The sequence below is a fragment of the Pristiophorus japonicus genome, chromosome 33 (genome assembly GCF_044704955.1).
Source record: "Pristiophorus japonicus isolate sPriJap1 chromosome 33, sPriJap1.hap1, whole genome shotgun sequence".
Taxonomy (NCBI): domain Eukaryota; kingdom Metazoa; phylum Chordata; class Chondrichthyes; family Pristiophoridae; genus Pristiophorus; species Pristiophorus japonicus.
The window spans coordinates 5,930,000-6,074,178 of NC_092009.1; the positions used below are offsets into that span (position 1 = coordinate 5,930,000).

At 45.4% G+C, this 144,179-nt stretch overlaps 1 protein-coding gene, 1 long non-coding RNA gene and 5 other non-coding genes across 7 annotated transcripts; 3 read left to right on the top strand and 4 right to left on the bottom strand.

The window, feature by feature from the left end:
- Positions 1-12,452: 12,452 nt before the first annotated feature.
- Positions 12,453-48,904, bottom strand: LOC139240656 (uncharacterized). Its single transcript, XR_011588737.1, has 4 exons — positions 48,823-48,904; positions 45,993-46,072; positions 44,856-44,940; positions 12,453-12,843 (listed from the first exon to the last, which is right to left on the bottom strand). It is a non-coding gene; the product is annotated as an uncharacterized lncRNA (long non-coding RNA).
- Positions 48,905-67,346: 18,442 nt separating this feature from the next.
- LOC139240664 (histone H2B 1.2-like) lies at positions 67,347-68,994 on the bottom strand. Its single transcript, XM_070869228.1, has 2 exons — positions 68,988-68,994; positions 67,347-67,687 (listed from the first exon to the last, which is right to left on the bottom strand). Exons 1-2 carry the CDS (start codon positions 68,992-68,994, stop codon positions 67,347-67,349), a joined length of 348 nt encoding a protein of 115 aa, XP_070725329.1.
- Positions 68,995-76,422: 7,428 nt separating this feature from the next.
- Positions 76,423-76,511, bottom strand: trnar-ucg (transfer RNA arginine (anticodon UCG)). Its single transcript is given in 2 exon segments — positions 76,423-76,458; positions 76,475-76,511. It is a non-coding gene; the product is annotated as a tRNA-Arg (tRNA).
- Positions 76,512-79,156: 2,645 nt separating this feature from the next.
- On the bottom strand, positions 79,157-79,238 carry trnas-gcu (transfer RNA serine (anticodon GCU)). Its single transcript has one exon. It is a non-coding gene; the product is annotated as a tRNA-Ser (tRNA).
- Positions 79,239-84,220: 4,982 nt separating this feature from the next.
- On the top strand, positions 84,221-84,309 carry trnar-ucg (transfer RNA arginine (anticodon UCG)). Its single transcript is given in 2 exon segments — positions 84,221-84,257; positions 84,274-84,309. It is a non-coding gene; the product is annotated as a tRNA-Arg (tRNA).
- A 230-nt stretch (positions 84,310-84,539) lies between these two features.
- Positions 84,540-84,621, top strand: trnas-gcu (transfer RNA serine (anticodon GCU)). The gene has a single exon. It is a non-coding gene; the product is annotated as a tRNA-Ser (tRNA).
- Positions 84,622-93,745: 9,124 nt separating this feature from the next.
- trnas-gcu (transfer RNA serine (anticodon GCU)) lies at positions 93,746-93,831 on the top strand. The gene has a single exon. It is a non-coding gene; the product is annotated as a tRNA-Ser (tRNA).
- Positions 93,832-144,179: the final 50,348 nt, after the last annotated feature.

Sequence of the window (144,179 nt, forward strand, 5' to 3'; positions counted from 1 at the left end):
CCCTGGGGATTAATCCCAGACATTCCGCTGTATTATGCCCTGGTTCAGTACATTTCCTGGGGTTTATACCCCGGACAATCCCCTGTATTATGTCCCGGTTCAGTACATTCCCTGGGGTTTATATCCCGGACCAGCCCCTGTATTATTTCCATGTTCAGTACATTCCCTGGAGTTTATATCCCGGACCACCCCCTGTATTATTTCCCGGTTCAGTACATTCTTGATGTTTATATCCCGGACCACCCCAGTATTATGTCCATGGCCAGTACATTCCCTGGGGATTATATCCCGGACTACTCCCTGTATAATGTCCTGGTTCAGTACATTTCCTGGGGATTAATCGCAGACATTCCGCTGTATTATGTGCTGGTTCAGTACATTCCCTGGGGTTTATATCCCGGACCACACCCTGTATTATTTCCAGGTTCAGTGCATTCCCTGGAGTTTATATCCCGCACCACCCCCTGTATTATGTCCCGGTTCAGTACATTCCCTGGATATTATATCCTGGACCAACCCCTGTATTATGTCCTGGTTCAGCGCATTTCCAGGGGTTTATATCCCGGACCACCCCCTGTATTATGTCCCGGTTCAGTTAATTCCCTGGGGATGATATCCCGGACCAGCCCTTTGTTATGTCCTGGTTCAGTACATTCCCTGGCGTTTATATCACGGACCACTCCCTGTATTATGTCCCACTTCAGAACTTTCCCTGGGGCTTATATCACGGACCAACCCTTGTATTATGTCCCAGTTCAGTACATTCCCTGGGGTTTATATCAGGGACCACCCCCTGTATTATGTCCCGGTTCAGTACATTCCTTGGGGTTTCTATCCCGGACCACCCCCTGTATTATGTCCCGGTTCAGTACATTCCCTGGGGTTTATATCACGCACCATTATCTGTATTATGTCCTGGTTCAGTACATTCCCTGGCGTTTATATCCCGGACCACCCCCTGTATTATATCCCAGTTCAGTACATTCCCTGGGGTTTATATCCCGGACTACCCCCTGTATTATGTCCTGGTTCAGTACTTTCCCTGGGGTTAATATCCCGGAACACCCCCTGTATTATATCCCAGTTCAGTACATTCCCTGGGGTTTATATCCCAGACCACCCCCTGTATATGTCCTGGTTCAGTACTTTCCCTGGGATTAATATCCCGGAACACCCCCTGTATTATGTCCCGTTTCAGTACATTCCCTGGGGTTTATATCCCGGACTACCCCCTTTATTATGTCCCGGTTCAGTACATTCCCTGCGGTTTATATCCCGGACCACCCCCTGTATTATGTCCTGGTTCAGTACATTCCCTGCGGTTTATATCCCGGAACACCCCCTGTATTATGTCCCGGTTCAGTACATTCCCTGGGGATTATATCCCGGAACAACCTCTGTATTATGTCCCGAGTCAGTACATTCCCTGGGGTTTATATCCCGGACCACCCCCTGTGTTATGTCCCAGTTCAGTGCATTACCTGGGGTTTATATCCCGGACCACCCCCTATATTATGACCCAGTTCAGTACATTCCATGGGGTTTATATCCCGGACCATTCCATGTATTATATCGCGGTTCAGTACATTCCCTGGGGTTTATATCCCGGACATTCCGCTGTATTATGTCCTGGTTCAGTACATTCCCTGGGGTTTATACCCCGGACAAACCCCTGTATTATGTCCCGGTTCAGTACATTCCCTGGGGTTTATAACCCGGACCACCCCCTGTATTATTTCCCGGTTCAGTATATTCTTGATGTTTATATCCTGGACCACTGCCAGTATTATGTCCCGGGTCGGTACATTCCCTGGGGTTTATAGCACGGACCATTCCCTGTATTTTGTCCCAGTTCAGTTCATTCCCTGGGGAATATATCCCGGACCACCCCTTGTATTATGTCCCGGTTCAGTACATTCCCTGGATATTATATCCCGGACCACCCCCTTTATTATGGAGCAGTTCATTGCATTCCCTGGGGTTTATATCCCGACCACCCCCTGTATTATATCCTGGTTCAGTACATTCCCTGGGGTTTATATATCGGACCATCCCATGTGTTATTTCCTGTTTCAGTACATTCCCTGGGGTTTATATCCTGGACCACCGCTTGTATTATGTCCCGGTTCAGTACATTCCCTGGGGTTAATATCCAGGTCCATCCCCTCTATTATGTCCTGGTTCAGTACATTCCCTGGGTCTTATATCCTGGACCATCACCTGTATTATATCCTGGTTCAGTACATTCCCTATGGTTTATATCCTGGACCATCACCTGTATTATATCCTGGTTCAGTACATTCCCTATGGTTTATATCCCGGACCATCGCCTGTATTATGTCATGGTTCAGTACATTCCCTGAGGTTTATAAGACGGACCAAACCCTGTATTATTTAGAGGTTCTGTACATTCCCTCGGGATTGTATCCCGGACCTTCGCCCGCGTTATATCTTGGTTCAGTACATTCCCTGGGGTTTATATCCCGGACCACCCCCTGTATTATGTCCTGGTTCAATACATTCCCTGGGGATTATATCCCCTACCATCTCCTGGATTATATCCTGGTTCAGTACATTCCCTGGGGATTATATCCCGGGCCACCCCCTGTATTATGTCCTGGTTCAGTACATTCCCTGGGGTTTATTACCCGGACCACCCCCAGTATTATGTCCTGGTTCATTACATTCCCTCGGGTTTATATCCCGGACCACCCCCTGTATTATGTCCTGGTTCAATACATTCCCTGGGGATTATATCCCCTACCATCTCCTGGATTATATCCTGGTTCAGTACATTCCCTGGGGATTATATCCCGGACCAGCCCCTGTATTATGTCCGGTTCAGTACATTCCCTGGGGTTAATATCCCGGAACACCCCCTGTATTATGTCCGGGTTCAGTACATTCCCTGGGGATTAGATCCCGGACCACCCCCTGTATTATGTCCCAGTTCAGTACATTCCCTGGGATTTATATCCCGGACCATTCCCTGTATTATATCCCAGTTCAGTACATTCCCTGGGGTTAATATCCCGGAACACCCCCTGTATTATGTCCCAGTTCAGTACATTCCCTGGGGATTATATCCCGGACCACCCCCTGTATTATGTCCCAGTTCAGTACATTCCCTGGGATTTATATCCCGGACCATTCCCTGTATTATATCCCGGTTCAGTACATTCCCTGGCGTTTATATCCCGGACCACCCCAAGTATTATATCCTGGTTCAGTACATTCCCTGTGTTTTCTATCCCGGAACACCCCCTGTATTATATCCCAGTTCAATAGATTCCCTGGGGTTTATAACCAGGACCCTTTCCTGTATTATATCCTGGTTCAGTACATTCCCTGGGGTTTATATCTCGGATCATCCCATGTATTATGTACTGGTTGAGTACATTCCCTGGGGTATATATCCCGGACCATCACCTGTATTATGTCACGGTTCAGTACATTTCCTGGGGATTAATCGCAGACATTCCGCTGTATTATGTGCTGGTTCAGTACATTCCCTGGGGTTTATACCCCGGACAATCCCCTGTATTATGTCCCGGTTCAGTACATTCCCTGGGGTTTATATCCCGGACCACACCCTGTATTATTTCCAGGTTCAGTGCATTCCCTGGAGTTTATATCCCGCACCACCCCCTGTATTATGTCCCGGTTCAGTACATTCCCTGGGGTTTATATCCCGGACCACACCCTGTATTATTTCCAGGTTCAGTGCATTCCCTGGAGTTTATATCCCGCACCACCCCCTGTATTATTTCCCGGTTCAGTTAATTCCCTGGGGAATATATCCCGGACCACCTCCTGTATTAGGTCCCGGTTCAGTACATTCCCTGGATATTATATCCTGGACCACCCCCTGTATTATGTCCTGGTTCAGCGCATTTCCTGGGGTTTATATCCCGGACCACCCCCTGTATTATGTCCTGGTTCAGTACCTTCCCTGAGCTTTATATCACAGACCACCCCCTGTATTATGTCCCGGTTCAGTTAATTCCCTGGGGATTATATCCCGGACCACTCCCTTTTTAATGTCCTGGTTCATTACATTCCCTGGGGTTTATATCCCGGACCACCGCTTGTATTATATCCCGGTTCAGTATATTCCCTGGGGTTTATATCCCGGACCACCCCCTATATTATGACCCAGTTCAGTACATTCCCTGGGATTTATATCCCGGACCATTCCATGTATTATATCCCAGTTCAGTACATTCCCTGGGGTTTATATCCCGGACCATCCCCTGTATTATATCCCGGTTCAGTACATTCCCTGGGTTTTCTATCCCGGAACACCCCCTGTATTATATCCCAGTTCAGTACTTTCCCTGGGGTTTATATACCGGACACCTTCCTGTATTGTATCCTGGTTCAGTACAATCCCTGGGGTTTATATCACGGACCATCCCATGTATTATGTCCTGGTTCAGTACATTCCCTGGGGTTTATATCCCGGACCATCACCTGTATTATGTCTCGGTTCAGTACATTCCCTGGGGATTAATCCCAGACATTCCGCTGTATTATGCCCTGGTTCAGTACATTTCCTGGGGTTTATACCCCGGACAATCCCCTGTATTATGTCCCGGTTCAGTACATTCCCTGGGGTTTATATCCCGGACCAGCCCCTGTATTATTTCCATGTTCAGTACATTCCCTGGAGTTTATATCTCGGACCACCCCCTGTATTATTTCCCGGTTCAGTACATTCTTGATGTTTATATCCCGGACCACCCCAGTATTATGTCCATGGCCAGTACATTCCCTGGGGATTATATCCCGGACTACTCCCTGTATAATGTCCTGGTTCAGTACATTCCCTGTGGTTTATATCCCGGACCACCCCCTGTATTATGTCCTGGTTCAGTACATTCCCTGTGGTTTATATCCCGGACCACCGCCTGTATTATATCCTGGTTCAGTACATTCCCTGGGGTTTATATCACGGACCACTCCCTGTATTATTTCCAGGTTCAGTGCATTCCCTGGAGTTTATATCCCGCACCACCCCCTGTATTATTTCCCGGTTCAGTTAATTCCCTGGGGAATATATCCCGGACCACCTCCTGTATTAGGTCCCGGTTCAGTACATTCCCTGGATATTATATCCTGGACCACCCCCTGTATTATGTCCTGGTTCAGCGCATTTCCTGGGGTTTATATCCCGGACCACCCCCTGTATTATGTCCTGGTTCAGTACCTTCCCTGAGGTTTATATCACAGACCACCCCCTGTATTATGTCCCGGTTCAGTTAATTCCCTGGGGATTATATCCCGGACCACTCCCTTTTTAATGTCCTGGTTCATTACATTCCCTGGGGTTTATATCCCGGACCACCGCTTGTATTATATCCCGGTTCAGTATATTCCCTGGGGTTTATATCCCGGACCACCCCCTATATTATGACCCAGTTCAGTACATTCCCTGGGATTTATATCCCGGACCATTCCATGTATTATATCCCAGTTCAGTACATTCCCTGGGGTTTATATCCCGGACCATCCCCTGTATTATATCCCGGTTCAGTACATTCCCTGGGTTTTCTATCCCGGAACACCCCCTGTATTATATCCCAGTTCAGTACTTTCCCTGGGGTTTATATACCGGACACCTTCCTGTATTGTATCCTGGTTCAGTACAATCCCTGGGGTTTATATCACGGACCATCCCATGTATTATGTCCTGGTTCAGTACATTCCCTGGGGTTTATATCCCGGACCATCACCTGTATTATGTCTCGGTTCAGTACATTCCCTGGGGATTAATCCCAGACATTCCGCTGTATTATGCCCTGGTTCAGTACATTTCCTGGGGTTTATACCCCGGACAATCCCCTGTATTATGTCCCGGTTCAGTACATTCCCTGGGGTTTATATCCCGGACCAGCCCCTGTATTATTTCCATGTTCAGTACATTCCCTGGAGTTTATATCCCGGACCACCCCCTGTATTATTTCCCGGTTCAGTACATTCTTGATGTTTATATCCCGGACCACCCCAGTATTATGTCCATGGCCAATACATTCCCTGGGGATTATATCCCGGACTACTCCCTGTATAATGTCCTGGTTCAGTACATTCCCTGTGGTTTATATCCCGGACCACCCCCTGTATTATGTCCTGGTTCAGTACATTCCCTGGGGTTTATATCACGGACCACTCCCTGTCTTATGTCCCACTTCAGTACATTACCTGGGGTTGATATCATGGACCAACCCTTGGATTATGTCCCAGTTCAGTACATTCCCTGGGGTTTATATCACGGACCACTCCCTGTATTATGTCCCAGTTCAGTACATTACCTGGGGTTTATATCATGGACCAACCCTTCGATTATGTCCCAGTTCAGTACATTCCCTGGGGTTTATATCATGGACCAACCCTTGTATTATGTCCCGGTTCAGTACATTCCCTGGGGTTTATATCACGGACAATTCCCTGTATTATGTCCCAGTTCAGTACATTCCCTGGGGTTTATATCACGGACTATTCCCTGTATTATGTTCTGGTTCAATACATTCCCTGGGGTTTATATCCCGGACTACCTCCTGTATTATGCCCTGGTTCAGTACATTCCTGGGGTTTATATCCCTGACCATCCGCTGTATTATGTCCTGGTTCAGTACATTCCCTGGGGTTTATATCTCTGATCATCCCCTGCATTATGTCCTAGTACAGGACATTCCCTGGGGTTTATATCTCTCACCATCCGCTGTATTATACCCTTGTTCAGTACATTCCCTGGGGAATAATCCAGGACATTCCGCTGTATTATGTCCTGGTTCAGTTCATACTCTGGGCTTTATATCTTGGACGACCTCCTGTATTATGTCCTGGTTCAGTACATTCCCTGGGGTTTATATCCCGGACCATCCGCTGTATTATGTCCTGGTTCAGTACAATCCCTGGGGTTTATATCCCTGACCATCCCCTGTATTATGTCCCGGTTCAGTACATTCCCTGGGGATTAATCCCAGACATTCCGCTGTATTATGCCCTGGTTCAGTACATTCCCTGGGGTTTATACCCCGGACAATCCCCTGGATTATGTCCCGGTTCAATACATTCCCTGGGGTTTATATCCCGGACCAGCCCCTGTATTATTTCCATGTTCAGTACATTCCCTGGAGTTTATATCCCGGACCACCCCCTGTATTATTTCCCGGTTCAGTACATTCTTGATGTTTATATCCCGGACCACCCCAGTATTATGTCCATGGCCAGTACATTCCCTGGGGATTATATCCCGGACCACTCCCTGTATAATGTCCTGGTTCAGTACATTCCCTGTGGTTTATATCCCGGACCACCGCTTGTATTATATCCCGGTTCAGTACATTCCCTGGGGTTTATATCCCGGACCAGCCCTTTGTTATGTCCTGGTTCAGTACATTTCCTGGCGTTTATATCACGGACCACTCCCTGTCTTATGTCCCACTTCAGTACATTCCCTGGGGTTTATATCATGGACCAACCCTTGGATTATGTCCCAGTTCAGTACATTCCCTGGGGTTTATATCACGGACCACTCCCTGTATTATGTCCCAGTTCAGTATATTCCCTGGGGTTTATATCACGGACCACTCCCCGTATTATGTCCCGGTTCAGTACATTCCCTGGGGTTTATATCGCGGACAATTCCCTGTATTATGTCCAAGTTCAGTACATTCCCTGGGGTTTAAATCACAGACTATTCCCTGTAATTTGTTCTAGTTCAATACATTCCCTGGGGTTTATATCCCGGACTACCTCCTGTATTATGCCCTGGTTCAGTACATTCCCTGGGGTTTATATCCCTGACCATCCCCTGTATTATGTCCTGGTACAGGACATTCCCTGGAGTTTATATCCCTGATCATCCGCTGTATTATGTACTGGTTCAGTACATTCCCTGGGGATTTTTCCAGGACATTCCGCTGTATTATGTCCTGGTTCAGTTCATACTCTGGAGTTTATATCCCGGACCTACCGTTGTATTATGTCCTGCTTCAGTGCATTCCCTGGGGATTATATCCCGGACCTCCCTCTGTATTATGTCCTGGTTCAGTATATTCCCTGGGGTTTATATCACGGACCACCCCCTGTATAATGTCCTGGTTCAGTACATTCCCTGGCGTTTATATCCCGGACCAACCCCTGTATTATGTCCCGGTTCAGTACATTCCCTGAGGTTTATATCCCAGACCATCCCTGTGTTATGTCGCGGGTCAGTGCATTCCCTGGGGTTTATATCCCGGACCACTCCCTGTATTATGTCCGGTTCAGTACATTCCCTGTGGTTTATATCCTGGAAAATCCCCTGTATTAACCCGGTACAGTACATTGCCTGGGGATTATGTCCCGGACCACCCACCTGTATTATGTGCTCATTCAGTACATTCCCTGGTGTTTATATCCCGGACCATCGTCTGTATTATGTCCTGGTTCAGTACATTCCCTGGGGATTGTATCCCGGACCTTCGCCCGCATTATGTCCTGGTTCAGTACATTCCCTGGGGTTTATATCCCGGACCACACCCTGTATATGTCTTGGTTCAGTACATTCCCAGGGGTTTATATCCAGGAACACACCATGTATTATTTCCCGGTTCTGTACATTCCCTGGGTTTTATATCACGGACCATTCCCGGTATTATGTCCCAGTTCAGTGCATTACCTGGGGTTTATATCTCTGACCATCCGCTGTATTATGTACTGGTTCAGTACATTCCCTGGGGATTTTTCCAGGATATTCCGCTGTATTATGTTCTGGTTCAGTTCATACTCTGGAGTTTATATCCCGGACCTACCGCTGTATTATGTCCTGGTTCAGTTCATACTCTGGAGTTTATATCCCGGACCTCACTCTGTATTATGTCCTGGTTCAGTATATTCCCTGGGGATTATATCACGGACCAACCCCTGTCCAATGTCCTGGTTCAGTACATTCCCTGGGGATTATATCACGGACCACCCCCTGTCTAATGTCCTGGTTCAGTACATTCCCTGGGGTTTATATCCCGGACCAACCCCTGTATTATGTCCCGGTTCAGTACATTCCCTGAGGTTTATATCCCAGACTATCCCTGTATTATGTCCCGGTTCAGTACATTCCCTGGGGTTTATATCACGGACCACTCCCTGTATTATGTCCGGTTTAGTACATTCCCTGGGGTTTATATCCTGGAAATCCCCTGTATTAATCCCGGTACAGTACATTGCCTGGGGATTATGCCCCGGACCAGCCACCTGTATTATGTGCTCATTCAGTACATTCCCTGGTGTTTATATCCCGGACCATCGCCTGTATTATGTCCTGGTTCAGTACATTCCCTGGGGATTGTATCCCGGACCTTCGCCCGCATTATGTCCTGGCTCAGTACATTCCCTGGGGTTTATATCCCGGACCACACCCTGTATATGTCCTGGTTCAGTACATTCCCTGGAGTTTATATCCCGGAACACACCCTGTATTATTTTCCGGTTCTGTACATTCCCTGGGTTTTATATCACGGACCATTCCCGGCATTATGTCCCAGTTCAGTGCATTACCTGGGGTTTATATCACGGACCATTCCCTATATTATATCCCGGTTCAGTACATTCACTGGGGTTTATATCCCGGACCACTCCCTGTATTATGTCCCGGTTCAGTACATTCCCTGGTGTTTATATCCCGGACCATCGCCTGTATTATGTCCTGGTTCAGTACATTCCCTGGGGTTTATATCCCTGACCATCCCCTGTATTGTGTCCTGGTTCAGTACATTCCCTGGGGTTTAAATCGCAGACAACCTCTTGTATAATATCCCGGTTCAGTACATTCCCTGCGGTTTATATCCTGGACCATCGTCTGTATTATGTCCTGGTTCTGTACATTCCCTGGAGATTATATCCCGGACCACCCCCTGTATTATGTGCTGGTTCAGTACATTCCCTGGGGTTTATATGCAGGACCACCGCCTGTATTGTGTCCCGGTTCAGTTCTTTCCCTGGGGTTTCTATCCCGGACCACCCCTGTATTATGTCCCAGTTCAGTACATTCCCTGCGGTTTATATCCTGGACCACCCCCTTTATTATGTCCCAGTTCAGTACATTCTCTGGGGTTTATATCCCGGACCACACCCTATATTATGTCACGGTTCAGTACATTCCCTGGGGTTTATAACCCGGACCACACCCTGTATTTTTCCAGGTTCAGTACATTCCTTGGGGTTTGTATCCCGGAACTTCACCCGCATTATGTCCTGGTTCAGTACATTCCCTGGGGTTTATAACCCGGACCACACCCTGTATTATTTGCAGGTTCAGTACATTTCCTGGGGTTTATATCCCGGATCACTCCGCTGTATTCTGTCCTTGTTCGATACATTCCCTGGGATTTATATCCCGGACCACCCCCTGTATTATGTCTTCATTCAGTACATTCTCTGGGGTTATTATCCCGGACCAGTCCCTTTATTATGTCCCGGTTCAATATATTCCCTGGGATTTATATCCCGGACCACCCCATGTATTATTTCCCAGTTCAATACATTCCCTGGGGATTATATCCCGGACCACGTCCTGTATTATGTCCCAGTTCACTACATTCCATGGGGTTAATATCCAGGACCAACCCCTCTAATATGTCATGGTTCACGACATTCCCTGGGGTTTGTATCCCGGACCACCCCCTGTATTATGTCCCTGTTCAGTACATTCCCTGGGATTATATCCCGGACTACCTCCAGTATTATGTCCTGGTTCAGTACATTCCCTGGGGTTTATATCCCGAACCCCCCCCCCCCCCTGTATTATGTCCCGGTTCAGTACATTCCCTGGGGATTATATCCCGGACTACCTCCAGTATTATGTCCTGGTTCAGTTCATACTCTGGTCTTTATATCCCGGACCCCCCCCCCCTGTATTATGTCCCGGTTCAGTACATTCCCTGGGGTATATATCTCGGACCGCCTCTGTATTATTTCCCGATTCAGTACATTCCCTGGGGTATATATCCCGGACAACCTCTGTATTATTTCCCGGTTCAGTTCATTCTCTGGGGTTTATATCCCGGACCATCCCCTGTATTATGTCCTGGTCCAGTACATTCCCTGGGGTTTATATCCCGGACCACCCTCTGTATAATATATCGGTTCAGTACATTGCTTGAGGTTTATATCCCGGACCACCTCTGTATTAACTCCCGGTTCAGTACATTCCCTGTGGTTGATATCCCGGACCATTCCATTTATTATGTCCCCGGTACAATACATTCCCTGGGATTTATATCCCGGACCATCCCCTGTATTATGCTCCGGTTCCTGCCATTCGCTGGGGTTTATATCCCGGACCAGCGCTGTTATACTTTAAAATCCCTCTTTGTCTGTTTATAACATTTTGGAACTGAGCAGCCGTGGTATCAGAGCTTTGTCCAGAATAGAGTCGAGTTAATTCAGTAATAATGTGACAGAATGTATCCCGGCGTACAGTGACTTTCTTACCGTCTCTCACAGATTGTCCAGAGCTGCCAGTCGCAGAATGCAAACTGAGATATGACTGGCACCCAGGACTGACATATGAGGAGAGACTTGATCGACTGGGCCTGTATTCATTGGCGTTTAGAATAATGTTCGGGGAACTCATAGAAACGTCTGAAATTCTGACGGGACTGCACGTGTTAGATGCAGGAAGAATGTTCCTGATGTTGGGGAGTTCCAGAACCAGGTGTCACAGTCTAAGAGTAAGAGGCAAGCCATTTAGGACTGTGATTAGGAGAAACTTAGAGAGTTGTTAACCTGAGGAATTCTCTACCGCTGTTAGTTATTGATCCCAGGTCGTTTGATATATTCAAGAGGGTGTTTGATATGGCCCTTATGGATAAATGCATCAAGGGATATGGAGAGAATGCAGGAAAGGGCTACTGAGGTGAATGATCAGCCATGATCATATTGAATGACGGTGCAGGTTCGAAGGGCCGAATGGCCTACTCCTCATCTATTTTCTATGTTTCTCCGGATAGACTGCAGGGAGCAATAGTGAGCCTGCTTGAGAGCCAGGAAGCAAGAGTGCGCCTGCGCAACAGAGGCAGGTATATCACCTGCTCTCATCCAAATTATTGGTGGAACAGGATAGAGGACCTGAATGAAGGCTAGTTATTCCTATCTGTCTTTGCTCTTGTACTGTCCGATATATCCAGCATTTGGTAATTGCCTGGAACCAATATTACACTCACTTGCGTAAAGGCTTTCTGTAAACAGTTGTCAGATGAATAAAGCGTGTCTCTTGTAAATAGAACTAGCAGATCTTCTGCCATTAGTAACTCGTTTAACATTTCATTAAACTTTGCTGTCTGAGCGGTAGCAGGAAATTAATGTGACAGGAGATAAGTTAAGTGTGAATCTTGCAGGAACGGTGCTTTACAAACAAGAATTAATTAATTACTGGTGAATACCTATGGCATTGCTCAAAGTTGCACTGATGAATTGGAAAATATTTTTATTGTTTTTGTAGGAGGAGGCCGGAACAGCAGGCGGGCATGTGTAATTGTGCGAACAAATGTGTTTGCTCAATTTCTCTTTTTAAAAAGTGATGAAACAGGCTTTATCAATATAAGAACCATTATTAAACCACACCAAGAGTGGGTATCGCGAATTATGTGCATCTGTAAAACTTACTTCACCCTCACAACAGCTGTATGCTCTTATTTTCATATTGTGGCCACTGTATTATAATTATTCCAGATATCCAGAGGTTGTCCCAACGCCTGGTCCGCTGACCTCACAGACAGCAGTTACATTGAATGATTCGCAGTCTCTCGGATAAAAATTGGAGCCAGTTCCTCTTGTGCTGAGATCTGACAGAGTGTTACCCTGGCAACAGAGGAAATCACTCAGCTAAATTAAATTAAAAGGGAAGTTACAAAACCAACATCACATGTTCTGAGTTTAGTTAAAAAGAAGATTAACCCTGAACATTCAGCCACTTTTTCTAACCAGGAAAGTAGGATTCCAGTAACAGGTTTAGTTTACACCATCAGACCTGACACTGCGGATGTACTGAATCCACCTTCAGTTCCAGCTGTCGAAAATGTGAAGCAGCGCCTCATCTACAGAAGTACACCGATAAAATATTCACATTGTTATAAATGGACAAAGTCACCTTGCAAATTATGATCATCTTAAAACCGTCTAAATCAGTTAAAGCTAACAATAACCATTTCAATTGATGCTAAAATATTTAATTTGATGGCCAATATCTGCTTTACAACATCTTGACATATCTGAAACATTATAAAATGTCACTAAACACGTCATTTCATCAAACCAGTTCCTGTTTACTGGACTGAAAACTCGTGTTTATTTGCTGTTAAAATAATTTCCCCTCAATAATCAGGTGATTGTGTTGAACGAGTATGGAAACGAATCTATAAACTCTTGGCACAAATACCGCTCTCAGTTTAATAAAAGGATCCCTTGACCGACGCAGGGAGCTGGATCAGGAGACAGCTGAGCACCTTTATTCTGACATAACACACAACATATTCAATTTGAATTAATCTTACGACTCTTAACGTAAAAACGTATAATGCTTCGTCATAATTTTATCAGCGGTTTATATTTCAATTACATTTAATTAAGCTGTAATTGTTATTTTTGTATTCCTTCCTGGCACCTGGCCGCCGCTGCCAAGGCAGGCCTTGAGAAGCTGGAGGATAGCTGTCTGCTGAAATCGCTGCAGTCGTGTGGTGAATGTATTGCCAGAATATACGTCTTTATAGCGGTTTGGTTCAATGGAGTGGCTTGCTCGACTATTTCACAGGGCAGTTAAGCACCAATCACATTGCTGTGGGTCTGGAGTCACATATATGGCAGACCAAGTAAAAATGGCAGATTTCCATCCGTAAAAGACATTCGTGAACCAGATGGGGTTTAACGACAATCTGGTAGTTACATGATGCTCACCTTTTACTCCAGATTCATTTACTTAACTCAATGCAAATTTCCCTGCTGCCGTGGTGTAATTTATCGAATATCTCCAGGTCATTTGATTTCTGATGTACTACTTCAGTAACATAACCATAACGTATATACATCTATTATACATGGGTGAGACGATTCTGTGGTCGAGGTGTGCAACAACCGAATCCCCACAAATCGCCAGCTGTAACCTCAGAGCTATGTTTTAATTATATTCCCGCTGCTCAAAGGCCCAGTACCGGAGTATGATGCAGAGTATATGGATTTTAGCAAAGCTTCTGATAATGTCGCACATGGCAGACTGGCCACGACAGTAATTGCCCATTGGATCGAGGGTTAAGAGATAAGTTGGATCCAACATTGGCTCAGAGCAGGAAGCAAAGTGTAATGATTTATGAGTGTCTTTGAGACTGGAAGGCTGCATCCAGTGGGGTTCCATAGGGCTCAGTTTTGGGTCCCTTGCTTTTTATGCTATATATCAATGACCTTGGCTTGAATATTGAGGGTATGATTAAGTAGTTTACAGATTACACCATAATAGGCTGTGCGGTTGACAATGAAGAAGAAAGCTGCAGACTGCAGGAAGATATCAATGAACTGGTCAGTTGGGCAGAACAGAAGCAAATGGAATTCAATCCGCAGAAGTGTGAGATAATGCATTTAGGGAGGTCGAACAAGGCAAGGGAATACACATTAAATGGTAGGGCACTGAAAAGCTAGAGGAAAAAAAGTGGCCTTGGAGTGCAGGTCCACATATTCCTGAAGCTAGCAGGCCAGCTCGATAAGGTGGTTAAGAAGTCATATGCCTTTATTAGTCGAGGCATGGAATACAAGAACAAGGAGGTTATGTTTGAATTGTAGGCTTCAGCTGAACGACTTCGTACAGTTCCGGTCACCACGTGACAGGAAAGATATTGATTGCACTGGAGAGTTACAAGAATGTTGCCTGGACTGGAAAAGTGTGGCTGTGCGGAAAGTTTGGAGATGTTGGGTCTGTTTTCTTTGAAACGGTGGACGCTGAGGCGAGACCTGCTTGGGGTGTATAAAATGATTAGGGGCCTGGCTAGAGTGGATAGGAAGGACGTGTTTCGCTTGGCAGAGAGCTCAACGAGCAGGGGACATAGATTTAAATTAATTGGTAAGAGTTTTGGATGAGATATGATCGACAATATCTTTACCAGAGTGTGGCAGGCATCTGAAACTCACTGCCTGAAATGTTGCAGAGGGAGGAACTCTCATTACATTTAAAAAATACTTGGATGTGCACTTAAAATGCCATGACCTACAGGGCAACGGATCTAGAGGTGAAAAGTGGGTTTAGGCTCGATAGCTCTTGGTTGGCCGGCGCGGACATGACGGATCGAAATGATCTCCTTCCATGTTGTAAATGTCCATGATTCTATGATTCTATGTCTACCTGGGAGCTTGTTAGCAGGGTGATCAATATTACAATTAGGAATTCCTCTAATTTTAATATCTTACATTATCTCTTATCACTAGTGGTCATTATTGCAATTAGCTACAGTTGTAGTTTTAATATATTACAATTCCCCATGTATGTAGTCATTAATATTATAATTGAGTATACATGTAGTTTTGAATGCATTGCAAATTTCCAATACTTTATAATACAATTGGATACATCTGTAGTGTTAATATATACAATTTTCGATGTCTGTGTGATCAACATTACAATTGGATGTACCTGCAGTTTGTAACATTTTTCATTCCTGATGGCTGCAGTCATCACAGTATCAGTGATCATCCTCTTCCTGCTGTTACTAAACTATTACTATTGATCTTGAATGTCGGTGCATATATATTATAATGCTACAAATTAATGTATTATAAATGTTGCAAGAATTTGAAGTTTAAATCTTCCAGTTGAATGAGAAGAAAGAGGAAGTTGAATCGAGTTTCTGGGTGTGAAAAAAGTGAGTTTGGAAACTCAATGATAGAAAATGATAAACATTTAGGACATAAACATAAACGCCTAGTACATTGATTCCGGTCCTGCCCAGGTGCAGCCCGTTCGGTTTGTACTGGCCCCACCTTCCCTAGATTTGGATCCAATGTCCCACGAATTTGAATCTCTCTCTTTTGCACCACTCCTCAAGCCACGTATTCATCTGTGCTATCCTGCGATTCCTACTCCGACTAGCACGTGGCACTGGTAGCAATCCTGAGTTTACTACTTTTGAGGTCCTACTTTTTAATTTAGCTCCTAGATCCCTACTTTCGTCTCGGAGGACCTCATCCCGTTTTTTACCGATATTTTTAGTACCTATATGCACCACGACAACTGGCTGTTCACCCTCCTTTTTCAGAATGCCCTGCACCCGCTCCGAGACATTCTTGACCCTTGCACCAGAAACGCCTATCTCTTCTCCTTATAATTGAATCCCCTATCACTATCGCTCTCACAATCTTTTTCCTGCCCTCCTGTGCAGCACAGCAACCCACGGTGCTATGAACTTGGCTGCTGATGCCCTCCCCTGATGAGCCATCCCGCTCAACAGCAGGCAAAGCAGTGTATCTGTTTTGCAGGGGGATGTCCGCAGGGGACCCCTGCACTACCTTCTTTGCACTGCTTTTCCTGTTGGTCACCCATCCCCTTTCTGGCTGTGTACCCTTTTCCTGCGGTAAGACCAACTCACTAAACGTGCTATTCACATCATTCTCAGCATCGTGCATGCTCCAGAGTGAATCCACCTGCAGCTCCAGTGTCACAATAGATACAATTCCCGCACACGTAGTTGTCAGAGATTCCGGAAGCGTCCCTGACTACCCACATTGTACAGGAGGAGCATAACACGTGTCCGAGCTGTCCTGCCATGACTTAACCCTTAGATAAACTTAAATTGGCAACAACAATGCTAAAGATTACTTACTGATATAGAAAGAAAAAAGAAAATCTACTTAGCAACCACCAGCCAATCACTTACCCCCTTGGATGTGACGTTACCTTTCGATTTCCTTCTGCTTCTTTTTTTCCTCCCTGCTGAAGCTGCAACTTCCCGCTCTGCCTCCTGACTCCCCGCTGGCCTCTCGAACTCTCTCCTTTCTCACACAAGACTATCTCAATTTTTATACATTAGGTTACTCTCATGGACAAGTCCCACCTCACCATACGTTGTAGAATGCCTCTCGTAGCCTTGGGATCCAGGGAAGTTATTGGAAAAATACCAGTGAGAGAAGCAATACTAAATATAATTCAGTGGGAGAAATAATTCGCTGTTAATTTGGTTTAATTTTATTTTTATGGATTTCCAGAAGGCATTTGAGAAAGTCCCACATAAGAGATTGTTATCTGAGGTAGAAGCCGATGTAATTGAGGGCACATTACTGACGTGGTTGGGAAATTGGCTAAATGACAGGAGACGGACTGTAGGGATAAAGGCCGGTACTCAAATTGGCAGGATGTGACTAATGGTGTCCCGCAGAGATCTGTGCTGGGGCCTCAACTATTCACAGTATTTATTAATGACTTGGATGATGGCACAGATAGTCATATATCATAATTTGCCGATGACACAAAGATAGGCAGCCTTACAGGAAGTGTAGATGAAAGCATAAAATTACAAAGGGATATCGACAGATTCAGTGAATGGGCAAAAGTGGCAATGGATTTCAATGTAGGCAAATATGAGGTCATAAGGAGTGATTTGCCATAGTGAACTGGAAACAGCTGCTTGTAGGTAAATCAGTGTCACAACAGTGGGTGGCATTCAAGAAGATTCAAAAGGTTCAGGCCAAATATGTGCCCTTAAAGAAAAAAGCTGGGAAAAATAATTTTAGAGCCCCCTGGATGTCTAGGGACTTATAGGGGAGGATTAAGAAAAAAAGGGACGCTTAGGTCACATATCAACGGCTAAATACTTTAGAATCTTTAGAGGAATATAGAAAGATCAGAGGTAAAATTAAAATTAGATTAGGAATGCTAAGAGAGAGCACGAGAAATTGTTGGCCAGTAAAATTAAGGAAAACCCTAAGATGTTCTATAAATATATAAGAGTAAGAGGGTAACTAAGGAAAGGGTAGGGCCTGTTCGAGGGTAATCTTTGTGGGGAGGCGGAAGATCTGGGTAGGATTCTTAAGGAATACTTTGCATCTGTTTTCACAAAGGAAAGAGGTAATGCAGATATTGCTAACGAGGAGGAGTGCGATATTCTGGTTGAAATATATTTAGTGAGAGAGGACGTATTAAGTGGTTTAGCAGCTTTTAAAGTAGATAAATCCCCAGGCCCGAATGAAATGCATCCCAGGTTGTTGCGCGAAGTAAAAGTGGAAACAGCATGGACCTTCACTATAATTTTCCAGTACTCCTTGGATATGGGCATGGTGCCGGAGGATTGGAGGACTAGTAATGGTTAAAAAGGGAAAAAGGGATAGGCCGAGTAATTCCAGGCCTGTCAGCCTAACCTCAGTGGAGGGAAAATTATTGGAAAAAGTCCTGAAAGACATCCCGGATAAATCTGCATTTGGATAGGCAAGAAATAATTAGCGACAGTCAGCATAGATTTGTTGAGGGAAGATCATGTTTGACGAACCTGATTGAATTTTTTGAGGAGATAACCACGAGGTTCAAAGAGGGTAGTGTGTACGATGTAGCTTAAATGGACTTTAGCAAGGCTATTGATAAGGACCCGCATGGTAGATTAGTCATAGAAACTTAGAAACAAAGAAAAATAGATGCAGGAATAGGCCATTCGGCCCTTCGAGCCTGCACCGCCATTCAATAAGATCATGGCTGATCATTCCTTCAGTACCCCTTTCCTGCTTTCTCTCCATACCCATTGATCTCCTTAACTTTAAGAGCCATATCTAACTCCCTCTTGAATATATCAAGTGAACTGGCATCGACAACTCTCTGCGGCTGGGAATTCCACAGGTTAACAAAACTCTGAGTGAAGAAGTTTCTCCTCATCTCAGTCCTAAATGGCCTACCACTTATCCAAAGACTATGTCCCCTGGTTCTGGACCTCCCCAACATCGGGAACATTCTTCCCGCATCTAACCTGTGCCGTCCCATCAGAATCTAATATGTTTCTATGAGATCACTTCTCATCCTTCTAAACTCCAGTGAATAAAGGCCGAGTTGATCCAGTCTCTCCTCATATGACAGATCAGCCATCACTGGAATCACTCTGGTGAACCTTGACGACCCTCCCTCAACTGCACGAACGTCCTTCCTCAGACTAGGAGACCAAAACTGAACACAATATTCCAGGTGAGACCACACTAAGGCCCTGTACAACTGCAGTAAGACCTCCCTGCTGCTATATTCAAATCCACTAGATGTGAAGGCCAGCATACCAATTGCCTTCTTTGCCGTCTGCTGTAGCTGCATACCAACTTTCAATGACTGATGAACCATGACACCCTGATCTCGTTGCACCTCCCCTTTTCCTAGTCTGCCACCATTCAGATAATATTCTACCTTCGTGTTTTTGCCCTCAAAATGGAAAACTTCACATTTATCAGCATTATACTGCATCTGCCATGCATCTGCCAACTCACCGAAACTGTTCAAGTCACCTTGCAGCCTCTTAGCGTCCTCCTCACAGCTCACACCGCCACCCAGCTTCGTGTCATCTGCAAACTTGGAGATATTACACTCTATTCCTTCATCCAAATCGTTAATGTATATTGTAAAGAGCGGGGGTCCCAGCACTGAGCCCTGAGGCACTCCACCAGTCACTGCCTGCCATTGTGTAAATGATCCATTTATCCCGACTCTCTGCTTGCTGTCTGCCAACCAGTTCGCTATACACGTCAGTATATTGCTCCCAATACCATGTGCTTTGATTTTGCACAACAATCTCTTGTGCGGGACCTTGTCAAAAGCCTTTTGAAAGTCCAAATACTCTACATCCACTGGTTCTCCCTTGTCCACTCTACTCGTTACATCCCCAAAAAATTCCAGAAGATTCGTCAAGCATTATTGCCCTTTCATAAATCCATGCTGACTTAGTTCGATCCTGTCACCGCTTTCCAAATGCGCTGCTATTTCATCCTTCGTGATCGATTCCAACATTTTCTCCACTACTGATGTCATGCTCACCGGTCTATAATTACCCGTTTTCTCTCACCCACTATTTTTAAAAAGTGGTGTTATATTAGCTATCCTCCAATCCATGGGAACTGATCCAGAGTCGATAGACTCTTGGATAATGATCACCAATGCATCCACTATTTCTAGGGCCACTTACTTGAGCACTCTGGGATGCAGACTATCAGGCCCCGGGGATTTATCGGCCTTCAATCCATCAATTTCCCTAACACAATTTCCCGCCTAATAAGAATATCCTTCAGTTGTTCCTTCTCACTAGACCCACTGTCCCCTAGTACCTTCGGAAGGTTGTTTGTATCTTCATTCCTGAAGGCAGAACCGAAGTATTGGTTCAATTGGTCTGCCATTTCTTTGTTCCTCATTATAGTTTCACCTGAATCCGACTGCAAGGGACCTACATTTGTCTTTATTAATCTTTTTCTCTTCACATATTTACAGAAGCTTTTGCAGTCAGTTTTTATATTCCCTGCAAGCTTCCTCTCGTACTCTGTTTTCCCCACTCTTAATGAAACCCTTAGACCTCCTCTGTTGAATTCTAAATTTCTCCCAGTCCTCAGGTTTGTTGCTTTTTCTATCCAATTTTTATGCCTCTTCCTTGGCTTTAACAATATCCTTAATTTCCTTTGTTAACCATGGTTGAGCCACCTTCCCAGTATTATTTTTACTCCAGACAGGGATGTACATTTTCTGAAGTTCAACCATGTGATCTTTAAATGTTTGCCATTGCTTATCCACCGTCAACCCTTTTAGTATCGTTTGCCAGAATATTCTAGCCAATTCACGCCTCATACCATCGAAGATACCTTTCCTTAAGTTCAGGACCCGAGTTTGCGAATTAATTTTGTCACTCTCCATCTTAATAAGGAATTCTACCATATTATGATCACTTTTCCCCAAGTGGCGTCGCACAACAAGATTGCTAATTAGTCCTTTCTCATTACACATCACCCAGTCTCGGATGGCCAGCTCCCTGGTTGGTTCCTCGACATATTGGTCTCGAAAACCATCCCTAATACACTGCAGGAAATCCTCTTCCACCGCATTGCTACCAGTTTGGTTAGCCTAATCAATGTGCAGATTAAAGTATCCCATGATTACTGCCGTATCTTTCTTGCACACATCCCTTATTTCTTGTTTGATGCTGTCCCCAACCTCGCTACTACTATTTGGTGGTTTGTGCACAACACCCACTGGCGTTTTGTGCCCTTTGGAATTCCACAGCTCCACCCATACCGATTCCATATCATCCAGGCTAATGTCCTTCCTTGCAATTGCATTGATTTCATCTTTAACCAGCAACGCCACCCCGCCTCCTTTTAGTTTCTGTCTATCCTTCCTAAATGTTGAATACCCTTGGATATTGATTTGCAAGCCCTGATCAACCGAGACCCATGTCTCCGTGATGCCAATCACATTGTATCCGTTAACTGCTATCTGTGCAGTTAAATCATCCACTTTATTCCGAATACTCCTCGCATTGAGGCACAGAGCCTTCAGGCTTGTCTTTTTTTTAAACACACTTTGTCCCTTTAGAATTTTACAGCAATGTGGCCCTGTTTGTTTATTGCCTTGGGTTTATCTGCCCTCCACTTTTACTATTCTCCTTTCAATATTTTGCTCCTGCCTCCTTTTTATTTACCTCTGTCTCTCGGAAAAGGTTGACTGAAGTAAATGTTGGTCCCTTAGAAGATGAGAAGGGGGATTTAATAATGGTAAATGTGGAAATGGCTGAGTCCATAAACAATTATTTTGCTTCGGTCTTCAGAGTGGAAGACACAAAAACCATGCCAAAAATTGCTGGTCACTGGAATGAGGGGAGGGAAGACCTTGAGATAATCACTATCACTAGGGAGGTCGTGCTTGACAGGCTAATGGGACTCAAGGTAGACAAGTCCCCTGGTCCTGATGAAATTCATCCCAAGGTATTGAAAGAGAGGGCAGAAGTTATTGCAGATGCATTCGTTATAATCTACCAAAATTCTCTGGATTCTTGAGAGGTACTAACGGATTGGAAAGCAGCTAATATAACACCTCTGTTTAAAAAAGCGGGCAGAGAAAAGGCAGGTAACTTTAGGCCGGATAGTTTAACATCTGTAGTCGGGAAAATGCTTGAAGCTATCATTACTGAAGAAATAGCGGGACATCTAGCTGGAATAGTGCAATCAAGCAGACGCAACATGGATTCATGAAGGGGAAATCATGTTTAATTAATTTGCTCGAATTCTTTGATGATATAATGAGCATGGTGGATAAAGGTGTACCGAAGGATGTAGTGTATTTACATTTCCAAAAGGCATTCGATAAGGTGCCATACAAAAGGTTACTGCAGAAGATAAAGGTACGCGGAGTCAGAGGAAATGTATTAGCATGGATAGAGAATTGGCTGGCTAACAGAAAACATAAAGTCGGGATAAATGGATCCTTTTCGTGATGGAAATCGGTGGTTATTGTTGTGCCACAGGGATCGGCGCTGGGACCACAACTGTTTACAATATACATAGATGACCTGTAAGAGGGGACAGAGTGTAGTGTATCTCAATTTGCAGATGACACAAAGATTAGTGGGGAAGCGGGTTGAGTAGAAGACACAGAGATGCTGCAAAGAGATTTAGATAGGTTAAGCGAATGGGCTAAGGTTTGGCAGTTGAAACACAATGCCGGAAAGTGTGAGGTTATCCACCTTGGAAAAAAAACAGTAAAAGGGAATATTATTTGAATGGGGAGAAATTACAACATGCTGGGGGTCTTTGTGCATGAATCCCAAAAAGTTAGTTTGCAGGTGCAGCAGGGAATCGGGTAGGCGAATGCAATGTTGGCCTTCATTGCGAGAGGGATGGAGTACAAAAGCAGGGAGGTCCTGCTGCAACTGTACAGGGTATTGCTGAGACCGCACCCGGAGTACTGCGTGCAGTTTTGGTCACCTTACTTCAGGAAGGATATACTAGCTTTGGATGGGGTAGAGAGACGTTTCACTAGGCTGATTCCGGAGATGACGGGGTTACCTTATGATGATAGATTGAGTAGACTGTGTCTTTACTCGTTGGATTTCAGAAGGATGAGGGGTGATCTTATAGAAACATTAAAATCATGAAAGGGATAGACAAGATCGAGGCAGAAAGGTTGTTTCTTTTGGTCGGGGAGACTAGAACTCGGGGGCACAGCATCAAAATACGGGGGAGCCAATTTAAAACCGAGTTGAGAAGGAATTGCTTCTCCCAGAGGGTTGTGAATCTGTGGAATTCTCTGCCCAAGGAAGCAGTTGAGGCTAGCTCATTGAATGTATTCAAATCACAGGTAGAAATATTTTTAACCAATTAGGGAACTAAGGGTTACGGGGAGCGGGCGGGTAAGTGGAGCTGAGTCCACGGCCAGATCAGCCATGATCTTGTTGAATGGCGGAGCAGGCTGAGGGACGAGTTGGCTTTCTCTTGTTGCTTTGGTTAGGCCACAGCTGAAGTACTGCGTGCAGTCCTGGTCGTTGTATTTTCGGAAGGACGTGATTGCACTAGAGAGGGTGCAGAGGAGATTTACGAGGATGTTGCCTGGAATGTAGAATCTTAGTTATGAGGACAGATTGGATAGGCTGGGTTTGTTCTCATTGGAACAGAGGAGATTGAGAGGAGACCTCATCGAGGTATACAAAATATTGAGGGGCCTGGATCATAAGGGTATATTTCCTTTGGTGGAGGGGGCTATTTCGAGGTGGCATAGTGTTTAGGTGGTTGGTGGAAGGTTTAGAGGGGATTTGTGAGGGGGCTTTTTTACACAGAGGGTTGTGGGGATCTGGAACTCGCTGCCTGGACGAGTGGTGGATGCAAAAACCCTCGTCACTTTTAAGAGATGGCTGGATGGGTACTTAAAGTGCAGTAACCTGCAGGGTTACGGAACTAGAGCTGGTAATTGGCATTAGATTAGATGACCTTTTGTTGGTCGGCACAGATATAATGGTAAATACTGCAGGAAATAGAATACAGCCAGAGTGATCTCCTCGACGGTTTGGAGAGGAATTTTCCCAGATATTTTCTTCCTAAATTGGCCAGGGTTTTTATCTGGCTTTCGCCTCTCTGGGGATATCGTATGACTCGAGTTGGGGTGGAGTTTCGATGTTTTTAGTATAAGGGATGTTGCAGTGGTGTGGGAAGGACTGGTTGGGCTGGGTGCACTTTGCATTTCCGTCGTTGTTCATAGGTTTATGTGTAACCTTTGGGGCTGCTGACAAAGGGCTGTGTGGCTCTTTGACTGCAGGTGCGGACACGATGGCCTCCTCCGGCGCTGTAAATTTCTATGTTTCTATCCACATTCGACCTAAAAAGGATATAACATGGTACTTTCTAAATGGTGAATAGTTAGAAACATTTGAGATCCAAAGAGACTGGGGGATCCAGGTACATCGATCATTAAAATGCCAGACACAGGTACAAAAAATAATTAAACAAACTAATGGAATGTTGGCCTTTATATCTGGAAAACTAGAACATAAGGGGATAGAGGTTATAATGCAGTCAAACAAAACCCTAATTGGACCCTGGAGTACTGTGAGCAGTTCTGGGCACCACACCTTAGGAAGTATATATTGGCCTTGGAAGGAGTGCTAGAATGATCCCCCCGGACTTCAAGGGTTAGGGTACAAGGAAAGACTACACACATTAGTGTTGTATTCCCCAAAATTCAGAAAGTTAAGGTGTGATCTGATTGAAATTTTCAGGATATTACTGGAAACAGAGAGGGTAGATCTAGCGAAACTATTTCTGCTGGTTTGCGATTCTCTGACTAGGGGCCATAGTCTAAAAATTAGAGCCCGACGTTTCAAGAGTGAGATTATGAAACGCTTCTACACACAAGGTGGAAGATGTTTGGAACTTTCTTCTGCAAACGGCCAATGATGCACGATGAATTGTTCGTTTTGAATCAAAGATTGATAGCTTTCTGTTAACCCATGTTTAGGGATATAGGCCAAAGGTAATAAGAGATGTGGAATTAGGTCATAGATCAGCTACAGTCTCATTGAATAGCGGAACTGGCTCCAGCGGCTCAATGGCCTACTACTGTTCCTATGTTACACGCAGAAATGATTGCGGCCATGGAAACCACCGGGGGCTATCCCAAGAAAGATACAGCACGGGCCAGCATTGAGGTCGGTGCCCAGGAAAGTTATAGCATGGGCCATCAGTGAGGTCGTGACCCAGGAAAGTTATAGCACGGGCCATCCGTGAGGTCGTGACCCAGGAAAGTTATAGCATGGGCCATCAGTGAGGTCGTGAGCCAGGAAAGTTAGAGCCCGGGCCATCAGTGAGGTCGGGGCCTAGTGAAGGTACAGCACGGGCCAGCATCGAGGTCGTGACCCAGGAAAGTTATAGCACGGGCCATCAGTGAGGTCTGGACCCTGAGAAAGTACAGCACGGGCCATCAGTGAGGTCGGGACCCAGGAAAGTTAGAGCACGAGCCATCAGTGAGGTCGGGGCCCAGGGAAGTTACAGCACGGGCCACCATCGAGGTCGTGACCCAGGAAAGTTATTGCACGGGCCACCAGTGAGGTCTGGGCCCAGGGAAGGTACACCAAGGGCCAGCATCGAGCTCGTGACCCAGGAAAGATATAGCACGGGCCATCAGTAAGGTCTGGACCCAGGGACGTTGTAGCATAGGCCATCATTGAGGTCAGGACCCAGGAAAGTTATAGAACTGGCCAGCATCGCGGTCGCGACCCAGGTAAGTTATAGCACGGGCCATCAGTGAGGTCGGGGCCCAGGAAAGTTATAGCACGGGCATGCATCAAGGTCGTGACCCAGGAAAGTTATAGCACGGGCCATCACCTGAGGTCGGGACCCAGGAAAGTTATAGCACGGGCCATCAGTGAGGTCGGGGCCCAGCGAAGGTACAGCACGGGCCATCAGTGAGGTCGGGACCCAGGGAAGGTACAGCACGTTCCAGCAGCGAAGACAGGAGACAGGAAAGGTACAGCACATTCCAGCAGCGAAATCGGGACCAGCAGCGAGGTCGGGACATGAGGCCAGAATAGGTGTAGTCATTAGTAAAGAACCAACGACCAAAGCGTGAGCGGCTGGAGAGAGCGGAAAAAGTACAGCAGAGCTTGCCCATGGAGGGCAGTGAGCTGGAGTTGGAACCGGGGGACCCGGGGCACAAGTTCAGCATACTGTGGACAAATTGTAAGCTGCTCAAAGATTAATGCGCTCACCTACACTGCGATCTCTGAAATCCAGGGAGAGAGGACCTGAGGGAGGGGGTCAGTAAGAATATGTGTTTCTGTGTGTACTGGGTCCATGCAGCACAGCCTCGTCTCCAATCATCTTGTATCCCCTCGCCATTGGACCAAGACCTTGCTCTGTTAAGTCCGTGTGGTAGCTGGGTGTGCAGCAGTCAACCCACATTTAAATAATTCACGTACAGACATCTTCCACCCTCTAGAGTGAAGTTCTGGACCTGGAACATCAGGACTTTCATGGCCCACTTATGACAGTGACTGCAGATCCCGCATTGGTCTAATCAGTCATCTTAGAACACATGTTCATCTGGAAGCAAGTCATCCTCAACTCCGAGGGACTGCCTAAGAAGAAGAGATGCAGCACACCCGGGATCACTGAACACAAATTCAAGACTGTTACTCACTTTCTGCTACTGAACTTGACGTGTTCCCCACAGGATCTTTCCCACCTTCGAAGTGCGAATAGGACATCCCGCCTGCAAACCTGGTTTTAAGTTTAACAGGAGCCTGCAGGCTGCGGAGACACGGTTAAGGTGCCGGTGTGCTGCTGCAGTGCTCTGCATTCTGCCTGAATGGGAAATGACTGATGATTTGTTCCAGTGTAACCTTTACTGTTATGAAATGTTGGAGTGTTTTAATCTCAGGTCCTTTCTCATGTCTGCTGCAACTGTGTAGAAAGGGGATGTGCAAAGAGCTGGTCTTTGTCTGGAAAAGTAAAACAACAAAACATCTCCATTGGAGCAAATGCGTCGTTTAACGGCGGCTTCGTTACCCAGAATTCCCGCCGGCAGGAAGTGCCCTATCAATGACCACAGGCGCGGAGCCGGCTTGTGCTGTGAGCATGCGCAGTGCCAGTGGTGGAGATGGTCTGAGGCAGATGCGACGGTTCTGGGAGGTGATCGGCCAGGCCAGTACAGGCTGTCGGGGTAAGTGGTCACCATCTTGAACAGGGAGTGTTTAGGGCAGCGAGGTGGCCATCTTGGTACAGGAGAAGGGAGTGAGCGGGGCTTCACGACCCCAATGATCAGGTGAGACAATCATTGCCTCATTAATTTTATTGCCACTGTACAGAGCGGGGGAATAACTGAACCCAACCAGAGCAGAGGGAGGGAGAAACCGGGATGGAGGAAAGTAATAATGGAGTGGTGCGATGGGTTTGCGATTTCAGCACAGGGAGGAGAGAGAGTGTGTGGGACGGGGATTTACAGCTTTCGGGGAACAAGAGAGGAACGAATGTTCCATAGGAACTAGAATTACCTCTTCACATTTTCTATCCTGCACTTGCAGTGCTACCTTTTGTAAACTATTACAGGATATTCGATGAGGAGGATTCGCAGATGGAAAACTCGAACCAATCATTTTATCAAGGTCTGACAGTCATTCGATTCATCTAAATATCATCATCCTTTGATTGTGGAAGGAGAAATGTTTGTCTGTTCTGTCTGTGGAAACAGATTTCAAACATCAGTATGACTGTAAAAGCACCGAGACACACACACACACCCGAGTGAGTGTGCCAGTGCACAGACTGAGGAAGGAGCTTTAACAAGTAACCTGAAAAAAACATCGCACCATTCACGTGTTGTGTGCCTGGCCGAGCATTCAACTCATCGTCCAACCTGGAGAGACATAAGGCCACGGGCACCAAGGAGAAACCGTGGGAATGTGGAGACTGTGGGAAGGAAGTCCAATCCCCATCCCAGCTGGAAACTCATCGACGCAGTCACACCGGGGAGAAGCCATTCACCTGCTCTGAATGTGGTAAAGGATTTGCTCAGTCATCCAACCTCACTGAACACCAGCGAGTTCACACTGGGGAGAGGCCGTTCGCCTGCTCCATGTGTGGGAAGGGATTCACTTGTTCTTCCCACCTCACTGAACATAAGCGAGTTCACACTGGAGAGAGACCATTCGTCTGCTCCAAATGTGGGAAAGAGTTTATTAATCATCTCATCTTCTGAGCCACCAGCGAATTCACACTCTGGAGAGGCCGTTCAACTGCTCTGACAGTGGGAAAGGATTCACTCAATCATCCAGCCTGCTGAGACACCAGCGAGTTCACACTGGGGAGAGGCCGTTTCCCTGCTCTGAGTGTGGGAAGAGATTCATTCGTTCATCCAACCTGCTGACACACCGCGAGTTCGCAGGTGACTGCAGGGTTTGGATTCTGCTGATACTGTAGTTGTTAATCACATCCTGGCCTGAACCATGTTCACTCTGACATTTGGGGTTTGTTGCTGCTGATGTAATAACTGGGCTGGTGTTCGACTTTCTGGATTTCATCGAATCATAGAATGATTACAGCAAAGAGTGAGGCCTTTCGGCCTGTCGAGCCTGCTCTGGCTCTTTGCTAGTTCCCTCCCTTTCCCCGTAGCCCTGCAAATTTTTGTCCTTGGATTGAATCTGCCCCCACCACCTTTTAAGGCCGTGCATTCCAGATCCTAGCTACTCGCTGCACAAATTTTTTTTTTCCTCATGTCGCCTTTGGTTGTTTTTTCAATAACCTTAAATCTGTGTCCTCTGGTTCTCGACGTATCCGCCAATGGGAACACTTTCTCTCTATCTGCTCTGTCTAGACCTCTCATGATTTTGAAAACTTCTATCCAATCTACTCTCAAACTTCTCTGCTCGAAGAATAGCAGTTTTGGTCTCCTTATTTAAAGGAGGTTATCCTTGCACTGGAGGCAGTTCAGAGAAGGTTCACGAGCTTGCTTCCTGAGATGAAGGTTTGATTAATGAAGAACGGTTGAGCAGATTGGGCTTATACTCATTGGAGTTTAGAAGAATGAGAGGTGATCTTATTGAAACTTATAAGACACTTAACGGGCTCGACAAGGTGCATGCAGAGAGGATGTTTCCACTTGTGGGGGCAGCTAGAAATAGGGGGCATAGTTTAAGAATAAGGGGTCGCCCATTTAGAACTGAAATGAGGAGACCTTTCTTCTTTGAGCGTTGTAAATCTGTGGAATTCTCTGCCCCAGAGAGTTGTGGAGGCTGAGTCAATGAATATATTTAAGGTGGAGGTGGACAATTTGTTTTTACTATTCGGGAGTAAAGGGTTATGGGGAGCGGGCAGGGAAGTGGAGCTGAGCCCAGGATCAGATCAGCCATGATCTTATTAAATGGCGGAGCAGGCTCGAGGGCTGCACTATCCCCGTATCCCTTGATTCCCTTAATATCCAAATATCTATTGATCTTTGTCTTGAATGTGCTCAAAGACTCTGCCTCCACAGTCCTCTGACTGAAGAAGTTTCTCCTCATCTCTTATTCTGAGCCTGTAGCATCTGATTCTAGACTCCCTAGCCATAGGAAATGTCCTCCCTGCTTCTACCCTATCAAGCCTGATAAGACTTCTGTATGTTTCAATGAGAGCACCTCTCATTCTTCTAAACTCTGGAGAATATATGCCTGGTGTACACAATATCTCCTCATAGGACAATCCTCTACATCGCAGTGATCACTTCGCCTGACTATATCTCCTTCAAGCCTCTTTCCATCCTCCTCAAAACCTCCATTCCCACCTAGCTTTGTTAGCAGCAAACTTGGATATATTAGTTTGGTCCCCTCATCCCAATTATTGATATAGATTGTGAATAGCTGGGGCCCAAGCACCGATCCTTGTGGCACCCCACTAGTTACAGCCTGCCAACCCGGATAAGACCAGTTTATTCCTACACTCTGTTTTCCATTCGGTAACTATGCTAATGTTGCAACATGAATCCCAGGAGCCCTACTTTTGTTTAATAACCTCTTGTGTGGCACCTTATCGAATGCCTTCTGAAAATCCAAATACACCACATCAACTGGTCCCGCCTTATCTATTCTACTAGTTACAGCCTCAGAAAACTCAATAGATTTGACAAAGTGATTTCCCTTTCATAAATCCATGTTGACTCTGCCAAATCTTATTATTATTTTCTAAGTGCCGTTACCACAGCCTTAATAATAGATTCTAGCATTTTCCCTCCTACTAATGTCAGGCGAACTGGATGTAGATCCTCATTTTCTGCCTCCCTCCTTTCTTAAATAGCGGGGTTACATCAGCGACCTTCCAATCTGCGGGAACCGTTCCAGAATCTGTGGAATTTTGAAAGATGACAACCAATGTATCGACTATCTCTATACCGACCTCTTTCAAAACCCGAGGATGAAGGCCATGAGGTCCAGGGGATTTATCAGGTTTCAGTCCCATTCATTATTCCAGTACTATTTTTTAAATAATAATAATAATTTCTTTCAATTCCTCATTCTCGCTAGACCCGTGGTTCTCCATTATTTCCAGGATGTTTTTTTGTGTCTTCTTCCGTGAAGACAGACACAAAGTATTTGTTTAATTTCTCTGGCATTTCCTTATTCCCCATTATAATATCTACTGTCTAGCCTGTGGGGTCTCACATTTACTTTCTCTCATCTTTTCCTTTTTATATACCTATAGAAGCTTTTACAATCTATTTCATGCCTCTTGCTAGTTTAGGCTTACTGCTCTTTTTGGCAATGGAATAAGCCTCTTCATTTGATCGAAGACTATCTTTAATTTGTCTTGTTAGCCACAGTTGGACCACTTTCCCTTTGGATGGGACCAGGGGAGGTCCCATCCACAGCATGGGCCGATAGCGAGGCTGTGAGGTCGTGAGGCTCGCATTATGACGATGATGAAATTCCCTTTGGGATTTTGTGCTTTAAGTAAAGTATATTTGTTGTAAACTATGTATTAACTCTTTAAATGTTTGCCATATCTTTTAATGAAGTTTCCCCAATCTACCTTAGCCAACTCTCCCTTCATACCCAAGTAGTTTGCTTTATTTAGATTTAAGACCCTAGTTTCGGATTGCACTTAAATCACTTTCAAGCTGAAAATAAAATTCTATCATTATGGTCACTCTTCCCCAAAAGGCCTCTTTACTACAAGTTATTAATTCCTTTTTCATTGCAAACAGGCTGAAGACAGATATGGACAGGTTAACTGAGTGGGCAAGAACATGACAAATGGAATTCAATGTTGGGAAGTGTGAAGTTATCCAGGTTAGTTGGAAAAACAAAGAAGAGAATATTTTTTTAAGGATGAATGACTGCAAAATGTTAGCATTCAGAGGAATCTGGGTCTCCTTGTAGATGAATCACAGAAAGTATGTCCTTGTAGGTATAGCAAGCAATTAAGACATCAAATGAGATGTTAGCTTATGTTACAAATGTTAGCTTTTCTTATAAGAGTAAATAAGAATAGGTGTAGGCCCTCAATAAGATCATGGATGATCTGATCATGGACTCAGCTCCACTTCCCTGCCTGCTCCCCATAACCCCTTATCCCGCTATCGTTTAAGAAACTGTCTATTCCTGACTCAAATTTATTCGATGTCCCAGCTTCCACAGCTCTCTGAGGCAGCGAATTCCACAGATTCACAATGCTCTGAGAGAAGACATTTCTCCTCATTTCTGTTTTAAATGGAAGGCCCCTTATTCTAAAATCATGCCCTCTAGTTCTAGTCTCCCCAATCAGTGGAAACATCCTCTCTGCATGTACTTGTCAAGCCACCTCGTTGTCTTATTCGTTTCGATAAGATCACCTCTCATTCTTCTGAAGTCGAATGAGTAGAGGCCCAAACTACTCCATTTTTCCTCATAAGTCAACCCCCTCATCCCCAGAATCAACCTAGTGAACCTTCTTTGAACTGCCTCCAAAGCAAGTATGTCCTTTCATAAATATGGAAAACAAAACTGCACGCAGTATTCCAGGTATGGCTCGCCAATAGCTTATATAGCTGTAGCAAGACTTCCCTGCTTTTATACTCCAACCCCTTTGCAATAAAGGCCAAGATACCATTGGTCTTCCTGATCACTTGCTTTACCTGCGTTCTATCCTTTTGCATTTCATGCACAAGTACCCCCAGGTCCCGCTGTACTGCAGCACTTTGCAATCTTTCTCCATTTAAATAATAACTTGCTCTTTGATTTTTTTCTGCCAAAGTGCATGACCTCACACTTTCCAACATTATACTCCATCTGCCACATTATTGCACACTCACTTAGCCTTTCTGAAATGGGGCTATCGAGCTCTGTTATAATTAAAGGCTCAAGAATGGGTCACGGAATTAAAACGAGCTGACGTAGGCTTTTGTAGTGATCAACTTTAAGGGTGTTTAAAGGGAAATAATATATATCAGAATGATGAATTGTTACAAGCTCTGTAATTTGAGGACAATTACAGGAGGCCCAATTAGAGGAAGCCCAACTGTTGAACAACAGGAAACCCAGAGGGGCAGATAAACAGAGCAAGGTGTCAAAAGTGACACAAGCGAAAAACACCATCTGGTCAAGGCAAGTGAGATAAGATAACATTCTAATGTGCTAATGAACTTTGGGGACACAGTGAGCTTTATGGAAAAGTACTGGAGAAAGGTGTGGCCAGGATTGTACCTTTACTTTGAGTGACAAGATTTTGACCATTCAAATCAATGTATGTCCCATATATTGAATGTCTGGCCATTATAGGCCGATGAACTGTATACAGACCCTGTGTTTTATTTGTTCAGATAGAGAAAGTGTGGACAGCTCAGCAATAGGTTGACTACAGACTTGTCTCTCCCTTGCAAGAAATTAAAGACTACTTGGATCTTTGAACAAAGATCTAGTGTTGAGTGTTAATTTTAAATACTCCACTACACTGCCTATGTCCTTTTGTAGATTTTATTGTGTCCTCTTTAAAAATGGCTTTGCCTCCCATCTTTATATCATCAGCAAACTTGGCTACATTACGCTCAGTCCCTTCTTCCAAGTCGTTAATATAGATTGTAAATAGCTGGCGCCCCAGCACTGATCCCTGCAGCACCCCACTAGTTACTGGTTGCCAACCAGAAAATGAACCATTTATCACGACTCTCTGTTTTCTGTTATTTAGCCAATCCTCTATCCATGCTAATATATTCCCCCAATTCCGTGAACATTTATCTTGTGCAGTAACCTTTTGTGTGGCATTTTGTCAATTGCCTTCTGGAAGTGCAAATACAACACATCCACTGTTTCCCCTTTATCAATCCTGTTCGTTACATCCTCGAAGAACTCCAGCAAATTTGTTAAAAATGACTTCCCCTTCATACATCCATGATGACTCTGCCTGACCGAATTTTGCTTTTCCAAATGTCCTACTGCTGTTTCTTTAATAATGGACTCCAATATTTTCCCAACCACAAATGTTAGGCTAATTGGTCTATAGGTTCCTGTTTTTTGTCTGCCTCCTGTTATAATTAGGGGTGTTACATACAACAATCGTACTACAATTATACAGGGCGTTGGTGAGACCGCACCTGGAATACTGTGTACACTTCTGGTCTCCTTACCCAAGGAAAGACATACTTGCCATCGAGGGAATGCAATGAAACTTCACGAGACTGTTTCATAGGATGAGGAGATTGTCCGAAGTGGACAGACTGAGCAGACTAGGCTCAAAGGGCCATATGGCCTACTCCAGCTCTTATTTCTTAAGTTTTTATAATCACTCAACCATTGGTACCTTCTGTTGCCAAGGCCCTAGCCTCTGGAGTGCCCTCACTACTCTTTCTTCCTTTAAGACGCACCTTAAAACCTATCTTAGGTAATCTGCACTAATTTCTCCTTATTTATTTTTTTTGCTTTAAAATACTGCGGCTCAGTGGGTAGCACACTCAACTCTGGGTCAGAAGGTTGTGGAATTGAGTCCCATACCAGGAACCTGAGCACAAAATCTAGGTTTACATTCCACTGCAGTGCTGAGGAAATGCTGTGCTGTCGGAGATGCTGTATTTCGGATGAGACCTTGCCAAGGTGGATGTAAAAGATCCCATGGCACTATTTCAAAAAAGAACAGCGGAGATATCTCTGGTGTCCTGGTCAATATTTATCCCTCAATCAATGGAAAAAAAACAGCTTTTCTGGTCATTATCACGTTGCTGTCTGTCGGAGCTTGCTATGCGCAAATTGGCTGCCGCGTTTCGCACATTATGACAGTGACTACAGTCCAAAAGTACTTCATTGGTCGTGAAAGGCGCTTTCTAAATACAAATTGTTATTTCTTTTCTGGTCACTGGGAACCTGAAGCCGCGCCCATTGTTCGTGCACCAAGATGGAATTAAGGTGTATAACATTATGAGGGGTCAGGACAGAGTGGATATGAAGGACGTATTTTCGTTAGAAAACGGGTCAACAACCAGAGGGCATAGATTTAATTGGTCAGAGATTTAGAGGGGATTTGAGGAGAATTGTTTTCACCCAGAGGATGGTGGAGGTCTGAAACTCACTGCCTGAAAAGGTGGTAGAGGCAGAAACCCTCATAGCATTTCAAATGAACCTGGATATCCACTTGAAGTGCCGTGATCTACAAGGCTACGGACCAGGAGCTGGAAAGTAGGTTGAGGCAGAAGAGCTCTTTGTCGACCGGCAGGGACACCATGGGCTGAATGGCCTCCTTCCGTGCTGTCATTTTCTATGATGAGAAGGTGGTAAATTTAACCCCGCTGTTCAAGAAAGGAGGGAGAGAGAAAACAAGGAACCATTGGCCGGTGAGGCTGACATCAGCGGTTGTGCAAAAACGATTCACAAGGATGATACCAGGACTGAGAGGAAAAACCTATCAGGAAACGTTGAACAGGCTGGAGGCTCTTTATTCTGGAGAAGAGAAGGCCGAGGGTTGGCCTGATGGAGGTCATTAAGATTAGGAGAGGGTTTGATCGGGTAGCTGTAGAGAAAATGTGTCCACTTTTGGAGGAGACCAGAAGTAGAGGCCATAAATCGAAGATATAAGAGATAGAAATAGCACCAGATTAAAGAATAGTTCAGAAATAGGAGGGATCAGATGGGGCAAAAGCGAGGCAGACTAAGATAGGTTTGGAGTGCATGTGATTTAATGGCTTGGACAGGGCAATTTCAAAATTTGCAGGTGACACAAAACTTGGAAGTAGAGTGAACAGTGAGGAGGAGAGTGATAGAGTTCAGGAAGATATAGACATGCTGGTGAAATGGGCGGACACGTGGCAGTTGCAAGTTAACACAGAAAATTGCAAAGTGATACATTTTGGTAGAAAGAATGAGAGGAAATATAAACTCAAGGGTACAATGCAAAAGGGGATGCATGAAGAGAGAAACCATGGGGTTCATGTGCACAAATCGTTGAAGGTGGTAGGGCAGCTTGAGAAAGCGGTTAAAAACGCTTACAGGATCCTGGGCTTCATGAATAGAGGTATAGAGTACAAAAGCATAGAAATGGTGATGAACCTGTATAAAACACAGATTCGGCCACAACTGGAGTATTGTGTCCAATTCAGGGCACCACACTTTAGAAAGGATGTGATGGCCTTAGTGAAGGTGCAGACATGATTTACGAGATTAGTTCCAGGAATAATGGACTTCAGTTACGTAAACTTTTTTCCACAGCAAGTCGTCGTGACCTGGAACACAGTCTCTGAAAGGGCAGTGGAAGCAGATTCAACAGCACATATCAAAAGGGAACTGGATAAATACCTGAAGGGAAACAAATAGCAGGGCTATGGGGAAAGAGTGGAGGAGTGGGACTAATGTGATTGCTCTTTGCAAGATGCGGCACAGACTGGATTGGCCAAATTGCCTCCTTCTGTGCTATTCTATGTGTCCATGGAAACAGAGACAATGTCCCTTTAAATATCTAGGTGTTACGCTGAGGTAAGGAGACACAATGTCCTTTTAATTACAAAAGAGAAGACAAAAAAGTGGCAGTCCCATTAACAGCCGCAAATACTGAGAATAGGACGGGATGTTCACTCCCAGGGTTAGAATCCCCATGTTCACTCCCAGGGTTAGATTCCCCATGTTCACTCCCAGGGATAGACTCCCCATGAACATTCCCAGGGTGAGAATCCCCATGTTCACTCTCAGGGTTAGAATCCCCATGTTCACTCCCAGGGTTAGATTCCCCATGTTCACTCCCAGGGATAGACTCCCCATGAACATTCCCAGGGTGAGAATCCCCATGTTCACTCCCAGGGTTAGAATCCCCATGTTCACTCCCAGGGTGAGAATCCCCATGTTCACTCCCAGGGTTAGAATCCCCATGTTCACTTCCACACTAGAACCTGTCACTGTTTATATTACACGAGACCCTGTCTCTGTTTATATTACACTAGACCCTATCTCTGTTTATATTATACTAGACCCTGTCTCTGTTTCTATGACACTCGATCCTGTCTCTGTTTATATTACACTAGACTCTGTCTCTGTTTATATTGCACTAGACCCTGTCTCTGTTTATATTGCAGTAGATCCTGTCTAAAGGGCTGTAGTAATACCTACCCTCCTGTATGGCTCAGAGACATGGACTATGTCCAGTAGGTATCTCACCCCCAGCACCCAGCTCATGGTCTACAGGGCTGTAGTAATACCCACCCTCCTGTATGGCTCAGAGACATGGACTATGTGCAGTAGGTATCTCACCCACAGCACCCAGCTCATGGTCTGCAGGGCTGTAGTAATACCCACCTTCCTGTATGGCTCAGAGACATGGACTAAAACAGTAGGAACCTCACCCCCAGCACCCAGCTCATGGTCTACAGGGCTGTTGTAATACCAACCCCCCTGCATGGCTCAGAGACATGGACCATGTACAGTAGGTACCTCACCCCCAGCACCCAGCTCATGATCTACAGGGCTGTAGTAATACCCACCCTCCTGTATGGCTCAGAGACATGGACTATGTGCAGTAGGTATCTCACCCACAGCACTCAGCTCATGGTCTGCAGGGCTGTAGTAATACCCACCTTCCTGTATGGCTCAGAGACATGGACTAAAACAGTAGGAACCTCACCCCCAGCACCCAGCTCATGGTCTACAGGGCTGTTGTAATACCAACCCCCCTGCATGGCTCAGAGACATGGACCATGTACAGTAGGTACCTCACCCCCAGCACCCAGCTCATGATCTACAGGGCTGTAGTAATACCCACCCTCCTGTATCGCCCAGATACATGGACCATGTACAGGAGGTATCTCACCCCCAGTACCCAGCTCATGATCTACAGGGCTGTAGTAATACCCACCCTCCTGTATGGCTCAGAGACATGGACTATGTACAGTAGGTACCTCACCCCCAGCACCCAGCTCATGATCTACAGGGCTGTAGTAATACCCACCCTCCTGTATGGCTCAGAGACATGGACTATGTACAGTAGGTACCTCACCCCCAGCACCCAGCTCATGATCTACAGGGCTGTAGTAATACCCACCCTCCTGTATGGCTCAGATACATGGACTATGCACAGCAGGTATCTCACCCCCAGCACCCAGCTCATGGTCTACAGGGCTGTAGTAATACCCACCCTCCTGTATGGCTCAGAGACATGGACTATGTACAGTAGCCACCTCAAGTCGCTGGAGAAATACCACCAACGATTTCTCTGCAAGATCCTGCAAATTCCCTGGGAGGAGAGACACACCAACGTTAGCGTCGTCGACCAGGCCAACATCCCCAGCATTGAAGCACTGACCACATTTGATCAGCTCCGCTGGGCAGGCCACTTTGTTAGCATGCCAGACAAGAGACTCCCTAAGCAAACGCTCTGCTCGGAACTCCTTCACAGCAAACGAGCTAAAGGTGTGGCAGAGGAAACGTTACAAGGACACCCTCAAAGCCTCCCTGATAAAGTGCAACATCCCCATCGACACCTGGGAGTCCCTGGCTAAAGACTGCCCGAAGTGGAGGAAGTGCATCCGGGAGGGCGCTGAGCACCTTGAGTTTCATCGCCGAGAGCATGCAGAAATCAACCGCAGGCATCAGAAAGAGTGTGCGGCAAACCTGTCCCACCCACCCCTTCCCTCAACGACTATCTGTCTCTCGTTTTGGACTGTTCAGCCATCTAAGGACTCATTTTTAGAGTGGAAGCATGTCTTCCTCGATCCGAGGGACTGCCTATGATGATGATGATGACCCAGAACTGCACACAATACTCCAGTGCGGCCAAACCAGAGTTTTACGTGGGTTTAACATAATATCCACATTTCTGTACTATATACCTCTTTTGATGAAGCCTAGGATCCCGTAAGATTTTGTAACCACTTTCTCAACCTGTGCTGCCACCTTCAGTGATTGGTGCACATGTACTCCTGGGTCTCTCTGTTCACGCACCCCTTTACAATTGTACCCTTTAGTTTATATTTCCTCTCCTCTTTCTTCCTCCCAAAATGTATCACTTTTGAACTTTTCTACGTTAAGTTTCATCTGCCAATTGTCTGCCCATTCCACCAGCCTGTCTATGTCTTCCTGAAGTCTGTCACCATCCTCCTCACTGTTCACTGTACTTCCAAGTTTTGTGTGAGCTGTAGACTTGAAAATTGTGCCCTGTACACCCAAGTCTAGGTCATTAATATAGATTAAAAAAAAAGCAGTGGCCCCAATACCAACTCCTGGGGAACACCACTTCCTCCAGTCTGAAGAACAACCGTTCACCACTACTCTGTTGGTATCACTGAGCAACTTTCATATCCATGCTGCCGCTGTCCCCGTTATTCCATGGGCTTCGATTTTGCTGGTGTTGCTAACACGCCTGGGATCACTAAACAAAAAACCCAGTCTGTTAATCACTTTCAGCTACTGGACTTAGCATGTACCCTACAGCATCTCTTCTACCCTCAATATGTGAATAGAGCATCACGCCTGCAAACCTGGTTTAAGTTTATATCCACTCAGCAAATCTATTTAAGCAAAGACTGCAGGCCAATGAGACACTGTTAAGCTGCCAGTGTGCTACTGGTTTGATTGGCATTTTGCCTTTAATGGACTCCATATCTTGGTCTCTGTATTTAAGGAAGGATATACTTGCATTGGAGGCAGTTGAGAGAAGGTTCACTCGGTTGATTCCAGAGATGAGGGGGTTGACTTAAGAAGATAGGTTGAGTAGGTTGGGCCTCAGCACATTGGAGTTCAGAAGAATGAGAGATGCTTTTATCGAAACATAAGATAATGAGGGGGTTCGACAAGGTGGATGCAGAGAGGATATTTCCACTTTCACGAGAAACTAAAACTCGGGGACATAGTCTTAGAATAGACTAAGTGAACGGGCAAAAGTTTGGCAGATGGAGTATAATGTTAGAAAGTGTGAGGTCATGCATTATGGCAGAAAACAAATCAAAGGACAAGTTATTATTTAAATGGAGAAAGATTGCAAAGTGCTGCAGTACAGCAGGACCTGGGGGTACTTGTGCATGAAACACAAAAGGTTAGTATGCAGGTACAGCAAGTGATCAGGAAGCCCAATGCAATCTTGGCCTTTATTGAAAAGGGGCTGGGGTATAAAATCAGGGAAGTCTTGCTACAGTTATACAGGGTATTGGTGAGGCCACACCTGGAATACTGCGTGCAGTTTTGGTTTCCATATTTATGAAAGGATACACTTGCTTTGGAGGAAGTTGAGAGAAGGTCCACTGGGTTGATTCCGGAGATGGGGGGTTGACTTATGAGAAAAGATTGAGGATGTTGGGCCTCTACTCATTGAATTCAGAAGAACAAATGAGAGGTGATTTATTGAAACGTATACGATAATGAGGGGGCTTGACAAGGTGGTAGCAGAGACGATGTTTTCACTGATGGGGGAGACTTGAACTAGGGGGAATAATCTTAGAATAAGGGGCCCCCATTTAAAACTGAGATGAGGAGGAATTTCTTCTCTCAGAGGGTTGTAAATCTGTGGAATTTGCTGCCTCAGAGACCTGTGGAAGCTGGGACATTGAATTTATTTAAGACAGAGATAGACAGTGTCATAACCGATAAGGGAATAAAGGGTTATGGGGAGCGGGCAGGGAAGTGGTCCTGAGTCCATGATCGGATCAGCCATGATCGTATTAAATGGTGGAGCAGGCTCGGGGGGCCGTATGCCCTACTCCTGCCCCTATTTCTTATGTTCTTATTTTCTTATATAGTGGGTGTCTGGTATGGGAGTGTGGATTGACTCGATCTGTCCATCTCTGGTATGTGGATGAGGGTTTTACTCTGTATGTTCGTTTCTGACACGAGAGCGTGGATTTTATCCTGCACCTGTCAATTTCTGGTAATTGCCTGTGGGTTTCATTCTGTATCAAAAAGGGCCACATTACAACATAATTCTAAAAGGACAAAGATTGTTAAAAAAAACAAGCCTGAAGGCTCCGAGTCTCAAAGCGAGGAGCATTCGTAATAAGGTGGACGAATTAACTGCACAGATAGCTGTTAACGGATATGATGTAATTGGGATTACTGAGACATGGCTCCAGGGTAACCAAGGCTGGGAACATAACATCCAGGGGTATTCAATATTCAGGAAGGATAGCCAGAAAGGAAAAGGAGGTGGGGTAGTGTTAATGGTTAAAGAGGAGGTTAATGCAATAGTAAGGAAGGACATTAGCTGGGATGATGTGGAATCTATATGGGTAGAGCTGTGAAACACCAAAGGACTGAAAACGTTAGTTGGGGTTATGTACAGACCACCAAACAGTAGTAGGGAGGTTGGGGATGGCATCAAACAGGAAATTAGTGATGCGTGCAATAAGGGTACAGCAGTTAACATGGGTGACCTTAACCTAGATATTGATTGGGCTAACCAAACTTGTAGCAATATTGTGGAGGAGGATTTCCTGGAGTGTATAACGGATGGGTTTCTAGACCAATATGTCGAGCAACCAACTGGAGAGCAGGCCATCCTCGACTGGGTCTTGTGCAACGAGAGAGGATTAATTAGTAATCTAGTCGTGCGTGGCCCCTTGGGGAAGAGTGATCATAATATGGTAGAATTCTTCATTAAGCTGGAGAGCGACACAGTTAGCTCAGAGACTAGGGTCCTGAACTTAAAGGAAACTTCAATGGTATGAGACGTGATTTGGCTAGGATAAACTGGCGAATGATACTTAAAGGGTTGACGGTGGACAGGCAGTGGCAGATATTTAAAGATCACATGGATGAATTACAACTATTGTACATCCCTGTCTGGCGTAAAAATAAAACCGAAAAGGTGGCTCAACCGTGGCTAACAAAGGAAATTAGTGACAGTGTTCAATCCAAGGAAGAGCCATATAAATTGGCCAGAAAAAGCAGCAAACCTGAGGACTGGGAGAAATTTAGAATTCAGCAGAGCAGGACAAAGTGTCTAATTAGGAGGGGGAAAATAGAGTATGAGAGTAAGCTTGCAGGGAACATTAAAAAATGACTGCAAAAGCTTCGTAATATATGTGAAGAGAAAAAGATTAATGAAGACAAACATGGTCCCTTGCAGTCAGAATCAGGTGAATTCATAATGGGTCACAAGGAAATGGCAGACCAATTGAACAAATACTTTGGTTCTGTCTTCACTAAGAAAGACACGAATAACGTCCCGAGAATCTAACGGGAAGGAAGGAACTGAGAGAAATCCTTATTCATCAGGAAATGGTTGTCGGGAAACTGATGGGACTGAAGGCCGATAAATCCCCAGGGCCTGATAGTCTTAATCCCAGAGTAGTTAAAGAAGTGGCCCTAGAAATAGTAAATGCATTGGTGATCATTTTCCAGAATGCTATGGACTCTGGATTAGTACCTATGGATTGGAGAGTAGCTAATGTAACCCCACTTTTAAAAAAAAACAGAGGGAGAGAGAAAACATGGAATTATAGACCGGTTTGCCTGACATCGGTGGTGGGGAAAATGCTGGAATCAATTATGAAAGATGTAATAGCAGAGCATTTGGAAAGCAGTGACAGGATTGGTCCAAGTCAGCTTGGATTTATGAAAGGGAATTCATGCTTGACAAATCTTCCAGAGTTGTTTGAGGATGTAACTAGTAGAGTGGATAAGGGAGAACCAGTGGATGTGGTGTATTTGGAATTTCAAAAGACTTTTGACAAGGTCCCACACAAGAGATTAGTGTGCAAAATTAAAGCACATGGTATTGGGGGTAATGTATTGACGTGGAAAGAGAACCGGTTGGCAGACAGGACGCAAAGAGTAGGAATAAACGGGTCTTTTTCAGAATGGCAGGCAGTGACTAGTGGGGTGCTGCAAGGTTCAGTGCATTGATCCCATATATTTACTAAATATATTAATGATTTAGATGATGGAATAGAGGGTAATATCTCCAAGTTTGCAGATGATACTAAGCTGGGTGTCTGTGTGAGCTGTGAGTAGGATGCTCAGAGGCTGCAGGGTGACTTGGAGAGGTTAGGTGAATGGGCAATTGCATGGCAGATGCAGTATAATGTGGAAAAATTGAGGTTATCCACTTTGGTGGCAAAATCAGGAAGGCAGATTATTATCTGAATGGTGACAGATTAGTAAAATGATGGTGCAAAGAGACCTGGGTGTCATGGTACATCAAGTCACTGAAGGTTGGCATGCAGGAACAGCAGGCAGTAAAGTAAGCAACTGGCATGCTGGCCTTCATAGCGAGAGGATTTGAGTATAGGAGCAGGGACGTCTTACTGCAGCTGTACAGGGTCTTGGTGAGACCACACCTTGAGTATTGTGTGCAGGTTTGTTCTCTTAATCTGAGCAAGGACATGCTTGCTATTGAGAGAGTGCAGCGAAGGTTCACCAGACTGATTCCCGGGATGGCAGGACTGACATATGAAGAAAGACTGGATCGGCTATGCTAACACTCACTGGAATTTAGAAGAATGAGAGGGGATCTCATAGAAAGATATAAAACTATTACAGGACTGGACAGGTTAGATGCAGGAGAATGTTCTCGATGATGGGGAAGTCCAGAATTAGTGGTCACAGTCTAAGGATAAGGGGTAAGCCATATCGGACTGAAATGAGGAGAAACTTTTTCACCCAGAGTGGTAAAACTGTGCAATTCTCTACCACAGAAAGTTGTGGAGTCCAGTTTGTTGGATATATTCAAGAGGGAGTTAGATGTGGTCCTTACGGCTAAGGGGATCAGGGGGTATGGAGAGAAAGCGGGAGTGGGGTACTGAAGTTGCATGATGAGCCATGATCATATTGAATGGCAGTGCAGGCTCGAAGGGCTGAATGGCCTGCTCCTGCACCTATTCTCTATGTTTCTATGTTTCTTTCCATTCCTGGTGTGTGAGTGTGTGTTCTGTGCTGTATCTGTCCATCTCTGTTATGTGAATGTGAGCTCTACTCCATACCCGGCATTCTCCAGTATGTTAATATTGTTTTACTGTGTACCACAAATTCCTGATAGAGTATTGGTTTTACTTTCTAACTTTCAATTTGTGTTATGGAGATGAGTTTTATGCTGAATCTGTCGGTCTCTGGCAAATGTATCTGAGTTTTACTCTGTATCTATCTGTCTCTGGTATGTGAGTGTGGGCCTTTTTCTGTATCTCTCCATTTCTGTTATGGGAGCCTGGGTTTTATTCTGTACCTGTCAAGTTCTGATATGTGATTGTGGGCCTTACTCTATAACTGCCAGTTTCTGTTTAATTATGAGTGGACTTTCCTTTGTCCCTGTCAGTTTCTGGAATGAAAGAGAGATCTTTATTCTGTACCTGTCAATTACTGGTTCGTGAGTCTGGGCATGACACTGTATGTCAATTTATGTTATGGGAATATGGATTGTAATATGTCAGCCTCTGATATGTGAGTATGGGTTTAATTCTGTATCACTCAGTCTCTGATATGTGAGTGTGGGTTTTTACTGTATCTCTCAGTCTCTGATATGTGAGTGTGGGTTTTATACTGTATCTCTCAGTCTCTGATATGTGAGTGTGGGTTTTATACTGTATCTCTCAGTCTCTGATATGTGAGTATGGGTTTTATACTGTATCTCTCAGTCTCTGATATGTGAGTGTGGGTTTTATACTGTATCTCTCAGTCTCTGATATGCAAGTGTGTGTATTTTTCTGTAACTGTCCGGTTTTGGTGTGTGTTGAGGTTTAATCTGTGCCTCTCAGTTTCTGCTATGGTAGTCTGGGTTTAATCTGTATTTGCCAGTCTCTAGTATGTGAAGGTGAGAATCAATTTTACTTTTTACCTGTATTTCTCAGATATGTGAATGAAGATTTTGCCTTCCAAGTGTCATTTTTCAGATGTCTGTGTGTGGGTTTTACTCTGCCCCGATCAGTTCCTGCGATGCAAGTAACAATTTTACTTACTGCCTTTCAGTTTTCCGATATGTGCCCATGGGATTGACACTTTACCTGTCATTCTGGTATGTAAGTGGGGATTTTATTCTGTTACTGTCACTTTCATATATGTGGGTGTGTGTTGTATACTGTATCTGTCAGTCTGTGATACGGGAATGTGGGTTTTATTCTGCACCTGTCATCTTCTGGTATGTTCGGGGGGTTAAATACTGAATCAGTCAGATTCTGAAACATGAATATGGCTTTTGCTCTGTACCCATCAGCTTCTGATATGCGAGTGTGGTTTATACATTCTATTGGACATTTTTTCTGATCGATGATTGTCTTTTATTCTCTACCTGCCAGTTTCTGGCAAGTGAGTGTGGGTGTTTAATGTATCTCTCAGTGTGATCTGTTTCAATGGTGAAACAGCATCTGATTCTACTGCTCCATGTGGCTGTAAGATTCACAATGTAACTCTGCCACTTCGGATCACTGTGGGACTGACAGCTTCTGCTGTCTGTGACAATAGGATTGAGGCCAGTTCTGTGTCTCTGCGCTCTGTGAGTGATAATCTACTTACTGTGTGTGAGAAGGAGCTGCCTGCACTGTTCTTTGTGTTCCGGGTGGAGGAAAGATCACATTTGTTCTGGCTGAAGAATTTTGCTCTGAGATTAATAATACGAGAACATTATTAGTTCTAACATATGGATGCGGGGAGAATATAATGTACATGAGTCAGTGACAATGTATCTCTCGATCATCAGCAACACGGTTCTGGAGAACTCAGCTCACCGAAACAACATAACCCGTCTTTAAAATATCTTCCCCCACACTCCTCTCCTGGTGCCTGTAATAGATGCACTTTGTGAAACTCCCCACATCCGCACTGTCAGGCTGTGTTTCCACTGCTCACTACCCAAGAACAACAGACACGGTGAGATTGGAACTGAATCAGGAACATTCACTGCTGATTTGGGGAAAGAAAGCAGCAATGATTTGAAAGAGCGAGGTGGTTTACTTTCTCTGTTAACTTACACTGTCCACACACAGCCCGAGAATGGCCTCTTCCTTCCCCCACTCACATCAAGTTCCGGAACTAGATCCTGCTCCACTCTGCCTCTTACACACAGCCCCTGACGGAACTAAACCAGGAATAATCACTCCTGGTTTGGAGAGAGAAAGCAGCAATGATTGTAATTACCAGATTCTGACCATTCTATCTCCCTTACCCTGGACAGACGCTGTCCACACACAGCCCGAGAATGGCCTCTCCCTTCCCCCACTCACACCACGCACTGAGACTGGTTCTTGCTCCACTCTGCCCCTTGCACACAGCTCCCGACACCCCCTAAACTCCCCCGGACTCAGCGCCGATCTCTGAGCCCATCTGCGGACACGCTCCCAAAGAGCTGCGCTGCTGCTTGCTGCCTTACACCGGGATCATGGTGTCTCCATTCCCGGCTGTTTTAAACCACCTTCTTCCACTCACTGAGTGAATGGTGATCACAGGCAGGGCTGGGGGAGGGGAGGGCGCATGTACAAGTCTGCTCACTGGGAATCGACACAGGCGGCGGGTCTGAACCGCGCATGCGCAGCTCTCTGCAATAAATCACTCTGTAAAAATCAAAGTGCACTTTTCCCAATTTACTTTTATCAGAATCTGAGCAAAGGAACTGGGCCTGGGGAGAAAAGACAGAGAATGATTAAAGCTGGGAACCTTGTCTCTTGGAGATTCTCAATGTGGGATCATTCCATGCAGGGTGATTCTCTCCATGAGCCCGTCTTCACAAAGCCATCCTGCAGAAACATCAGAGGGACAAGGAAATGGGAGTGTTTGCTGGGACCGTGCAGGAGTTAATATCCGACAGAAACAATCTGAGATCAGTTTAATTACAGTAAAACACTCGGTCACTGAGAGTAATACTGAAGTGAATAATCAAGGGGCTATAGTGAGGGAGTAACTTAATACAATAACTATTCATAATGAAGCAGTACTCAGAAAAATAATGGCAGACAAGTCACCTTGCCCTGATGGCTTACATCATAGGGTCTTAAGAAAAGTGGCTGCAGAGATAGTGGACACATTGGTTGTATTCTACCAAAATTCCCTGGATTCTGGGGCGGTCCCAACAGATTGGAAAACTGCAAATGTAACGCCTCTCTCTAAAAAAGGAGGCAGACAAAAAGCAGGAAACTATAGACTAGTTAGCCTAACATCTGTCATTGGGAAAGTGCTGGAGACCATTATTAAGGAGGCAGTAGTGGGACATTTGGAAAAACATGAAAGGGAACTCATGTTTGACAAATTTGCTGGAGTTCTTTGAGGATATAATGAGTAGGATGGATAAGGCAGAACTAGTGGATGTGGTGTATTTGGATTTCCAGAAGGCATTTGATAAGGTGGCACATAAGAGCTTACTGCACAAGATAAAAGCTCACTGGGTTGGGTTCAGTGTATTAGCATGGATAGAGGATAGGTTAACTAACAGAAAACAGAGAGTCGGGATAAATGGGTATTTTTCTGGTTGGCAAATGGTGACTAGTGGGGTGCCGCAGGAATCGGTGCTGGGTCCTCAACTATTTACAATCTATATTAATGACTTGGATAAAAGGACCGAGTGTAATATAGCCAAGTTTGCTGGGTGAGAAAGCAAATTGAGACACAAAAAATCTGCAAAGGGATATAGACAGGCTAAATGAGTGGGCAAAAATTTGTCAGATGTAGTATAATGTGGGAAAATGTGAGGTTATCCACTTTATCAGAAATAATAGAAAACCAACTTATAATTTAAATGGAGAAAAATTGCAAGTGCTACCCAGGACAGAGAGACCTGAGGGTGCTTGTGCATAAAACACAAAGATTTAGTATGTAGGTACAGCAAGTAATCAGAAAGGCAAATGGAATGTTGGCCTTTATTGCAATGTGGATAGAATATAAAAGCAGAGAAATCCTACTACAAATGTACAGGGTATTGGCGAGACCACACCTGGAATACTGCGTGCAGTATGGTCTGCGTATTTAAGGAAGGGTATACTTGCATTGGAGGCTGTTCAGCGGTTGATTCCGGCGATGAGAGTTTGTCTGATGAGGATATGTTGAGAAGGTTAGGCTGATACACTTTGGAGTTCAAAAGAATGAGAGGTGATCTTATTGAAACATATGATATCAAGGGAAGTCGACGAGGTGGATCCAGAGAGGATATTGCCACTCATAGGGTAAACTAAAACGAGGGTGCATCGTCTCAGAATAAGGGGTCACCCATTTAAAACTGAGATGAGGAGGAATTTCTTCTCTCAGAGGGTTGTAAATCTGTGGAATTCTCTGCCCGAGAGCAGTGGAGGCTGGGTCATTGAATGTATTTAAGGCAGAGATAGATAGCGTTTTTAGCGATAAGGGATTAAATGGTTATGGGGAGCGGGCAGAGAAGTGGATGTGAGTCCATGATCAGATCACATGATCTTACTGAATAGCAGAGCAGGATCCAAGGGCCAAATGATCCACTCCTGCTCCTATTTCTTATGTTATTATGTTCTTACGAAACAATAACCCTGGGAGAGTAGATGGGGACTCTAAACCTGGGACTGTACATGGGGACTCTAACCATGGGACTTTACATGGGGACTCTAACCCTGGGACTGTACATGGGGACTCTAACCATGGGACTTTACATGGGGACTCTAACCCTGGGACTGTACATGGGACTCTAACCCTGGGACTGTACATGGGACTCTAACCCTGGGACTGTACATGGGGACTCTAACCATGGGACTTTACATGGGGACTCTAACCCTGGGACTGTACATGGGACTCTAACCCTGGGACTGTACATGGGGACTCTAACCATGGGACTTTACATGGGGATTCTAACCCTGGGACTGTACATGGGACTCTAACCCTGGGACTGTACCTGGGGACTCTAACCCTGGGAAAGTACCTGGGGACTCTAACCCTGGGAAAGTACCTGGGGACTCTAACCCTGGAACTGAACATGGGGACTCTAACCCTGGGACTGTACCTGGGGACTCTAACCCTGGGACTGTACATGGGGACTCTAACACTGGGACTGTACATGGGGACTCTAACCCTGGGACTGTACATGGGGACTCTAACCTTGGGACTGTACATGGGGACTCTAACCCTGGGACTGTACATGGGGTCTCTAACCCTGGGACTGTACATGGGGACTCTAACCCTGGGAGTGAACAGCTCTGGGGCTTTCCTGTTACAAATGTCTGGGATGTAACCAGAAGCTGAGCACTGAGCAGCGCCTCTCGGAGATGGTGAGAAATCCGAGGTGTCGAGAATAAAATAACTGAGCTGTTACTTTACCAAGATGGCCGCGCATGCGCTTTGCTGCTCACTGAACCAAAATGGCGGAGAACAGACTCTGCCTCACTGTACAAAGATGGCCGCCGTTACCCTGGGCCTGTGACCGGGAGAAAGCCTCGAGGCTGCAGCCGCCGATATTCTGGTTATTATTCCGGGCTTCCGGCAGGCACCAGTTGTTTATGAAGCCTCCCCGCCTACCCGCTGGTCAATTACTCACCTCCGACCCGCTGAAAATGGACTGTTTTGCGGAACAAATGATCACCATGTCCGCGCCGCCATTGCACGCACCGCGCATGCTCCAAACACAGCTTGGTCTCGCGCCTGCGCACTGGGTCTCTGAAGTCTGGGCTCGGCACGTCCTCCGTCGCGGGGAATGCTGTGTAAAAACCAAAGGTTACGTCAATGAATGGAAAAGGATTTACTGGGCTCTCATTGGGCACTGAACCATGTTCATTCTGGCACTGAAACTTTGTTTCTGCTGATCTGAATAACCCTGTACCTGAGCTGGAGATTAGAGTTCTGTCTCAGTATTGAATAAATCAGCTTGTTTCAAACACCGTGTGTCCAATATTTCATTTCTCCATAAAAAGAGACTAATAAATGTTTCCTTCACTTCCATTTTGGGCCTTTTCTTACTCTAGATTATTTCACTTCTCACGTAATTCATCTTTTACCACATCAAATCCCAAACTTGTTTTGTTTGATTATACGGCTTGTGGATGTCTCAGACTGAACCGGCCTGTCTCACTTTACACTCATTTAACGTTCCTTTGAACCAACCCTTCAAAGAACTATCTTGCGTCAGACTGTAAATCTGTTATTTTCTGTATTTAACGATTTTTGAATGCGGTAAATAGATCTTCACACATACTGCATGTGATCAACTTTGAAATGTTCTGACCTTTGTAATTGCCTTTGCTAATTTTGATGGGTTAGTTGATAACAATTACTTGTTACTAACATACCTTGCAGTATTTCTTGCATCTAAATAATTGTTTAAATACTTCCTTTATCAGGTCTTTAGCTTCCCCACTGATCTCTGTTTCTTCTTGTGGGGGAATCGAGAACTAGGTGGCAAAATCTGAGAATAAGGGGGCGCCCATTTAAAATGGAAATTAAGAAGAATTTCTTCTCTCAGAGGTTCGTGAATCTTTTAAATTATCTACCCCAAAGAACAGTGGAGTCTGGGTCATTGAAAATATTTTAGTTGCAGATAGAGTGATTTTTGAAAGATAGTGGAGTCAAGATTTATGGGGAGAGGGCAGGGAAATGGAATTGAGGCCAAGATCAGATCAGCCAAGATCTTATTGAATGGCGGGGTGGGCTGAAGGGGCCAGATGGCTACTGCTGCCCATATTTCTTATGTTCTTAGCCTTGGTGAGGGGCTGGGTTTAGATGTAGGTTTAGTGGTTGTGGTTTGTGGTTAGTTGTTACTTTGGGATTAGTGATTTAGATAGTCATTAGGATATTCGGCTCAGGATATAATGATTAACTTAGAAAGCACTATTGGCAATATAAGTGTTACTGGACATGCCCTTTTCCATTTCATGTTTTTAACCTCACAGAGCCGAGTCACAAAACAGCCTCACAATGTGTTCATTTAAGGAACCTTCTTTCCTGCGCAAGCCTTGTTTCTTTCTGTCAACAACACATCGTAATCTCTACATTACTCATGGAAAAATAAATTAGTGACATTAGATTTGTGTATTTTGGAACAATAACAGATGGATACAATTGTTGCACTGGTGATATCTAATCATCAAACTGCCTAAAAAGGACTCCTGACAATAATCTGTCACCAGGCCCCACCAGTCACCGTCTGATTCCTCCATTGTCTCTTCATTCATTACCCACCTCTCCCACTAGAGCTGCTTTCACCGGCATGACCATTCTCCATACTGAGGCTCTCTCCTTTCCAAGGAGAGCATCATCACCGGCACGGACTGGTTAGTCCGAATGGCTCATTTCTGTGTAATTCTGTAATTTTGTAGTCTCATTGTAAGTGGTCCCTGGATTTGATGATTCATTGTAACTGGTCCCTGGATTTGGTGCCTCAGTGCAAGGGTTCTACGGATTTGATGTCTCAGTGTAAGTGGTCCCTGGATTTCATGCCCCAGTACAAGTGGTCCCCTGATTTGGAGTCACAATGCAAGTTGTTCGTGGATTTAGTGTCTTAATGTAAGTGATCCCTGGATATTGTCATGTATTCAACTATCATTGCAACCCTTGTATAAGTTGACCTAAGTTGTACACCTTGAGAACATTGACCACAAAGGGGTAACTTGTGGCTGACACTCCTAACTTGGACTTAGAGGTATAAAAGGGAAAGCTCAACCCACCTTCATCGCTTGAGGTCTTGGTAATAAAGGTAACTGGTCACAGAGTGACCTTCTCTCAAGTATGGGCCTCGTATTCATTTATACTGTATAGTAAGGACATATCATTGGCGACGAGAAACTGGGATTTAAACCACGTGAGCATAGCCATTAGTAGCACAGAAGAGAGGTACTGTGTTGGCGATGATTGGGACGACTTTATTGAGAGACTACAGCAAAGTTTTCTCACTAAGTATTGGTTGGGACAGGATTCGACTGACAAATGCAGAGCTCATGTCCTGATGGTTTGTGGATCAAGAACGTACTCCCTGATGAAGGCCCTTCTAGCACCAGAGCAACTGGGGACAAGACGTTCGAAGAGCTCAGTAAGTTGATCGGGGAACACCTTAAACCTGCAAGCAGCATGCACATAGCGAGACACCAGTTTTTCATGCACTGGCGGTGAGAAGGGAAAAGCGTTCCTGACTTCATGGCAGATCTCCGGCGACTGGCGTGCGTATGTAAGTTCACAGATGCAAGCAGAGCGGAGATGATGCGAGAATTTATTTTTGAGGACATCGGGCATGCTGGGGTTTTCAGGAACCTGATTGAGAGCAAAGACTTGACCTTGGAAGTGGCCACTCTGATAGCCCATTCATTTATCTCAGGGGAGGAAGAGACCAGAATGATGTATGACAAAAATCTTGGCTCAAATGCGGAAAACGACCAGTTAGTCAACATTGTTAATGCGGCACACAGTTCTCTAATCAGACAAGGGCAATCGGACATGCCCCAGCATGCAGTCGAACCCAAAAAGAGAATTCAACAGAGACAATGGCTAGCTGAACGGTGATTCATTCCATTGCAATGGACAATGCGGCCAGTAATGGGGCCATCAACACCTGTAAATGGTGCACTTCAGGACAGTTACAGAGACAGTCAGAGACGATCGACTGGTAATGGACCTTTTGTTTCCAACAACTGGTCCTCCAGCTCATGCTGGAGTTGTGGAGCCAAACATCCAGCCAGAGCCCACAGATATCAGCAATATACCTGCAGAAACTGCAACGTCAGCGGCCATTTGGCACGTATGTGCAGGAAGCCTGCAGCCAGGTTAATGTACGAGGAGGACGGGCCAGATGTAAGCTCTAGGAGGCCAAAGAAATACTGGGGAAAATCACTGGAAGCTGAAGTTCAGCGAGTTCATGTGGAGCACATATACAGTTCATTTACCAGTATGCCACGGATAATGATGAAAGTGCTCCTCAATGGCATCCCAGTATTAATGGAGCTAGACACGGCGGCCAGCCAGTCCCTGATGAGTATCAACCAGGTTGAAAGATTGTGGGTGTTCAAGTCCAAGAGGCCAAAATTATTGAAGATTGATGCACAGCTACGGAGATCATTCGGAGAACAGGTTGCCACTCTGGATTGTCCTGGGGGATGGTCCCACACTACTGGGGAGGAGTTGGCTTGCTGTCATGAATTGGAAATGGGGCGATGTCAATGCATTTCTTCTGTGGAGCGAGTATCATGCTCACAGGTCCTGGACAAATTCGACTCATTATTTCAACCCGGCATCGGCACTTTCATGGGGGCCAAGAAAGTGATTCACATAAACCCGGACGCCAGGCCAATACACCACAAGGCCAGAGCGGTGCCGTACGTGATGCGGGAAAAAATAGAATGCGAATTGGACCGCCTGCTGAGGGAAGGCCTCATCTTGCCATTTGAATTCAGTGACTGGGCGAGCCCGATTGTGCCGCTGCTCAAGGCGGATGAGTCGGTCAGGATATTTGGCGCTGACAAGGCCACAATCAATCGGTTGTCACTCCAAGACCAGTACCCGCTACCGAGAGCGGAGGACCTCTTTGCGACACTATCCGCTGGCAAAACGTTTTCAATATTGGACCTTACCTCAGCTCACATGAACCGGGAACGGTGAGTGAGTCGAAAAGGCTGACCACCATCACGACACATAAGGGGTTGTTTGAGTATAACAGTTGTCCGTTCGGGATTCGTTCAGCAACTGTGATATTTCAGCAATATATGGAAAGCCTCCTCAAGTCGATTCCAAGAACGGTGGTTTTTCAGGACGACATCCTCATCACGGGTCGCGATGCTGAAGAGCACCTCCACGACGTGGATGAGGTGCTACACAGACTGGACCGGGTAGGGCTGCGACTGAAAAAGGCAAAGTGCGTATTCTTAGCTCCAGAGGTAGAATTCCTGGGGAGGAGGGTAGCAGCAGATGTGATCAGACCTTCTGTGTCCAAAACGTAACGATCCGGAGAGCACCCATGCCCCGTAACACGACGGAGCTGCATTCATTTCTGGGGCTCCTGAAATATTTTGGAAACTTTCTTCCCAAATTGAGCGTGCTGTTAGTGCCGCTACACGTGCTCCCACGCAAAGGTCGCGATTGGGTCTGGGGAAACAGCGAGGAAAGTTGATTTTGATAGAGCACGCAACTTGTTGCGCTCCAACAAACTGTTAACATTGCATGACCCATGCTCTACCTGCTTCTCTCTGGAAAGAGAGAAGACTGCCTGGAAGGATCCCAGACTGAGGAAGTTCAGAATCACGGTCACCTGCACAGCAAGTAGCAGCGCTGCCCTTGTCATGGAGTGAGGCTGCAGGTTTGGTTACAAGAGGTGGCACAGTTTTGTGAACACCTTCTTTGTAAAGAGCAGACACCTCCCACACTGCTTCTGGCTCAGGCTGAGGTAAAGGAATTGCTCTTGGAAGGCCCTAGTTTGGCAGGAAATTTGAGCTGGAGACAGATCACAAATCCCTAACGTCCCTTTTGGCCGACAACAAGGCCATAAATGCAAATGTGTCAGCCAGCAGACAGAGGTGGGCACTTAGGTTAACCGCCTATGACTACACAGGTCAGCATAGACCGTGCACTGAACACTGTGCCGACAGATTCAGCAGGCTCCCACTAGCCACCACTGAGTGGGCAACTGAGCATGATGCTGAGATGCTCATGGCTGTTGAAGCTTTCGAAAGCGAAGGTACATCTGTGACAGCCCGTCAGATTAAAGTCTTGACAAATAAAGACCGCTACTGTCTTTAGTTAAGAAATGTGTCCTGAATGGGGAGTGGGCAGCCACGTATCGGGCATGCCATGAGAAATTTAAACCGTTTCATAGGCGCAAGGATGAACTCTCGATTCAGGCCGATTGCCTACTATGGGGAAACAGAGTAGTCATGTCCCAGAGGGGCAGAGAGGTTTTTATCAGAGAACTTCACATTGAGAACCCGTGCATTATCATGATGAAGGCAATTGTCAGGTCACACATTTTGTGGACAGGGATAGATGCAGACCTGGAACTTTGTGTTCGCAGGTGCAACACGTGTGCTCAGCTGGGGAACGCACCCAGAGAAGCCCCCCTTAGCCCCCGGTCCTGGCCCACCAAGCAATGGTCACGCATCCATGTGGACTACGCAGGTTCTTTCATGGGAAAACTGTTTTTAGTTGTAGTAGATGCCTACTCCAAATGGATTGAGTGTGCCATTTTTAATTCAAGCACATCCTCTGCCACGGTAGAAATTCTACGGGCAATGTTCGCCGCACATGGTCTAACGGATGCCATGGTCAGCTACAATGGCCCGTGCTTCACAAGCATTGATTTCCAAGACTTCGTGGCAGGCAATTGAATCAACCATGTCAGAATGGCACCGTTCAAGCCGGCCTCAAATGGCCAGGCGGAACGAGCAGTGAGGATAATCAAACAGGGTTTGCACAGCATCAAAGGGGGTTCCCTACAAAGCTGCTTTATCACGCCTCCTGTAGGCCAATAGGTCCCAACCACACTCGCTCACAGGGGTTCCACCCGCAGAGCTGCGAATGAAAAGAACGCTCAAAACCAGGTTATCCCTTATACACACTGCTATGAAAGACATTGTTAAGAGCAAGCGTCAGTCACAATGTGACTACCATGACAGGAATGCGAGGGCGCCATGTATTGATGTCAATACACTGTTTCTGTCCTTAATTACGCTGCAGGGCCCAAATGGCTTGCAGGCACTGTGATTGCCAAAGAGGGGAATTGGGGTTTTGGTAGTTAAACCTACCAATGAAAAATCTGCCGTAAACAAGTGGATCAAACTAATAGGAGGTTCAGCAACCGCATAGAAGAAGCAGAGGAAGAACACGACGTAGAGTTTACTCCACCACAGGTGACCGAACATCGGAACCAAGTGGAGGAGAGCCCAGTCACTGTGGGCAGTCCGGACAGGCCTGAGGCATCGCAAACAGCAGACACTCAGGCCAGTGCCCAACAACCGGAACCTCAACTCAGGCGCTCTACAAGGGAGTGTAAACCACCAGAGAGACTTAACCTGTGATCTCAATAAGATTTTGGGGGAGGTGATGTCATGTATTCAACTATCATTGTAATCCATGTATAAGTTGACCGAAGTTGTACACCTTGAGAACATTGACCACAAGAGCGTGAACTTGTGAGAGACACTCCTAACCTTGACTTTCGAGTATAAAAGGGGAAGCTCCACCCACCTTCATCACTTGAGGTATTGATAATAAAGGTAACTGGTCACCTTCTCTGAAGTATGGGCCTCGTGTGCATTTATACGGTATAGTAATGACATGTCAGATTTGGTGTGACAATGTAAGTGGTCCCTGGATTTGGTGTCACAATGTAAGGGAATCCTGGATTTGTTGTCAACAGCACCTCGACATTGGGACTGTGGACAACCCCGCAGACGAGCAACGCATTCAGCACAGAATGATCCCACTAAAATCTATTCCAAATTAACACTACCCACATTAATTCACCAGAAACAGCCCCGTTCGTGCAAAGAACTGCAGCCCCGCATTTAGCTTCGGTGGAACACACAATACAAAACATTTTAAAGGAAAAAGAAACCCATCTTAGTTCAAGAAAGGCAATTAATGGGCAGTAAATACCCCTCATTCATACACCTCATTCACCTCTACTCTCCATCTCCCCCTCACCATCTACTCTGTCGCCCCTACTCACCAAACCCACCTCCCCCAACTCCTCTTTCACTCCTACAATTTCATTTTCAACATCACTTACACAAGTCATCCAAACTGGAGGTAAATCTGAGGAGCGTCTGTGTGATGGTGAGGTGATCACTGGACAATAAACTGCAGAGACTGATGGGTGGCTGCTCATTCCCCTCGGTGACATTTAATCCCCTTTCCCACTGAATACAGCGGACAGACGGTCACCTTGGTAACGGAATCGTCACTGTGACATCACTTTCTAAACAAGGGCACACAGGACAATGGGTCATCAATAAATGGTAAAGGAATTAAACACTCTGCAATTGCATCATAAATAATAGAAAATAAATGCTGAAAAATAACTGGTGAAGATAATAGCTTATCTCTGTGGAATTCACTTGCAAACAGTAAGAATGATGTGTTTAGTTTACACACACACACTTATACCTATATATATAGCAAAGAGTTTGTCTGCACACTTTTCAGTTGTTGTGCTTAAGCTGATGCAATATGTTTTATTAGCTCTTGCTGCGTCAGGATATAAAGATACCGCACGCAATTGCTCCTCCCGCTGCCTCGGGTAATGGAGCAGATATTAAAAGGGACAGGGACTCCCATTTCTCTGCCTAGTTATACTTAAAAGAACAGTCCAGTTTATCTCGCAGTGTCGGAGGACTTCACAAGCCGAGCTCCCATTTACGGTCGCTCACTTCTGTACTGTGCAGTGATTGTAAAGCTATCTATTTTCAGTGACTTGAGCCTTTCTATAATGTCTCAATTGTTTTTGATGATCCATTTGAATTGCTTTTCTCACTTGAAAGGATTTCAGAATTGCGCATTGTGACGAAGGTTTTGTTTAAAAGTGGATTTAAATTTGTTTGAAATTATTCTTTCTAACCCTCCCCCAACCCCACAAATTTTAGAACACTCTGCAATACTGACTGGAAAGCTCCCAAGTTCGGTACTTGATCAGGGCTGTTATTCTCAGTCAAGGCAGCAGTTCAGGGGTTCGAATTGTCCTCACTACCACTGGGCTAAATATAAGTGAGAATTATCCAGTGCCCTTGCTCTTGATACCGATCCAGTGACATCAACTGGGAAGTGTGTGGATGTCACTTGAGGGCAGGATTGAACTCGGCTCTGATGCCTATCACAGTGGAAATTTCTATCTTGTACTTAAAGTAACAACTTTTGTAACCTCCATTTGCTGGGTATTAGAAGGGGAGGATCTGCAGCTTGGAAACTCAAATCAACCATCACGTCAAGATTTGAGGGAATCATCGGATTGAGCAGGATCACCTTATCATCAGTCTTTGGAAAAACACCAATCACAGCGGGTAGAAACAGAATATATGTTCTCTGTGTGGATGTACCTTCAACCAGTCGCCTAGCCATTGAGACTCGTGTGCCCAGCTGACTCAACACTGTGAAAGTGGGGACAGTGGGAATGGATGCAGATGCGCGTCGGGTGAAAACACATCAGGGAGAGGCCGTTTACCAGCTGAGTGTGGAAAGAGATGCAGTCGCTTATCTCAAGAACTGCTGTAGGCACATGCTAAGTCCTGTAACTGAAAGTGATTAACAGACTGTATTTTGTTTTCAGTGACCACGGGCGTGTTAGCTATCCCTAATCTGGACATCAAGGCAAAGAGAGGCACGCTGGAAGGTGTGGGTAACTGGGACTTGTCCGTGAGAGTAACCAAAGGCATGAGAACTGAAACAATCGAGAGTTAGAAGGAGAAAAGGCTCAAAATGGAGCAGTCGGTAACAGGACATCAATAGTCGCCTCTTATCATCGAGATATCAAATATTGACACATTGTGTAATTTGAAATATAAAAATATTAAACTCCAGCCCAGTTTTCATTATGATGAAAATCAGCAGAAACAAATCCCAACTGACAGAACGAACACGATTCAGTCAGAATATGATTAACAGCAGTCATAACCATAGAACCCAAACCCTGCAGTCACTTGAGAACTTGCAATTCTGATGATTGAATGAATCTCTTCCCACACTTCCCCAGTGTGAACTCGCTGGAGATTCAGCAGATGATGGAGTGAAACCCTACCCACACACGGAGCAGGTGAACGGCCTCTTCCCAGTGTGACTGTGACAATGAATTTCTAGATCAGACGGGGAGCTGAATGCCTCCCCACAGTCTCCACATTCCCACGGTTTCTCCATGGTGTGGGTGTCCTTGTGTCTCTCCAGGTTGGACGATCAGTTGAAAATTCGTCCACACACACAACACGTGTAGCTTCTCTCCCCTGTGAATGATGCAAAGTGTTTTCAGGCTGCGTAACTGGTTGTGTAACTGGTTGAAGCTCTTTCTAGTGCTCTGGAACAATCTCACTCAGATGTTTGTGTGTCGTGGTGCTTTCCCAGATGTTTGTAATATTTTCCCACAGAGAGAACAGACAAACATTCCTGCTTCAACATTCAAAGGCCGAGGATGTTGATCATTTCCAAGTTACATAGTTGGGTTCAACCCTGCACCAGCTGTGTGCAAAGTGAGAATAAAATCAATGAGATGCTGATTTTCTCTGCTGGCCACTGGGTCATTTGTGCTGGCCCAATAGGATGAGTTTAGAATTGCCCGATAGGCTGAGCCTGGTCGGCCCAATAGGGTGAGACTGTGCTGGCCCAATAGGGAGTGCCTTTGCTGGCCCGATAGAGTGAGACTGTGCTGGCCCAATAGGGTGAGCCGGTGCTGCCCGATAGTGTGAGCCTGTGCTGCCCGATAGGGTGAGACTGTACTGCTCGATACGGTGAGCCTGTGCTGGGCCAATAGGGTGAGCCTGTGCTGGGCCGATAGGGTGAGCCTGTGCTGGGCCAATCGGGTGAGACTGTGCTGGCCCGATTGTGAGTGCCTGTGCTGGCCCGATAGAGTGAGACTGTGCTGGTCCAATAGTGTAGGCCTTTGCTGCCCGATAGGGTGAGATTGTGCTGCCCGATAGGATGAGCCTGTGCTGGGCCGATAGGATGAGACTGTGCTGGCTCGACAGGATGAGATTGGGCTTACCCGATAGTGTGAGACCGTGCTGGCCCGATATGGTGAGCCTGGGCTGGCCCGATAGGCTCACCGTTTATTAACCTTCGAGTCCGAGTGTAACAATCCAGAATGGGAGTTCTTACAGAGACAAGAACCGGGACAGTTTGAACACTCTGTCCCTGTTCCCTTTTCACAGAAGGACTCCCAGTTCTCGTCTCACTGCTGCCTGTGCGGGGGTTCGATCGATAATCTATGAAAGCTCACTTTTACAAAGATTGAGCTGGAATGTGTCCCGTTACAGAATAAGTGGGGAGTGATTCCTCCCATTACAGATAGTTTGAAACTGAACCCGAATTTAATCCTGATTGTAACAGCCTGGAATTTGCAAGTGAAACATGGATTAAGACAAAAGGAAACACAGAATGTTTGGAAATATGTGGCTAATGGGGAAGTTACTTACCTAATCCGCAATTTTAACAATTATTGGCGTGATTTTTGAATGTCTAAGTCTTCAAAGACTGACTGTTGAGAACAGTCATTTCTGCCCAGGTTTCTTTGGTGGGCTAAACAGGCTGCGATTGGTCATCGGAAAGGACCAATGAAATTCACCACAGAGCGACCAATCACAATTTCTCTCCCTGCATTCCACCAGAAGGTATAAGGCAGATGTGGGAGGAGTTTCTCATTCTTTCCATGAGCGTGTAGATTGTGGAAATATCTAGAAGATGAAAAACCGGCGGTAAAGCGCGGGCCAAGGCCAAGTCTCGCTCCTCCCGGGCCAGACTGCAGTTCCCTGTGGGCCGTGTTAACAGGCTCCTGCGGAAGGGGAACTACGCTGAGCGTGTGGGTACCGGAGCCTTGGTCTACATGAGTGCTGTGCTCGAGTATCTGACCGCTGAAATCCTGGCGCTGGCCGGCAACGCGGCCCCCGACAACAAGAAGAACCGAACCAACCCCAGACACCTGCAGCTTCCATCCGCAACGACCAGGGGCTCAACAAGCTGTTGGGAAAGGTGAGCATCGCTCAGGGCGGGGTGCTGCCTGAAATACAGGCTGTGCTGCTGCCCAGGAAATCCACCAGTGTTTCCAAGAGCAAGTAAAGCGGACAGGATTTAATCTAATAAACCAAAGGCTCTGTTCAGAGCCACCCACAATATCAATGTTAGGGCAGGTTAATGCTCTCTGGATCACAATTGTCCCAGATCTAAATTAACATTAATCTCTGCAATTACGCTGGGCGTTTCCTGATCTCGGTAATAAATCGGTCACTCTCTGTCGAACATGTAGAAATCTAGATCAACAAACACTGCCGCAGGTTTGCTGTTAGCGGATATTCGGATCAGCGAATCAAAATAGAGAGAGACCGGCTTCAGTGAAATACAAAGAAGACGGAACCTGATCTTGCGACCGGCCGTCATTGCACACTTTGTGTGAGCCGAATATAAATGGATGTTAAGAGCCGAGTATAAAGGGAATGAGCGGTTGATGGGTCCAACAATTCTGACTGAGAATTCAAGTATTGGTTCAAAGTCTGATTTAATGCTGTGGGAGACGCACATGAATGATTTTCGTCAAAATTCATTTCATTAACAATTATTCTTATATATAAAATGCTGTTGTTGGAAGCTCACATAATTCATTTCTGATCTGACAGGGATTTTAAAGTTACATCGGCTGCTATGGGCGGGAATTAAACCCGGTCTAACCTGCATTGGAAAGCAGCTATTCTCACCACTATACCACCATCCCCCACACAATATGCCTTGTATTTGCGGACTAACTAATTCTTGTGGCACTTAAGTGGGACAAATATTATGTTCAGTAATCAGAATATAAGCACGGCGCTGGGCCACTTTCCTTACAATTAAAAACGGTCATTGTGAATAGTTACCTTGCTTGGGCTGAGCCCGCACCACATTTATTAGTTTTCAGCCCTTTAATTTAAAAAATAATCAACAGATATGAGGAATGTTTTTTGTAAATTAACTAATTTCTTTGACATAACCTGCTGAAGGCACTAAGTTTGGTATATTTAAGCAGCCTCTTCCTGTCACTTTCTCAAAAGTGAGCGACGATGGTACAGTGAGCAGTGAGCTGCCTGCCAAGCAGTGGGCCTGACTTCGATTCCCGGCCATCGCAATCGGGGTAAGTTTACCGCCTTGCAGGCCAGAAATGATTTATGGTACCTTGCAGCAGGATTTTAGAACAGCAAACCTGTTGCACTTGTCTGTCGACAGTGATCAGTTCAAAACCGACAATGTCTGAGGGTCATTTCTGATCAGGAAACTAACCGCTTAAATGCTTTTATTCAATGTTAATTTAGATCTGGGACAATTGTCATCCATAGAACTTTAGCCTGCCCTTATATTGATACTGTGGGTGGCTCGGAAAAGATCCTTTGGATTATCAGATTAAATCTGGTCCGCTTTCCTTTCTCTTGGACGGACCGGTGGGTTTCTTGGGCAGCAGCACAGCCTGGATATTAGGCAGCACGCCGCCCTGAGCGATGTTCACCTTTCCCAGCAGCTTGCTGAGCTCCTGGTCGTTGCGGATGGCCAGCTGCAGATATCTGGGATGATGCGGGTCTTCTTGTTGTCGAGGGCAGCGTTGCCGGCCAGCTCCAGGATTTCAGCGGTCAGATACTCGAGCACAGCACCCATGTAGATCGGGGCTCCAGTACCCACACGCTCAGCGTAGTTCCCCTTCCGAAGGAGCCTGTGAACACGGCACACAGGGAACTGCAGTCCGCCCGGGAGGAGCGAGACTTGGCCTTGGGTCGAGCTTTACCGCCGGTTTTTCCTCTTCTAGAAAATCCACATGTTCAGAGAAAGAGTGAGAAACTCCTGCCACATCTGCCCTTGTTAACCTTCTGGAGAAATGCAGGGAGCGAACTTGTGATTAGTCGCTCGCGAGTGAATTTCATTGGTCTTTTCCGATAACCAAGCCCAGTCTATTTAGCCCACCAATGAAAGTAGGGCCGGAATTGCTATCTCCAACAGTCAGAATAACGATTTTTAATTAAAAAACCCTGCCATAAATTTTAAAAATAGCGCAATTATGTTAATAAATTCACCATTTGTCAAAGATTTGCCAACAGATTTTAATTTATTTAGTCTTATTCCAGGTGTCCCTTGCATGTTACAGGCTGGATTAAATTCGTGTGCTATTTCAAACTGTCTGTAATGGGCGGGAATCGATCCTCACTGATTCTGTAATGGACACAGTCCAACCCAATATTTGAAAAATTTGGGTTTCATAGATTGTCGATCAATCCCCCGCAAAGGCGGCAGTGAGACCAGAACTGGGAGTCCTTCTGTGAAAAGGGTAGAGGGACAGTGTCATGTCTTCAACTGTCATTGTAACCCATGCACAAACTGACCTAAGTTGTGCACCGTGAGAACATTGACCACTAGGTGGTGTACTTTTGTGAGACGCTCCTAACCTGGACTTTCAGGTACAAAAGGCGTCGCTCTACCCACCTTCATCACTTCAGTGCTGGCTAATAAAGGTTACTGGTCATCGAATGACCTTGTCACAAGTATCGGCCTCATGTGCATTTATACTGTAGAGTAAGGACATATTATTGGCGACGAGAAACTGGGATTTAAAGCACCCGAGCATGGCCACTAGCAGCACAAACGAGAGATACTGTGTTGGTGATAATTGGGACGAGTTTATTGAGAGACTGCAGCAATGTTTCGTCAGTAAGGAATGGCTGAGACAGGATTCGGCCAACAAAGGCAGGGCTCATCAACTGATGGTTTGTGGATGCAGGACCTACTCCCTGATGAAGGACCTTCTCGTGCCGGAGAACTCAGTGGACAAGGCTGTTGAAGAGCTCAGTAAGTTGATCGGGGAACACTTTAAATTGGCGAGCAGCATGCACATGGCGAGACATCGGTTTTACATGCACCGGCGGCGAGAAAGGCAAAGTGTTCCAGACTTCATGGCAGACCTCCATCGACCGGCGAGCCGATGTCAGTTCCCAAATGCTTGCAGAGCGGAAATGCTGTGAGACTTTTTTATTTAGGGCATCGGGCACACTGGGGTCTTCAGGAAACTGATTGAGTCGAAAGACTTGACCCTGGAAACAGCGGCTTTGATGGCCCAGACATTTATTTCGGGGGAGGAAGAGACCAGAATGATGTTTGACAAAAATGTTGGTTTAAATGCAGCAAATGGACAGGGAGTCAACATTGTAAACGTGGCACAAAGTTCTCTAAGCAGGCAGGGTCAATCGGACATGCCCACGCATGTAGTCGAAGCCAAAGTGGGAATTCAACAGAGACAATGGCTAACTGAACGGTGATTCATGCCATCGCAAGGGACAATGCGACCAGTAATGGGGCCATCAACACCTGACAATGGTGCGCTTAAGGACTGTTACAGAGACAGTCAGAGACGATCGACTGGTAATGGACCTTTTGTTTCCAACAACGGCTCATGTTGGAGATGTGGAGGAAAACACACAGCCAGCGCTTGCAGCTATCAGCAATATACCTGCAGAAACTGCAACGTCAGCGGTCACTTGGCGCATATGTGCAGGAAGCCTACAGCCGCATTGATGTACAAGGAGGACGGGCCCGATGTAAGCCCTATGAGGCCAAAGGGACAATGGGGGAAATTGCTGGAAGCTGTAGTTCAGCGAGTTCATGTGGAGCACATGTACAGTTCATACACCAGGACGCCACCGATAATGATGAAAGTGCTCCTCAATGGCATCTCAGTATCAATGGAGTTAGACACGGGGGCCAGCCAGTCCCTGATGAGTATAAAACAGTTCGACAAGTTTTGAGCGTCCAAGGCCAGGAGGCCAAAATTATTGCCAATTGACGTACAGCTACGGACATATACAAAGGAGATAATTCCGGTGCTAGGCAGTGCCACGGTAATTGTGACCCACAAAGATTCAGAGAACAGGTTGCCACTCTGGATTGTCCTGGGGGACAGTCCCGCACTGCTTGGCTTGCTGTCATGAACTGGAAATGGGGCGATGTCAACGCAATTTCTTCTGTGGAGCGAATATCATGCTCACAGGTCCTGGACAAATTTGACTCACTATTTCCACCAGACATTGACACTTTCATGGGGACCAAGGTAGTGATTCACATAAACCCGGACGCCAGTCCAGTACACCAAAAGGCCAAAGTGGCACTGTACGTGATGCGGGATAAGATAGAAGGCGAATTGGAATGCCTGCTGAGGGAAGGCATTATCTCGCCAGTCGAATTCAGTTACTGGGTGAGCCTGATTGTGCCGGTGCTCAAGGGGGATGAGTCGGTTATGATATGTGGTGATTACAAGGCCACCATCAATCGGTTGTCACTCCAAGACCAGTACCCGCTGCTGAGAGCGGAGGACCTCTTCGCGACGCTATCCGGTGGCAAACTTTTTTCAGAATTGGACCTGACCTCAGCTTACATGACCCAGGAGCTGGCGAGTGAGTCAAATAATCTAGCCACCATCACGACACAAAAAAGGTTGTTTAAGTACAACATATGTCCGTTTGGAATTCGCTTGGCCGCCGCAATCTTTCAACGAAATATGGAAAGCCTCCTCAAGTCGATTCCAAGGACAGTGGATTTTCAAGACGACATCCTCATCACTGGTTGTGATACTGAAGAACACCTCCGCAACCTGGAGGAGGTGCGACGCAGACTGGACCGGGTATGTCTGCGATTATAAAAGTTGAAGTGCATCTTCCGAGCTCCAGAGGTAGAATTCCTGGGGATGAGGGTAGCAGCAGACGGGATAAGACCTCCTGTGTCCAAAACGGAAGCGATCCCGAGAGCACCCAGACCCCGTAACACGACGGAGCTTCATTCATTCCAGTGGCTCCTGAATTATTTTGGGAACTTTCTTCCCAAATTGAGCACGCTGTTAGAGCCGCGACACGTGCTCCTGCCCAAAGGTCGTGAATGGGTCTGGGAGAACAGCCAGGAAAGGGCTTCTGATAGAGCACAAAATTTGTTGTGCTCCAACAATCTGTTAACGTGATATGACCAATGTAAGAAACTTGTTTTAACATGCGATGCGTCGTCCTATGGGGTCAGGTTTGTGAAGCAGCATGTGAATGCCAATGCTCTGTTACAGCCAGTAGCTTATGCCTCCAGAAGTCTGTCCCAGGCAGAACGGGGCTACGGGATGGTATAAAAGTAAGCGCTTGCATTGATACATGCAGTAACAAAAATGCACCAGTACCTGTTTGGCAGGAAGTTTGAGCTGGAGGCAGATCACAAACCCCGAACGTCCCTTTTGGCCGACAACAAGGCCATAAATGCAAATGTATTGGCCCGCATACAGAGGTGGGCACTCACGTTAGCCGCCTATGACTTTACAATTCAGCACAGACCGGGCACTAAAAACTGCGCCGATACACTCAGCAGGCTCCCACTAGCCACCACCGAGGGGCAACCTAGCATGCTGCTGAGATGGTCATGGCTGTTGTAGTTTTGAAAGCGAAGGCTCACCTGTGGCAGCCCATCAGATCTATGTCTGGACAAATAGAGACCCGCTACTGTCTTTAGTCATGAAATGTGTCCTGAATGGGGACTGGGCAGCCACGCACGGGGCATTCACTGAGGAATTCAAACCATTTCACAGTCGCAAGGATGAACTCTCGATTCAGGCCGATTGCCTACTGTGGGGAAACCGTATTGTCATGCCCCAGATGGGCAGAGAGATGTTCATCAGAGAACTCCACAATGAGCACCCGGGCATTGTCATGATGAAGACAATTGCCAGGTCACACGTTTGGTGGCCAGGGATAGATGCAGATCTGGAACTTTGTGTTCACAGATGCAACACGTGTGCCCAGCGGGGCAAAGCGCCAAGGGATCACCCCCCTTAGCCCCTGGTCCTGGCCCGCCAAACCATGGTCATGCATCCATGTGGATTACGCAGGTCCTTTCATGTGAAAAATGTTTTTGATTGTAGTCGACGCCTACTCCAAATGGATCGAGTGTGACATTCTCAATTCAAGCACATCCTCTGCCATGGGAGAAAGTCTATGCACAATGTTCGCTGCCCATGGTCTACCGGACGACTTCGTCAGCGACAATGGCCTGTGTCTCACAAGCACTCAATTCCAGGACTTCATGGTAGGAATTAGTATCAACCATGTCAGAACGGCACCGTTCAAGCCAGCGTCAAATGGTCAGGTGGAATGAGCAGTGCAGATAATCAAACAGGGGATGCTCAGAATCCAAGGGGTTCCCTACAAAGCCACGTATCTTGCCTCCTGTTGGCCAATAGATCCCGACCACACTCGCTCACAGGGGTTCCACATGCAGAGCTGCTAATGAAAAGGACACAACACCAGGTTATCCTTTATACACCCCATCATGAAAGAAATTGTTGAGAGCAGGCGCCAGTCAAAATGCAACTACGCTGCAGGGCTGAAATGACTCGCTGGCACTGTGATTTCCCAAAGAGGGGAATAGGATTCTGATCGTTAAACATACCAAAGGACAAATCTGCCGCAAACACGTGGATCAAACAAAAAGGAGGTTCAGCAACCCCATCGAAGAAGCAGAGGAAGAACACGATATAGAGTTCGCTCCTCCACAGGTGACCGAACACCGGAACAAAGCGGAGGAGTGCCCAGTCACTGTGGGCAGTCCGGACAGGCCTGAGGGACCGCAAACAGCAGACACTCAGTCCAGCGCCCAACAACTGGAGCCCCAAATCAGGCGCTCTACAAGGGAGCATAAACCACCAGAGCGACTGAACCAATGATCCAAATAAGACTTTGGGGAGAGCTGATGTCATGTATTCAACTGTCATTGTAACCCATGTATAAACTGATCTATGTTGCACACCGTGAGTATATTGACCACAAGGGGGTGAACCTGTGGGAGACACGCCTAACCTGGACTTTCAGGTATAAAAGGGGAAGCTCCACCCACCTTCATCACTTCAGTGCTGGCTAATAAATTTTACTGGCCACAGAGTGATCTTCTCTCAAGTATGAGCTTCGTGTGCATTAATACTGTATAGTAAGGACATATTAGGACAAACTGCCCCGGTTCTGGTCTCTGTAAGAACTCCCATTCTGGATTGTTACACTGCGGGGAGTGTCGGGTTAATAAACGGACTGACGCAACAGGAATTGAAAAATAAACTTGATAAGTACTTGTGAGAGAGAATGTGTGACTGAAATCTGAGTCTCAGCCCCTAAACATGATCTTAATTCGGCAGGGTGTGTAAATGAACTGGTCTGAGAGTGAAGCTGCTTATCTGAGAATTCAAAACTAAATCTACAGCTGGAACGCCGAAGGTTCTCACACAATTGTTGAGGAAATAATTAGTCATTGAAGTTTAAAGGGAGATGCGTTTGTGCAGCTCTTTCAGAGAAGTTGTGGGTGGCTCTTAAAAGAGCCGTTGTGTTTGGGTTTGATCTCTCAGGACAGCGTGCAGTTTGACTTGGAGCTGGTTTAATTGGACACCATCTTCATCCCTTCCAACACGGCGTGCTTGGCCAGCTCCCCGGGCAGCAGCAGGCGCACGGCGGTCTGGATCTCCCGGCAGCTGATGGTGCGGCGCTTGCTGCAATGGTCCAGGCGGGAAGCCTCACTCGCAATGCGCTCCAAAATATCCTTCACAACCGAGTTCATGATGTCCATGGCCTTGGAGGAGATGCCAGTGTCAGAGTGTTCCTGCTTCATCACTTTGTATGTGTAAATGGAGTAACTCTCCTTCCTCGACTTTCTGCGCTTCTTACCGCTCTTCGGTGGTGTTTTAGTGACCGTTTTCTTGCCATTGTTCTTGGTAGTAACTGTTTTCCCCGGTGGTGGGAGTGTGCAGAGCGGCCGCCATATTGGTCAGGGCGGACTCACAGCGCATGCACGGTCCTTTGTGCAGGGACAAAGGGTGGGCGGGGCTTCAGGATATCTGTCAATTTGATTGGTCACATGTTTATGTACAGCTCAGTGACCCCTGAAAGGGAGCCTTGTTGTTCTGATAGATGTCTGATGACCCTGGGCCTGCACACCTTACCCTATTGGGCCATCCCAGCCCAAGCTAAACCTATTGGGCCAGCCCAGGTTCACCCTATTGGGCAAACATAATCTCACCCCATTGGGTCAGCCCAGGCTCAAACTATTGGGCCAGACCGGGCTCACCCTATTGGGCCACCCAGGTTCACCCTATTGCTCAGCCCGGGTTCACTCTATTGGCCCACACAAAAGGCCCAGTGACCAGCAGAGAAAATCAGCAACTCATTGATTTTATTCTCACTTTGCGTATTTACCCAACCATGTAAGCTGGAAATGATGAATACCATCGGCCTTTGAATGTGGAAGGAGAAACATTTTTCAGTTCTGTCTGGGAAATATTTCAAACATCAGTGTGACTGGAAAAGCACCGAGAAAACCATACGCTATCCGAGTGAGAATGTTCCAGTGCACTGATTGTGGAAAGAGCTTCAACCAGTTATACAGCCTGAAAAACATCGCACCATTCACAGCGGGGAGAAACTACACGTGTTCTGTGTGTGGACGAAACTTCAACTGATCGTCCAACCTGGACAGACACAAGGACACCTGCTCCATGGAGAAATCATGGAAATGTGAAGACTGTGGGAAGTGATTCAGTTCCTGGTCTGAACAAGAAATCCATCATCGCAGTCACACTGGGGAGAGACCATTCACCTGCTCGATGTGTGGCCAAGGTTTCACTCAGTCATCTGATCTGCTGAAACTCCTGCGAGTTCACAATGGCGAAATGTGGGAAGGGATTTATTCAGTCATTTGAATTGCGAGTTCGCAAGTGACTGCAGGGCTTGGGTTGTACTGTCATTACTGCTGTTAATCACATCCTGACAGAAACGTGTTCATTCTGTGAGTTGGGATTTGTTTCTGCTGATGTTAATCACCCAAAAAACTGAGCTGGAGTTTACTATTTTGATATTTCAAATAACACAGTGTGTCGATACTTGATGCCTCCATGATAAGAGGAGACAAATTGATGTCTTGTTATCGACTGCCTCATTTTGCGCCTTTACTTCTTTCTAACTGTCGATTGTTTCAGTTCTCAGACCTTTGGTTACTGTCAGGACAAGTCCCACTTCCACATACCGTCCATAGTGCCTTGATGTCCAGGGTAGGGATTGCTAACTCACCCGGGATCACTAAACAGAAAATCCAGTCTGTTAATCACTTTCTGATATTGGAATTCTTGTGTGTCCACAGCATCTCTCTCACCTTCAATGTGTGAGTAGAGTATCACCCCTGCAAAGCTGGTTTCAATTTAAATTTGAATCCACTCAGGAAATGTATTTTTTTAAATATCTACAAGTAAACCGATCACATCAACTAATTGGCAAAGGTTTACAGTCAACTAGGTGAATAAGTATAAACATCATGGCCCAATAACACAGCTCGATATTCACAGGAGAAAGTCTGTTATCTAAGTCCTCGAATATCAGTTGGTGAGATGAGAGACTGAATCTCTTTCCACACTCAGTTAGTAAGCGGTCTCTCCCTGATGCGTTTCCACCCAACGCGCATCTGCATCCATTCCCACAGTTCCCACATGTACAGTGTTTAGTCAGCTGGGCACACGAGTCTCAGAGGTTGACGAATGTTTGAAGTTCTATCCTCACACAGAACATGTGTACTGTTTGTCACCGCTGTGATTGGTGTTTTTCCAAAGGCTGATGATAAGGTGATTCTGATGAATCTGGTGAATCTCTCAAATTTTGACGTGATGTTTGGTTTGAGTTACCAAGCTGCAGATCCTCCCATTCTAATACTCTGCAAATGTAGGTTACAAAAGTTGTTACTTTAAGTACAGGATTTAAATTCAGAATCGACAAATCTAGATTCTATACGACATTCTGTCCACTCCTGCCCCTCCAAAATGTAAAAGCTTTATTCTAGACACTCTCCCTCCATCCTTACGGTCTAAAATCAACTGCGAGTTACTTTCTCCAGGAAATCTGGCTGGGTGCAAATCCACAGAAATTTGTTAACCTCTGGTGCTTCACCATCAGTCGACTCAGAGAGTGTCAGCAGGATTTCCACCGTGGTAGTCATCAGAGCCGAATCCAATCCTACCTCCAAATGACATCCACAAACCTCCAAATTGATGTCACTGGATCAGTATCAAGAGCAAGGGTAGTGGCTAATTTTTACTCACATTTAGCCCAATGGTACTAAGGACAATTATAACCCCTGAACTGCTGCCTTGGCAGAGATAAACTAACAGTCCAGACCAAGGACCGAACTTTGGAACTTCCCAGTCAGTATTGCAGATTGTTCTAAAATTTGGGGGGTTGAGGGAGGGTTGGAAAGAATATTTTGAAACACATTTTACTCCACCTTCAAACAAAACCTTCGTCACACTGCACAATTATGAAAGTTTTCCAAATTAAACAAGCAAGTCAAATGGATTATAAAAACAATGTGCCATTTTAGAAAGGCTCAAGTCACTCGAATGGACAGCTTTACAATGACAGGACAATACAGGAGGGAGCGAATGTTAATGGGAGCTCGGTTCGTGAAGTCCGCCAACACTCTGAGATAAACTGGATTGATCCTTTAAGTATAAATACGCAGAGAAAAGACAGTCCTTATCCCTTTAAATAGCTTCGCCATTCCCCCGGGCAGTTGGAGGAGCAACCGCGCGCAACCTCTTGAGATACTGAAACAGCAAACACCGCCGAATGGCTTCCCGCAGGTTCCTAAAATCGTAAGAAATAAATTGCATCAGGTTAAGTAGAACAACTGAAAAAAATGCACACAGAGTCGTTGCTATGTGCGTTTGTGTGTGTGTAAATAAAACACATCATTCATAATCTTTGCGAGAGATAAGCTACATTCTGCACCAGCTATTATCCAGCATTTTATTTCCTATTATTTACAAATTAATTGCAGAGTGTTCAATTCAGTTACCATTTATTGATGACCCATTGTATTGTGTGCTATTGTTTAGAAAGTGATGACAGAATGACCATTCCGTTACCAAGGTGACCATGTCTGTCCGCATTATTCAGTGGGAAGGGGATTAAATCTTTGCTCTGGGATTTGGACGCTGTGGGAACATCGGCGCAAAATCACACATTTTAATGTGAAATATGTCTGTTTTCTCACATGTCGACCGGCTGTGAGAAATGGAACTTTGAGTAACAAATGGTGGGGCTCGTCCACGAACCTCTCACTTATCAAATGTGATCATACCTAAGCAAAAACCATAACACTAGACTAACGAGCGACCGACAGTAAGGAGTGGAGCTCTCAGATTCTGACGGTAGTGAGAAAAGATATTAGGCCCATCGTGCTTGTGCTGTCCCTCAGAGAACGATCTTATTCGTCCCCCTCTCCATCGTCCTACAAATGTTATCCTTTTGACGAATATATTATTAATTTGAGACATGACATGAGCAAAGCGCAGCATCCTTGCAAGTAAAGGGGGAATTTGGCGATGAGGTTAAATGTGAATGACAAAACGACCAGGAAGGTCAAAGCTGTGAGACAATGACAACAAGAATGGGATTCGAACCCATTGCGCAGAGCCCATTAGCAGTCCATCGCATTAATCTCTCTGCCACCTCATCTCTTCTTTAACACATCATCAGCGTATCAAACTCCTGCTTTTTGTATGCAAACAAAAATAACGTACAAGAAAGTACACTTCACAGCTTGCTCTGCCCGTGCATGCAGATCGACAATGATGAAAACGTGTCGTGAGAGATTCTTTAAGCAAACAGCCTTCCTTGACTTCAGGTGAATGACTGGAAGAGATGGTTGGTTTCTCTGCAGAATCACAACAAAGAATGTAAAAGTTTACGCAGCAAGCTAAGTTGACCGCGGCAGGACTCGAACCTGCAATCTTCTGATAACTTCGCAGTTATAATCGAAGTCATACGCCTTATCCATTAGGCCACGCGGCTTCTGCGAACGCCATCCATTGTGTTATTGTACATATTGGGCGCAGATTCGATGCAACTGCAATATCAAGGACTGGATTTAGGAAAAGATGAGCATATTTCGAGTGAATGAACATATGCACGGCGATCTGGGTGCGCACCGGCGCAGGCAACCCCAATGTAAATTGCAGCTGAAATCATACTCCTTCTCAAACTACATGACCCGGGTTTATGAGAAAATCCGTTGCAAAGGGAAAGATTATAGAAACATAGAAACATAGAAAATAGGTGCAGGAGCAGGCCATTCAGCCCTTTTAGCCTGCACCGCCATTCAATGAGTTCATGGCTGAACATGAAACTTCAGTACCCCCTTCCAGCTTTCTCGCCATACCCCTTGATTCCCCCGAGTAGTAAGGACTTCATCTAACTACCTTTTGAATATATTTAGTGAATTGGCCTCAACTACTTTCTGTGGTAGAGAATTCCACAGGTTCACCATTCTCTGGGTGAAGAAGTTTCTCCTCATCGCGGTCCTAAATGGCTTACCCCTTATCCTTTGACTGTGACCCCTGGTTCTGGACTTCCCCAACATTGGGAACATTCTTCCTGCATCTAACCTGTCTAAACCCGTCCGAATTTTAAACGTTTCTATGAGGTCCCCTCTCATTCTTCTGAACTCCAGTGAATACAATCCCAGTTGATCCAGTCTTTCTTGATAGGTCAGTCCCACCATTCCGGGAATAAGTCTGGTGAATCTTCGCTGCACACTCTCAATAGCAAGAATGTCCTTCCTCAAGTTAGGAGACCAAAACTGTACACAATAATCCAGCTGTGGCCTCACCAAGGCCCTGTACAACTGTAGCAACACCTCCCTGCCCCTGTACTCAAATCCCCCCGCTATGATGGCCAACATGCCATTTGCTTTGTTAACTGTCTGCTGTACCTGCATGCCAAACTTCAATTACTGATGGACCATGACACCCAGGTCCCGTTGCACCTTCCCTTTTCCTAATCTGTCACCATTCAGATAATAGTCTGTCTCTCTCTTTTTACCACCAAAGTGAATAACCACACATTTATCCACATTATACTTCATCTGCCATTCATTTGCCCACTCACCTAACCTATCCAAGTCACTCTGCAGCCTCATTGCATCCGCCTTGCAGCTCACACTGCCACCCAACTTAGTGTCATCCGCAAATTTGGAGATACTACATTTAATCCCCTCGTCTAAATCATTAATGTACAATGTAAACAGCTGGGGCCGCAGCACAGAACCTTGCGGTACCCCACTAGTCACTGCCTGTCATTCTGAAAATTACCCATTTACTCCTACTCTTTGCTTCCTGTCTGACAACCAGTTCTCAATCCCATGTGCTGAACCGGATCTGACATCCTGCCGATTTAAACAGAAACAGAATGATCGGGGACTGCAAGGACATCCCTTTTTGCTCAGATGCAGAATGACCCTTAACTGACAGCAGTTCTTTTTTAAAAGATTAAAGTGAGATTTCTCTCATCCCTGAAGGCAATTGTGCATTGGGCCTCTGGACCACGCGGGGCAGAGACGGTTATGGAAGCCGCAACCAGGAAGGAACACAACAAAGAATGTAAAATTTCACAGAAGCAAGTTAAGTTGACCGCGGCAGGACGCTAACCTGCAATTTTCTGATTACTTTGCGGTTACAATCGAAGTCAGACGCCCTATCCATTAGGCCACGCGGACGCTACCAACACCATAAATTGTGTTATTGTACATATTGCGAGCAGATTCGGGGCAACTGCAATATCAAGGACTGGATTTAGGAAAAGATGAGCATATTTCGAGTGAATGAACAGATGAACGGATATCTGGGTGCGCACCGGCGCAGGCAAGCCCAATGTAAATTGAAACACAACAGTTTAACAATTCTGTCATTGCAGCTGAAATCATACTCCTTCTCAAACTATACAGGATGACCCGGTTTTATGAGAAAATCCGTTTCAAAGGGAAAGATTATGAACCGGAACTGACAACCAGCCCTTTTAAAATGACACAGAATGATCCGGGACTGCAAGGACATCGCTTTTACCCAGTTGCAGAATGACCCTTGACTGACAGCAGTTCTCTTTTAAAAGAATAAAGTGAGATTTCTATCATCCCTGAAGGCAATTGTGTATTGGGCCTCAGGACCACGCGGGGCAGATACGGTTATTGAAGCCACAGGCAGGAAGGATGGAGGGACGTTAAACCAGCCCAGATTGAAATATGTATATATATTTAACATTTTAAGAAAATAAATGCATTTAAATTTTATTTTAAAAAAATTGAATTTGAGTTGTTTTAAATAAATAAATAATTGATTCATAATCTATATATTTTTTGATTAAAGGAAGGCTGTGTGACTGGAAGAATTTCATTGGAAATGAGGTGTGCAGTCAATCATTACCCAAACACAGTAAGCCCATGGTGGACGACAAGTCACGAGGGAAGATGTGGGCTACAAAGGCGATCTTTTAAAGTCGCATGTGTCTTTCTGCTGGATCTGACAGCTGATGCTTGTGCTGTGAAAGAGGTCAAATGTAATAGAGCCCGTTGCAGGCGGAACAGAAAAAGCATATTTATTTTGGAATTTCAAAATTTGGGATTACATATAAAAATATACATATTTATACATTTATAAACAAAGTCAATCAGTCAGTCTTGTCTTGTCTTGTCTTGTCTTGGTTTAATTTGATTTGAATTTGAAAATAAGGATGGAGGATATCATCATATCACACAGCCCACACGCAAGCCCTGGCTAAAATCTCTATATTTCTAACTTGTGTATGTTCCCTTCTTTCAGATGTGGAATAGCAAAATCCCACAGCAGATTCGTCTACCGTCAGAGAGTCCACGAAGGAGTGTTCAATCAAATCAGTACGGTTTCAAGTTGCATGTAATGCATTTTTCTCACATGACAGTAAGATCGCACAGCACGTTTGCACACACTCTGGCTTACACAAACCCACAAACAAAATAAAATTCCTGCACCCTCCACAGGCAGGTTTTGAAATTTGAAATTGGAAATTAGGGATCGACAGCACATCCCTTTTAAACAGACACAGAATAATGCAAGACTGATAGCACACCATTTTAAAGAGACAGAGAATGATCTCGGACAGACAGCACATCCATTTAAAAGGGACACGGAAACACAATGAATAAAAACAGATCAATATGTAAAGCTCGGCAGGTCGTGCAGATTTTGTGGAGGAAGAATCCGGTTTCACGTTCTGTCGGATAATCATTCCGATATTTCAGGAAAAATTTAAAGATAACAGAGGTTTTCAACAAAAATAGCGCCTGGAAAAAATACGCAGCGAGAAATGTCAAATGGGAACGTCTGTGATACAGTGGAACGCAGGAGTGATTAAATAATAAATGGCACAATGGATAAAGGCAAAGTGGGTGGTAATCGGCCAATAACGTAACAAAGGATGGTCCAGAGGAGGTGTAAGTGGGAATAGCAGAATCATTACCAGACAATATAGGGTGTCACCGCCTTTTAATCACACCAGGCAGCTTTGCCAGCCCGAGTAGATTTCCTGTCCGCTTTGAATTCGGCAGCCAAGTGACTAATTCAAAAGGCAGCTTCTCACATCTTTTCAGCTCTAGAGAAACAGGACGCACTCATATTCAGGGCAGAGGTGGAGATTGAAGCTGAATGTAAGCTAATCCCAATTGAGGTGAGCTTATGCGTACAGACAGCAAGATATACTGATCAAGTATTGGCAGGAACCAAAGAAGGGTTTACGTTATCCAACGAGTCACAGAGCCGAGTACCTCTGAGATATTTTACTTTACTCAGTGTGGCGGGTTTCACTTTGCTCTGGGATTTGGATGCTTATGGAACATCGGCGTAAAATCACACGTTTTAACGTGAAATACGTCTGTTTTCTCACATGTCGAGCGACTGTTAGAAGCGGAAATTTGAGTAAAACATGGCGGGGCTCGTCCTGGATTTGGCCCGTGACCTCTCGCATTTCAAATGTGATCATTCCGAAGCGAGAATCAGAACCGTGGACCAACGAGCCGCCGACAGTGAAAAGCGCAGCTCTCAGATTCTGACGGTGGTGAGAAATGATATTATGGCCCATCGTGCATGTGCTGTCACTCAGATAACTAACTAATTAGTGCCGCTCGCCATTGTACTGCAACTGTTCTCCTTTTGACGAATATATTATTAATTTGACACATGACATGAGGAAAGTACAGCATCCCTGTAAGTAAAAGGGGAATTTGTCGATGAGGTTAAATATGAATGTCAATACGTGGCCAAGCTGTAAGCCAACGCCGACAAGGATGGGATTTGCACCCATGCGTGCAGAGCACAACAGATGAGCAGTCCATCGCCTTAAACTCTCGGCCACATCGTCTCTGCTTTAACACATCGTCAGCCATTCAATCTCCTGCTTTTTGTATCCAAACAGAAATCACGTGCAAGAAAGTTCACTTCACAGCTTGCTCTGCCCGTGCATGCAGATCGACAATGATGAAAACTTGGCATGAGATTCTTCAAGCAAACAGCCTTTCTTGACGTCAGGTGAGTGACTGGAAGCGATGGTTGGTTTCTCTGCCGAATCAAAACAAAGAATACAGAATTTCACATTGCGAGCTAAGTTGACCGCAGCAGGACTCGAACCTGCAATCGTCTAATATTTTTGCGGTTGTAATCGAAGTCAGACGCCTTATCCATTAGGCCACGCGGCCGTTGCCAATGCAAGCCCTTGTATTGTTGTGTATATTGCGAGCAAATTCGGGGCAACTGCAATATCAAGGAGTGGAGTTAGGAAAAGATGAGCATATTTCGAGTGAATGAACAGATGCACTGCGACCTGGGTGCGCACCGGCACAGGCAAGCCCAATGTAAATTGGAACACAGCAGTTTATCAATTCGTTCATTGCATCTGAAATCATACTCCTTCTCAAACTATACAGGATGAGCCGAGTTTATGAGAAAATCCCTTTTAACGGGAAAGATTTTGAACCGGAACTGACAACCAACCCATTTAAACAGACATAGAATGATCCGGGACTGCAATGACATCCATTTTACCCAGATGCAGAATAACCCTTGACTTACAGCAGTTCCTTTTTTTTCAAGAATAAAGTGAGATTTCGATCATCCCGGAAGGCAATTGGGCAGTGGGGCTCAGGAATACGCGGGGCAGAGACTGTTATTGAAGGTGATAGACAGGCAGGAAGGAGGGAGGGACGTAAAACCAGCCCAGTCTGAAATATATTAATATTTAACATTTTTAGAAAATAAATGCATTTAAATTGTATTAAAAAAAAATTTGAATTGAGTTGTTTTAAATAAATAAATAAATAATTCATAATCTATGTATTTTTGATTGAACGAAGGCTGTGTGACGAGAAGAATTCAATTGGAAATGAGGGGTGCAGTCAATAAATACCCAAACACAGTAAGCCCATGGTGGAAGACAAGCCATGAGGGAAGACGTGGGCTACAAGGGCGATCTTTTAAAGTCGCGTGTGACTTTCTGCTGGATCTGACAGCAGCTGCTTGTGCTGTGAAAGAGGTCAAATGTAATAGAGGCAGAACAGAAAAAGCATATTTATTTTGGAAGTTATAAATTTGGGATTATATATAAATATACACATATATATATGTACATGTATAAACAAAGTCAGTCAGTCAGTCATGTCTTGTCTTGGTTTGATTTGATTTGAATTTGAAAATAAGGATGGAGGATGTCATCATGTCACACAGTCCACACCCAAGTCCTGCCTAAAATCACTATATTTCTAACTTGTGTATTTTCCCTTCTTTCAGATGTGGAACAGCAAAATCCCACAGCAGATTCTTCTACCGTCAGAGAGTCCACGAAGGAGTGTTCACTCAAATCAGTACGGTTTCAAGTTGCATGTAATGCGTTTTTCTCACATGACAGGAAGATCGCACAGCACGTTTGCACACACTCTAGCTTACACAAACACACAAACAAACTCAAATTCCTTAACCTCCAAAGGCAGGTTTTGAAATTTGAAATTGGAAATCCGGGACAGACAGCACATCCCTTTTAAACAGACACAGAATGATGAGGGTCTGATAGCACACCATTTTAATGAGACAGAGAATGATCTCGGACAGACAGCACACCCCCTTAAAAGGGACACGGAAATAGAATGAATAAAAACAGATAAATATGTAAAACTTGGCAGGTCGTGCAGATTTTGTGGAGGAAGAATCCGATTTCACGTTCTGTCGGATAATCATTCCGATATTTTAGGAAAAAGTTAAAAATTACAGATTTTTTCAACAAAAATAGCGCCTGGAGAAAATACGCAGCGAGAAAGGTCAAATGGGAACGTCTGTGATACAGTGGAACGCAGGAGTGATTAAATAATAAATGGCACAATGGAGAAAGTCAAAGTGGGTGGCACTCGGGCAATAACGTAACAAAGGATGGTCCAGAGGAGGTGTTAGTGGGAACAGCAGAACCATTACCAGACAATGGGAGCGGTGCTTATCATCCGATACGTTGAAAATAATGTTGAGGCCAGAAGACGACAACATGCCTACAATACAGGGTGTCACCGCCTTTTAATCAGACCAGGCAGCTTTGCCAGCCCGAATTGATTTCCTGTCCGCTTTGAATTCGGCAGCCAAGGGAAGAATTCAAAAGGCAGCTTCTCTCATCTTTTCAGCTCTAGAGAAACAGGACGCACTGATATTCAGGGCAGAGGTGGAGATTGACGCTGAATGTATGCTTATCCCAATTGAGGTGAACTTATGCGGACAGACAGGAAGATATACTGATCAAGTCTTGTCGGAACCAAACAAGAGTTTAGGTTATCCAACGAGTCACAGAGCCGAGTACCTCTGAGATATTTTAACTTTACTCACTTTGGCGGGTTTCACTTTGCTCTGGGATTTGGATGCTTATGGAACATCGACGTAAAATCACACGTTTTAACGTGAAATATGTCTGTTTCTCACATGTCGAGCGGCTGTTAGAAGCGGAAATTTGAGTAAAACATGGTGGGGCTCGGCCGGGATTTGGCCCGTGACCTCTCGCATTTCAAATATGATCATTCCGAAGCGAGAATCACACTCCTCGACCAACGAGCCGCCGAAAGTGAAAATTGCACCTCTCAGATTCTAACGGTGGTGAGAAATGATATTATGGCCCATCGTGCATGTGCAGTCTCTCAGATAGCTGTCGAATTCGTGCCGCTCGCCATTGTCCTGCAACTGTCTCCTTTTGACGAATATATTATTAATTTGAGACATGACATGAGGAAAGTACAGCATCCATGTAAATCAAAGGGGAATTTGACGATGAGGTTAAATGTGAATATCAAAACGTGGTCAAGCTGGAAGCCAACGACGACGCGGATGGGATTCGAACCCATGCGTGCAAAGCACAGTAGATTAGCAGTCAATCGCCTTCACCTCTCGGCCACCTTGTCTCTGCTTTGACACATCGTCAGCCTTTCAATCTCCAGCTTTTTGTATCCAAACAGAAATCACGTGCAAGAAAGTTCACTTCACAGCTTGCTCAGCCCGTGCATGCAGATCGACAATGATGAAAACTTGCCATGAAATTCTTTCAGCAAACAGCCTTCCTTGACTTCAGGTGAGTGACTGGAAGAGATGGTTGGTTTCTCGGCAGAATCACAACAAAGAATATAAAATTTCACGTAGCGAGCTAAGTTAACTGCAGCAGGACTCGAACTTGCAATCTTCTGATAACTTTGCGGCTGTCATCGAAGTCAGACGCCTTATCCATTAGGCCACGCGGCCGATGCCAGCACCATCCATTGTGTTGTTGTATATATTGCGATCAAATTCGGGGCAACTGCAATATCAAGGAGTGAATTTAGGAAAAGATGAGCATATTTCGAGTGAATGAACAGGTGCACTGCGATCTGGGTGCGCACCGGCGCAGGCAAGCCCAATGGAAATTGGAACACAGCAGTTTATCAATTCGGTCATTGCATCTGAAATCATATTCCTTCTCAAACTACACAGGATGACCCGAGTTTATGAGAAAATCCGTTTTACCCAGATGCAGAATAACCCTTGACTGACAGCAGTTCCCTTTTTTTCAAGAAAAAAGTGAGATTTCGATCATCCCGGAAGGCAATTGTGCAGTGGGTCTCAGGACCACGCGGGGCAGAGACTGTTATTGAAGCCACAGGTGATAGACAGGCAGGAAGGAGGGAGGGAGGGACGTAAAACGAGCCCAGTCTGAAATATATTAATATTTAACATTTTAAGAAAATAAATGCATTTAAATTGTATTTTAATAAAAATGTAATTTGAGTTGTTTTAAATAAATAAATAAATAATTCATAATCTATGTATTTTTGATTGAACGAAGGCTGTGTGACTAGAAGAATTCAATTGGAAATGAGGGGTGCAGTCAATAAATACCCAAACACAGTAAGCCCATGGGGGAAGACAAGCCATGAGGGAAGATGTGGTCTACAAGGGCGATCTTTTAAAGTCGCGTGTGACTTTCTGCTGGATCTGACAGCAGCTGCTTGTGCTGTGAAAGAGGTCAAATGTAATAGAGGCCACCGCAGGCAGAACAGAAAAAGCATATTTATTTTGGAAGTTAAAAATTTGGGATTATATATAAATATACACATATATATATGTACATGTATAAACAAAGTCAGTCAGTCAGTCATGTCTTGACTTGGTTTGATTTGATTTGAATTTGAAAATAAGGATGGAGGATGTCATCATGTCACACAGCCCACACCCAAGTCCTGCCTAAAATCGCTATATTTCTAACTTGTGTATTTTCCCTTCTTTCAGATGTGGAACAGCAAAATCCCACAGCAGATTCTTCTACCGTCAGAGAGTCCACGAAGGAGTGTTCACTCAAATCAGTACGGTTTCAAGTTGCATGTAATGCGTTTTTCTCACATGACAGGAAGATCGCACAGCACGTTTGCACACACTCTAGCTTACACAAAAACACAAACAAACTCAAATTCCTTAACCTCCAAAGGCAGGTTTTGAAATTTGAATTTGGAAATCTGGGAGAGACAGCACATCGCTTTTAAACAGACATAGAATGATGCGGGTCCGATTGCACACCATTTTAAAGAGACAGAGAATGATCTCGGAAAGACAGCACATCCCCTTAAAAGGGACACGGAAATAGAATGAGTAAAAATAGATAAATTTGTAAAACTCGGCAGGTCGTGCAGAATTTGTGGAGGAAGAATCCGGTTTCACGTTCTGTCGGATAATCATTCCGATATTTTAGGAAAAATTTAAAGATTACAGATTTTTTCAACAAAAATAGCGCCTGGAAAAAATACGCAGCGAGAAAGGTCAAATGGGAACGTCTGTGATACAGTGGAACGCAGGAGTGATTAAATAATAAATGGCACAATGGAGAAAGGCAAAGTGGGTGGTAATCGTGCAATAAGAGGAATTTGAGTTATCAGAAGATTGCAAGTTCGAGTCCTGCCGCGGTCAACTGAGCTCGCTGCGTGAATTTTTATATTATTTGTTGTGATTCTGCCGAGAAACCAACAATCTCTTCCAGTCAGTCACCTGAAGTAAAGGAAGGCTGTTTGCTGATAGAATCTCATGGCAAGTTTTCATTATTGTCGATTTGCATGCACGGGCAGAGCAAGCTGTGAAGTGGACTTTCTTGCTCATTATTTTTGTTTGGATACAAAAAGCACGAGATTGAATGGCTGACAATGCGCTGCACAAGTGACGAGGTGGCCGAGAGGTTAATGCGATGCATTGCTAATACATTGTGCTCCACACGCATGGGTTCGCAACACATTCTCGTCATCATTGGCTGACAGCTTTGACCCCGTTTTATCATTCACTTTAACCTCATCGCCAAATTCCCCCTTTACTTACAAGGATGCAGTACTTTCCTCATGTCATGTCTCAAATTGATAATATATTCGTCAAAAGGAGAACAGTTGCAGGACAATGGCGAGGGGGACAAATTAGATAGGTTTCTGAGGGACAGCACAAGCACGATGGGCCTGATATCGTTTCTCACCACCATCAGAATCTGAGAGCTGCGCTTTCCACTGACGGCGGCTCGTTGGTTTATGGTTATGATTCTCGCTTCGGAATGTTCACATTTGAAATGTGAGAGGTCTCGGGTCAAATCCCGGACTCAAAGTTCCGCTTCTCACAGCCACTCGACATGTGAGAAAACAGACATATTCACGTTAAAACGTGTGATTTTGCGCCGTTGGTCCCTTCGCATCCAAATCCCAGAGCAAAGTGAAACCCGCCAAACTGAGTAAAGTTAAAATATCTCAGAGGTACTCGGCTCTGTGACTCTTTGGATAACCTAAACCCTTGCTTGGTTCCGGCCAATACTTGATCAGTATATCTTCCTCTCTGTACGCATAAGCTCACCTCAATTGGAATAAGCATACATTCAGCGTCAATCTCCACCTCTGCCCTGAATATGAGTGCGTCCTGTTTCTCTGGAGCTGAAAATATGAGCTGTCTTTTGAATTAGTCCCTTGGCTTCCGAATTCAAAGCGGACAGGAAATCAATCCGGGCTGACAAAGCTGCCTGGTCTGATTAAAAGGACGTGGCACCCTGTATTGTTGGCATGTTCTCGTCTCATGGCCTCAACATTGGTTTCAACGTATCGGATCATAAGCACCGCTCCGATTGTCTGATAATGGATGTGCTATTCCCACGAACACCTCCTCTGGATCATCCTTTGTTACGTTATTGCGCAATTACCACCCACTTTGCCTTTCTCCATTGTCCCATTTAGTATTTCATCACTCCTGCGTTCCACTGTATCACAGACGTTCCCATTTGACCTTTCTCGCTGCGTATTTGTTCCAGGTGCTATTTTTGTTGAAAAAATCTGTAATCTTTAACTTTTTCCTAAAATATCGGAATGGTTATCCGACAGAACGTTAAACCGGATTCATCCTCCACAAAATCTGCACGACCAGTCGAGTAGTACATATTTTTATGTATTTATTCATTCTATTTCCGTCTCCCTTTTAAGGGGATGTGCTGTCTGTACGAGATCCTTCTCTGTTTGTTTAAAATGGTATGCTATCAGTCCCGCATCATTCTGTGTCTGTTTAAAAGGGATGTGCTGTCTATCCCGGATTTCCAATTTCAAATTTCAAAGACTGCCTTTGGAGTGTGCTGGAATTTTAGATTGTTTGTGTGTTTGTGTAAGCCAGAGTGTGTGCAAACGTGCTGTGCGATTTTACTCTCATGTGAAAAAAATGCATTGCATGCAACTTGAAACCAAAGATTTGATTGAACACTCCTTCATGGACTCTCTGACGGTAGAAGAATCTGCTGTGAGATTTTGCTGTTCCACATCTGAAAGAAGGGTCAATACACAAGTTAGATATATAGCGATTTTAGCCAGGGCTTGCGTGTGGGCTGTGTGATATGACGACATCCTCCATCCTAATTTTCAAATTCAAATCAAATCAACACAATATAAGACAAGACATGACTGACTGACTGACTTTGTTTACACATGTATAAATATGTGTATACTTATATGTAATCCCAAATTTTGAACTTACAAAAGAAATATGCTTTTTCTGTTCTGCCTGCACCAGGCTCTGTTATATTTGACCCCTTTCATAGCACAAGCAGCTGCTGACAGATTCAGCAGAAAGATACACGCGACTTTAAAAGATCGCCATTGTCGCCCACAACTTCGCTCGTGGCTTGTCTTCCAACATGGGCTCACAGTGTTTGGGTAATGATTGACTGCACACCTCATTTCCAATGAAATTTTTCAAGTCACACAGCCTTCCTTCACTCAAAAAATATATAGATTATGAATCAATTATTTATTTATTTAAAACAACTCAAATTCAATTTTTTTAAATAAAATTTAAATGCATTTATTTTCTTAAAATGTGTAATATATATATATTTCAGTCTGGGCTGGTTTTACGTCCCTCCCTCCTTCCTGCCTGTGGCTTCAATAACAGTCTCTGCCCCGCGTGGTCCTGAGGCCCAATACACAATTGCCTTCAGGGATGATAAAAATCTCACTTTATTCTTTTGAAAGAGAAATGTTGTCAGTCAAGTGTCATTCTGCAACTGGGTTTTCTAGCGATGTCCTTGCAGTCCCGGATCATTCTGTGTCTGTTTAAACGGGCTGGTTGTCAGTTCCAGTTCATAATCTTTCCCTTTGAAACGGATTTTCTCATAAACCAGGGTCATCCTGTATAGTTTGAGAAGGAGTATGATTTCAGCTGCAATGACCGAAATGTTAAACTGTTGTGTTTCAATTTACATTGGGCTTGCCTGCACCGGTGCGCACCCAGATCGCCGTGCATCTGCTCATTCACTCGAAATATGCTCATCTTTAATAAATCCAGTCCTTGATATTGCAGTTGCCCCGAGTCTGCTCGCAATATACACAATAACACAATGGATGGTGTTGGCCGAGACCGCGTGGCCTAATGGATAAGGCGTCTGACTTCGATTATAACGGTGAAGTTATCAGAAGATTGTAGGCTCGAGTCCTGCCGCGGTCAACTTAGCTTGCTGCGTGAATTTTTATATACTTTGTTGTGATTCCACCGAGAAAAGTCGCTCACCTGAAGGAAAGGAAGGCTGTTTGCTGAAAGAATCTCATGACACGTTTTCATCATTGTCGATTTGCATGCACGGGCAGAGCAAGCTGTGAAGTGGGCTTTCTTGCACATTATTTTTGTTAGGATACTAAAAGCAGGAGATTGAATAGCTGACGACGCGCTGCACAAGTGACGAGGTGGCCGAGAGGTAAAGGCGATGGACTGCTAATCCATTGTTCTCTGCACGCATGGGTCCGGATTCCATCCTCGTCATCGTTGGCTTGCAGCTTTGACCTCGGTTTGTCATTCACATTTAACCTCATCGCCAAATTCCCCTTTTACTGACAAGGATGCTCTACTTTCCTCATGTCATGTCTCAAATTAATAATATATTCGTCAAAAGGAGAACAGTTGCAGGACAATGGCGAGGGGGATTAATTGGATAGGTATCTGAGGGACAGCACATGCACGATGGGCATAATATCTTTTCTCACCACCATCAGAATCTGAGAGCCACGCTTTTCACTGTGGGCGGCTCGTTGGTCTACGGGTATGATTCTCCATTAGGAATGATCACATTTGAAATGCGAGAGGTCTCGGACCAAATCCCGGACGAGTCCCGCCATGTTTTACTCAAAGTTCCGCTTCTCACAGCCCCTGGACATGTGAGAAAACAGACATATTTCACGATAAAACGTGTGATTTTGCGCCGATGTTCCCTTTGCATCCAAATCCCAGAGCAAAGTGAAACCCGCCAAACTGAGGAAATTTGAAATATCTCAGAGGTAATCGGCTCTGTGACTGGTTGGATAAACTAAACCCTTTTTTGGTTCCTGCCAATACTTGATCAGTGTATCTTCCTCTCTGTCCGCATAAGCTCACCTCAATTGGGATTAGCATACATTCAGCGTCAATCTCCACCTCTGCCCTGAATATGAGTGCGTCCTGTGTCTCTAGAGTTGAAAATATGAGAGAAACTGCCTTTTGAATTAATACCTTGGCTGCCGAATTCAAAGCGGACAGGAAATCAATCCGGGCTGGCAAAGCTGCCTGGTCTGATTAAAAGGCGGTGACACCCTATATTGTAGGCATGTTCTCGTCTTCTTGCCTCAACATTATGTTCAACGTATCGGATCATGAGCACCGCTCCCATTTTCTGGTAATGTTTCTGATATTCCCATTAACACCTCCTCTGGACCATCCTTTGTTACGTTATTGCCCGATTACCACAAACTTTGCCTATCTCCATTGTGCCATTTATTATTTAATCACTCCTGCGTTCCACTGTATCACAGTCGTTCCCATTTGACGTTTCTCGCTGCGTATTTTTTCCAGGCGCAATTGTTGTTGAAAAAATCTGTAATCTTTAAATTTTTCCTAAAATATCGGAAATATTATCCGACAGAACGTGAAACCGGATTCATCCACCACAAAATCTGCAGGACCTGTCGAGTATTACATATTTATCTGTTTTTATTCATTCTATTTCCGTGTCCCTTTTAAGGGGATGTGCTGTCTATCCGAGATCATTCTCTGTTTGTTTAAAATGGTGTGCTATCAGTCCCGCATCATTCTGTGTCTGTTTAAAAGTGATGTGCTGTCTGTCCCGGATTTCCAATTTCAAATTTCAAAGACTGCCTTTGGAAGTTGCAGGAATTTTAGTTTGTTTGTGTGTTTGTGTAAGCCAGAGTGTGTGCAAACGTGCTGTGCGATCTTACTGTCATGTGAGAAAAATGTATTGCATGCAACTTGAAACCGTACTGATTTGATTGAACACTCCTTCGTGGACTCTCTGACGGTAGAAGAATCTGCTGTGGGATTTTGCAACTCCACATCTGAAAGAAGGGTAAATACACAAGTTAGAAATATAATGATTTTAGCCAGGGCTTGCATGTGGGCTGTGGGATATGACGACATCCTCCATCCTTATTTTCAAATTCAAATCAAATCAACACAAGATAAGACAAGACCAGACATGACTGACTGACTGACTTTGTTTGTACATATATAAATATGTGTATAGTTATATGTAATCCCAAATTTTGAACTTCCAAAAGAAATATGCTTTTTCTGTTCCGCCTGCACCGGGCTCTATTACATTTGACCTCTTTCACAGAACAAGCAGCTGCTGTCAGATCCAGCAGAAAGACACACGCGACTTTAAAAGATCGCCTTTGTAGCCCACAACTTCGCTCGTGGCATGTCATCCAACATGGGCTCACAGTGTTTGGATAATGATTGACTGCACACCTCATTTCCAAAGAAATTTTTCCAGTCACACAGCCTTCCTTCAATCAAAAAATATATAGATTATGAATCGATTATTTATTTATTTAAAACAACTCAAATTCAATTTTTTTTAAATAAAAGTTAAATGCATTTATTTTCTTAAAATGTTAAATAAGTATATATTTCAGTCTGGGCTGGTTTTACGTCCCTATCTCTTTCCTGCCTGTCTATCAGCTGTGGTTTCAATAACAGTCTCTGCCCCGCGTGGTCCTGAGCCCCACTGCACACTTGCCTTCAGGGATGATATAAATCTCACTTTATTCTTTTAAAAGGGAACTGCTGTCAGTCAAGGGTCATTCTGCATCTGGATAAAAGGGATGTCCTTGCAGTCCCGGATCATTCTGTGTCTGTTAAAACGGGCTGGTTGTCAGTTCCGGTTCATAATCTTTACCTTTGAAACGGATTTTCTCATAAACCCGGGTCATCCTGTATAGTTTGAGAAAGATTATGATTTCAGCAGCAATGACCGAATTGTTAAACTGTTGTGTTTCAATTTACATTGGGCTTGCCTGCGCCGGTGCGCACCCTGATCGCAGTGCATCTGTTCGTTCACTCGAAAGATGCTCATCTTTTCCAAAATCCAGTCATTGATATTGCAGTTGCCCCGAATCTGCTCGCAATATACACAATAACACTAGAGATGGTGTTGGCCGAGGCCGCGTTGCCTAATGGAAATGACGCCTGACTTCGATTATCACCGTGAAGTTATCAGAAGATGGCAGGCTCGTGTCCTGTCGCGGTTAACTTCGCTCGCTGCGTGAATTTTTATATTCGTTGTTGTGATTCTGCCGAGAAACCAACCATCTCTTCCAGTCACTCACCTGAAGTCAAGGAAGGCTGTTTGCAAAAAGAATCTCATGACACGTTTTCATCATTGTCGATTTGCATGCACGGGCAGAGCAAGCTGTTGTGCAGACTTTCTTGAACATTATATTTGTTTGGATACAAAAAGCAGGAGATTGAATGGCTTACAATGCACTGCACAATTGACGAGGTGGCCGAGAGGTTATCGGCGATGAACTGCTAATCCATTATGATCTGCAAGCATGGGTTCGAAACCAATTCTCGTCGTCGTTGGTTTACAGCTTTGACCTCCTTTTGTCATTCACATTTAACCTCATCGCCAAATTCCCCTTTTACTTACAAGGATGCTGCACTTTCTTCATGTCATGCCTCAAATTAATAATAAATTCGTCAAAAGGAGAACAGTTGCAGGACAATGGCGAGCGGCACGAATTCGATAGGTATCTGAGAGACAGCACATGCACGATGGGCCATAATATCATTTCTCACCACCGTCAGAATCTGAGAGCTGCACTTTTCACTGTCGGCGGCTCGTTGGTCCACGGTTATGATTCTCGCTTCGGAATGATCACATTTGAAATGCGAGAGTTCACGGGCCAAATCCCGGACGAGCCCCGCCATGTTTTACTCAAATTTACGCTTCCAACAGCCGCTCGACATGTGAGAAAACAGACATATTTCACGTTAAAACGTGTGATTTGACGCCGATGATCCATGAGCATCCCAATCACAGAGCAAAGTGAAACACGCCAAAGTGAGTAAAGTTAAATTATCTCAGAGGTACTCGGCTCTGTGACTCGTTGGATAACCTAAACCCTTGTTTGGTTCCGGCCAATATTTGATCAGTATGTCTTCCTGTCTGTACGTATACGTTCACCTCAATTGGGGTAAGCATACATTCTGCGTCAATCTCCACCTCTGCCCTGAATATGAGTGCGTCCTGTTTCTCTTGAGCTGGAAAGATGAGAGAAGCTGCCTTTTTAATTCGTCCCTTGGCTGCCAAATTCAAAGCGGACAGGAAATCAATCCGGGCTGGCAAAGCTGCCTGGTCTGATTAAAAGGCGGTGACACCCTATATTGTAGGCATGTTCTCGAGTTCTGGCCTCAACATTATGTTCAACGTATCGGATGATAAGCACCGCTCCCATTGTCTGGTATTGCTGTTCCCACTAACACCTCCTCTGGACCATCCTTTGTTACGTTATTGCCCGAGTACCACCCACTTTGACTTTCTCCATTGTGCCATTTATTATTTAATCACTCCTGCGTTCCACTGTATCACAGACGTTCCCATTTGACCTTTCTCGCTGCGTATTTTTTCCAGGCGCTATTTTTGTTGAAAACATCTGTAATCTTTAACTTTTTCCTAAAATATCGGAAATATTATCCGACAGAACGTGAAACCGGATTCATCCTCCGCAAAATCTGCACGAACTGCCGAGTTTTAAATATTTATCTGTTTTTATTCATTCTATTTCCGTGTCCCTTTTAAGGGAATGTGCTGTCTGTCCGAGATCATTCTCTGTCTCTTTAAAATGATGTGCTATCAGACCCTCATCATTCTGTGTCTGTTTAAAAGTGATGTGCTGTCTGTCCCGGATTTCCAATTTCAAATTTCAAAGACTGCCTTTGGAAGTTGCAGGAATTTTAGTTTGTTTGTGTGTTTGTGTAAGCCAGAGTGTGTGCAAACGTGCTGTGCGATCTTAATGTCATGTGAGAAAAATGCATTGCATGCAACTTGAATCCGTACTGATTTGATTGATCACTCCTTCGTGGACTGTCTGACGGTAGAAGAATCAGCTGTGGGATTTTGCTACTCCACATCTGAAAGAAGGGTAAATACACAAGTTAGAAATATAGCGATTTTAGCCTGGGCTTGCGTGTAGGCTGTGTGATATGTCGACATTCTCAATCCTTATTTTCAAATTCAAATCAAATCAACACAAGATAAGACAGGACCAGACATGACTGACTGACTGACTTTGTTTGTACATGTATAAATATGTGTATATTTATATGTAATCCCAAATTTTGAACTTCCAAAAGAAATATGCTTTTTCTGTTCCACCTGCACCGGGCTCTATTACATTTGACCTCTTTCACAGAACACGCAGCTGCTGTCAGATCCAGCAGAAAGACAAACTCGACTTTAAAAATCGCCTTTGTATCCCACAACTTCGCTCGTGGCTTGTCTTCCAACATGGGCTCACAGTGCTTGGATAATGATTGACTGCATACCTCACTTCCAATGAAATTTTCCCAGTCACTCAGCCTTCCTTCAATCAAAAAATATATAGATTATGAATCAATTATTTATTTATTTAAAACAACTCAAATTCAATTTTTTTAAAATAAAACTTAAACGCATTTATTTTCTTAAAATGTTAAATACATATATATTATAGTCTGGGCTGGTTTTATGTCCCTATCTCTTTCCTGCCTGTCTATCAGCTGTGGTTTCAATAACAGTCTCTGACCCGCGTGGTCCTGAGCCCCACTGCACACTTGCCTTCAGGGATGATATAAATCTCACTTTATTCTTTTAAAAGGGAACTGCTGTCAGTCAAGGGTCATTCTGCATCTGGGTAAAAGGGATGTCTTTGCAGTCCCGGATCATTCTGTGTCTGTTTAAACGGGCTGGTTGTCAGTTCCGGTTCATAATCTTTACCTTTGAAACGGATTTTCTCATCAACCCGGGTCATCCTGTATAGTTTGAGAAAGAGTATGATTTCAGCAGCAATGACCGAATTGTTAAACTGTTGTGTTTCTATTTACATTTGGTTTGCCTGCGCTGGTGCGCACCCAGATCGCAGTGCACCTGTTCATTCACTCGAAAGATGCTCATCTTTTCCAAAATCAAGTCATTGATATTGTAGTTGCCCCGAATCTGCTCGCAATATACACAATAACACAATAGATGGTGCTGGCCGAGGCCGCGTTGCCTAATGGATAAGACGCCTGACTTCGATTATAACCGCGAAATTATCAGAAGATGGCAGGTTTGGGTCCTGTCGCGGTCAACTTCGATCGCTGCGTGAATTTTTATATTCGTTGTTGTGATTCTGCCGAGAAACCAACCATCTCTTCCAGTCACTCACCTGAAGTCAAGGAAGGCTGTTTGCTCAAAGAATCTCTTAACACGTTTTCATCATTGTCGATTTGCATCTGTGAAGCTGTGAAGTGGACTTTCTTGCACATTATTTTTGTTTGGATACAAAAAGCAGGAGATTGAATGGCTAATACTGCACTGCACAAGTGACGTGGTGGCCGCGAGGTTATAGTCGATGGACTGCTAATCCATTGTGATCTGCACGCAAAGGTTCGAAACCCATCCTCGTCGTCATTGGCTTGCAGTTTTGACCTCCTTCTTTCATTCGCATTTAACCTCATCTCCAATTTCCCCTTTTACTTCCAAGGATGCTGTACCTTCCTCATGTCATGTCTCAAATTAATAATATATTCGTCAAAAGGAGAATAGTTGCAGGACAATGGCGAGCGGCACGAATTGGATAGGTATCTGAGAGACAGCACATGCACGATCGGCCATAATATCATTTCTCACCACCGTCAGAATCTAAGAGCTGCCCTTTTCACTGTCGGCGGCTCGTTGGTCCACGGTTATGATTCTCGCTTCGGAATGATCACATTTGAAATGCGAGGGTTCACGGGCCAAATCCAGGACGAGCCCCGCCATGTTTTACTAAAATTTACGCTTCAAACAGCCGCTCGACATGTGAGAAAACAGACATATTTCACGTTAAAACGTGTGATTTGACGTCGATGTTCCATGAGCATCCAAATCCCAGAGCAAAGTGAAACACGCCAAAGTGAGTAAAGTTAAATTATCTCAGAGGTTCTCGGCTCTGTGACTCGTTGGATAACCTAAACCCTTGTTTGGTTCCGGCCAATACTTGATCAGTATATCTTCCTGTCTGTACGCATACGTTCACTTCAATTGGGATAAGCATACATTCTGCTTCAATCTCCACCTCTGCCCTGAATATGAGTGCGTCCTGTTTCTCTTGAGCTGGAAAGATGAGAGAAGCTGCCTTTTTAATTCGTCCCTTGGCTGCCGAAGTCAAAGCGGACAGGAAATCAATCCGGGCTGGCAAAGCTGCCTGGTCTGATTAAAAAGCGGTGACACCCTATATTGTAGGCATGTTCTCGTCTTCTGGCGTCAACATTATGTTCAACGTATCGGATGATAAGCACTGCTCCCATTGTCTGGTAATGGTTCTGCTATTCCCACTAGCACCTCCTCTGGACCATCCTTTGTTACGTTATTGCCCGATTACCACCCACTTTGCCTTTCTCCATTGTGCCATTTATTATTTAATCATTCCTGCGTTCCACTGTATCACAGACGTTCCCATTTGACCTTTCTCGCTGCGTATTTTTTCCAGGCGCTATTTTTGTTGAAAACATCTGTAATCTTTAACTTTTTCCTAAAATATCGGAAATATTATCCGACAGATCGTGAAACCGGATTCATCCTCCACAAAATCTGCACGAACTGCCGAGTTTTAAATATTTATCTGTCTTTATTCATTCTATTTCCGTGTCCCTTTTAAGGGGATGTGCTGCCTGTCCGAGATGATTCTCTGTCTCTTTAAAATGATGTGCTATCAGACCCTCATCATTCTGTGTCTGCTTAAAAGGGATGTGCTGTCTGTCCCGGATTTCCCATTTCAATTTTCAAAACCTGCCTTTGGAGGTGAAGGAATTTGAGTTTGTTTGTGTGTTTGTGTAAGCCAGAGTGTGTGCAAACGTGCAGTGCGATCTGACTGTCATGTGAGAAAAATGCATTACATTCAACTTGAAACCGTACTGATTTGATTGAACACTCCTTCGTGGACTCTCTGGCGGTAGAAGAATCTGCTGTGGGATTTTGCTATTCCACGTTTGAAAGAAGGGAAAATACACAAGTTAGAAATATAGCGATTTTCGGCAGGGCTTGCGTGTGGGCTGTGTGACATGATGACATACTCCATCCTTATTTTCGAATTCAAATCAAATCAAACCAAGACAAGACATGACTGACTGACTTTGTTTATACATGTATATATATATGTGGATATTTATATATAATCCCAAATTTTTAACTTCCAAAATAAATATGCTTTTTCTGTTCTGCCTGCGCTGGCCTCTATTACATTTGACCTCTTTCACAGCACAAGCAGCTGCTGTCAGATCCAGCAGAAAGACACACGCGACTTTAAAAGATCGCCCTTGTAGCCCACATCTTCCCTCATGGCTTGTCTTCCCCCATGGGCTTACTGTGTTTGGGTATTTATTGACTGCATCCCTCATTTCTAATGGAATTCTTCTCGTCACACAGCCTTCGTTCAATCAAAAAATACATAGATTAGGAATCAATTATTTATTTATTTAAAACAACTCTAATTCAATTTTTTTTAAATACAATTTAAATGCATTTATTTTCTTAAAATGTTAAATATTAATATATTTCAGACTGGGCTGGTTTTACGTCCCTCCATCCTTCCTGCCTGGCTTCAATAACAGTCTCTGCCTCGCGTGCTTCTGAGCCCCACTGCACAATTGCCTTCATGGCTGATCTAAATCTCACTTTATTCTTTTAAAAGGGAACTACTGTCAGTCAAGGGTTATTCTGCATCTGGGTAAAAGGGATGTCCTTGCAGCGCCGGATCATTCTGTTTCTGTTTAAATGGGCTGGTTATCAGTTCCGATTCATAATCTTTCCCTTTAAAACGGATTTTCTCATAAACCCGGGTCATCCTGTATAGTTTGAGAAGGGGTATGATTTCAGCTGCAATGACCGAATTGTTAAACTGTTGTGTTCCAATTTGCATTCGGCTTGCCTGCGCCGGTGTGCATCCAGATCGCAGTGCATCTGTTCATTGACTCGAAATATGCTCATCTTTTCCAAAATCCAGTCCTTGATATTGCAGTTGCCCCGAATTTGCTCGCAATATATACAACAACACAATGAAGGGCGCAGGCAGCGGCCGCGTGGCCTAATGGGTAAGGCGTCTGACTTCGATTTTCACAGCAAAGTTATCAGAAGATTGCAGATTCACGTCCTGCCGCGGTCAACTTAACTCGCTACGTGAAATTTTATATTCTTTGTTGTGATTCTGCCGAGAAACCAACCATCTCTTCCAGTCACTCACCTGAAGCAAAGGAAGGCTGTTTGCTGAAAGAATCTAATGGCAAGTTTTCATCATTGTCGATCTGCATGCACGGGCAGAGCAAGCTGTGAAGTGGACTTTCTTGCACGTTATTTCTGTTTGGGTACGAAAAGCTGACAATTTGTTAAAGCAGGGACGAGGTGGCCGAGAGGTTAAGGCGATGGACTGCTAATCCATTGTGCTCTGTACACATGGGTTCGAATCCCATCGTCGGTTGACACCTTGACCACGTTTTGACGTTCACATTTAACCTCATCGCCAAATTCCCCTTTTACTTGCAAGGATGCTGTACTTTGCTCATGTCATGTCTCAAATTAATAATATATTCGTCAAAAGGATAACATTTGTAGGACGATGGAGAGGAGGACTAATTAGATAGTTCTCTGAGGGACAGCACAAGCACGATGGGCCGAATGTATTTTCTCACTACCGTCATAATCTGAGAGCTACAGTCTTTACTGTTGGCGGCTTGTTGGTCTTGGGCAATGATTCTTGTTTAGGGATGATCACATTTGATATGTGAGAGGTTTGCGGACGAGCCCCGCCATTTTTTACTCAAAGTTCCATTTCTCACAGCCGCTCGACATGTGAGAAAACAGGCACATTTCAAATTAAACCGTGTGATTTTGCGCCGATGTTCCCACAGCATCCAAATCCAAGAGCAAATATTTAATTCCCTTCCCACTGAATACTGCGGACAGACATGGTCACCTTGTTAGCGGAATGGTCATTCTGACATCATTTTCTAAACAATAGCACACAAGACAATGGGTCATCAATAAATGGTAAATGAATTAAACACTCTGCAATTACATTGTAAATAATAGGAAATAAAATGCTGGATAATAACTGGTGCAGAAAGTAGCTTATCTCTCGCAAAGATTAAGAATGATGTGTTTTGTGTACACACACACACACACACACGCACATAGCAACGACTCGGTGTGCAGTCTTTTCAGTTGTTCTCCTTAACCTGATGCAATTTATTTCATAGGACTTTAGGAACTTGCGGGAACCAATCCGGCGGTATTTGCTGTGTCAGTATCTCAAGAAGTTGCGCGCCGTTGCTCCTCCCACTGCCAGGGGGAATGGGGCAGCTATTTAAAGGAACAGGGACTCTCTTTTCTCTGCCTATTTATACTTAAAGGAACAGTCCAGTTCATCTCAGAGTGTCGGCGGACTTCACGAACCGAGTTCCCATTAACATTCGCTCCTTATGTATTGTCCTGTGATTGTAAAGCTGTCTATTCGATTGACTTGAGCCTTTCTAAAATGGCGCATTATTTTTCTAATCCATTTGAGTTGCTTGTCTAATTTGTAAAAATTTCAGAATTGTGCAGTGTGACGAAGGTTTTGTTTAAAGGTGGAGTAAAATGTGTTTCAAAATATTATTTCCAACCTTCCCTCAACCCCCCAAATTATAGAACACTCTGCAATACTGACTGGGAAGTTCCCAAGTTCGATCCTTGATCTGGGCTCTTTGTTGCTCTCAGCCAAGGCAGCAGTTCAGGGGTTATAATTGTCCTCAGTACCACTGGGCTAAATATGAGTAAAAATCAGCCACTGCCCTTGCTCTTGATACTGATCCAGTGACATCAATTGGGAGGTTTGTGGATGTCATTTGGGGGTAGGAATGGACTCGGCTCTAATGACTGCCACAGTGGAAATCCTGCTGACACTCACTGAGTCGACTGATGGCGAAGCACCAGAGGTTAACAAATTTCTGTTGATTTTAGACAGTAAGGATGGAGGGAGAATGTCTAGAATAAGGCTTTTACATCTTTGGAGGGACAGGAGGGGACAGAATATCCTATAGAATCTAGATTTGTCTCTTCTGAATTAATATCCTGTACTTAAAGGAACAACCTTTGTAACCTACATTTGCAGGGTATGAGAATGGGATAATCTGCAGCTTGGTAACTCAAACCAAACATCACGTCAAGATTTGAGAGATTCACCAGATTCATCAGGATAACGTTTTCATCAGCCTTTGGAAAAACACCAATCACAGCGGTGAGAAACTGTACACATGTTCTGTGTGTGGATAGAACTTCAATCATTCGTCAACCTGTGACACTCGTGTGCCCAGCTGACTGAACACTGTAAATGTGGGGACAGTGGGAATGGATGCAGATGTGCGTTGGGTGGAAACACATCAGGGAGAGGCCATTTACCAGCTGAATGTGGAAAGTGATTCCGTCTCTCATCTCACCAACTGACTTTCGAGGAATTAGATAACAGACTTTCTCCTGTGAATATCGAGCTGTGTTATTGGGCCATGACGTTTTTACTTGTTCATCGAGTTGACTGTAAACCTTTGCCAATTAGTTGATGTGATCGGTTTACTTGTAGATATTTTCAAAAATACATTTACTGAGTGGATTCAAATTTAAATTGAAACCAGCTTTGCAGATGTGATAGTCTACTCACACATTGAAGGTGAGAGAGATGCTGTGGAAACAAGAAAATTCCAATATGTGTAAGTGATTAACAGACTGGATTTTGTGGTTAGTGATCCCGGGTGTGGTAGCTCTCCCTACCCTGGACATCAAGGCACTCTGGACTTTATGGGGAAGTGGGACTTGTCCTGAGAGTAACCAAAGGTCTGAGAACTGAAACAATCTACAGTTAGAAAGGAGTAAAGGCGCAAAGTGAAGCAGTCAGTAACATGACATCAATTTGTCTCCTCTTATCATGGAGACATCAACTATCGACACACTGTGTTATTTGAAATATCAAAATAGTAAACTCCAACCCAGTTTTATGGGTGATTAACATCAGCAGAAACAAATCCCAACTCACAGAATGAACACGATTCAGTCAGGATGTGATTAACAGCAGTACTAACAGTAGAACCCAACCCCTGCAGTCAGTTGCGAACTCGCAATTCAAATGACAGAGTAAATCCTTTCCACACGTCCCCAGTATGAACTCGCTGGAGCTTCAGCAGATCAGATGACTGAGTGAAACCTTGGCCACACACAGAGCAGGTGAATGGTCTCTCCCCAGTGTGATTGCGATGATGGATTTCTCGATCAGACGGGGAACTGAATCCCTTCTCACAGTCTTCACATTTCCATGATTTCTCCATGGAGCAGGTGTCCTTGTGTCGCTCCAGGTTGGACGATCAGTTGAAGTTTCGTCCACACACGGAACACGTGTCGTTTCTCCCCACTGTGAATGGTGCGATGTTTTTCAGGCTGTGTAACTGGTTGAAGCTCTTTCAACAATCAGTACACTGGAACATTCTCACTCGGATAGGGAATGTGTGTGTCGCTGCTTTTCCAGTCACACTGATGATGTTTGAAATATTTTCCCACTACAGTCTCACCCTATAGGGCTAGCACAAGTTCACACTATCTGGCAGCACAGGCTCACGCTATCGGGCCAGCACAGTCTCACACGATCGGTCCAGCATAGTCTCACTCTATCGGGCCAGAACAGTCTCACCCTAATGGCCCAGCCCAGGCTCACCCTATTGGGACGGCACAGTCACACACTATTGGCCCAGCACAAGCTCACCCGATCGGCCCAGCACAGTTTTACACTATTTGGCCAGCACAGTCTCACTTTTTCGGGCCGCACAGGCTCACCCTATTGGGCCAGCCCAGGCTCAGCCTTTCGGGCAACACAGTCTCACCCTGTTGGGCCAGCACAAAAGACCCAGTGGCCCCCATGAAAGTTCCGATGCCGGATTGAAATAACGAGTCAAATTTGTCTAGGATCTGTGAGCATGATACTCGCTCCAGGAAAGAAATGCACTGACATCGACCCATTTCCAGTTCAAGACAGCAAGCCAACTCATCCCCAGTAGTGTGGCACCGTCACCCAGGACAATCCAGAGTGGCAACCTGTTCTCCGAATCTAGCACCGGAATAATCTCCTTTGTATATGTCCGCAGCTGTGCATCAATCGGCAATAATTTTGGCCTCCTGGCCTTGGATACCCACAACCTTTCAAACTGGTTGATTCTCATCAAGGACTGGCTGGTCCCCGTGTCTAGCTCCATTAGTACTGGGATGCCATTGAGGAGCAGTTTCATCATTATTGGTGGCGTCCTGGTATATGAACTGTATATGTGCTCCACATGAACTCGCTGAACTTCAGTTTCCAGTGATTTTCACCAGTATTCATTTGGCCTCGTAGAGCTTACATCGGGCCTGTCCTCCTCGTACATCAACCTGGATGCAGGCTTCCTGCAGATACGCGCCAATTGACCGCTGACGTTGCACTTTCTGCAGGTATATTGCAGATAGCTGCAGGCTTTGTCTGGGTGTTTGGCTTCACATCTCCAGCATGAGCTGGAGGACCCATTGTTGGAAACAAAAGGTCCATTACCAGTCGATCGTCTCTGACTGTCTCTGTAACTCTCCTTAAGTACACCATTAACAGGTGTTGATTGCCCCATTACTGGCCGCATTGCCCATTGCAATGGCATGATTCACCGTTCAGCTAGCCATTGTCTCTGTTGAATTCCCCTTTTGGGTTCGACTGCATGCTGGGACATGTCCGATTGCCCTTGTCTGCCGAGAGAACTGTGTGCCGCGTTAACAATGTTGACTCCCTGGTCATTTGCCGCATTTGAGTCAAGATTTTTGTCATACATCATTCTGGTCTCTTTTTCCCCTGAGTTAAAGTCTGGGCTGTCAGAGCCGCTTCCAAGGTCAAGTCTTTGGTCTCAATCAGTTTCCTGAAAACCCCAGCATGCCCGATGCCCTCAATTAAAAAGACTCGCATCATTTCTGCTCTGCTTGCATCTGTGAACTTACATATGCTCGCCAGTCGCCGGAGATCTGCCACGAAGTCAGGAACACTTTGCACTTCTCACCTCCAGTTCATGTAAAACTGGTGTCTCGCGATGTGCATGCTGCTCGCAGGTTTAAGGTGTTCCCCGATCAATTTACTGAGCTCCTCGAACGTCTTGTACCCGGCTTCTCTGGTGCTAAACGGGCCTTAATCAGGAAGTACATTCTGGATCCACAAACCGTCGAGATGAGCCCTGCGTTTGTCGGCCGAATCCTGTCCCAAACTTTCCTTTGTGACAAAACTTTGCTGTAGTCTTTCAATAAAGTCGTCTCAATCATCACAACACAGTACCTCTCTTCTCTGCTGCTAGTGGCCATGCTCGCGTGGTTTAAATCCCAGTTTCTCGTCGCCAATGATATGTCCTTACTATACAGTATAAATGGACACGAGGCCCCTATTGAAAGAAGGTCACTCTGTGACCAGTTCCCTTTATGATCAAGATCTCAAGCGATGAAGGTGGGTGGAGCTTCCCCTTTTTTACCTGAAATTCCAGGTTAGGAGTGTCTGCCACAAGTTCACGCTCTTGTGGTCAATGTTCTCAAGGTGTACAACTTAGGTCAGCTTATACATGGATTACAATGATAGATGAATATATGACAATATCCAGGGACCACTTACATTAAGACACCAAATCCAGGAACCACTTGCATGGTAACTCCAAATCCAGGGACCACTTGCACTGGGGCATCAAATCCAGGGACCACTTGCACTGGGGCATCAAATCCAGGGACCACTTACACTGGGGCACCAAATCCTGGGACCCCTTACATTGAGGTATAAAATCTAGGGACCACTTACACGGCTGCATCATATCCATGGACCCCTTACACTGAGGCATCAAATCCAGGGACCACTTACACTGAGGCACCAAACCCAGTGACCCCTTACACTGAGGCACCAAATCCAGGGGCCCCTGACACTGAGGCACCAAATTCCTTGGACCCCTTACATTGAGGCACCAAATCCAGCGACCACTTACACTGAGACATCAAATACAGGGACGACTTACACTGAGGCATCAAATCAATGGACCCCTTACACTGAGGCATCAAATCCAGGGACCCCTTACACTGAGACACCAAATCCATGGACGACTTACACTGAGGCATCAAATCCATGGACCCCTTACACTGAGGCGTCAAATACATGGACCCCTTACACTGAGGCATCAAATCCAGGGACCACTTACACTGAGGCACCAAATCCAGAGTCCCCTTACACTGAGGCACCAAATCCAGGGACCCCTTGCACTGAGACATCAAATACGTGGACCCCTTACACTGAGGCACCAAATCCAGGGACCTCTTACAATGAGGCACCAAATCCAGGGACCCCTTACAGTGAGGCACCGAATCCGGGGACCCCTTACACTGAGGCACCAAATCCAGGGACCACTTACACTGAGACATCAAATCCAGGGACCACTTACACTGAGGCAGCAAATCCAGGGACCCCTTACACTGAGGCATCAAATCCAGGGACCCCTTACACTGAGGCATCAAATCCATGGACCACTTACACTGAGGCATCAAATCCAGGGACCCCTTACACTGAGGCATCAAATCCAGGAACCCCTTACACTGATAAATCAAATCCAGGGACCCGTTACACTGAGGCACCAAATCCAGGGACCAGTTACAATGAATCATCAAATCCAGGGACCACTTACAATGAGACTACAAAATTACAGAATGACACAGAAATGAGCCATTCGGACTAACCAGTCCATGCCGGTGAAAGTAGCTCAAGTGGGAGAGGTGGGTAATGAATGAAGAGACGATGGAGGAATCAGACGGTGACTGGTGTGGCCTGGTGACAGATTATTGTCAGCAGTCCTTTTTAGGCAGGTTGATGATTAGATGTAACCTGTGCAACAATTGTATCCATCTGTTATTGTTCCAATATACACAAATCTAATGTCACTAATTTATTTTTCCATGAGAAATGTAGAGATTACGATGTGTTGTTGACAGAAAGAAACGAGGCTTGCGCAGGAAAGAAGGTTCCTTGAATGGACACATTGTGAGGCTGTTTTGTGACTCGGCTCTGTGAGGTTAAAAACATGAAATGGAAAAGGGCATGTCCAGTAACACTTATATTGCCAATCGTGCTTTCTAAGTTAATCATTATATCTTAAGCCAAATATCCTATTGACTCTCTCAATCACTAATCCCAATCCTAACAAATCACCACAACCACTAAACCTACATCTAAATCCAGCTCCTAACCAAGGATAAGTACATAAGAAATATGGGCAGCAGTAGCCATCTGGCCCCTTCAGCCCACCCCGCCATTCAATAAGATCTTGGCTGATCTGATCTTGGCCTCACTTCCATTTCCCTGCCCTCTCCCCATAAACGTTGACTCCACTATCTTTTAAAAATCAATCTATCTGCACCTAAAATATTTACAATGGCCCAGACTCCACTGTTCTTTGGGGTAGATAATTTCAAGGATCCACGACACTCTGAGAGAAGAAATTCCTCTTCATTTCCATTTTAAATGGGCGCCCCCTTATGCTCAGACTTTGCCACCGAGTTCTTGATTCACCCACAAGAAGAAACAGAGATCAGTGTGGAAGCTAAAGACCTGATAAAGGAAGTATTTAAACAATTACTTTGATGCAAGAAATACTGCAAGGTATGTTAGTAACAAGTAATTGTAATCAACTAACCCATCAAAATTAGCAAAGGCAATTACAAAGGTCAGAACATTTCAAAGTTGATCACATGCAGTATGTGTGAAGATCTATTAACCGCATTCAAAAATCGTTAAATACAGAAAATAACAGATTTACAGTCTTACGCAAGACAGTTCTTTGAAGGGTTGGTTGAAAGGAACGTTAAATGAATGTAAAGTGAGACACGCCGGTTCAGTCTCAGATATCCACAAGCCGTGTACTCAAAGGAAACAAGTTTAGGATTTGTTGTGGTAACAGATGAATTAATTGAGAAGTGAAATAATCTAGAGTAAGAAAAGGCCCAAAATGGAAGGGAAGGGAACATTTAGTAGTCTCTTTTTATGGAGAAATGAAATATTGGACACACGGTGTTTGAAACAAGCTGATTTATTCAGTATTGAGACAGAACATTAATCTCCAGCTCAGGTACAGGGTTATTCAGAGCAGCAGAAACAAAGTCGAAGTGCCAGAATGAACATGGTTCAGTGCCCAATGGGGGCCCAGTAAATCCTGTCCCATTCTCTGACGTGGCCTTTGGTATTTATCCAGCATTCCCCACGACGGAGGACGTGCCGAGCCCAGACTACAGGGGCCCAGTGCGCAGGCGCGAGACCGAGCTGTGTTTGGAGCATGCGTGGTGCGTGTATTGGCGGAAAGGACATGGTGATTATCTTTTCCGCAAAACAGTCCTTTTTCAGCGGGGCGGAGGTGAGTAATGGATCAGGGGGTAGTCGGGGAGGCTTCATAAACAACTGGTGCCCGCCAGAAGCCCGGAATAATAACCGGAATATCGGCGAATGCAGCCTCGTGGCTTTCTCCCGGTCACAGGCAGCATAACGGCGGCCATCTTTGTACAGGAAGGCAGGGTCAGTCATCCGCCATCTTTGTTCAGTGAGCAGCAAAGCGCATGCGCGGCCATCTTGGTAAAGTAACCGCTTAGTTATTTTATTCTCGACAGCTCGGATTTCTCACCATCTCCGAGAGGCGCTGCTCAGTGCTCAGCTTCTGGTTACATCCCAGACAATTGTAACAGGAAAGCCCCAGAGCTGTTCACTCCCTGGGTTAGAGTCCCCATGTACAGTCCCAGGGTTAGAGTCCCCAGCGACAGTCCCAGGGTTAGAATCACCAGGAACAGTCTCAGGTTTATTATCTCATAAGAACATAATAACATAAGGAACAGGAGCAGGAGTGGATCATTTGGCCCTTGGATCCTGCTCTGCCATTCAATAAGATCATGTGATCTGATCATGGACTCAGCTCCACCTCCCTGCCCACTCCCCATAACCCTTTAATCCCTTATCACTCAAAAATGTGTCTATCTCTGCCTTAAATATATTCAATGACCCAGCCTCCACTGCTCTCGGGCAGAGAATTCCACAGATTTACAACCCTCTGAGAGAAGAAATTCCTCCTCATCTCAGTTTTAAATGGGTGACCCCTTATTCTGAGACGATGCCCCTTAGTTTTAGTTTACCCTATGAGTGGCAATATCCTCTCTGGTTCCACCTTGTCGAACCCCCTCATTATCATATGTTTGGATAAGATCACCTCTCATTCTTTTGAACTCCAAAGTGTATCAGCCTAACCTACTCAACATATTCTCATCAGACAACCCCCTCATCGCCAGAATCAACCTCTGAACAGCCTCCAATGCAAGTTTATCCTTCCTTAAATATACAGACCAAAAGTGCATGCAGTATTCCAGGCGTGTTCTCACCAATACCCTGTACAGTTGTAGCAGGACTTCTCTGCTCTTATACTCCATCCCCCTTGCAATAAAGGCCAACATTCCCTTTGCCTTCCTGACTACTTCCTGAACCTGCATACTAACTTTTAGTGTTTAATGCACAAACACCCTCAGGTCTCTCTGTCCTTTAGCACTTAGCATTTTTCTCCATTTAAATTATAATTTGATTTTCTATTATTTCTGCCAAAGTGGATAACCTCACATTTTCCCACATTTTACTACATCTGACAAATTTTTGCCCACTCATTTAGCCAGTCTATAACCCTTTGCAGATTTTTTGTGTCCTCAATTTGCTTTCTCACCCATCTTTGTATCATCAGCAAACTTGGCTACATTACACTCGGTCCCTTCTTCCAAGTCATTAATATAGATTGTAAATAGTTGAGGACCCTGCACCGATCCTGTGGCACCCCACTAGTTACCATTTGCCAACCGGAAAAAGACCCATTTATCCCGACTCTCTGTTTTCTGTTGGTTTGCCTATCCTATATCCATGCTAATATACTGCCCCCAACCCAGTGAGCTTTTATCTTGTGCAGTAACCTCTTATGTGCCACTTAACAAATGCCTTCTGGAAATCCAAATACACCACATCCACTGGTTCCCCCTTATCCATCATACTCATTATATCCTCAATGAAATCTAGCAAATTTGTCAAACATGAGTTCCCTTTCATGAAGCAATACTGACTCTGCTTGATTGAATCATGCTTTTCCAAATGTCCCGCTACTGCTTCCTTAATAATGGACTCCAGCATTTTCCCAATGACAGATGTTCGGCTAACTGGTCTATAGTTTGCTGCTTTTTGTCTGCCTCCTTTTTTAAATAGAGTCGTTACATTTTCGTTTTTCCAATTTGTTGGGACCGCCCCAGAATCCAGGGAATTTTAGTAGATTAAAACCAATGTGTCCACTATCTCAGAAGCCACTTCTCTTAAGACCCTACGATATGAGCCATCAGGGCAAGGTGACTTGTCTGCCTTTAGTCCCATTATTTTTCTGAGTACTACTTCATTATGAATAGTGATTGTATTAAGTTCCTCCCTCACTGGAGCCCTTTGATTATCCACTTCGGTATTACTTTCATGACCGAGTGTTTTGCTGTAATTAAACTGATCTCGGACTGTTTCTGTCAGATATTAACTCATGCATGGTCCCAGCAAACATTCCCACTCCCTCGTCCCTCTGATGTTTTTGCAGAATTGCTTTGTGAAGACGTGCTCATGGAGAGAAACACCCTGCACGGAATGATCCCAAAGTGAGACTCTCCAAGGGACAAGGCTACCAGCTTTAATCATTCACTGTCCTTTCCCCCCAGGCAAAGTTCCTTTGCTCAGATTTTGATAAAAGTATATTGGGAAAAGTGCGCCTTGATTTTTACAGGCTGAATTATTGCAGAGAGCTGCGCATGCGTGGTTCAGCCCCACCCTGTGTGTTGATTCCCAGTGAGCAGAAGAGCGCATGCACTTCCCCTCCCCCAGAACTGCCTGTAATCACCATTCACTCAGTGACTGGAAGAAGATGGTTTAAAACAGCCGGGAATGGAGACACTGTGAACCCGGTGTAAGGAAGCGAGCAGCAGCCTCCTTGCAGCAGTGCAGCCCTTTGGGAGCATGTCCACAGATGGGCTCAGAGATCGGCATTGAGTCCGGGGGGAGTTCAGGGAGAGTCGGGGGCTGTGTGTAAGAGGCAGAGCGGAGCAATAACCAGTCTCAGTGAGTGCTGTGAGTGGGGGAAGGGAGAGGCCATTCTCGGGCTGTGTGTGGACAGCGTGTGTCCAGGGTAAGGGAGATAGAATGGTCAGAATCTGCTATTTACGATCATTGCTGCTTTCTCTCTCCAAACCAGCAGTGAACGTTCCTGGTTTAGTTCCCTCAGGGGTTGTGTGTAAGAGGCAGAGTGGAGCAGGAACTAGTTCTGGAACATGGTGTGAGTGGGGCAAGGGAGAGGCCATTCTCGGGCTGTGTGTGGACAGAGTAAGGTAACAGAGAAAGTAAACCACCTCGCTCTTTGAAATCATTGCTGCTTTCTTTCCCCAAATCAGCAGTGAATGTTCCTGATTCAGTTCCAATCTCACCGTGTCTGTTGTTCTTGGGCAGTGAGCAGTGGAAACACAGCCTGACAGTGAGGATGTGAGGAGTTTCACAAAGTGCATCTATTGCAGGCACCAGGAGAGGAGTGTGGGAGAATATATTTTAAAGACGGGTTATATTGTTTCGGTGAACTGAGTTCTGCAGAACCGTGTTGCTGATGATCGAGAGATACATTGTCACTCCCTCAGATACATATTATACTCCCCGCATCCATATCTTAGAACTAATAATGTTCTCGTGTTATTATTCACAGAACAAAATTCTTCAGCCAGAAAAATGTGATCTTTCCTCCACCCAGAATACAATGAACAGTGCAGGCAGCTCCTTCTCACACACAGTAAGTAGATTATCACTCACAGAGCGCAGAGACACAGAACTGGCCTCAATCCTATTGTCACAGACAGCAGAAGGTGTCAGTCCCACAGTGATCCGAAGTGGCAGAGTTACATTGTGAATCTTACAGCCACATGGAGCAGTATAATAACATGCTGTTTCACCATTGAAACAGATCACACTGACAGGTACATTAAACACCCGCACTCACTTGCCAGAAACTGGCAGGTAGAGAATAAAAGACAATCATCTGTCAGAAAAAATGTCAAACATGTAGTATAAACCACACTCGAATATCAGAAGCTGATGGGTACAGAGCAAAAGCCATATTCATGTTTCAGAATCTGACGGATTCAGTATTTAAATCCCCCGAACATACCAGAAGATGACAGGTGCAGAATAAAACCCACATTCCCGTACCATATACTGACAGATACAGCATACAACACACACCCACATATATGAAAGTTACAGTAACAGAATAAAATCCCCACTTGCATACCAGAGAGTGACAGGTAAAGTGCAAATCCCATGTGCACATCTCGGAAAACTGAAAGGCAGTAAGTAAAATTGTTACTTGCAGCGCAGAAACTGATCGGGGCAGAGTAAATACCACACCCGCACATCTGAAAAATGACACAGAAGGCAAAATCTTCACTCACACATCAGAGAAATACAGGTAAAAAGTAAAATTGATTCTCACGTTCACATACCAGAGACTGGCAAATACAGATTAAACCCAAACTACCACAGCAGAAACTGAGAGGCACAAATTAAACCTCAACACACACCAAAACCTGACAGTTGCAGAAAAAACACACACTTGCATATCAGAAACTGAGTGATACAGTATAAAACCCACACTCACATATCAGAGACAAAGAGATACAGTATAAAACCCACACTCACATATCAGAGACTGAGTGATACAGTATAAAATCCACACTCACATATCAGAGACTGAGTGATACAGTATAAAACCCACACTCACATATCAGAGGCTGAGAGATACAGTATAAAACCCATACTCACATATCAGAGGCTGACATGTTAAAATCCATATTCCCATAACATAAATTGACATACAGTGACATGCCCATACTCACGAACCAGGAATTGACAGGTACAGGGTAAAGATCTCTCTTTCATTCCAGAAACTGACAGGTACAAAGGAAAGCCCACTCAAAATTAAACAGAAACTGGCAGGTATAGAGTTAGGCCCACAATCACATATCAGAACTTGACGGGTCCAGAATAAAACCCAGGCTCTCATAACAGAAATGGAGAGATACAGAGAAAGGCCACACTCATAGCAGAGACAGATAGATAGACAGTAAAACTCAGATTCATTTACCAGAGACCGACAGATTCAGCATAAAACTCACCTCCACAACACAAATTGACAGTTAGAAAGTAAAACCAATAATCTATCATGAATTGGTGGTACACAGTAAAACAATACTTACATACTGGAGAATGACGGGTATGGAGTGGAGCTGACATTCACATAATAGAGATGGACAGATACAGCACAGAACACACTCACACACCAAGAATGTAAAGAAACATAGAAAATAGGTGCAGGAGTAGGCCATTCGGCCCTTCGAGCCAGCACCACCATTCAATATGATCATGGCTGATCATGCAACATCAGTACCTCTTTCTCCCGCTTTCTCTCTATACCCCTTGATCCCCTTAGCCTAAAGGGCCACATCTAACTCCCTGTTGAATATATCCAACGAACTGGACTCCACAACTTTCTGTGGTGGAGAATTACACAGGTTTACTACTCTCTGAGTGATCAGGTTTCTCCTCATTTCTATCCTATATGGCTTACCCCTTATCCTTGGACTGTGACCCTGATTCTGGACTTCCCCAACATCAGGAACATTCTTCCTGCCTCTAACCTGTCCAGTCCCGTCATAATTTTAGATGTTTCTATGAGATCCCCTCTCATTCTTCTAAATTCCAGTGAGTGTAAGCCTAGCTGATCCAGTCTTTCTTCATATGTCAGTCCTGCCATCCCGGGAATTAGTCTGGTGAACCTTCGCTGCACTCCCTCAATAGCAAGCATGTCCTTGCTCAGATTAATAGATCAAGACTGCACACAATACTCAAGGTGTGGTCTCACCAAGGCCCTGTACAACTGCAGTAAGACTTCCCTGCTCAAATCCCCTCGCTATGAAGGCCAGAATGCCAGTTGCTTTCTTTACTGCCTGCTGGACCTGCATGCCTACCTTCAGTGACTGATGTACCATAACACCCAGTTCTCTTTGCACCTCACATTTTACTAATCTCTCACCATTCAGATAATCTGCCTTCCTGTTTTTGCCACCAAAGTGGATAACCTCACATTTATCCACATTGTACTGCATCTGCCATGCAATTGCCCATTCACCTAACCTGTCCAAGTCACCCTGCAGCCTCTTAGCATCCTACTCACAGCTCACACTGCCACCCAGCTTAGTGTCATCTGCAAACTTGGAGATATTACCTTCAATTCCATCGTCTAAATCATTAACATATATTTTAATTAGTTGGGATCCCAGCACTGAACCTTGCAGCACCCCATGAGTCACTGCCTGCCATTCTGAAAAAGACCCGCTTATTCCTACTCTTTGCTTCCTGTCTGCCAACCGGTTCTCTATCCACCTCAATACATTACCCCCAATACCATGTGCTTTAATTTTACACACTAATCTCTTGTGTGGGACCTTGTCAAAAGTCTTTTGAAATTCCAAATACACCACATCCCCACTGGTTCTCCCTTATCCACTTCACTAGTTACATCCTCAAAAAACTCTCGAAGATTTGTCAAGCATGAATTCCCTTTCATAATTCCATGCTGACTTGGACCAATCCTGTCACTGCTTTCCAAATGATCTGCTATCACATCTTTAATAATTGATTCCAGCATTTTCCCCACCACCGATGTCAGGCGAACCGGTCTATAATTCCCTGTTTTCTCTCCCCCTCCTTTTTTTAAAAGTGGGGTTACATTAGCTACCCTCCAATCCATAGGTACTGATCCATAGTCCATGAAATTCCGGAAAATGACCACCAATGCATTTACTATTTCTAGGGCCACTTCTTTAACTACTCTGGGATGAAGACTATCAGGCCCTGTGGATTATCGGCCTTCAGTCCCATCAGTTTCCCTACAACCATTTCCTGACTAATAAGGATTTCCTTCAGTTCCTCCTTCCTGTTAGACCCTCGGGCCCTGAGTAATTTCGGGAGGTTATTCGTGTCTACCTTAGTGAAGACAGAACCAAAGTATTTGTTCAATTGGTCTGTCATTTCCTTGTTCCCCATTATGAATTCACCTGATTCTGACTGCAAGGGACCACGTTTGTCTTCATTAATGTTTTTCTCTTCACATATCTATCGAAGCTTTTGCAGTCAGTTTTTAATGTTCCCTGCAAGCTTATTCTCATACTCTATTTTTCCCCTCCGAATTAGACCCTTTGTCCTCCTCTGCTGAATTCTAAATTTCACCCAGTCCTCAGGTTTGCAGCTTTTGCTGGCCAATTTATATGCCTCTTCCTTGGATTGAACACTGTCCCTAATCTCCCTTGTTAGCCATGGTTGAGCCACCTTTCCGGTTTTATTTTTACGCCAGACAGGGATGTACAATAGTTGTAATTCATCCATGTGATCTTTAAATGTCTGCCATTGACTATCCACCGTCAACCCTTTAAGTATCATTCGCCAGTTTATCCTAGCCAAATCACGTCTCATACCATTGAAGTTTGCTTTAAGTTCAGGACCCTAGTCTCTGAGTTAACTGTGTCGCTCTCCAGCTTAATGAAGAATTCTACCACATTATGGTCACTTTTCCCCAAGGGGCCACGCACGGCCAGATTGCTAATCAATCCTCTCTCGTTACACAAGACCCAGTCTAGGATGGCCTGCTCTCCAGTTGGTTCCTCGACATATTGGTCTAGAAAATCATATCTTATACACTCCAGGAAAACCTCCTCCACAGTATTGCTACAAGTTTGGTTAGCCCAATCAATATCTAGGTTAAGGTCACCCATGATAACTGCTGTACCCTTATTGCACGCGTCCCTAATTTCATGTTTGATGCCATCCCCAACCTCCCTACTACTGTTTGGTGGTCTGTACACAACCCCAACTGACGTTTTCTGCCCTTTGGTGTTTCGCAGCTCTACCCATATAGATTCCACATTATCCCAGCCAATGTCATTCCTTACTGTTGCATTAACCACCTCTTTTACCATTAACACTACCCCACCTCCTTTTCCTTTCTGGCTGTCCTTCCTGAATATTGAATACCCCTGGATGTTATGTTCCCAGCCTTGGTTACCCTGGAGCCTTGTCTCAGTAATCCCAATTACATCATATCCATTAACAGCAATCTGTGCAGTTAATTTGTCCACCTTGTTACGAATGCTTCTCGCTTTGAGACTCAGAGCTTTCAGGCTTGTTTTTTTAACACTCTTTGTCCTTTTAGAATTATGTTGTAATGTGGCCCTTTTTGATACAGAATGAAACCCACAGGTAATTACCAGAAATTGACAGGTACAGGATAAAATCCATGCTCTCGTATCAGAAACTAACATGCAGAGTAAAACCATCATCCACATACCAGAGATGGACAGATACAGAATCAAATCCACACTCCCATACCAGACATCCACTATATAAGAAAATAAGAACATAAGAAATAGGATCAGGAGTAGTGCATACGGCCCCTCGAGCCTGCTCCACCATTTAATACGATCATGGCTGATCTGATCATGGACTCAGGTCCACTTCCCTGCCCGCTCCCCATAACCCCTTATTTCCTTATCAGTTAAGACAATGTCTATCTCTGTCTTAAATATATTCGATGTCCCAGCTTGCACAGCTCTCTGAGGCAGCGAATTCCACAGGTTTATAACCCTCTGAGAGAAGAAATGCCTCCTCATCTCAGTTTTAAATGGGCGGCCCCTTATTCTAAGATTATGCCCCCAAGTTCTAGTCTCCCCAATCAGTGAAAACATCCTCTTTGCATTCACCTTGTCAAACCCCCTCATTATCTTATACGTTTCGATAAATCACCTCTCATTCGTTCTTCTCAATTCAATGAGTAGAGGCCCAACCTCCTCAACCATTTCTCATAAGTCAACCCCTCATCTCCGGAATCAACCAAGTGAACCTTCTCTCAACTTCCTCCAAAGCTCGTATATCCTTTCAGAAATATGGAATCCAAAACTTCACGCAGTATTCCAGGTTGGCCTCACCGATAACTTGTATAACTGTAGCAAGACTTCCCTGCATTTATACTCCAACCCCTTTGCAATAAAGGCCAAGATTCAGTTGGCCTTCCTGATCACCTGCTGCACCTGCATACTAACGTTTTGTGTTTCATGCACAAGTACCCCCAAGTCCCGCTGTACTGCAGCACTTTGCAATCTTTCTCCATTTAAATAATAACTTGCTCTTTGATTTTTTTTCTGCCATATGCATGACCTCACACTTTCCAACATTTTAATCCATCTGCCAAATTTTTGCCCACTCACTTAACCTATCTGTGTCCTTTTACAGATTATTTGTGTCCTCCTCACACATTGCTTTTCCTCCCATCTTTATATCGCCAGCAAACTTGGCTACGTTACAGTCGGTCCCTTCTTCCAAGTCGTTAATAGAGATTGTAAATAGTTGGGGTCCCAGCACTGATCCCTGCGGCACTCCACTAGTCACTGATTGCCAACCCAAGAATGAACCATTGACCCCAACTCTCTGTTTTCTGTTAGTTAGCCAATCCTCTATCCATGCTAATATATTACACCCAGCCCGTGAACTTTTATCTTGTGCAGCAATCTTTTATGTGGCACCTTGTCAAATGCCTTCTGGTAGTCCAATTACACCACACCCACTTTATCCAACGTGTTCGTTAGTTGCTCAAAGAATTCCAGCAAATTTGTCAAACTTAACTTCCCCTTCATAAATCCATGCCGACTGCCTGACCGAATTATGCTTTTCCAAATGTCGTGCTAATGCTTCTTAAAGAATGAACTCTTCAACATTTTCCCAACCACAGTTGTTAGGCTAACTGGTCTATAGTTTCCTGCATTTTGTCTGCCTCCTTTTTAACCGAGTGCGGCTCTCAGTCACCGGGCACCACCGAGTGTGGCTCTCAGTCCCCGGGCAACACCGAGCCCGGCTCTCAGTCACCGGGCACCACCTAGTGTGGTTCTCAGTCCCCGGGCAACACCGAGTACGGCTCTCAGTCCCCATGCAACGCCAAGTGTGGTTCTCAGTCCCCGGGCAACACCGAGTGTGGCTCTCGGCCCCCGGGCAACACCGAGTGCGGCTCTCAGTCTGCGGGCAACACCGAGTGTGGCTCTCAGTCCCCGGGCAACACCGAGTGCGGCTCTCAGTCCCCGGGCAACACCGAGCGCTGCTCTCGGGCCCAGGGCAACACCTAGCGCAGCTCTCAGTCACCGGGCAACACCGAGCGTGGCTCTAAGTCCCCGGGCAACACCGAGTGTGGCTCTCAGTCGCCGGGCAACACCGAGTTAGGCTCTCAGTCCCCGGGCAAAACCGAGCGTGGCTCTCAGTCCCCGGGCAACACCGAGTGCGGCTCTCGGTCCCCGGGCAACACCGAGTACGGCTCTCAGTCCCCGGGCAGCACCGAGTGCGGCTCTCGGTCCCCAGGCAACACCGAGTGCGGCTCTCAGGCCCCGGGCAACACCGAGTGTAGCTCTCAGTCCCGGGCAACACCGAGTGCGGCTCTCAGTCACCGGGTAACATCGAGTGCGGCTCTCGGGACCTGAATCTGAGCCACCGGGCCCAGCACCAGCAACCCCCGGGGGCAGCACCTTCCCCACACCAGGAAAACAACATCTTACACTTACACAGCAGGCCCAGCAATTCCCAGCCGCTCTGTATCAGGGTGGGCGCTGGATGTGGAAGTTACTCCCTGGCCTCCTGTGTGGATCTGTTTGTTGCAACAATTTGAGCTAGATGGAGAGAGGGGAGAAGCTGCTGGCTTTCACCCTCAGTAATTCTGGGCCCAGTGGGACCAAAAATTGCCCATGTGGTCCTGTCGAGGGAGGTGTGTTCCCTTCCCTGAAGGACAGTACTGACCCAGATGTGTTTTTACGACGATCCGGCAGCTTTCATGGTCATTTTTTCTAGTGCCGGCCCCACAAATGATCAGATTCATTAAGCTCAATTTCACAATCTGCCTTTGTGTTTTTGTGGGTTCTCTCACACTCACTTTTCCTGTTTGAAATTCACTTTACAGGGTGTTAAAAGGGGAGGATTGGTAGACTGGAAGCTCAAACCAAACATCACCTCAAGATCTGACAGTCACTCGCTACATCGGGATTGGAATATCATCAGCTTTTGACCATGGAAGCAGAAGGCACCGTTCACAGTGGGGAGAAACGGTACACGTGCTCTGTGTGTGCACAAGGCTTCAGCCAATCATCCAAACTGGAGCGACACAAGTGCAGTCACACTGGTGATAAACCGTGTAAATGTGGGGACTGTGGGAAACGATTCAACTCCCCGTCCCAGCTGGAAACACATCGGCGAGTTCACACTGGGGAGAGACCATTCACCTGCTCCGACTGTGGGAAGGGATTCAGTACATCACCCGACCCGCTGAGACACCAGCGAGTTCATACTGGGGAGAGGCCAGTCACCTGCTCCGACAGTGGGAAGGGATTCACTACATCATCCAACCTGCTGACACACCAACGAGTTCATAATGAGGAGAGACCTTGTAAATCTTCTGATTGTGAGAAGAGTTTTAAAAGCAAAGAGCAACTGATGATACACCAGCGAGTTCACACTGGGGAGAGGCCGTTCTGCTGCTCTGAATGTGGGAAGGTATTCACTCATTTATCCCATCTGCTGACACACCAGCGTGTTCACACAGGGGAGAGGCCGTTCACCTGCTCTGAATGTTTGAACGGAGTCACTACATCATCCAACCTGCTGAAACACCAGCGAGTTCACACTGGGGAGAGGCCGTTCACCTGCTCCGAGTGTAGAAAGGGATTCTCTCTGTCAGGCAACCTGCTGAGACATCAGCGAGTTCACAAGTGACTGCAGGTGTTGGATTCTGCTGTTATTCACATCACGGACTGAATCGTGTTCATTCTGACAGTTGAGGTTTAAACTCCTGTAACACTGATGGTAATAACTCCTGGAATCGACGGGAGTTTAATATTTGGGATATAGACACATAAATTAGTGTTGCTTTCAACACATTGCTGTGGATTTTTGTCTTTCCCACCTGAGTGTTTAGCATCACCTGGCTGGAGCTGAGAAAGGACATTCTGTGGGGAGGATCTTACAGGGGGAACAGAAGTTCAGCCTGGACACTGACCTTCATGGTCACACAGAGATCACCGCATTCTTCTGAACTCCAATATGTTTAGTCCAATCTACTCAACCATAAGTCAATCCCTTCATCTCTGGAATCAACTCTGGAATCTGCAGCAGACATGAGCAAGGACCTGAGGCGAATTAAATGACACATATTTAATTACAGACAAGGTTACGCTCGGAGAACTGTTCAGTTAGAACATAAGAAATAGGAGAAGGAGTAGGTCATTTGAACCCTCAGGCCTGCTCCGCCATTCAATAACATCATGGCTGATCTGATCATGGACTCAGTTCCACTTCCCTGCCCGCTCCACAGAACCCTTTACTCACTTATCGCTCAAAGATCTGTCTATTTCCGCCTTAAATATATTCAAAGACCCAGACTCCACAGCTCTCCTGGGCAGAGAATTCCACAGATTTACAACCCTCAGAGAAGAAATTCCTCGTCTCAGTTTTAATTGGGTGGCCCCTTATTCTAAGATTATGTCCCTAGTTTTAGTTTCCCGTGCAAGTGGAAATATCCTCTGTGCATCCACCTTGTCAAGCCCAATCTACTCAAGCTATCTTCAGAAGTAAATCCCCTCATCTCCGGAATCAACCTAGTGAACCTTCTCTGAACTGCCTCCAATGCAGATATATCTTTCCTTAAATACGGAGACCAAAATACGGAGTCCATTACAGGCACAATGCCAATCAAACCAGCAGCACACTGGCATCTTAACAGTGTCTCATTGGCCGACAGGCTTTTCTTAAATAGATTTTCTGAGTGGATATAAACTTAAAGCAGGTTTACAGGTGTGATGGTCTATTCACATATTGAAGGTAGAAGAGATGCTTTGGGGTACATGCTAACTCCAGTAGCTGTAAGTGATTAACAGACTGGGTTTTGTGTTTAGTGATCCCGGGCGTGTTACCAATCACAGCAAAATCGAAGCCCATGGAATAACGGGGACACTGGCAGCATGGATATGAAAGTGGCTAAGTGATACAGACAGATTAGTGGTGAACAGTTGTTTTTCAGACTGGAGGAAGTGGTGTTCCCCAGAGGTCGGTATTGGGGCCACTGCTTTTTTTGATCTATATTAATGACCTAGACTTGGGTGTACAGGGCGCAATTTCCAAATCTACAGCTCACACAAAACTTGGAAGTAAAGTGAACAGTGAGGAGGATAGTGATAGACTTCAGAAAGACATAGACAGGCTGGTGGAATGGGCAAACGTGGCAGATGAAAATTAACGTAGAAAAGTTCAAAAGTAATACATTTTGGTAGGAAGAAAGAGGAGAGGAAATATAAAGTAAAGGGTTCAATTGTAAAGGGGTGCGTGAACAGAGAGACCCAGGAGTATATATGCACCAATCACTGAAGGTGGCAGCACAGGTTGAGAAAGTGGTTACAAAGACTTACAGGATCCTAGGGTTCATGAATAGAGGTATAGAGTACAGAAGTGTGGATATTATGTTGAACCCACATAAAACTCTGGTTCGGCCTCAACTGGAGTATTGTGTCCAATTCTGGTTCATCATCAGCATCATAGGCAGTCCCTCGGATTGAGGAAGACTTGCTTCCACTCTAAAAATGAGTCCTTAGGTGGCTGACCATTCCAATACTAAGCCACAGTCCCTGTCATTTGTGGGACAGATAGTCATTGAGCGAAGGGGTGTGTGGGACTGGTTTGCCGCATGCTCTTTCTGATGCCTACGGTTTATTTCCACATGCTCTCGGCGATGACTCTCGAGGTGCTCAGCGCCCTCCCGGATGCACTTCCTCCTCTTAGGGCGGTCTTTATGCAGGGACTCCCAGGTGTCAGTGGGGATGTTGCACTTTATCAGGGAGGCTTTGAGGGTGCCCTTGTAACGATTCCTCTGCCCACCTTTGGCTCGTTTGCTGTGAAGAAGTTCTGAGTAGAGTGCTTGCTTTGGGAGTCTCATGTGTGGCATGCGAAAAATGTGGCCTGCCCAGCGGAGCTGATCAAATGTGGTCCGTGCTTCTATGCTGGGGATGTTGGCCTGGCCGACGACGCCAACGTTGGTGCATCTGGCCTCCCAGGGAATTTGTCGGATCTTACAGAGACATCATTGGTTGTATTTCTCCAGCAACTTGAGGTGTCTACTGTACATCGCCCATTTCTCTGAAGTGGGTATTACTGCAGCCCTGTAGACCATGAGCTTGCCGATAGATTTGAGGGCGTGATCTTCAAACACTCTTTTCCTCAAGAGGCCGGAGGCTGCCCTGGAGGCCGTGTTGAATCTTGTCATCAATGTCTGCTCTTGTTTATAAGAGGTTCCCGAGGTATGGAAAATGGTCCACGTTGTCCGGGGCCGCGCCATGGATTTTTATGACTGCGGGGTGGGGGGTGGGTGGAGTGGGGAGTGCTATTTGGCGAGGACAGGCTGGTGGAGGACCTCGGACTGACAGATGCTTAGTGTAATGCCCATGCTTTGGTACGCCTCAGTCAATACGTCGACTATGACTTGAAGTTCAGCGTCTGTATGTTCGCAGACACAGGTATTGTCCGCGTACGGTAGCTCAACGACAGAGATTGGGGTGGTCTTGGACCTGGCCTGGAGACGACGAAGGTTGAACAGGTTGCCACTGGTTCTGTAATTTAGTTCCACTCCAGCAGGGAGCTTGATGACTGAGCTGGAGCAATTCTGGCTTCCGCATTTTAGGAAGTATACAAAGGCCTTTTGAGCGCGTGCAGAAAAGTTTTACAAGAATGACTGTGGATGAGGGACTTCAGTTACGTGGATAGTCTGGAGTAGTTGGGGTTGTTCTCGAAACAGAGAAGATTGAGAGGAGATTTGACAGAGGTGTTCAAAATCATGAGGGGTCTGGACAGAGAAACTCGAGTGGGATTAGTAGAAGCTCTTGCAGATAGCCGGCATGGGCTCGAAGGGCCAAATGGCCTCCTTCCATGTTGTAACCAGTCTCTGATTCTATTATGATGCAAAATGTGTTCCCCTGGATGCTCCCTCTCCCAGGCACTCGGACCCAGTTGGGAACAGAGATTCTGAAGCCCAGCCAAATCTCTGTTCCTGAACCAAGATGGTCGCGCATGCACCCTGATCACGCCCTGTGCAAGAAGGCGGCCCGTGACCCAGTTCACTCGGTCCTATCACCACGGGGCCTGTGGGTTCCAATTCAGAGCCTGAGATTTATTCTGTATCTAAGCCGTGCTGGACCTGCCCTGGGATTGTTTGATGAGATAGTGCAGAGGGTGCTTTACTCTGAATCTAATCAGTGCTGTACCTGCTCTGGTAGTGTTCGTAGCGGACAGTGCAGATGAAGCGTTTTAGTACATACGATAAATGACGGACAGGTAAAGACCATCTGGTCCATCAAGCCTGTCCCACACAATTGCGATATATCACAGCGTATACACTCCACTCCACTCGAATCCATGTGATCAACTGGGAGAGGCAAAAAAACAGATAAAAAAAAAACCTAGGACAATTTGGGAAAATAAAATCTGGGTAATTCCTCACCAACCCATCGAAGCGATGGAAACTAGTCCAGGAGATCACTCTGGCCACTAAACTCCCTGTAGTACCTACCTTCTGTAAGTGTTAATCTCCGCCATAGGCAGAAACAAATCCAGCTTTTACTTGAAGGAATTCAGTGAGACTGCATCCAACACATGAGAGGGCAGCTTGTTCCAGAGGTCTACTGTTCTCTGGGAAAAAAACCACCTCCTGATGCCTAACCTAGATCTAGCCTTGTACAACTGAAATGTGTGTACCCTGGTGCTGCCTAACCTACTTAATTAAAATAAACGGTCAGCTGCAACACTCTCTTTCACTTTCATTCTCTTATAAACCACAATCATATCGCTCTAAGTCTACGCTGCTCTCAGGTAAAGATTCCCAACTCTTTTAACCTATCTTGATAATGAAGAAGCTTTAGACTTGGAATTAGTCGAGTGACCCTTTCCAGAACCTCAATATCACCCACCATGTGGAGACCAAAACTGGACACAGAATTCCAAGTGTGGCCTGACTAAGTTCTTGTATAAGGACAAAACAGTACGCATCGTCTTGTACTCAATTGTCCTCTGGATACACCCCAACACCCTATTTTCTCCAACTGTCGCTATACCGCATTGCTTGTGTACCTCTAAGGATATATTCACTAGAATGTCTCAATCTCTTTATATCTCCACCATCTTTAATGCCTTTCCCTGGAGGGTATATGAATGTTGAGCATTTGCCCTGCCCACATACATAACACTGAACTTATCTAAGTTAGACATAATTTTCCAGTCCTGAGGCCAGTGTCCCAACACTTTAAGATCTGCCTGTATCAGACAAGGCACTTCTACAGTTCAATCACTCACACAGATCTTGGTATCATTTCAAAATTGTGCCCCGACACCAAAATCCAGATCATTAATAAAAATAATAAAAAGCAACAGTCCCAGCACTGATCCCTGCAGGACACCACTGGTGACCAGTCTCCAAACAGATCCAAATCCATCTATAACTGCTCTTTACCTACATCCTGCCGGCCAGTTCTGTATCCAGATCAATATATTTCACTAACACCAGAGGCTCCGATCTTATAGAGAAGCCTTTTGTGTGGTACCTTGTCAAAAGGTTTTTGCAAATCTAAGGAGACAATGTTTATTGGGCTTCCCTCATCCACTAACTTTGTAACTTCTTCAAAAAATGCAGTAAGAGTTCTGAGACATGAACTCTTAATGAGGCCATGTTGGCTTTCCCTAATATGTCCCTCCCTATCCAAGTATTCATATATTGCATTCCTTATGAATCTTTCCAGCACCTTACCTATTACTGATATTAAACTGATGGGCCTCTAGTTACCTAGGTCTGCCTTTTCATGTTGTTTTAAAAATGGGGACTAGTTTAGCCTCCTTCCTATCTGTCGGAAGCATTCCAGAGTGCAGTGAGCTATTAACCATACAGGCCACGGGCTCACACAGCACATGTCCCATCTCCCGGAGGACCCTCACAAAGCACATGTCCCATCTCCCGGAGGACCCTCACACAGCACATGTCCCATCTCCCGGAGGACCCTCACACAGCACATGTCCCATATCCCGGAGGACCCTCACACAGCACATGTCCCATCTCAAGGAGGACCCTCACACAGCACATGTCCCATCTCCCGGAGGACCCTCACACAGCACATGTCCCATCTCCCGGAGGACCCTCACACAGCACATGTCCCATCTCCCGGAGAGCCCTCACACAGCACATGTCCCATCTCCCGTAGGACCATCAGACAGCACATGTCCCATCTCCCGGAGGGGCTCCCATCGCACATGTTCCATCTCCCGGAAGTGCTCCCACAGCACATGTCCCATCTCCCGTAGGACCATCAGACAGCACATGTCCCATCTCCCGGAGGGGCTCCCATCGCACATGTCCCATCTCCCGGAAGTGCTCACACAGCACATGTCCCAATCTCCCGGAGGACCCTCACACAGCACATGTCCCATCTCCCGGAGGGGCTCACACAGAACATGTCCCATCTCGCGGATAACCCTCACACAGTACATGTCCCATCTCCCGGAGGACCATCACACAGCACATGTCCCATCTCCCGGAGGGGCTCACACAGCACATGTCCCATCTCCCGGATGGGCTCACACAGCACATGTCCCATCTCCCGGAGGACCCTCACACAGCACATGTCCCATCTCCCGGAGGACCCTCAAACAGCACATGTCCCATCTCCAGCAGGACCCTCACACAGCACATGTCCCATCTCCCGGAGGACCCTCACACAGCACATGTCCCATCTCCCGGAGGAGCCTCACACAGCACATGTCCCATCTCCCGGACGACCCTCACACAGCACATGTCCCATCTCCCGGAGGACCCTCACACAGCACATGTCCCATCTCCCGGAGGACCCTCACACAACACATGTCCCATCTCCCGGGGTACCCTCACACAGCACATATCCCATCTCCTGCAGGACCCTTGGATGGATATCCTCGAGTCCGGCTGCTCTATCTCTTTTTAAGTTCTGAATGTTTTCTAAAACAATATGTTTATCTATGTTAATGTTGCTGATAAAACTGGTTTTATTAAATTCGAACATTTGATCATGATGTTAAAGGGTGAAGACTGATGCAAAGTACTCACTAATATTCCCGCCATACTCAGTGAGTCCTGTGTAACCTGTCCTTGAACAGCCTTCTGTGGCCCAACACAGACTTTGATAGTTCTCGGAATCTGCACATAAGAAAAAGCTCTGCCCATGACGGCCAGTTGTCGACAATCCTTTTATTCACAGAAACTTTTTGCTGATCAAACAGCAGCCTTCATTTTCTTTAGTTGATCCTTGTATTTACCCTATTTATTTAAGTGTTAAATTTATTTAATTTATGGAAACTTTTCTGTTTGCATCGTTCTGCAGAGCCAGTCGGCAACCTCGGCTTTTTCTTACCATATTTTCATCTTTTAATTTTGACAACGTTTGTTTACCACATTTTTAAACTTGTTCTTCAAACCTTTCCATTTATATCCAACATCGGTCACATCACCACCGAGGAGGGTTGACCAATTTACCTGTTGCAAGTCCTCTGTCAGTTTGGAGAATTTTGCCCTGAAATGCGGTCCGTATCGCAGGTTCTCAATCCCTTTGGTTCTCCCGGCCAATTTGGACGGAAAAATGTGATCAGTGTTGCCCAGATGTTCCCCACACGGAGGCCTGATCCGAGGTCAGGCTCACGACTAAACCCCAGATCGAATCTCTGGTTTTCCCCAGTTACTGTATTAACATGTTGTGTCAGGAAACAGTGCTGAATATTGTCAGTCAATCTTTCAGCTGCAATGCCCCCAGCAGCAGGTAAAGCCCCGTGCCCCTGAATGTCAGGCCAATTACAATGATCTTCACTCAGCTCTATTCTCTCTCTGTCCCCCCACACACACTGCCTGAACTCTCAGGCTGACTGTTCCCAGCATCTTCTCTCTTTATTCTCTCACATTGCAGCATTCCCGTTGCTGGGCTCAGGGGCTGTGTGGGCGGGGCCCCAACCTCACACACGGCGGGCGGTCCATCTCCAGATGTGGCGGATACTCAGACAGGAATTGAGAGCGAGTTGGATCTTCATTGTTGTCTCTTCGGACACAGAGAGAGCCGCAGACAATGGGAGGGTGAAAGCTCTTGTTAATCAGTGTCATTGAAGCTGGCCAACGCTCCAGGGAAGTCGCTGAGTTGTCTGAGCTGAATATATTGTCTGTCAGCTCACTCTCTGCCTGAGGTGTCACTGAGAGAAAGCAAAACACGACGGAAAGACAGACAGGTGCAGACAGGGCGGGTGTATCCTGGATGAGCATCAGCCAAGAATATAAAGGAATGTGCAGTGATTTTAGATAGTGGAGAAAGCATGCTGGCCTTCATCGCGAGAGGATTTGAATATAGGAGCAGGAAGGTCTAACTGCAGTTGTACAGGTCCTTGGTGAGACCACACCTGGAGTATTGTGTACAGCTTTAGTCTCCTAATCTGAGGAAGGACATTCTTGCTATGAGGGAGTGCAGCGAAGGTTCACCAGACTGAGTCCAGGGATGGCAGGATTGACATATGAGGAAAGATTGGATCGGCTAGGCTTATACTCACTGGAATTTTGAAGAATGAGAGGGGATTTCATGGAAACATATAAAATTCTGACGGGATTGTACAGGTTAGATGCTGGAAGAATGTTCCCGATGTTGTGGAAGTCCAGAACCAGGGGACAGATTCTTAGGATAAGGGGTAAGCCAGTTAGGACCGAGACGAGAAGAAACTTTTTCACTGAGAATTTGAACCTGTGGAATTCGCTGCCACAGAAAGTTGTTGAGGCCAGCTGATTGGACTTATTCAAAAGGGAGTTAGATGTGGCCCTTAGGGCTAAAGGGATCAAGGGGTATGGAGAGAAGGCAGTGGTGGGGTACTGAGCTTGAATGATCAGCCATGATCTTATTGAATGGTGGTGCAGGCTAGTACGGCCGAATGGCTTGCTCCTGCACCTATTTTCTATGTTTCTATCTTTAATATGTGACCTACTCCTTGGAAAAGCACGGCCGGTATATGAGGAGTCTCTAACCGCGGAATATGGAATTATTTTTACTTCAATGTTTTGCTTCGATCAATAACTACAGGGTAAGTTAACATCGCACTCTATTTCACACCGATAATATTGTTCTCATTTTCTGTCCTGATTAGATCTCTCGGTGAATGTAGGAGTGCTTGAGAAAATTCCAGCTGTGGACCTACCAGGGATTGTAGACTGAGGAACAACACTAGGTGAACCAGCCCAGGATTGTGCGAGCACCAAACAGAGAAAACTATTGATTCAAAGGGCTTCCATACATCGATAGGGGCGAAAAGTAAGAGAGAGTCCCATGGATTCAGATACAACCTTGTCCTGGGGATAGACTGGGGAGAAAGGTCAGAGAGAGTCCCATTGACTCAGATACACACTGGTCCTGGGGATAGACTGGGGAGAAAGGTCAGAGAGAGTCCCATTGACTCAGCGATACACTGGTCCTGGGGATAGACTGGGGAGAAAGGACAGAGAGAGTCCCATTGACTCAGAAAAACACTTGTCCTGGGGATAGACTGGGGAGAACGTTCAGAGAGAGTCCCATTGACTCAGATCGTTACTGGTCCTGGGGATAGACTGGGGAGAAAGGTCAGAGAGAGTCCCATTGACTCAGCTATACACTGGTCCTGGTGATAGACTGGGGAGAAAGGTCAGAGAGAATCCCATTGACTCAGATACACACTGGTCCTGGGGATAGACTGGGGAGAAAGGGCAGAGAGAATCCCATTGACTCAGATGCACACTGGTCCTGGGGATAGACTGGGGAGAAAGGTCAGAGAGAGTCCCATTGACTCAGATACACACTGGTCCTGGGGATAGACTGGGGAGAAAGGTCAGAGAGAGTCCCATTGACTCAGATACACACTGGTCCTGGGGGACTGGGGAGAAAGGTCAGGGAGAGTCCCAATCCACGTTACTTTATCAATATTTATCTAATTTTCTGTCTCGCATAATTAGATCTCGGGTAAATGATGGAGTGATAGAGAAAGGTCTACAGCTGGAAGTCAACAGGGGTTGCAGATTGAGGGACAACAACAGGTGAACCATCTATTGCTGAAAACCTTATCTCTGCCTTTGATACCTCGAGACTTGAATATTCCATCATTCTCATGGCCGGCCTCCCTTCTTACACACTCCGTAAACTTGCACTCATCCAAAACCCTGTCGCTCATTTCCGAACTCCTCAGAAATTAATGCCAGAGAATAACTTCAACTACTGTTTGGAGAAATTCCTGATCTAAGACTGAATCGCTTGCATTTCCACAGTGTGGAAAGGACGTTGACAGTTCACGTGCATGAGCGTGTATCTGCACACGCACAAGTGGAGAATTGTGATTGTAAAATATCAGCTAACTCTACCAATTATATATTTATGTTGTCTTCAGATTGTAAGACACCTAAACATAATGAAACAAATCCATGTTATGTATCCCCTGACTGTGAAGGCACACAATTCATTCTACATTATGTTATCAGTGGGAAATTTCCTCACCCGCTAAAGTGCTCACTCATCATCATCGCAGGGAGTCCGTCAGAATCGAGGAAAACTTGCTTCCACTCTAAAAGTGAATCCTTAGGTAACTGAACAATCCAATATGAGAACCACAATCTCTGTCACAGGTGGGACAGACAGTGGTTGGGAGAAAGGGTGTGTGGGACAGGGTTGCCGCACGCTCCTTCCGCTGCCTGCGCTTGATTTCTGCATGCTCTTAGCGACGAGATTCAATTTGCTCAGCGCCCTCCAGGATTCACTTCCTCCACTTAGAGTGGTCTTTGGCCAAGGCCTCCCAGGTGTCGGTGGTGATGTTGCATTTCATCAAGGATGCTTTGAGGATATCCTTAAAACGTTTCCTCCATCCACCTTGGGCTCGTTTGCCGTGAAGCAGTTCCGAATGGAGCGCTTGCTTTGGGAGTCTTGTGTCAGGCATGTGAACAATGTAACCCGCCCAGTGGAATCCATTAGACAGGTGCTGACACCATGAGATGTGGTTAATATATTCCAATAGAAGCAGCAACCAGGTCACATCTCCCTGAACACACGGACAATATCACTGCCCATAGAGACCAGAGGAATTACACCCAGCTATATGTTCTGTATGTGGATAGATATAATATTCATAAAATGCCATAAATTAATATCCCAACTCAAAAATATTAAACACACATCTGTGAATAAAAATAATACAATACCGCCATTAAATGTCGGAGCAGGCTTGAGGGGTCAGATGGCCTACTCCTATTTCTTATGTTCTTATGCCAGACTATGTAAAACTGAGTAAAGGATCATTTAATTCATCAATGATCACCCGCTCCACATTTCCCTGCTGAATATTCCCTACCTCGGGAATAAGGGTTTGGGCCTGCACTGTGAGTAAATCTCACCAGTGGTCGCTCCCAGTGGGGAATCTTGGCCGACGGGAGCCCGTCTGGAACTGGGTTGTGGAGATCAGTGGGACTCATTCGATTTCATTGGACAGCTGTCTGTGTCACACCTGATGTGGAGAGTTGATTGTAACACTCGGGAAATGCTCGATCCCAGAGCTAACCGCTGTTGTACTGGTGGGAGAGGAGGGACTGGTTATCATGTTTAACAAGGCAATGTCCTCCTTCCCATTTTAATATTTCCCTCTAACCCTCCTATTAATATTATATTTATTACAGAGCATCACAACCTGGGAACGCCTGTCACCACCATGGCTGAAGGTCCAAACAGGGGAGAAGATCCAACATTTTCAACAAGAATGAGAATGGACACAGCTAGGTTCACATCACCACTCCCAGAGCATGTACAGCATGTGTTATATACGGAGTAAAACTCCCTCTACACTGTCCCAGCAAACACTCCCAGAGCAGGTACAGCATGGGTTATGTATGGAGTAAAGCTCACTCAATGCAGTCAAACCAAACAACTATAGGTTTGTTGCAGCCTGGGTTAGATAGAGTTAAGCTCCCTCGACACCTTAAGGATGTCATAGCAGTGCATTTGGAAAGAGGTGACATGATAGGTCCAAGTCAGCATGGATTTGTGAAAGGGAAATCATGCTTGACAAATCTTCTGGAATTTTTTGAGGATGTTTCCAGTAGAGTGGATAAGGGAGAACCAGTTGATGTGGTATATTTGGACTTTCAGAAGGCGTTCGACAAGGTCCCACACAAGAGATTGATGTGCAAAGTTAGAGCACATGGGATTGGGGGTAGTGTACTGACATGGATTGAGAACTGGTTGTCAGACAGGAAGCAAAGAGTAGGAGTTAATGGGTACTTTTCAGAATGGCAGGCAGTGACTAGTGGGGTAGCGCAAGGTTCTGTGCTGGGGCCCCAGCTGTTTACACTGTACATTAATGATTTAGATGAGGGGATTAAATGTAGTATCTCCAAATTTGCGGATGACACTAAGTTGGGTGACAGTGTGAGCTGCGAGGAGGATGCTGTGAGGCTGCAGAGCGACTTGGATAGGTTAGGTGAGTGGGCAAATGCATGGCAGATGAAGTATAATGTGGATAAATGTGAGGTTATCCACTTTGGTGGTAAAAACAGAGAGACAGACTATTATCTGAATGGTGACAGATTAGGAAAAGGGGAGGTGCAAAGAGACCTGGGTGTCATGGTACATCAGTCATTGAAGGTTGGCATGCAGGTGCAGCAGGCGGTTAAGAATGCAAATGGCATGTTGGCCTTCATAGCAAGGGGATTTGAGTACAGGGGCAGGGAGGTGTTGCTAAAGTTGTACAGGGCATTGGTGAGGCCACACCTGGAGTATTGTGTACAGTTTTGGTCTCCTAACCTGAGCAAGGACATTCTTGTTATTGAGGGAGTGCAGCGAAGGTTCACCAGACTGATTCCCGGGATGGCGGGACTGACCTATCAAGAAAGACTGGATCAACTGGGCTTGTATTCACTGGAGTTCAGAAGAATGAGAGGGGACCTCATAGAAATATATAAAATTCTGACGGGGTTAGACAGGTTAGATGCAGGAAGAATGTTCCCAATGTTGGGGAAGTCCAGAAACAGGGGTCACAGTCTAAGGATAAGGGGTAAGCCATTTAGGACCGAGATGCGGAGGAACTTCTTCACCCAGAGAGTGGTGAACCTGTGGAATTCTCTACCACAGAAAGTTGTTGAGGCCAATTCACTAAATATATTCAAAAAGGAGTTAGATGAGGTCCTTACTGCTAGGGGGATCAAGGGGTATGGCGAGTAGGCAGGAATGGGGTACTGAAGTTAAATGTTCAGCCATGAACTCATTGAATGGCGGTGCAGGCTAGAAAGGCCGAATGGCCTACTCCTGCACCTATTTTCTATGTTTCTATATTTCTATGACACCATCCCTTCAACACTCCCATGGCCGGTGCAGCTTGGGTAAGATACAGAGTAAAGCTCCTCTGTAATACACCATCAAATACTCCCAGTACAGGTACAGCATGGATTAGCTATACAGTAAAGCTCCCTCTACACTGTCCCATCAATCACTCCCACGGCTGGTACAGCTCGGCTTAGATACAGTGCAAACCTCCCTGAATACTGTCCCATCAAACACTCCCAGGGCAGGTACAGCAGGGGTTACATACAAATTAAAGCTCCTCTACACTGTCCCATCAAAGACTTCCAGGGCAGGTACAGCACCGTTTGGATACAGAATAAAGCTCCCTCTACACTGTCCCATCATACACTCCCATGGCAGGAACTGCTCGGGTTAGGTACAGAGCAAAGCTCTGTCTATACTTTACGATGAATCACTCCCAGATCAGGTATAGCACTGGTTAAATACAGATTTAAGCTCTCTCGACGCTGGCCCATCAAACAATCCGAGGGCACCTACCTCAAGAGTTCCATACATGGTTAGGCTCCCTCTACACTGTCCCAGCGAATACTCTCAGTACAGGTACAACATGGGTTAGATACACAGTATAGTTCCCTCTAAAATATCCCAACAATCACCCCCAGGGCAGGTACAGCAGATGTTAGATGCAGAGTAAAGCTTCCTCTGCATTGCCCATCAATCACTCCCAGTTACGTACAGCACGCTTCAAATACAGAGAAAAACTCCCTCTAAACTGTCCTGTCAAGCTTTCCCAGGACAGGAACAGCACTAGTTAGATACACAGTTAAGCTCCCTCTACACTGTCCCATCAAACACTCCAAGGGTAGTTGCAGCCTGGGTTAGATACAGAGTAAAGTATCCTCTATACTGCCCCATCAAACACTCGGGAAGGTACAACACGCGTTGGATTTAGAGGAAAGCTCCATCTGCACTGTCCCACTAAACAGTCCCAGGGGCAAATACAGGATTGGTTGGACACAGAGTAAAGCTCCCTCTACACTGTCCAATTCCCAGGACAGGTACAGCAAGGGTTAGATACAGAGTAAAGCTCCTTCGACACTGTCCCATCAAACACTCCCAGGGCAGGTACAGCATAGGGTTAGATGTAGAGTAAAGCTCCCTATATACACTCGCATCAAACATTCCCAAACACATACAGCAGGAGTTACATGCTGAGTGAAGCTCCCTCTATAATGTCCCATTAAACAATCTCAGGCCACCTACCCACAGGTTACATACATAGTAAGGCTCCCTCTAGACTAACCCATCAAATACTCCCAGTACAGGTATAACACGGGTTAGATACAGAATAAAGCTCCATCTGCATTGTCCCATCAAACACTCCTAGTACAGGTACAACATGGTTTAAATACAGAATAATGCTCCCTCAAAAGTAGTAATCTCAGGATTGCTACCAGTGCCACGTGCTCGCCAGAGTAGGAATAGCAGGATAACGCAGATGAATACGTGGCTTGAGGAGTGGTACAAAAGGGAGGGATTCAAATTCCTGGGACATTGAACCGGTTCTGGGGGAGGTGGGACCAGTACAAACTGGACGGTTTTCACCTGGACAGGACTGGAACAAATGTCATTGGGGGGGAGTGTTTGCTCGTGCTGTTGGGGAGGAGTTAAACTAATATGGCAGGGGGATGGGAACCTATGCAGGGAGACAGAGGGAAGTAGAATGGGGGCAGAAGCAAAATGTAGAAAGATAAAAAGAAAAATACAGAGCAGAGAAACCTAAGTCAAAAAGGGCCACATTACAGCAAAATTCTAAAGGGGCAAAGTGTGTTCGAAAGACAAGCCTGAAGCCTCTGTGCCTCAATGCGAGGAGTATTCAGAATAAGGTGGAAGAATTAACTGCGCAGATAGCAGTTAACTGTTTTGATGCAATTGGCATCACGGAGACATGGCTTCAGGGTGACCAAGGCTGGGACCTTAACATCCAGGGGTATTCAACATTTAGGAAGGATAGACAGAAAGGAAAAGGAGGCAGGGTGGCATTGTTCGGTAAAGAGGAAATTAATGCAATAGTGAGAAAGGACATTTGCTTCGATGATGTGGAATCGGTATGGGTGGAGCTACGGAACACCAAAAGGCAGAAAACGCTAGAGGGAGTTGTGTACAGACCACCAAACAATAGTAGTGAGGTTGGGGACAGCATCAAACAAGAAATTAGGGATGCATGAAATAAAGGTACAGCAATTATCATGGGTGACTTTAATCTACATATTTATTGGGCTAACCAAACTGGTAGCAATGCGGTGGAGGAGCATTTCCTGGAGTGTATTAGGGATGGTTTTCTAGACCAATATGTCGAGGAACCAACAAGGGAGCTGGCCATCCTAGCCTGGGTGATATGTAATGAGAAGGGACTAAATAGCAATCTTGTTGTGCGAGGCCCCTTGGGGAAGAGTGACCATAACATGGTAGAATATTTTATTAAGATAGCGAATGACAGTTAATTCAGAAACTAATGTCCTGAACTTAAGGAAAGGTAACTTCTTTGGTATGAGACGTGAATTGGCTAGAATAGACTGGCAAATTATACTTAAAGGGTTGACAGTGGATAGGCAATGGCAAACATTTAAAGATCACATGGATGAACTTCAGCAATTGTAGATTCCTGTCTGGAGTAAAAATAAAACTGGGAGTGTGGCTCAACTGTGGCTAACAAAGGAAATTAAGGAGAGTGCTAAATCCAAGGAAGTGGCATATATATTGGCCAGGAAAAGCAGCAAACCTGTGGACTCGGAGAAATTTAGAATTCAACAGAGGAGGACAAAATGTTTAATTAAGGGGGGGGCGGTTAGAGTACTAGAAGAAGAAGCCGGGAACATAAAAATTGGCTCCAAAAGCTTCTACAGATGTGAAGAGAAAAAGATAAGTGAAGACAAACGTAGGTCCCTTGCAGTCGGATTCAGGTGAATTTATAATTGGGAACAAAGAAATGGCAGACCAATTGAACAAATACTTCAGTTCTGTCTTCACGAAGGAAGACACAAATAACCTTCTGGAAGTACTAGGGAACAGAGTGCCTTGTGAGCAGGAGGAACAGAAGGATATCCATATTAGCTTGGACATTGTGTTATGGAAATTGATGGAATTGAAGGCCGATAAATTCCCGGGGCCTAATAGTCTGCAACCCAGAGTACTTAAGGAAGTGGCCCTAGAAATAGTAGATGCATTGGTGATCATTTTCCAGCAGTCTATCGACTCTGGATCAGTTCCTATGGACCGGAGGGTAGCCAATGTAACACCACTTTTTAAAAAAGGAGGGAGAGGGAAAACGGATAATTATAGACTGGTTAGCCTGACATCAGTAGTGGGGAAAATGTTGGAATCAATTATTAAAGATGAATTAGCAGCGCATTTGGAACGCAGTGACAGGATCGGTCCAAGTCATCGTGGATTTATGAAGAGGAAATCATGCTTGACAAATCGTCTGTAATTTTTTGAGGATGTAACTAGTAGAGTAGACAAGGAGAACCAGTGGAATCATGTATTTGTACTTTCAAAAGGCCTTTGACAAGGTCCCACACAGAGATTGGTGGGCAAAATCAAAGCACATAGTATTGGAGGGAATATACTGACGTGGATAGAGAACTGGTTGGCAGACAGGAAGCAGAGAGTCGGGATGAATGGGTCGTTTTCAAAATGGCAGGCAATGACCAGTGGAGTGCCGCAGGGCTCAGTGCTGGGACCCCAGCTCTTTACAATATACATTAACGATTTAGATGAAGGAACTGAGTGTAATATCTCCAGGTTTGCAGATGACACTAAAGTGGGTGGCAGCGTGAGCGGTGAGGGTGATGCTAAAAGACTGCAGGTTGACTTGGACAGGTTAGGTGAGTGGGCAAATGCATGGAAGATGCAGTATAATGTGGATAAATGTGAGGTTATCCATTTTGGGGGCAAAAACGCGAAGACAGAATATTATCTGAATGGTGGCAGATTAGGAAAAGTGAGGTGCAACGAGACCTGGGTTTCAAGGTTCATCAGACATTGAAAGTTGGCCTGCAGGTTCAGCAGGCGATGAAGAAGGCAAATTATATGTTGGCCTTCACAGCTAGGGGATTTGAGTATAGGAGCAGGGAGATCTTATTGCAGTTATACAGGCTCTTGGTGTGGCCTCACCTGGAATATTGTATTCAGCTTTGGTCTCCTAATCTGAGGAAGGACGTTCTTGCTATTGAGGGAGTGCAGCGAATATTCTCCAGACTGATTGCCGGGATGGCAGGACTGACATATGAGGAGAGATTGGATCACCTGGGCCTTTATACTTTGGAATTTAGAAAGATGAGAGGGGATCTCATAGAAACATAAAATATTCTGTCAGGACAGGATAGATGCGGATAGAATGTTTTCAATGTTGGGGAAGTCCTGAACCAGGGGACACAGTCTTAGGATAAGGGGTAGGCCATTTAGGACTGAGATGAGGAGAAACTTCTTCACTCAGTGAGTTGTTAACCTGTGGAATTCCCTGCTGCAGAGAGTTGTTGATGCCAGTTCATTGGATTTATTCAAGATGGAGCTAGATGTGGCCCTTACGGCTAAAGGGATCAAGGGGTACGGAGAGAAAGCAGGAAAGAGGTACTGAGGGAGTGATCAGCCATGATCTTTTTGAATGGTCGTGCAGGCTCGAAGGGCCGAATGGCCGACTCGTGCACCGATTTTCGATGTTTCTATGAATCAAAGATGATCTTACAGAAACATATAAGATTATGACAGGGCTTGACAAGGTGGTTGCAGAGAGGATGTTTCCACTGATGGGGGAGACTATAACTCGATGGCTTGATATTAGAATAAGGGGCCGCCCATTTAGAACTTAAAAGACGGGTCCCAGTGCCCGGGAGATGGAACATCCTGGGCAACACATTTTGCATCGTCATAGAATCAGAGAATGGTTACAACATGGAAGGAGGCCATTTTGCCCCTCGAGCCCATGCCGGCTATTTGCAAGAGCTTCAGCTAATCCCACTCTATCTATACTGTCCACACACCTCATGATTTTGAACACCTCTGTCAAATCTTCTCTCAATCCCTTTTTTTTTAAGAACATCCCAACTTCTCCAGACTATCCACGGAACTGAAGTCCATCATCCCTGGAATCATTCTCGTACATCTTTTCTGCACGCTCTCAAAAGGCCTTCGCATACTTACTAAAATGTGGAAGCCAGAATTACTCCAGGTCCAAGACCACGCCAATCTCTGTCGTTGAGCTACCATACATGGACAATATTTGCGTCTGCGAACATACAGAGGCTGAACTCCAAGTCATAGTCGACGTATTTACTGAGGCGTACCAAAGCATGGGCTTTACACTAAACATCTGTAAGTCCGACGTCATCCACCAGCCTGTCCTCGCCAAATAGCACTCCCCACTCCACCCACCCCCCACCCCGCAGTCATAAAAATCCATGGCGCGGCCCCGGACAACGTGGACCATTTTCCATACCTCGGGAACCTCTTATCAACAAGAGCAGACATTGATGACAAGATTCAACACCGCCTCCAGTGCCGCCTTCGGCCGCTTGAGGTAAAGAGTGTTTGAAGACCGCGCCTTCAAATCTATCGACAAGCTCATGGTCTACAGGGCTGTAGTAATACCCACCCTCAGAGACATGGACTATGTACAGTAGACACCTCAAGTTGCTGGGGAAATAACACCAACGAGATCTCCGCAAGATCCTACAAATCCCCTGGGAGGACAGACACACCAACGTCGTCGGCCAGGCCAACATCCCCAGCATTGAAGCACGGACCACATTTGATCATCTCCGCTGGGCAGGCCACATTTTTCGCATGCCAGACACGAGATTCCAAAAGCAAGCACTCTAATCAGAACTCCTTCACAGCAACCGAGCCAAAGGTGTGGCAGAGGAAACGTTATAAGAACACCGTCAAAGCCTCCCTGATAAAGTACAACATCCCCACTGACACCTGGGAGTCCCTGGCTAAAGAACGCACTAAGTGTAGGAAGAGCATCCTGGAGGGCGCTGAGCACATCGAGAGTCATCGCCGAGAGCATGCGGAAATCAACTGCAGGCATCAGAAAGAACATGCGGCAAACCTGTGCCACCCACCCATTCCCTCAACGACTATCTGTCCCACCTGTGACAGGGACTCTGGCTCTCGTATTGGACTGTTCAGCCACCTAAGGACTCATTTTTAGAGTGGAAGCATGTCTTCCTCGATCCGAGGGACTGCCTATGATGATGATGACGCAGAACTGCTCACAGTGCTCCACTTGAGGCCGAACCAGAGTTTTATGCAGGTTCAACATAATATCCACACTTTTGTACTCTATACTGCTATTCATGAAGCCTGGGGTCCCGTAAGTTGTTGTAACCACTTTCTCAGCCAGTGCTGCCACCTTCAGTGATTGGTGCACATAAACTCCTGGGTCTCGCTGTTCACGCACCCCTTTAGTTTATATTTCCTCTCCTCTTTCTTCCTCCCAAAATGTATCACTTTTGATCTTTTCTACATTAAATTTCAGCTGAAACAACTGCCCATTCCGCAAGCCTGTCTATGTCTTTCTGAAGTCTATCACCATCATCCTCACTTTTCACTGTACTTCCAAGTTTTTTGTGAGCTGTAGATTTGGAAATTGTGCCCTGTACATCCAAGTCAAGGTCATTAATATAGATTTAAAAAAAAACAGTGGCCCCAATACCAACCCCTGGGGAACACCACTTCCTCCAGTCTGAAAAACAACCGTTCACCACCAATCTGTTTGTATCACTTAGCCACTTTCACATCCATGTTACCACTGTCCCCGTTATTCCATGGGCTTCGTTTTTGTTGGTTTTGGTAACACGCCTGGGATCAGTAAACACAAAACCCAGTCTGTTAATCACTTTCAGCTGCTGGAATTAGCATGTACCCCAATGCATCTCTTCTACCTTCAATATGTGAATAGAGCATCATGCCTGCAAACCTGGTTTAAGTTTATATCCACTCAGCAAATCTATTTAAGAAAAGCCTGTTGGCCAATGAGACACTTTAATGTGCCAGTGTGCTACTGGTTTGATTGGCATTTTGCCGGTAATGGACTCCGTAATTGGTCTCCAAGGAAGGATATACTTGCATTGGAGGCAGTTCAGAGAAGGTTCACTCGGAAGATGAGGTGGTTGACTTATGAAGATAGCTTGAATAGGTTGGGCCTAAGCACATTGGAGTTCAAAAGAATGAGAGGTGATTTTATCGAAACATAAGATAATGAAGGGGCTTGACAAGGTGGATGCAGTGAGGATATTTCCACTTATATGGGAAACTAAAACTCGGGGACATAGTCTTAGAATAAGGGGCCACCCAATTAAAACTGAGATACGGAATTTCTTCTCTGAGGGTTGTAAATCAATGGAATTCTCTGCCCAGGAGAGCTGTGGAGGCTGGGTCTTTGAATATATTTACGGCGGAGATAGAGAGATATTTGAGCGATAAGTGAGTGAAGACTTTTGGGGAGTGGGCAGGGAAGTGGAACTGAGTCCATGATCAGGTCAGCCATAATCTTATTGAATGGTGGATCAGGCTCGAGGGGCCAAATGGCCTACTCCAGCCTCTATTTCTTATGTTCTCATGTTCTAACTGAACATTTCTCCCAGGGTAACCTTATCTGTAATGAAATATATGCCTTTCAATAAGCCTCAGGTCCTTGCTCATGTCTGCTGCAAATTCCGGAGTTGATGGGATTGACCTATGACGATAGGTTGAGTAGGTTGGGCCTATACGCATTGGAGTTCAGAAGAATGAGGTGATCTCTGTGTGGCCCTGAAGGACCGTGTCCAGGCTGAAGTTCTGTTCCCCCTGTAAGATCCTCCCCACAGATTGTCCTTTCTCAGCTCCAGCCAGGTGATGCTAAACCCTCAGGTGGGAAAGACAAAAATCCACAGCAATGTGTTGAAAGCAACACTAATTTATGTGTCTGTATCCCAAATATTAAACCCCTTTCCAGTTACAGGAGTTATTAAGGTCAGCGGTACAGGAGTTATAAACCTCAACTATCAAAATGAAGTCAATGCAGTCCAGAATGCGATTAACAGCAGAATCCAACCCCTGCGGTCACTTGTGAACTCGCTGGTGTCTCAGCTGGCTGTCTGACAGAGATAATTCCTTCCCACACTCAGAGCAGGTGAACGGCCTCACCCCAGAGTGAACTCGCTGATGTTTCAGCAGTTGGGATGATGCAGTGAATCCCTTCCCACAGTCAGACCATGTGAATGGCCTCTTCCCACTGTGAACTCGCTGGTGTATCAGCAGGTCGGATGACCGAGTGAAACCCTTCCCACACTCTGAACAGGTGAACAGCCTCTCCCCAGTGCGACCTCGCTGGTGTCTCAGCAGGCTGGATGATGCAGTGAATCCCTTCCCACCCTCTGAACAGGTGAACGGTATCTCCCCAGTGTGATCTCGCTGGTGTCCCAGCAGGCTGGATGATGTAGTGAATCCCATCCCACAGTCGGAGCAGGTGAATGGCCTCTCTGCAGTGTGAACTCACTGGTGTGCCAGCAGGTGGGATAACTGAGTGAATCCCTTCCCACAGTTGGAGCAGGTGAATGGCCTCTCCCCAGTGTAACCTCGCTGGTGTCTCAGCAGGTGGGATGATGCAGTGAATCCCTTCCCACAATCAGAGCAGGTGAACGGTCTCCCCCAGTGTGAACTCGCTGGTGTATCAGCAGGTTGGATAACTGAGTCAATCCCTTCCCACAGTCGGAGCAGGTGAATGGCCTCTCCCCGGTGTGAACACGCCGATATGTTTCCAGCTGGGACGGATAGTTGAAACGTTTCCCACAATCCCCACATTTACACGGTTTCTCCCCAGTGTGACTGCACATGTGTCTCTCCAGTTTGGATGATTGGCTGAAGCCTTTGTCCACACACAGAGCACGTGAACCGTTTCTCCCCACTGTGAACGGTGCCTTCTGCTTCCTTGGTCAAAAGCTGATAATATTCCAGTCCCGATGTACCGAGTGACAGTCAGATCTTGAGGTGATGTTTGGTTTGAGCTTCCTGTCTACAAATCCTCCCCTTTTAACACCCTGTAAAGTAAATTTCAAACAGGAAAAGTGAGTGTGAGAGAGAAACCACAAAAACACAAAAGTAGGTTGTGAAATTGAGCTTAATGAATTTGGTCTTTTGTGGGGACGGCACGAGAAAAAAGTGACCATGAAAGCTGCCGGATTGTCGTAAAAACACATCTGGGTCACTGCTGTCCTTCAGGAAGGGGACCCACCTCCCTCGACAGGCCCACATGGGAAATTGTTGGCCCCACTGAGCCCAGTAGTACTGGGGTGAAACCCAGCAGCTTCTCCCCCCTCTCCATCCAGCTCAAACTGATGCAACAAACAGACCCACACAGGAGGCCAGTGAGTGACTTCCACATCCAGCGCCCACCTGATACAGAGCGGCTGGGAATTAATGGGCCTGCTGTATAAATGTAAGTTGTTGTTTTCCTGCTGTGAGGGAGGTGCTGCCCCCGGGGGTTGCTGGTGCCGGGCCCGGTGTCTCTGACTCAGTGCCCGAGTGCCGCACTCGGTGTTGCCCGGGTCCCGAGAGCCGCACTCGGTGTTGCCCGGGTCCCGAGAGCCGCACTCGGTGTTGCCCGGGTCCCGAGAGCCGCAAACGTTGTTGCCCGGGGCCCGAGAGCCACACTCGGTGTTGCCCGGTGCCCGAGAACTGCACCCGGTGTTGCCCGGGGAGCGAGAGCCACACTCGATGTTGCCCGGGTCACGAGAGCCGTAATCGGTGTTGCCCGGGTCCGTCGAGCTGCACTCGGTCTTGCCCGGGGACTGAGAGACGCACTCGGTCTTGCACGGGGAATGAGAGCCACACTCGGTTAAAAAGGAGGCAGACAAAAAGCAGGAAACTATAGACCAGTTCGCCTAACATCTGTGGTTGGGAAAATGTTGAAGAGTTCATTCTTTAAGAAGCATTAGCACGACATTTGGAAAAGCATAATTCGGTCAGGCAGTCAGCATGGATTTATGAAGGGGAAGTTAAGTTTGACAAATTTGCTGGAATTCTTTGAGCATGTAAAGAACAGGGTGGATAAAGTGGGTATGGTGTTTTTCAACTCCCAGAAGGCATTTGACAAGGTGCCACATAAATGGTTACTGCACAAGATAAAAGTTCACGGGCTGGGGGTAATATATTCGCATGGATAGAGGATTGGCGAACTAACAGAAAACAGAGAGGTGGGGTGAATAGTTCATTCTTGGGTCGGCAAGCAGTAACTAGTGGGGTGACGCAGGGATCAGTGCTGGGACCCCAACTATTTACAATCTATATTAACGACTTGGAAGAAGGGACCGACTGTAACGTAGCCAAGTTTGCTGGCGATACAAAGATGGGAGGAAAAGACGGCAGTCGGGAGCAGCGTCGAAGAGCTGCGTGGAGAGGTCTATAAAAGGCACAGCAGGGAGTCCGGGGCCCAGCGGCGCCGGCAGTCGGGAGCAGCGTCGAGGAGTTGCGTGGAGAGGCCTATAAAAGGTGTACTTGTGCAGCTACAGGGAGAAGGCAAAAAAGAAGTAGAAAGGAAACAAAAGGTGACTTCACAGCCAAGAGGGTAAGTGATTGGCTGGTGATTGATGAGCAGTTTTTCTTTTTGCTCTTCTATATCAGTGAGTAACTTTTAACATTGTTGTTGCCAATTTAAGTGTATCTAAGGGTGAAGTCATGTCAAGAGAGCTCGGTGGGGTGTTATTCTCCTCCTGTACCATGTGGGAACTCAGGGACGACAACAGTGTCCCTGACGACTATATCTGCAGGGAGTGTGTCCACCTCAAGCTCCTGATGGACCGCGTTGCAGAATTGGAGCTGAGTATGGATTCACTCTGGAGCATCCACGATGCTGAGAATGACGTGAGTATCACGTGTAGCGAGTTGGTCGTACCGCAGGGAAAGGGTCCACAGCCAGATAGGGTATGGAAGACCAACAGGAAGAGCAGTGCAAGGAAGGTAGTGCAGGGGTCCCCTGTGGTAATCCCCCTGCAAAACATATACACCGCTTTGAGGACTGTTGAGGGGGATGACTCATCAGGGGAGGGCAGCAGCAGCCAAGTTCATGGCACCATGGCTGGCTCTGCTGCACAGGAGGGCAAGAAAAAGAGTGGGAGAGCAATGGTGAGGGGAATAGTTAGGCGTTTCTGCGGCCGCGACCGAGACTCCAGGATGGTATGTTGCCTCCCTGGTGCAAGGGTCAAGGATGTCTCGGAGCGGGTGCAGGACATTCTAAAAAGGGAGGGAGAACAGCCAGTTGTCATGGTGCACATTGGTACCAATGACATTGGTTAAAAAAAAGGAATGAGGTCCTACGAAACGAATTTAAGGAGCTAGGAGCTAAATTAAAAAGTAGGACCTCAAAAGTAGTAATCTCGGGATTGCTACCAGTGCCACGTGATAGTCAGAGTAGGAATCGCAGGATAGCGTAGATGAATACGTGGCTTGAGCAGTGGTGCAGCAGGGAGGGATTCAAATTCCTGGGGCATTGGAACAGGTTCTGGGGGAGGTGGGACCAGTACAAACTGGACGGTCTGCACCTGGGCAGGACCGGAGCCATTGTCCTAGGGGGAGTGTTTGCTAGTGCTGTTGGGGAAGATTTAAACTAATATGGCATGGGGATGGGAACCAATGCAGGGAGACAGAGGGAAACAAAAAGGAGGCAAAAGCAAAAGACAGAAAGGAGAACAGGAAAAGTGGAGGGCAGAGAAACCCAAGGCAAAGAACAAAAAGGGCCACTGTACAGCAAAATTCTAAAAGGACAAAGGGTGTTAAAAAAACAAGCCTGAAGACTTCGTGTCTTAATGCAAGGAGTATCCGCAATAAGCTGGATGAATTAACTGTGCAAATAGATGTTCACAAATCTGATGTGATTGGGAATATGGAGACATGGCTCCAGGATGATCAGGGCTGGGAACTCAATATCCAGGGGTATTCAACATTCAGGAAAGATAGAATAAAAGGAAAAGGAGGTGGGGTAGCATTGCTGGTTAAGGAGCAAATTAAGGCAATAGTTCGGAAGGACATTAGCTTGGATGATGTGGAATCCATATGGGTTGAGATGCAGAATAACAAAGGGCAAAAAACGTTAGTGGGAGTTGTGTACAGACCTCCAAACAGTAGTAGTGATGTTGGGGAGGGCATCAAACATGAAATTAGGGGTGCCTGCAATAAAGGTGCAGCAGTTATAATGGGTGACTTTAATATGCACATAGATTGGGTTAACCAAACTGGAAGCAATACGGTGGAGGAGGATTTCCTGGAGTGCATAAGGGATGGTTTTTTAAACCAATATGTCGAGGAACCAACTAGGGGGGAGGCCATCTTAGACTGGGTGTTGTGTAATGAGAGGGGATTAATTAGCAATCTCGTTGTGTGAGGCCCCTTGGTGAAGAATGACCATAATATGGTGGAATTCTGCATTAGGATGGAGAATGAAACAGTTAATTCAGAGACTATGGTCTAGAACTTAAAGAAAGGTAACTTTGAAGGTATGAGGCGTGAATTGGCTAGGAGAGATTGGCGAATGATACTGAAGGGGTTGACTGGGGATGGGCAATGGCAGATATTTTGAGACTGCATGGATGAACTACAACAATTGTACATTCCTGTCTGGCGTAAAAATAAAAAAGGGAAGTTGGCTCAACCGTGGCTATCAAGGGAAATCAGGGATAGCATTAAAGCCAAGGAAGTGGCATACAAATTGGCCAGAAATAGCAGCGAACCCAGGGACTGGGAGAAATTTAGAACTCAGCAGAGGAGGGCAAAGGGTTTGATTAGGGCAGGGGAAATGGAATAGGAGAAGAAGCTTGCAGGGAACATTAAGACGGATTGCAAAAGTTTCTATCGACATGTAAAGAGAAAAAGGTTAGTAAAGACAAACGTAGGTCCCCTGCAGTCAGAATCAGGGGAAGTTATAACTGGGAACAAAGAAATGGCGGACCAATTGAACAAGTACTTTGGGTTGGTACTCACTGAGGAGGACACAAACAACCTTCCGGATATAAAAGTGGTCGGAGGGTCTAGTAAGTAGGAGGAACTGAGGGAAATCCTTAGTAGTCGGAAATTCTTTTGGGGTAATTGAAGGGATTGTAGGCCGATTATTCCCCAGGGCCTGATGGACTGCATCCCAGAGTACTTAGGGAGGTGGTCTTGGAAATAGTGGATGCATTGACAGTCATCTTCCAACATGCCATTGATTCTGGATCAGTTCCTATGGAGTTGAGGGTAGCCAATGTAACCCCATTTTTTAAAAAAGGAGGGAGAGAGAATACAGCGAATTATAGACCGGTCAGCCTGACATCGGTAGTGGGTAAAATGATGGAATCAATTATTAAGGATGTCATAGCAGTGCATTTGGAAAGAGGTAATATGATAGGTCCAAGTCAGCATGGATTTGTGAAATGAAATCATGCTTGACAAATCTTCTGGAATTTTTTGAGGATGTTTCCAGTAGAGTGGACTAGGGAGAACTAGTTGATGTGGTATATTTTCACTTGCAGAAGTCTTTCGACAAGGTCCCACACAAGAGATTAATGTGCAAAATTAAAGCACATGGGATTGGGGGTAGTGTGCTGACATGGATTGAGAACTGGTTGTCAGACATGAAGCAAAGAGTAGGAGTAAATGGGGACTTTTCAGAATGGCAGGCAGTGGCTAGTGGGGTACCGCAAGGTTGTGTGCTGGGGCCCCAGCTGTTTACACTGTACATTAATGATTTTGACGAGGGGATTAAATGTAGTATCTCCAAATTTGCGGATGACATTAAGTTGGGTGGCAGTGTGAGCTGTGAAAAAGATGCTATGAGGCTGCAGAGCGACTTGGATAGATTAGGCGAGTGGGCAAATTCATGCCAGATGAAGTATAATGTGGATAAATGTGAGGTTATCCACTTTGGTGGTAAAAACAGAGAGACAGACTATTATCTGAATGGTGACAGATTAGGAAAAGGGGAGGTGCAAAGAGACCTGGGTGTCATGTTACATCAGTCATTGAAGGTTGTCATGCAGGTACAGCAGCCGGTTAATAAAGCAAATGGCATTTTGTCCTTCATAGCGAGGTGATTTGAGTACAGGGGCAGGGAGGTGTTGCTACAATTGTACGGGGCCTTGGTGAGCCCACACCTGCAGTATTGTGTACAGTTTTGGTCTCCTAACCTGAGGAAGGACATTCTTGCTATTGAGGGAGTGCAGCGAAGGTTCACCAGACTGATTCACGGGATGGCGGGACCAACCTATCAAGAAAGACTGGATCAACTGGGCTTGTATTCACTGGAGATCAGAAGAATGAGAGGGGACCTCATAGAAACGTTTAAAATTCTGTCGGGGTTTGACAGGTTAGATGCAGGAAGAATGTTCCCAATGTTGGGGAAGTCCAGAACCAGGGGACACCGTCTAAGGATAAGGGGGAAGCCATGTAGGAACGAGATGAGGAAGAATTTCTTCACCCAGAGAGTGGTGAACCTGTGGAATTCTCTACCAGAGAAAGTTGTTGAGGCCAATTCACTAAATATATTCAAAAAGGAGTTAGATGAAGTCCTTACTACTAGGGGAATCAAGGGGTATGGTGAGAAAGCAGGAATGGGGTACTGAAGTTGCATGTTCAGCCATGAACTCATTGAATGGCGGTGCAGGCTAGAAGGGCCGAATGGCCTGCTCCTGCACCTATTTTCTATGTTTCTATGTTTCTATGACACAAATAATCTGTAAAAGGTCACAGACAGGCTAAGTGAGTGGGCAAAAATTTGGCAGATGGAGTATAATGTTGGAAAGTGTGAGGTCATGCATTATGGCAGAAAAAAAATCAAGGAGCAAGTTATTATTTAAATGGAGAAAGATTGCAAAGTGCTGCAGTACAGCGGGACTTGGGGGTACTTGTGCATGAAACACAAAAGGTTAATATGCAGGTACAGCAGGTGATCAGGAAGGCCAACTGAATCTTGGCCTTTATTGCAAAAGGGCTGGAGTATAAAAGCAGGGAAGTCTTGCAACAGTTATACAAGTTATTGGTGAGGCCACACCTGGAATACTGCGTGCAGTTTTGGTTTCCATATTTATGAAAGGATATACTTGCTTTGGAGGAAGTTGAGAGAAGTTTCACGAGGTTGATTCCGGAGATGAGGGGTTGACTTATGAGAAAAGATTGAGGAGGTTGGGCCTCTATTCATTGAATTCAGAAGAACGAATGAGAGGTGATTTATCGAAATGTATAAGATAATGAGGGGGCTTGACAAGGTGGTAGCAGAGAGGATGTTTTCACTGATAGGGGAGACGAGAACTCGGGGACATAATCTTGGAGTAAGGGGCCCCCATGTAAAACTGAGGTGAGGAGGAATTTCTTCTCTCAGAGGGTTATAAACCTGTGGAATGCGCTGCCTCAGAGACCTGTGGAAGCTGGGACATTGAATATATTTAAGACAGAGATAGACATTGTCTTAACTGATAAGGGAATAAAGGGTTATGGGGAGCGGGCAGGGAAGTGGTCCTGAGTCCATGATCGGATCAGCCATGATCGTATTAAATGGTGGAGCAGGATCGAGGGTCCATATGCCTACTCCTGCTCCTATTTCTTCTGTTCTTATTTTCTTATATAGTTGGTGCCTTGTATGGGAGTGTGGATTTGATTCTGTATCTGTCCATCTCTGATATGTGGATGAGGATTTTACTCTGCATGTTCGTTTCTGACACGAGAGCGTGGATTTTATCCTGCACCTGTCAATTTCTGGTAATTGCCTGTGGGTTTCATTCTGTATCAAAAAGGGCCATATTACAACATAATTCTAAAAGGACAAAGAGTGTTTAAAAAAACAAGCCCGAAACTCTGAGTCTCAAAGCGAGAAGCATTTGTAATAAGGTGGACGAATTAACTGCACAGATAGCTGTTAACGGATATGATGCAATTGGGATTACTGAGACATGGCTCCAGGGTAACCAAGGCTGGGAACATAACATCCAGGCGTATTCAATATTCAGGAAGGATTGCCAGAAAGGAAAAGGAGGTGGGATAGTGTTAATGGTTAAAGAGGAGGTTAATGCAATAGTAAGGAAGGACATTGGCTGGGATAATGTGGAATCTATATGGGTAGAGCTGCGAAACACCAAAGGGCAGAAAACGGTAGTTGGGGTCGTGTACAGACCAAAAAACAGTAGTAGCAAGGTTGGGGGATGGCATCAAACAGGAAATTAAGGATGCGTGGAATAAGGGCACAGCAGTTACCATGGGTGACTTTAACCTACATATTGATTGGGCTCACCAAACTTGTAGCAGTACTGTGGAGGAGGATTTCCTGGAGTGTATAAGGGATGATTTTCTAGACCAATATGTCGAGGAACCAACTGGAGAGGAGGCCATCCTTGACTGGGTCTTGTGTAACGAAAGAGGATTAATTAGCAATCTGGTCGTGCGTGCCCCCTTGGGGAAAAGTGAACATAATATGGTAGAATTCTTCATTAAGCTGGAGATCGACACATTTAACTCAGAGACTAGGGTCCTGAACTTAAAGGAAACTTCAATGGTATGAGACGTGATTTGGCTAGGATAAACTGGCGAATGATACTTAAAGGGTTGACGGTGGATAGGCAATGGCAGACATTTAAAGATCACATGGATGAATTACAACTATTGTACATCCCTGTCTGGCATAAAAATAAAACCGAAAAGGTGGCTCAACCGTGGCTAACAAGGGAAATTATGGACATTGTTAAATCCGAGGAAGAGGCATATAAATTGGCCAGAAAAAGCAGCAAACCTGAGGACTGGGAGAAATTTAGAATTCAGCAGAGCGGGACAAAGGGTTTATTAGGAGGGGGGAAATAGAGTATGAGAATAAGCTTGCAGGGAACATTAAAAACTGACTGCAAAAGCTTCTGTAGATATGTGAAGAGAAAAAGATCAATGAAGACAAACGTGGTCCCTTGCAGTCAGAATCAGGTGAATTCATAATGGGGAACAAGGAAATGACAGACCAATTGAACAAATACTTTGGTTCTGTCTTCACTAAGGAAGACACGAATAACCTCCCGAAATTACTAAGGGACCGAGGGTCTAACGGGAAGGAAGATCTGAGGGAAATCCTTATTAGTCATCAAATGGTTGTAGGGAAACTGATGGGACTGAAGGCCGATAAATCCCCAGGGCCTGATAGTCTGCATCCCAGAGTAATTAAAGAAGTGGCCCTAGAAATACTAGATGCATTGGTGGTCATTTTCCAGAATGCCATGGACTCTGGATTAGTCCCTTTGGATTGGAGGGTAGCTAATGTAACCCCACTTTTTAAAAAAAGGAAGGGGAGAGAAAACAGGGAATTATAGACCGCTTTGCCTGACATCGGTGGTGGGGAAAATGCTGGAATCAATTATTAAAGATGTAATAGCAGATCATTTGGAAAGCAGTGACAGGATTGGTCCAATCAGCATGGAGTTATGAAAGGGAATTCATGCTTGACAAATCTTCGGGAGTTTTTTGATGATGTAACTAGCGGAGAACCAGTGGATGTGGTGTATTGGGAATTTCAACAAACTTTTGACAAGGTCCCACACAAGAGATTAGTGTGCAAAATTAAAGCACATGATATTGGGGGTAATGTATTGACGTGGATAGAAAACCGGTTGGCAGACGCGAAGCAAAGAGTAGGAATAAACGGGTCTTTTTCAGAATGGCAGGCAGTGACTAGTGGGATGCTGCAAGGTTCAGTGCTGGGATCCCAACTAATTAAAATATATGTTAATGATTTAGACGATGGAATTGAAGGTAGTATCTCCAAGTTTGCAGATGACACTAAGCTGGGTGGCAGTGTGAGCTGTGAGTCGGATGCTAAGAGGCTGCAGGGTGACTTGGACAGGTTAGGTGAATGGGCAATTGCGTGGCAGATGCAGTATAATGTGGATAAATGTGAGGTTATCCACTTTGGTGGCAAAAACAGGAAGGCAGATTATCTGAATGGTGACAGATTAGTAAAATGGGAGGTGCAAAGAGACCTGGGTGTCATGGTACATCAAGTCACTGAAGGTAGGCATGCAGGTCCAGGAGGCAGTAAAGAAAGCAACTGGCATGCTGGCCTTCATAGCGAGGGGATTTGAGTATAGGAGCAGGGAAGTCTTACTGCAGTTGTGCAGAGCCTTGGTGAGACCACACCTTGAGTATTGTGCAGTCTTGGTCTATTAATCTGAGCAAGGATGTGCTT